The sequence below is a fragment of the Lytechinus pictus genome, chromosome 5, assembly GCF_037042905.1.
Source record: "Lytechinus pictus isolate F3 Inbred chromosome 5, Lp3.0, whole genome shotgun sequence".
Lineage (NCBI taxonomy): Eukaryota > Metazoa > Echinodermata > Echinoidea > Temnopleuroida > Toxopneustidae > Lytechinus > Lytechinus pictus.
In genome coordinates this window covers 31,238,340-31,382,518 of record NC_087249.1, presented here as the reverse complement: position 1 = coordinate 31,382,518, position 144,179 = coordinate 31,238,340, and the positions used below count along the sequence as shown (strand labels likewise).

Below are 144,179 nucleotides of genomic sequence, written 5' to 3'. Positions count from 1 at the left end.
CGGACCATGCAGGGGAAAATTTCAATAAATGATTCATCCGAAATTTATCATATCATCAATTAGACAGCCACTTAGCCAATGAAAATCAAGGAAAGTTATCAGATCTGACAACTTTCTAAACGATAAATTTTCATTAAATGCTCTCCAAAAAAATCAAACACATCACATGCAAATATTTTTTCTACGTCATGCTATTGTTTGATTTTCCTTTTTATTGTAATCAAATTTTCATTGAGGATCGATGGATTTGGCCTTTAATACTCTGTGTTCTGGGAGCAATTTTAAATGTTAAGATCCATCGAAAAGATCAACACTCATGCATGCTTCGCTCATGCTCAAAATCTTACACAGGAAATTATTCTTAGGACAGGCTTCTAAAGTGTTAGATCGGTAGGTTCCTAGAAATCGTTTGGTTATCATTAAATGTATCCATACATATTTAAATTTCTTTCTTTATGTCTTTTAAGATTATTAAGTTCTGGATGATTCCAACTGTTTCCTGGACTCAACAGGGTTTTACACCCCAATTCCGCCTGTAGTCGTTTGCAGGGCACTGGGAACGATTTTTGTGAGTGGGAATGCTGATGTAAATTTGCCAAGCAAAAAAAAAAATTTTACTTCATTTTCGTCCCGAAAAAGTTGACAAGCAAAAATAAAGTTTCCATACAAACTGAGGGTCATTTTCGTCCCGAGCAATTAGACAAGCAAAAAAAAAGGCTTTTTGTAAAATATGTTGGTCTATTTGGTTACTTTTGTCCATTTAGTCGCACCTTCCAGAATTCCTGGGGGTGCTGCCTATGGAAAATAATACGCGTAGCACCCCAGGAAAAATCCAGCACCCCCGCTTCCCAGAGCCATGGTCGTTTGCTTGTATAATTTGTCTTATCAAATATCAAACAAGAATACATGTATAACCAGTAAAGATGCTAAAGCATTATATCAACACTTCCATCACATACCTTCTGATAATAACAGAATTTGCTAGATAACGAAATTGCTTTGGATTTGTACATGAAATCACACTGGTGAGCAAGTTTGATTCTGACATGCACTTAAAAATGTTGCGTAACTTGGGAAGCGTTTACCAGAGCGTCCCAAATATATTTTGTGTCTTCAACTTCAAAGGAGGGGGCCACAGGTGGCTCGTCAGGAATAAGTTGTGACCCGTCAGGGGGCAGGGATACGTCCCTTGCATGGGTTGTGACTCGACATGCTGAAAAGATCAGTATGTCATTAAATATTTGATTTTAATACTGTCAATCTAAAAAAATCAGTGATTGCTTACATATCTAAACGGATCCATTAACGTGTTAAAAATTAAGTGGAACTCGGGATTTATCTGCTCAGATGTTAGGCAGACAATTATGAACATGTCACATGATTAGGAAACCATTGTTGTCTCATCTTTTACATGATTTCGAAAATAGCTTCGAAAGATACAAAGATAACTCTTTCATTTTCGCCTGCTCTATCAACATAATCGAGCTTTTTTTTTAATAAAGAGTAACGATGCAACCAAGTAGAACACATCAGGAACTTATTCGTTTGGTTTGCACCGGCTTAGAAATAAACTCCTTTTCGTTCGAAGTCCATAGAATTTTTGTGACAAGTATCATCATTTGAAAATAGCAAACTATAGGCCTATTTGTTAAAAACACGCTGCTTAAGTGGATACTGAAATGAATATTACTACCAATCACAGCTTTACTTTTGCCTCTGGCATCGATCCCGAGTCTAGCATATATTTCATCAATCTAGTCCTCTGCATTCTTTTGAACGTTTTAGTTCTGATCGTCATCAATCGACAAAAAGAACTTCAGGATATGATGCGATTGTTGCAGCGAGTATTCGCGGCCGCCACTCTTGTAAATGGCTTCGTTTGGAATCTTTGGTCTCTTCTATGGTTCCAATTTAAGGACGCATATTCATGTTCAATCCTTACTCTCATTTTTGTGTTCCCTACTCGTTTTACTACACTTCTGATGATGGCCTGTCTCTTCACCATGAACTTAAACCTCAACCTTTTGATCTCTCGACCGATGCGCTACAACATCATTGTTACCACTAAACGGATACGAGTCATACTTGCTATGATTATTTTGATAGTTCTGCTTGCAAGTGGAAATAACTTTCCCGTACCTAAGTCGCCTTTTATTCAGAATAGACTAGACCAGTGTATCATGAAGGAAATCGTTCTCAAACAGAAGCCGCTATTATCCGTTATTGACTCTGTAATTATAATTCTCTCGATCTCTATTACATTCGCAATTTATAAATAGAAATAAATAAGAAATAGCGCGATAATTAGAAAACTCGGGCTGGTGCAGACGGCCCTCATGTAACTGAGAAACGCCGCAACACTGAACTAGCACCCCTAAGGTTGCGAGAGGGATTGTTAGGAGTAATCAAGGAAGAGTTATATTATTGTGGTGCAGTTCCGTGTAATGAATGGAAAACAAGTAGGAGCAATTAAAAAGTTATGCGCTGTACAACAGGTAACCAGTGGAGAGATATGAGTATAGGGGTTATGTGATTCCTCTTGGGTGACGTGGTGACTATACGGGCAGCATTATGTTGAAGTTTCCTAAGTCGATCTAACAGAGATTGTGAAACGTAGTGCATTGCAGAAATCAAGACGGGATGTAATAAGTGCGTGTATAATCTTCACTAAAGTACATGATTAGTATTTGGTTCATCAAAATGTTCTCGTTGTTGACGAGATCCCATAACAAGGAGTTCCGTCTTGTCCTCATTCATCTTAAGATAGTTATTAGACAGCCATTCCTGGAGGTCAGCTACACAGGATTCAATGCGCTTAAGTCCTAAATTGACCTCAGTTTGAGATGAGTTGACGGTACAGTAAATATGTGTATCATTTGCATATCGGTGGTACTGGAGTCCGTGCCTCTTGATGATGTGTGATATGGGCGAAGTGTACATGCTGAACAACTGCGGGCCGAGGGCAGAGCCTTGAGGAACGCCATACTTCAGCGTTGATGAGTCGGAACTGGCACCGTCGACGGAAACATAGCTCGATCTTCCTGTCAGGTACGATCGAAACCACTGTAGTGCAACTCCGCTGATTCCATATAGGTCACTAAGTCGATGGAGAAGAATATCATGGTTGACAGTGTCGAATGCTGCTAAAAGGTCCAGTAGGACTAGAAGCGATATCTTCTTTTGATCCATGCCGGAAAGTAGATCATTCTGGACTCTGAGGATTGCTGTCTCAACACTATGATTGGCACGATAGGCAGACTGGAATGTATCTTGGAGAGAATTATCTGTGATGTAGGAACTCAACTGGTTCATCACGACGCGCTCCAGTGTCTTGCTCAAGAAGCTGAGGTTGGAGATCGGGCGATAGTTGCTCATGTTCTCTGGATCTCTGGATCCAGTTTTGACTTCTTCAGCACTGGATTAACTTGTGCAACTTTCAAAACTTCTGGGACTTCTCCAGATTGTAAAGAGGTATGAATGATTGATGTCACAATAGGGATCACAGAAGAAGAACAGAGTTTGAGCAACAGAGTTGGGATAGGATCAAGATCACATGATTTTGGTGGTGAAGATAATACAATGCGTCGTACCTCATCCTCTGTTACCTCTTCGAAAACCGACAAGTTACTAGGTGATGACAGTATTCCAGCAGAAGGCTTAGGTCATCAGCAATCTGGAATCCTTGGCGGATGTTTGAGATCTTTTCATCAAATAACTTACAAAATTCTTTGGATAGCTGTTCCTTTGACTGGTGCTGTGGGAGAGGAGACTTGCTCTTGCGATAAAGGACTTTATCAGCAATACTGAAGAGTCGTCTCTGGTCTTTTGCATTCTCTGTGAACAGGTCATTGTAGTATGTTGACTTTGATTGACGAATGAGTCAATTGACCTTCTGCTTCTGCGATGTATACATCTGCCGATGAATCTCAAGTACAGAGTTTCTCCACAAGGTCTCTAGGCGACGTCTTTCCCGCTTTTCAGTATGAAAGCTGCTCTTGAACCATAAAGAATGGGGTCTCAGAACCACTGTACGCGTCTTCATTGGAGCATGACTATCAAAAATATTTCCAAGGATGGTGCTATACTGCTCAGCTTGTGATGACAATGAGTTAAGTTTCAACTCTGTACTGGAAAGCTTGGAAGACTTTATGTCATCACAGAGAGCCTCCTTACTGATGGCTGATACATTCCTTGTTTTTACTTCAACCTTCTGGTTCTGAGGGCGCTCAAAATACAGCTTGATGGTTATTGCTGAATGATCAGCTATCCCGTCGATGACATGCAGATCATCAAAAAAGGTTGGGTCTGATTCCCTGGTAATCAGTAAGTCCAGAGAGTGGCCTTTTCTATGCGTAGGACAGGTAGCACTTTGTCTAAGGTTGTGGCTAGAGAGGAGATTCTTGAAGGCACAAGCATAAATTCAGGAAAACGCACATTCAGAGTAGATTTGTATAAGAGAGCAAGGCCTCCACCTCGTTTGTTGTTTGTGCGTGGAAAATGCTTGAACGTATAACCTGTTGGCGTGGTGTCTCCGATGACAATATCATCTCCAGTCTTGAGCCAGGTTTCACAAATGGCCACGATATCAAGTTTATTGTCTAACACAAATTCAATAAATTATGTTGTTTTATTTCGCAGTGACTGAGAATTGATAGAGCAGAACTTTGCTTGAGTTTTAAAAGGATACACTGTTGGGCAAATATTCCTTTGGTTCACAGGTCGAGATGTAGACCTATGTGTTCTTGCTGATACGTGGGGCCTCTCCCGATGATGTTTATGTAAGTGAGATCCAGCCCGTCGACTACGAAGATGAAGCAAGTTAAGTTCTTTTAAAGTCTGAAACACATGTGCATCAACATGTTTGGTACCACATGCATGTCTCAGTGAATGAAGCTCAGCACTGCTATATTGAAAGGCTGACCTGGGCATCAATAACACTGTGAAAGTCAATGATAATCTCTTCTACCAAATGCACCCTCCATTCGAGTTGGTTACTAAGGTGTGGCTGCCACACGTAACAGTTGAGTGACGGAGAATACCGAGTTGAAGCTGTTTCCTTCCAGACCGAGGAGCCCCTGATACCCCTAAACCGCATACATTCGTAATTCCGAAGCTTCGTTATTCCGAAGGTTCGGTTATTCCGAAGGTTCGTATTTCCGAAGGTTCGTTTATTCCGAAGGTTCGTATTTCCGAAGGTTCGTAACTCCGAAGGTTCGTTAATCCGAAAACGAAATGAGGTTCGTAATTCCGAAGGATCGTTAGTCCGAAACCGAAATGATTAACGAACCTTATTTCGTTTTCGGATTAACGAACCTTCGGAACAACGAACCTTGTTTCGTTTTCGGATAAACGAACCTTCGGAACATCGAACCTTATTTCGTTTTCGGATTATCGAACCTTCGGAATAACGCCACAAATGTTCGGATTAACGAACCCGTTTACGTTTTCGGATTAACGAACATCGAGGTATAGGCAATTTACGTGTTTCGGAATTACGAACCTTCGGAATTACGAAGTGTAACCCCCCTAAACAACTCTCTGTACCAAGTAAGTAAAAAACAGTCAACTCAAAATTAAAATTTTAAACTTCATGGTTCCATTATATATGTTTTGTAGTCTTGTTTGTTCTCATGACATTAGATTTTTATTAAGTGGTTTTTAGACGGATGAGTCCTTCTGTCAGTATCAGTGATGAACAATTCACATGCACCACGATGGATTCATTAAATTGTCAGGACTATGAATCGATGATGTATATTGCTATTGACTCTGGATAGTTGTGACCGAGCAACCTGTAATTTCATTTAAAGGATTCCTTTGTTCCGTTAAAATGAATTGATTTGCAAGTAGTAGCGTTCAAATACAACTTATTTTTCGCTCACATCATCAGCAAATAAATGATTATTTAAAGAAATAACGTATTAAATATACGATCATAGTTGGATAAAACCCAATCATTGCTCATTGCCATTTGTGTATAAACGGTCATGATTAATCATTCTTACCAGAGGCAAATTGGTCTCCCTCCAAAAGAGTTTTCAATTCTTTAGGTAAAAATGAATATCACTAGCAATTCCAGCAGAGAACCAACCTTCACCATCTGCCCGGAGTGCAGTATATACTTTGTCAATTTAGTTCTAAGTGTATGCCTTAACATTATTGCTCTGATCATCATACACCGACAGAGAGAACTTCAAGAAATGATGAGAATGTTACAGAGAGTTCTCGCTGCAACCACCCTGGCGAATGGCGTCTTGTGGAATATATGGTCCGCCTGTTGGTTCTCAGTCCAGGATCCGTCTTCATGCTCCATCATTACCCTCATATTTCAGTTCCCTACTCGTGTCATCATAATATTGCGAATAGCTTGTCTCTGTGGCATCAACTTGAACATGTATCTACTAATCACCCGCCCGATGCATTACCACTTGATTGTTACCAGTAAGCGAGTACGGCTCTTATCTTCTGTCGCCCTCGTAATCGCATTGCTGACTGGTGGGAGTAGCTTCCCGGTACCGAGCTCTCCTATTATTCGTTATAGAATTGCCGGGTGTCTGAAGAAGGAAATCGCTGTGGAGAGGCACATGGCAGGAGTCGTTGACGCAATAAGTGTGCTTCTTCCAATCATTTTCACCTTTGTCATTTCGGCTGTGATTTACATCAAGCTTTTGATAATTGCTCGACGGCAACTGAAAACGATTCAAGACTTAGATCCGCGTACCCGCGGCGTTACGTCGCCAAATGAGATCCATCGTAACGAACAAGACCCTCAGAGGATTCAGCCTGGATTCCGTCGAAGATTCAAAGGAGTTGTTACTATAGCTCTTCTGTCAGGGTCATTCCTTGTTGCGTGGACACCAGTGTGTCTGTTGTACTTTTTCCCAGGAGGTTCTTCAGGGTTATGGCTGAATGTCATCGATAAATTTGTCTCGTCGAACTCCTGGGTGCAGCCATTTATTTATATAGTGAATAACGAAGAGGCAAGACGACTTTGCATTGATTTTATCAGGAAACGTATTCGGCAACAGTAAGAAGAATCGATCAAAAAACATATTTTTGGTCGCTGTCTTGGCGGTGGCGTATGAATTACATATGGATGCTAATTTATCGATTTTTATATCAATAGCGAAAAAAAAGGAAATAGGAAATTTCCCGGAACTGAATCTTTTTTTTTTTAATTCAGAGACAATTCCTGGAATTTTCAAATGTTTTTTTTTTTTTATCGGACAATAACAAAGCGAGCCTAAACTTGGTTCAAGTGACCAAAATCAAGGAATTTAATCTCTTTTGTTGAATGCACCTTTTATAAATAGCAACAAAATTACAAAATGCGAGCGCGGAGCGCCAGCAGAAAATTTGGAGATACGTATGAGGCAAACAATTCTTTAAATATAACATGGATATTGAAAGATGCTACGTTTAATTGTAGTTTAATTGTAATTTTCTGATTTCCCGGAATTTCCTGAATTTTTTTTAATTTCCCAAAAATTACCTGAAAATGATCCGGAATTCGGGAAATTTATTTCAAAGTGGACACACCTGTCTGATCATTGTAGATGAAACCTTGACTTGAAGGAGCATATTCGCAAGGTTTGCCTTGCTGCTAACTTCGGTATTTACAGGATTGGCCAAAATACAAGAATTATCTTGATCAGAGCTCTACTAAACGTCTCGACAATGCCTAGATTACGTCGAGCTATTTGGACTATATTGTAACAGTTTGCTCATCAATTACTGAACTGCTTCCCACCTGGCCCCTCTTCAGCACATACAGAATAGAACACCGCCGCTCGTCTCACCACTCTTGGTTTCCCTTCTTTCAAGCCTTTGAGGCTTTTTGGGATATCTTTTTCTTTCATTATTTTTTTTTTAAATCTCACCTTAATGACTCATGATTATATTTGTATATTTATGTTCAAAATATTGTATGATATTTGTATGTTTTTACATGTATACAGTGCGTCCCAGAAAAAACGAAACCGAGATTAAGCGATGATTTATCATAACTTAATCACAAATACAATAGACAAATGACCTACCAATGTAAAGCTTAGAATCTCCTCTTTCATCTGATATTACTTAGATTATTCCCCATTCACGCATGAGTGAGCAAAAACAATTTGAAGAAAGGATACCAAAAACTCATTTGGCGGGGTGTATCTGAATTTCAAAAAGAAAATCACATGCCTAAAAAGTTCAATGTCTGCTCTTTTATTTGATACCTTAATCACAAAAAATGGTCAAGAAGTAAAAAAGTTATGTTCCCTCGAAACAATGCTTATATTTCCATAATTTCATTAAATAAACGTGTTTTCACCGGTTTCCCACAGAAGCTATCGCATGGTTAACAAAAGACTTAATGCATGGCTGATCGTCAACAAAACGGAGTGTCAAGTGAGTTTGAACGCTAGCCTGTAGAACCTCTTAATTTTATGAAATTATTGAAATTCAAGCCTTATTTCAAATAACCAGAACTTTGTTATTTCTTGACCATTTTCTGTAATTGAACCGTTTAAAAATGGGGTTTTCTTTTTGAAACCCAGATATAGCCCGCCAAATGACTTTTGGTATCCCCTCTTCAAATTGTTTTTGCTCACTCATGCGTGAATGAGAAATAATCTTAGTAATTTCAGATGAAAGAGGAGATTCTAAGCTTTACAATGGTATGTCATTTGTCTATTGTATTTGTGACTAGGTTATGATAAATCATCGATAAATCTCGGTTTCGTTTTTTGTGGGACGCACTGTATAATTATTATTGAAAGAAATAAATGAGAGTATTTTCACTCTCCCTCAAACCAAACCAAACCACTCGCTCTCGTTATTAAATTGAATCCTACTCAATATCGTGCTCCTCATTAAAGTTTACAACATTATCTATCACTGTGCATCATGATATTTTAACCGAACTGATCTCGACCAAAATCAGCAACACTTGATCCCATTTCCGGCCGCACAGAAACAGAAGCCCTGTTACAAATGTCGCAGCGATAACAACGCGTTATTTACACCCTAGATAACTGAACATTTTGACTTATTGTTTAATCGGAAAGATGAGACTGCATGGGCTTAGGCCTATAATAATTGCTAGCGCTCTGTTAGGCCATGGACCTACTACTACTTGTAGTAGGTCTATGCTGGTTAGGCTAACAGTATTTATGTGCGTTCGACACTGATCTTCAACAGGACCCCAAACTCGCACTCACAATCACCATGGCAGCCGGGTCTTATATGTTTGTGCATCTTTGCTTTGGAACTGTCTCCCTGCATACATTCATGATGCACCCACACTCACATATTTTCGATTAAACTGAAGACTATCTTTTCCAGACAGAGCAGCGATTGCTATGATATTATTTTTTCTTCTCTTAATGATGATAATAAAAGGAATTTATATAGCGTCATCTATCTAGAAATAATCTTTTCTTTTCCGAGGCGCAGTGTTTATTATTATTATTACCCCAGCTTTAGCTCGAGCTGCCTTTCAGCGCTCAGTGCATTCAAGGAATTAGTCATGTTGGGTACCCATTCACCGGTTCCATGACAATTGCTCCGCCGACATTTGCTCCGCCGACAATTGCTACGCAAAATACGACAACTGCTCCGCCGACAATTGCTCCGGACAGTTGCTCCGCCGACAGCTGCTCCGTCGACACTTGCTCCGCCGATATGTGCTCCGTCGACACTTGCTCCGCCGATATTTGCTCCGCCGATATTTGCTCCGCCGACATCTGCTCCGCCGACATCTGCTCCGCCGAAAATTGCTCCGCCGACAATTGCTCCGCCGATAATTGCTCCGCCGACATCTGCTCCGATTATACGACAATTGCTCCGCCGATATTTGCTCCGCCGAAAATTGCTCCAATTATACGACAATTGCTCCGCCGATAATTGCTCCGCCGACATCTGCTCCGCCGTAAATTGCTCCGATAATGCGACAATTATTATTTTTTTTTTAATTCGTACTTTCATACGCATAACAATTGTATATAGCACAGGCTGAAGGCGTCAATTTACCATGGAGCATAGCTCCATGAATTTACAAAGTAAACTTAAACTATGCTTGCATGATATATTACATGTCATACACAGGGGCCGCGGAACGGTTTTCAAAGTGAGGGCTGAGTCAAAAGTGGAGGGCTGTCCATGCTAAAAATCACAATCATATGGTCATTCTTACGTTTTTTGTACACGGCTTTGGAAAATTGGGGGGCTAAAGCCCCCCGGCTCCGCGGCCCCTGATACATGCATATAGAAAGAAATAGGAAAAAAGGGGTAAGCACAAAGGAGGGATAGATATTCTTAATGCTTATTCATGGTGGGGGGGGGGAGCATTTGTGTAAGTTTTATTACGTGCCTGGAGATTAAATGAAAAAAAAAAACGCGTTTTCATGTAATTATTATAACCATATAGCTCCATGTTATAACAGTAGAAACAAATTAGACATACCCCATTCTTAGCGTCAAAATCGCTCAGACTGGGGAAATATGCTCCGAAGTGGAGACATTTGCTCCAGGTGAAATTCAACGGTATACCCCACCTTATTTTGTCGAAAACCTGTACTGTAGTCACGCAAAATGTTTACTGTCGGCAAATTTTGTGCCACACAAACATGACCAAGACATTCAGTAAGTAAAAATTAATATTCAAGAAAATACCAACTTGTGAAAGGCTACAAGTCGTGTCTCCTTCTCGGCACACCCCTCCACTATATATATATTATTGTCTTTTAAAAATAACATTATTTGTTTAGACGTAATGAGAGAGATACATACATATATTCATTTATTATACTATATTTATATTGTCGCTTTGCACAGAATAGAACAAAAATCACAGCTTTCTGCTTAAAAAACAAAACAAATTATTCTCCCTGCCGCTGCCACTTGACAAATTGTAACGGAGAAGGGGAATGACACACTCCCCATTGAAATTGTGAATCTGGATTTTTGTTCATATATTATTATCATTGGTTTCACTCCGGTCTTGAGCGGGGAGAGAATGGGGGGGGGGGGTGCTGGACACAATATCTCTTCTGCTTTCCAGCAACTTATACACCATACATTCGCGCGGGCTCTCTCTCTCTCTCTTTCTCGTTTTGTTCTTTCACGTTGTTTATTTTTATTGGTGACCGTTTGATTTATTGTATATTTATCAGTATTATATGAAAGGCTGACCTGGGCATCAATAACACTGTGAAAGTCAATGATAATCTCTTCTACCAAATGCACCCTCCATTCGAGTTGGTTACTAAGGTGTGGCTGCCACACGTAACAGTTGAGTGACGGAGAATACCGAGTTGAAGCTGTTTCCTTCCAGACCGAGGAGCCCCTGATACCCCTAAACCGCATACATTCGTAATTCCGAAGCTTCGTTATTCCGAAGGTTCGGTTATTCCGAAGGTTCGTATTTCCGAAGGTTCGTTTATTCCGAAGGTTCGTATTTCCGAAGGTTCGTAACTCCGAAGGTTCGTTAATCCGAAAACGAAATGAGGTTCGTAATTCCGAAGGATCGTTAGTCCGAAACCGAAATGATTAACGAACCTTATTTCGTTTTCGGATTAACGAACCTTCGGAACAACGAACCTTGTTTCGTTTTCGGATAAACGAACCTTCGGAACATCGAACCTTATTTCGTTTTCGGATTATCGAACCTTCGGAATAACGCCACAAATGTTCGGATTAACGAACCCGTTTACGTTTTCGGATTAACGAACATCGAGGTATAGGCAATTTACGTGTTTCGGAATTACGAACCTTCGGAATTACGAAGTGTAACCCCCCTAAACAACTCTCTGTACCAAGTAAGTAAAAAACAGTCAACTCAAAATTAAAATTTTAAACTTCATGGTTCCATTATATATGTTTTGTAGTCTTGTTTGTTCTCATGACATTAGATTTTTATTAAGTGGTTTTTAGACGGATGAGTCCTTCTGTCAGTATCAGTGATGAACAATTCACATGCACCACGATGGATTCATTAAATTGTCAGGACTATGAATCGATGATGTATATTGCTATTGACTCTGGATAGTTGTGACCGAGCAACCTGTAATTTCATTTAAAGGATTCCTTTGTTCCGTTAAAATGAATTGATTTGCAAGTAGTAGCGTTCAAATACAACTTATTTTTCGCTCACATCATCAGCAAATAAATGATTATTTAAAGAAATAACGTATTAAATATACGATCATAGTTGGATAAAACCCAATCATTGCTCATTGCCATTTGTGTATAAACGGTCATGATTAATCATTCTTACCAGAGGCAAATTGGTCTCCCTCCAAAAGAGTTTTCAATTCTTTAGGTAAAAATGAATATCACTAGCAATTCCAGCAGAGAACCAACCTTCACCATCTGCCCGGAGTGCAGTATATACTTTGTCAATTTAGTTCTAAGTGTATGCCTTAACATTATTGCTCTGATCATCATACACCGACAGAGAGAACTTCAAGAAATGATGAGAATGTTACAGAGAGTTCTCGCTGCAACCACCCTGGCGAATGGCGTCTTGTGGAATATATGGTCCGCCTGTTGGTTCTCAGTCCAGGATCCGTCTTCATGCTCCATCATTACCCTCATATTTCAGTTCCCTACTCGTGTCATCATAATATTGCGAATAGCTTGTCTCTGTGGCATCAACTTGAACATGTATCTACTAATCACCCGCCCGATGCATTACCACTTGATTGTTACCAGTAAGCGAGTACGGCTCTTATCTTCTGTCGCCCTCGTAATCGCATTGCTGACTGGTGGGAGTAGCTTCCCGGTACCGAGCTCTCCTATTATTCGTTATAGAATTGCCGGGTGTCTGAAGAAGGAAATCGCTGTGGAGAGGCACATGGCAGGAGTCGTTGACGCAATAAGTGTGCTTCTTCCAATCATTTTCACCTTTGTCATTTCGGCTGTGATTTACATCAAGCTTTTGATAATTGCTCGACGGCAACTGAAAACGATTCAAGACTTAGATCCGCGTACCCGCGGCGTTACGTCGCCAAATGAGATCCATCGTAACGAACAAGACCCTCAGAGGATTCAGCCTGGATTCCGTCGAAGATTCAAAGGAGTTGTTACTATAGCTCTTCTGTCAGGGTCATTCCTTGTTGCGTGGACACCAGTGTGTCTGTTGTACTTTTTCCCAGGAGGTTCTTCAGGGTTATGGCTGAATGTCATCGATAAATTTGTCTCGTCGAACTCCTGGGTGCAGCCATTTATTTATATAGTGAATAACGAAGAGGCAAGACGACTTTGCATTGATTTTATCAGGAAACGTATTCGGCAACAGTAAGAAGAATCGATCAAAAAACATATTTTTGGTCGCTGTCTTGGCGGTGGCGTATGAATTACATATGGATGCTAATTTATCGATTTTTATATCAATAGCGAAAAAAAAGGAAATAGGAAATTTCCCGGAACTGAATCTTTTTTTTTTTAATTCAGAGACAATTCCTGGAATTTTCAAATGTTTTTTTTTTTTTATCGGACAATAACAAAGCGAGCCTAAACTTGGTTCAAGTGACCAAAATCAAGGAATTTAATCTCTTTTGTTGAATGCACCTTTTATAAATAGCAACAAAATTACAAAATGCGAGCGCGGAGCGCCAGCAGAAAATTTGGAGATACGTATGAGGCAAACAATTCTTTAAATATAACATGGATATTGAAAGATGCTACGTTTAATTGTAGTTTAATTGTAATTTTCTGATTTCCCGGAATTTCCTGAATTTTTTTTAATTTCCCAAAAATTACCTGAAAATGATCCGGAATTCGGGAAATTTATTTCAAAGTGGACACACCTGTCTGATCATTGTAGATGAAACCTTGACTTGAAGGAGCATATTCGCAAGGTTTGCCTTGCTGCTAACTTCGGTATTTACAGGATTGGCCAAAATACAAGAATTATCTTGATCAGAGCTCTACTAAACGTCTCGACAATGCCTAGATTACGTCGAGCTATTTGGACTATATTGTAACAGTTTGCTCATCAATTACTGAACTGCTTCCCACCTGGCCCCTCTTCAGCACATACAGAATAGAACACCGCCGCTCGTCTCACCACTCTTGGTTTCCCTTCTTTCAAGCCTTTGAGGCTTTTTGGGATATCTTTTTCTTTCATTATTTTTTTTTTAAATCTCACCTTAATGACTCATGATTATATTTGTATATTTATGTTCAAAATATTGTATGATATTTGTATGTTTTTACATGTATACAGTGCGTCCCAGAAAAAACGAAACCGAGATTAAGCGATGATTTATCATAACTTAATCACAAATACAATAGACAAATGACCTACCAATGTAAAGCTTAGAATCTCCTCTTTCATCTGATATTACTTAGATTATTCCCCATTCACGCATGAGTGAGCAAAAACAATTTGAAGAAAGGATACCAAAAACTCATTTGGCGGGGTGTATCTGAATTTCAAAAAGAAAATCACATGCCTAAAAAGTTCAATGTCTGCTCTTTTATTTGATACCTTAATCACAAAAAATGGTCAAGAAGTAAAAAAGTTATGTTCCCTCGAAACAATGCTTATATTTCCATAATTTCATTAAATAAACGTGTTTTCACCGGTTTCCCACAGAAGCTATCGCATGGTTAACAAAAGACTTAATGCATGGCTGATCGTCAACAAAACGGAGTGTCAAGTGAGTTTGAACGCTAGCCTGTAGAACCTCTTAATTTTATGAAATTATTGAAATTCAAGCCTTATTTCAAATAACCAGAACTTTGTTATTTCTTGACCATTTTCTGTAATTGAACCGTTTAAAAATGGGGTTTTCTTTTTGAAACCCAGATATAGCCCGCCAAATGACTTTTGGTATCCCCTCTTCAAATTGTTTTTGCTCACTCATGCGTGAATGAGAAATAATCTTAGTAATTTCAGATGAAAGAGGAGATTCTAAGCTTTACAATGGTATGTCATTTGTCTATTGTATTTGTGACTAGGTTATGATAAATCATCGATAAATCTCGGTTTCGTTTTTTGTGGGACGCACTGTATAATTATTATTGAAAGAAATAAATGAGAGTATTTTCACTCTCCCTCAAACCAAACCAAACCACTCGCTCTCGTTATTAAATTGAATCCTACTCAATATCGTGCTCCTCATTAAAGTTTACAACATTATCTATCACTGTGCATCATGATATTTTAACCGAACTGATCTCGACCAAAATCAGCAACACTTGATCCCATTTCCGGCCGCACAGAAACAGAAGCCCTGTTACAAATGTCGCAGCGATAACAACGCGTTATTTACACCCTAGATAACTGAACATTTTGACTTATTGTTTAATCGGAAAGATGAGACTGCATGGGCTTAGGCCTATAATAATTGCTAGCGCTCTGTTAGGCCATGGACCTACTACTACTTGTAGTAGGTCTATGCTGGTTAGGCTAACAGTATTTATGTGCGTTCGACACTGATCTTCAACAGGACCCCAAACTCGCACTCACAATCACCATGGCAGCCGGGTCTTATATGTTTGTGCATCTTTGCTTTGGAACTGTCTCCCTGCATACATTCATGATGCACCCACACTCACATATTTTCGATTAAACTGAAGACTATCTTTTCCAGACAGAGCAGCGATTGCTATGATATTATTTTTTCTTCTCTTAATGATGATAATAAAAGGAATTTATATAGCGTCATCTATCTAGAAATAATCTTTTCTTTTCCGAGGCGCAGTGTTTATTATTATTATTACCCCAGCTTTAGCTCGAGCTGCCTTTCAGCGCTCAGTGCATTCAAGGAATTAGTCATGTTGGGTACCCATTCACCGGTTCCATGACAATTGCTCCGCCGACATTTGCTCCGCCGACAATTGCTACGCAAAATACGACAACTGCTCCGCCGACAATTGCTCCGGACAGTTGCTCCGCCGACAGCTGCTCCGTCGACACTTGCTCCGCCGATATGTGCTCCGTCGACACTTGCTCCGCCGATATTTGCTCCGCCGATATTTGCTCCGCCGACATCTGCTCCGCCGACATCTGCTCCGCCGAAAATTGCTCCGCCGACAATTGCTCCGCCGATAATTGCTCCGCCGACATCTGCTCCGATTATACGACAATTGCTCCGCCGATATTTGCTCCGCCGAAAATTGCTCCAATTATACGACAATTGCTCCGCCGATAATTGCTCCGCCGACATCTGCTCCGCCGTAAATTGCTCCGATAATGCGACAATTATTATTTTTTTTTTAATTCGTACTTTCATACGCATAACAATTGTATATAGCACAGGCTGAAGGCGTCAATTTACCATGGAGCATAGCTCCATGAATTTACAAAGTAAACTTAAACTATGCTTGCATGATATATTACATGTCATACACAGGGGCCGCGGAACGGTTTTCAAAGTGAGGGCTGAGTCAAAAGTGGAGGGCTGTCCATGCTAAAAATCACAATCATATGGTCATTCTTACGTTTTTTGTACACGGCTTTGGAAAATTGGGGGGCTAAAGCCCCCCGGCTCCGCGGCCCCTGATACATGCATATAGAAAGAAATAGGAAAAAAGGGGTAAGCACAAAGGAGGGATAGATATTCTTAATGCTTATTCATGGTGGGGGGGGGGAGCATTTGTGTAAGTTTTATTACGTGCCTGGAGATTAAATGAAAAAAAAAAACGCGTTTTCATGTAATTATTATAACCATATAGCTCCATGTTATAACAGTAGAAACAAATTAGACATACCCCATTCTTAGCGTCAAAATCGCTCAGACTGGGGAAATATGCTCCGAAGTGGAGACATTTGCTCCAGGTGAAATTCAACGGTATACCCCACCTTATTTTGTCGAAAACCTGTACTGTAGTCACGCAAAATGTTTACTGTCGGCAAATTTTGTGCCACACAAACATGACCAAGACATTCAGTAAGTAAAAATTAATATTCAAGAAAATACCAACTTGTGAAAGGCTACAAGTCGTGTCTCCTTCTCGGCACACCCCTCCACTATATATATATTATTGTCTTTTAAAAATAACATTATTTGTTTAGACGTAATGAGAGAGATACATACATATATTCATTTATTATACTATATTTATATTGTCGCTTTGCACAGAATAGAACAAAAATACAACCGAAGTCTAGTTTTATAGTAACTCACCAGTAGCGTAATGAGCCAACAACAAAAAATGGAGGGGGCGAGACAAGGATGACATTTATTTTCCTTTCCTTTATTCTTTTTTTTTCATTGGTAGGGAGAATGGGGGGATCCGTGACCCCTAGCACGCCCCTCCCCCATCTGTACGCCAGTGATGATCATACTTTCGTTTGAAACAAATTGAAGGAAAAAAAGTGCAAGGGTAGATAAGGCCGAAGACGTAAATAAAAATTATTGATACAAATATTAATAATTATAATACTGATAAATATACAATAAATCAAACGGTCACCAATAAAAATAAACAACGTGAAAGAACAAAACGAGAAAGAGAGAGAGAGAGAGCCCGCGCGAATGTATGGTGTATAAGTTGCTGGAAAGCAGAAGAGATATTGTGTCCAGCACCCCCCCCCCCCCATTCTCTCCCCGCTCAAGACCGGAGTGAAACCAATGATAATAATATATGAACAAAAATCCAGATTCACAATTTCAATGGGGAGTGTGTCATTCCCCTTCTCCGTTACAATTTGTCAAGTGGCAGCGGCAGGGAGAATAATTTGTTTTGTTTTTTAAGCAGAAAGCTGTGATGATAGGGGGAGAATAAAATAAATAAAACATTAACGAATAACAAGAACAAAACAACGACAAAACAATTTGTATCAGGATGAATTTCTTATCAATTAACATACCCAACTTGGAGAAATAAGATGTTCATGCAATTGTCGTATAATCGGAGCAGATGTCGTCGGAGCAAATATCGGCGGAGCAATTGTCGCGGAGCAATTGTCGTATAATCGGAGCAGATGTCGGCGGAGCAATTATCGGCGGAGCAATTGTCGGTGGAGCAATTTTCGGCGGAGCACATGTCGGCGGAGCACATGTCGGCGGAGCAAATATCGGCGGAGCAAATATCGGCGGAGCAAGTGTCGACGGAGCACATATCGGCGGAGCAAGTGTCGACGGAGCAACTGTCGGCGGAGCAATTGTCCGGAGCAATTGTCGGCGGAGCAACTGTCTTATTTTGCGTAGCAATTGTCGGCGGAGCAGATGTCGGCGGAGCAATTGTCGGGTCACCCATTCACCAGTACCTGGGTTGAGTGCAGCACAATGTGGATACATTTCTTGCTGAAGGAATTACGCCATGGCTGGGATTCTAACCCACGACACTCTGTTTCAAAGTCAGAAGACTAATCCACTGGGCCACAGCACTCCAATGCTCTTGTCATTCTGTAGATTAGATTATTTATCATGTGTTTTCTATTCGATTGAATGATTGTAAGGTAATATTTTATTATGTATTGATAATTTTTCTCATGTAATTTTCTCTTTCATTTTGTAGATGATTTAACAGTGCTTTGACACTTTTGTCAAAAGTGCTGTATCAATATCGTTATTAATACATTATAGGATATCTATTTTTCACAACATTTAAATAAAAAAAGTTGGCAAATCTGTTGCTCATGTATAATTTCTCACACTTGTAATTTGTTCTGTACATTCGCGCTGATTCAGCTGAGGCATGGCGGATTGTCATTGTTCAGAACTCATCTATACCCGACAAAGAAAATATATGTCTATCTGTATAATTCAGTATAATTCACACACACACACACACCATCATCCACACACACTGGTGAAGGGCTCATTATAAGTAACTGTTTCAAAATTAGGCAATGCATTTTGAAGGTAGGCGTAACAATAAGACAATTGTCATTAACTATTATTGATAAACAGAAGTCATGACCTATGAGATGGGTGGGGGGAATGAAGTGTTTTGAAGGTGTGTGGAAGTGGGTGTGTGTACGTGGGAGTGTGGAGGAGGATGTGTGTGTCTCTGTGTGGAAGAATTGGTAGGTGCTTGTACACAAGATATAATATTTTTCACACTTTCTTCTGCCTTTTACACCCACCAACTTGGCGCAACTGAGATTGTACGACCTTCTGGAGATTGTCTCGTAGTCTGTCGCGCATGCAAAGATCCATATGAAGATGGTACACAAATATGCAGAGAAGATAACTCTACCGGGACATATCAATAAATCAATCATAAAATGTTCATACTGTACTAGACTACGTTTCAGCCCCCTTTTCAACATAAACGATTTGGCAATTCCGTTGATGTTTCCTGTATTACGGATGATATTAGATGCGTCAAATATCATCATAATATATGTATCCATGTTTTACTAAGAATGATATGATCATTGCTCACTGGGCATTGATCGAGGCCACGTCTTCAGCCTAGTTTTCAACAAGGGATCTATACCATGCATGGCTGTTTTTCCCTGTTTTCACAACGCATATTACAGCAAACCTGCTAAAATATCTGTGAAAAAAACGATACCCCTATTCAAAAGAGTAATGAAAAATATTGACAGCTATGTAAAATGTATGCCAATAAGTGGCTTTCTCTGATTGGTCGTAATCGTATGTTTAGGAAAAGTCTTTACTCGTCAGAGAAATTTGCTTCCCTGACAGCCTGCATGCACAGTGACAGAGCTTGTATGTAAAGAAGACGCCATCATTTTTTTAAGGAGGCGGAGTCCTAAGACACAACAATAACATACACTTGAAGGGCTAAAAATTAAGTGAAAAGAAAAAGAAGTAAGAAAAAAAAACTATAGAAGCAAGAAAATAAGTGTCTATACGCGTCTCAAAATTTTTAATCCCCCTCCGAAAAAAGGATGAGGCTTCACCAAAAGGTGCTAAATTAAGACTTAAAAAGTTGGGGCTACTATAGTTCGATAATAATTCTTATTCAGAAAGCACTGACATGACTGAGGGAAAAAATTGTACGTCCCCCCCCCCCCTCTCTCTCTCTCTCTCTCTCTCTCTCTCTTACAGATACACATCTCTCTTGTCTAATCGTCATTAGATTTTCTCCCTTTGCTCCCCTAACCAACCTCTCTGTAATTCTGTATTAATAATCATTGTCATGCATTTGTTGACTTTGCCGCTCGCAACTTTGATCAAGATAGTCACTCGCAAACATGCATGGGGTACCATTAATTTTGGAAGTAAGTATAATAAACGCAAAGCGAGTGATCAGAAAGCCTTTTGTGAGAATGACATGGTTTTTATCACATTATTAGCATATACCATGATTTCATGAGCCCAATGAAGGCAGACTGATCAGATAACACCTTTGTTAATGTAATATTGGAAGACATCCAATCTAATATGTCATATTCCCTCGCTTTATTATATTTACTCAAATCAAGGCAAATGGACTGTTCATAAAACCTAGTGAAAATGATTTATTTTACACGATGTTTAGAAAAAAAAATGATATTAATCCTAAAAAGGACTGGGGGCCATGACGCCCCCTCGACGCTTCGCGCGATATTTCCGAAACGCAAAAAGATAGCTCCGCAAATCTTTTGGATTTTTCTCGGAGTATATCGCGCAACCTTTGAGACCAAATTCGCGACTTACGGGTATAGCATCGCGATGTCACGTGACTTTTTACGAGACAATGTCATGCCAAAAATGGCTAATTTTTATACTTTGTGTACAAAGTGTATGGGAGATGGAATTAAAAAAAGGGTGATTATTTTTCGTTCTAGTTGGTCTGCTTAATGAATTTAGGGTTTAATTTAGTTGTTAAATGGTCTGTAATAATTTCCATTGAAAAAAGAACAATGAAAAACAAAAGATGAAAAAACAAAGAAATACATAAGAAATTCTAAAAACAAAGAAATACATTGGGAAAAAATTGGCTTTTGCAATTTTTCTTTGTTGAAACCTTTAAATTAGGTTACAAAGTTGACATATGCAAAAAAAGAAGAAAAATTGAAATGAGATTGGGTGTTAAATATGCAAATAATGTTTTTCATTAATAACTTTGCATATTTCATTCATAATAAATAAATATTTTCAGATTTTTTGAAAATACTAGCTTGTAGTTTATGTGGTAAAGAATGTGCGTGCCAAATTTCGGCGCGGTCGCGCGAACGGCGGCCGAGATCAGAAGGGGGGGGCATTATTTTTTAAAAATACATCTCAAATAGCCCAGTCCGTTTAGGGTTAACCCTAAATAGACTGGGTTATTTTGACGCCTAAGAAGACTGGGGGGCTGATAAGTTAAAAATAAATGTTAGGGGAGATAAAATTTCTGTAATTGCTTTTTTAAGCAAAAGTTTGGATATACTATCGAACCCAGCACTTTTGTTTATTTTCAGATTGTTCACTATGTCTAAAACTTCATGCTCTAAAATTGGATCTAAAAACAACGATTGGGGGTTTGGCGTTTTTAAAAACTGTTTGAAATTACAATTAGGTTCAGAGACATTTCGCGCCAAATTTGGACCGATATGAACGAAGTAGTTGTTGAATTCCTCAGCAATTGCGAGAGAATCCTGTACTTCGGTTTCGTTAACTAGAATTCTCGAAATAGGAGTTGAGACTACTTTTGTTTTCAAGACATCATTTATAACTTTCCACGTCTTTTTTAAATCGCCTTTATGAGCATCGAACTGTGAAGTGTAATAGTTCTTTTTAGCTAGTCGCAATGAAGTTGTTAAAATATTACGATATCTAGTATACTTGGATTTGGTTGTGTTGTTTGGAGTAGTTTTGTATTTATAAAAGAGGTTATTTTTCTTATTTATAGATTTAAGTAGGGATTCGGTAATCCAGGGAAGCTTAGGAGTCTTTTTATAGTTTGAAACATGGCTTCTGCGAAATGGAAGAGAAGAATTGAGGTTATACATGAAGATATCCATAGAATTATCGAAAGACGTATCAGCATTGTCTGTAGCATATACAGTGCGTCCCCAAAAAACTATACACTTTTGAAATGGCTGCCAAATAAAAAGTACATAACTTTTGGGGGAAAGACTTATATATATGGAAAGCCAATAAAGTCATCTTTCAAATGACACCAAAATATTGGAAATTTATTCATGCTTGAGTGAGCACTACCCACTTAAACAAAGGGTATGAAAATTAGGGTGGGCCGGAATTAGCCTTTCGGTTTCTTTCAGTTTTTGAGAGGCGAGGCCCTTGGAACTTGCAAACTTGAGGGTGTTGTGATGAATTAATGGACATTCATTATCAATTTAAATTGTTAGAGCAAATTTCATGAATTATCAAATTGAAATTCCATGCATGAGTGAGCGTGAATTGCACTCTTTAGTGCAGCATTTTAACTTTACAATGTGGGTCTCAGCAGTTTGTTCATTGGAGTCAGGAGAATAGGGGTAAGGAACGACTTCAGTGGGTGAAGTAAGCTGATGGGAAAAGGGTCAACAGAACGTTTAGCCTCCCTCCTATAGGTCCGTCCCTCCCCCTCCTGTTGAGATTGAGACTGATCGCTTTTACATGTACGCATTAAGTGCAGAGCGGACTGTCATTTTGATAATAAATTCAAAAAATTAGGTCATCAACTTTTACCTATCAATCAACAATCTGCTAGTAAATCAACTCAATCAATGTGATCAATCAAATATTCACCTTTTTCAATAAATTATCAATCAAACATTTAGCTTTTTCAATAGATTATTTCATAAATCATCATAATTAGTCAAGTTCTTAATAATCATTCAATGGAAAAGAAAGACCCGTCAACCATAAGTCACTTGGCATTTAAATTTTAAATACCATCTAGGACAAAGGAAGGGGGTGGAGGGCGGGGTGAGTACATGACATGTAATTTGTAAGAGAACACAAAGAAGAATGCCCCTTTAACCCAGTCTTACCCTATCTCACCCACTTGCATGTAACAGGTACCATCACATTACTCTGACTCTCACAAGCACACTTGCTAAGATCCACATAATAAACTAAATGAGCTACACTAAAATTACAATTCCTGCTTACTCATGCATTACATTTCAATTTAGTAACTCATGAAATTTACTTAAGAAAGCAAAACTGATCTCAATTCATCAGTAATTTAGCATAAAACCCTAAACCTTGCAATTTCCAAAGGACTCACCTCTAAAAAAATCTGGAATGCTAATTCCTGCTCACCCTAGCAAAGGCTAGTCTCTCAGGAGGGGTGAAAGGGGTAGAGAGAGAGGGGGTTAAGTGTTCTGTTGACCCATATCCTGTCAACCTACTTCCCCCACCTAAGTCCTATCCCTATTCTGACTTCCATGAACACATTGCTGAGATCCACTTGAAAAGGTGAACAATTGTATTTCATGTTCACTCATGCATTAAATTTCAATTTAATAATTCTTGAAATTTGCTCTAAAAACCTAAATTGATAATGCTTGATCATTGATTTATCAAAACACCCTCAACTTTGCATGTTCCAAGGGACTTGCATCTCAAAAACTGAAATAAATTGGAAGGCTAATTCCTGCCCACCCTAATTTTCATACCCTTTGTTTCAGTGGGCAGTGCTCACTCAAGTATGAATAGTTTTCCAACTTTTTGGTGTCATTTGAAAGTTGACTTTATTGGCTTCCATATATGTAAGTGTTTTCCCCCAAAGTGATATTTTTTTTTGTTTATTTGGCAGCCATTTCAAAAGTGTATAGTTTTTTTTGGGGACACACTGTACAGATTTCCAATCAGCAACAGCAAGTGCCCTAATAAAATTGCTAACGTTATCCTCCGAAAAGTTGCGAGTCTTAATGTTATTTGCCGATGCAGGCAGACAGGATGAGATTGGATAAGATATTAAGTTATAAACAGGGAAGTGGTCCGAGACCCCGGTGAATCCAAGGACGGACGAACAACATGGACGGCCACAGAATTTAGCCGACCTACAAGTGGTTGGCAACGCGGAACGTCTACAGAGAAAACGATTCAAATGCTTTGATACGATTCTCATCTTAACCTGTTATTTTTGTATTTCGTGGATACCTTTTCTCTTCAGCAGCAGATTATCTAACACCACATTGCAGACTATACTTGACTTCTTTCCACTGAGTAACACATGGATACAGCCTATTGTGTACTTGTTGACAAATCCTGAAGCAAGAGGAATTTTCTTAACATGCGTAAGTTGTTACTGAGCTGATGAGCCACTTTACTGAATTTACAGCACTGGAAGAAGTTTAATTGCTGAGGGATCATTTTTTATTACTGACTGAGTTTCGAATCATTATCATTTTTGCACCCGGGATGTCATACTGACGGATCAAAGACCTTAGACCTTAGCTCGTTCCATTTACATGTGGACATTGATCTGCTCATGTCCGCCACTGACGTCGATCCTGGGCGATGAGGACTACTTCGTTCCAAGTTGTGTCCCGATCAGTAAGATCTCTTTTTCTCCACCATGTGAGATGCGGTCTCCCTCTTTTTCTATTCCCTCTTTCTGGTTTCCACGTTACAGCCGTCCCGACTATGCTGCTTTCTGGCATCCTTAGGACGTGACCAAGCCATGTCAGCCTTCGTTTTACAATTATTTGGCTAAGTAACCTTTTGTTTGTTTGATTTCTTACATCCTGTACATCTTCATTTGTAGTATGGGCCCTCCATGAGGTATTTAAGATCCTTCGTAAATATTTGTGATGGAAAGCATCTAGCCTTTGCCTGTCTCTTACCGTCATATCTCAGGTTTCACTGGCATAAAGGACGATTGATAAGATGGTGGCTTCATACACCCTCACTTTGTTTTGCATTCGGATGTTCTTCGTTTTCCAGACAGCATACATGCTCCCAAACATTGACTGCGCCTTGCCGATCCTTCTGTAAATATCATCTGAGCTTTTCCCATTGTTACTAATTGTGCTACCAAGGTATTGGAATGAGTTTACCTTCTCTATTGCCTCACCATCTATGGTTATTTGAGTTGTGTTCTGGCCTATTTCCATTACCTTACATTTCTTCCTGTTGAATCTGAGACGAATCTTGTTCTTTATTTCCTGTGTTTTATCTGTACTCATTTGTAAACTATCTTGATTTGGGTCGACGGATCATGCAAAACTGCAAATTTTGAAATTAGCACAAAGGATACAAGTATGTCATATAGGATATAACCTATTAATTTTACGATTTTGATGAAACTGTTTTAATTTAATTGCTTCACTGTTTCTTCCTATTAATTTATTCGAATTGATTTTACACAAGAGTTTCTTTCTCTAAACCTGATTCTAGGAGCATGGTCAGATCACTTCCTGCCACTGGCGTAAATCCGTGTTGATGGGTGGGGGGATGACTGAAATATTTTGGCATTTTTTTGCAATCATGTTTTTAGATATGCAAGGAATTGTCATTGATATGTCCACAGTGGCGACCGTGGGTCACGGCATTGGGGGGGGGGGACACCAGCAAAAATTTTGAATGACTGAGTGAGTGACCTAATAGAGACATTTTAAGGACAATGTCATTAAAGTATACATCCAAAGAATCAAAAGTATTTTATAATGACTTTATGTGGTCATCATTGTAAAGGGGAAGTATTACTAATCAGATATATAACTTCACTTTTCAAAATAGTGATCAGAGATTGCAGAAATCAGCTCTCAAAAATGATTTATTTTCATGCCATATTTCTGCCTTCCACCGGTCCTCTTGCGAGCTCCAGCTGAGTGACGTCACACAATGAGCAGTGAGCAGCTGAGCTGACAGCAGCCCATTGGAGACGATCTTTCCAATCAGCGTTTTTTGCTCTTAGAATTGTTTATTCCTCTTAAGATTGGTCTTGTTATATAGATAAAAGTTTGAATTTACTGAACAGTGAAAAAAAGTGCACATTTAACGTATTTTGGTAACCGATATTTAGCTTAGAATTTTTTTTTTTTTCAAGAAATATATGTGAATAAACAAAGCATATTTTCACGTAGAAATCACACTTGCGTCACATTAATGTTATAGTCAATATAAAGCATAGACATTCTTCTTTATGACTGAACAAAAATTATGAAATTTCATTAAGTAGCAAAGTCAGGAACCACAAAAAAAACACGGCAATATCCATCGCGAAATGACTGAAATTGCAGTTGAATTGCCGAAGCATTATTAGGAAACAGCGGCGAGCGGACTTTTTTTCATATATCTTAAAATGCCTTCCCAATAGGGCGATGGTCTGTGGCCAAATGCGTTGGCCATTGTTTTGTCATGTGCGAGGACCCTGGTTCGAAACTCGGATTTTTTTTCTGGGTATTTTTTTTTTATTCCTTCTCCGTCCCTACCCATCTTTTTTTTCTCTTTTTATTTTCTTGTGAAATTCTATTCAGACCTTTATTTATCAAATCTTGCTTCTTAATTGTTGCTTTTGATTTTCAAGTTCTTGATTAGATTATTTCTACTCTTATTTGGGATGGGAGGGGTAGAGTTAAAAGTCAAGTCCACATCAACTAAAAATTATTTGAATAGAGTAATTTCCCTTGTTGTTTTTACTCAAAACAGTCATATACACAAAACAATGATATGCAAATTAGAGTTGTCACTCACATCACATTCGTTTCTATTTTTTGTGGCATTTTGTTTTTTATTCTTTGCAGATTTGACGATAGGAAACTCTTCATCTGATCACAATAGGTTATATTTACGGAACTGTTAAAATAGTAATTATATAAATTTGAATCAAAGTTTTTATGAAATTTCCTGCAATATCTTGTTATTTTTCTTTAAATTCAAATGAATTTTTGATTGCGTGGACTTCTCCTTTACTCTTAATGTATGGAATGCATAGCAAAATTTATCCAGAAACAAAATTGTCTTAGAATATGCAAATCAGTAATTGGACACATGTTCACTTTTCTTTCATCCAGGCCACTTCCTCACATCCACCAGGCTTTCAGTCTTATAACAAAAATGATGAACCATCACACAACAGCACACAACATTCACAGTGCTTCACAATAAATATTTCACTTCTGTTCATACATGCAATAAATATTGTGGAAAACAAATAAAAGGCGTACCCATATTCAAATACCGTTTAAAAGGACAAATATATTATACCTTTCGAGAAAAATCAGCACGTTAAATATCTGATAACAAAACATAATTATGGGGCACTGCAAGAAACTTATGTTCAATTGCAAATAAAGCGTAAGTCTTAAATTCAAATTCAAGCGTAATAAGGTCGAGTTGCAATCGCAATTCAACTACATGTTTAATCAAAGGACTTACCCTTGATTTGGGACGTGTGATTGAGTATAACATTTCTCGCAAAATTAAAATTAAAATTGTTCTTTCGTTTAAATTGTGTGTTATTATTTTTGACAAGCTGTATTCCTGTCCAAGTCAAATTTCTTAGTTCTCTCCAAAACTGTGCTCAAAATTGTTTCCAAGATTGATAAAGAAAATTTTTCTTTTGTATCATAATCAGTCCACAACTTGCAAACCGTAGGTCCTGGAAAGAGTGAAGAAAAAAATGGCTATACCCAAATCATAGTAAAAGGACATGATGGAATCTCCCAGATTGAGGTAGCAAGCAGAGACCAGAAGTCACCAGAGTCAGCAAGTGTGCAGATCTGTGTGTAGAAGAGAGAAAAAAAGAAATAGTTTAAATAATCAAATCAAAGTATGAATTTAATTATCGTGATGATTGATGACGTGCGGTGGCATGTAATTCCCGGTCAACAACAAATGATAGTAGGTTTAGACACCTGAAAAGTTCCACTCAGAACACTGGTGCTCTACCTCAAGTGATGTTTGTGTAGGCCCCACTCCACTTCACTACCGCTACACTACCGTACATGTACGCCACACCTACCCGGGTAGGTGTGTAGCGTAGTGTAGGCTGTAGCAGTACTCCAGTAGTGAAGTGGAGACTACACGAACATCACTTGAGGTACGGTGCTCTCCGAGTCTCTGTGTCATTACAAAGATTGCATTTATCTTCATTGTTGAAGGCATTACGCATACATATATGCAGCAACACTCTAATCAGAAAGAAACACCAGACTCTAATTTTGGCCCACCCAAGGGTTCATTACATGCCGCCGCGCACAGAAAATTCAAACCATAGAAGTCGTGGACCCAAGAAGTGAGATCCCAGCACGCGCGACCCACTAGTTAGAAATCCACTGCCAAACGCGGTTCGTGGTTAGTATACTAATACTAACCTCGCAATACGTACTAGTAGTATACTAATACTAACCTCGCAATACGTGTGAGTGATTTTGGCCAGGAATCAGGGTAATCACTGCTGAAAATTTGTCTGGCTTCATGACATCGGCATCATTGTGATATAATTCTGTGTATAATAAAAACTTAAACATTCCTCTGAAACAGCAGATTTTCAGCCATGGTCCATACCACTCAGTGCTCCTAAATAATTTAATCGCCTGCCTGAGTCCTGACCAGTTTTAGAAATCTGAAGAAAAAATCTGCTGGAATTGTGCCACTCACACGTATTAAGTATACTAACCTCGCACCACGAACCGCGTTTGGCAGTGGATTTCTAACTAGTGGGTCGCGCGTGCTTAGCCTGGAGGCGTCTGGGATCTCACTTCTTGGGTCCACAACACACGACTTCTATGGCTTGATTTTTCTGTGCGTGGCGGCATGTAATGAACCCTTGGGTGGAATTGTGCAAAAACATTATTTCTAAAATAAAAACTTTTAATTTTAATAGTAGTTATGCCAAAATGCATGATTCTAAACTTATATCAGATCTGTATCTGTCATCTGACCTGAATGCATCGTCAGAACAAGTACAGTTTCCAAACATGCTTACCTTGACTTTTGACTGGATCAAACAGCGTAGCCTGCAACATGCATCGGGAGCAAGTGAATGGGACCGTGCAGCTTGGAGTTTTTCAATAGTTAGTAGAGCAACACAACGAAGACTGTCGAGTGGACAAAATCGATCTTTCCAGTTCACAATTTTTTTTATATTCACACTTAAAAAGGGACATTATAATAAAATTTGTGTAATCATGATAGGTACCTGTCTCGCTTAACAATGCGAGCGCGAAGCGCGAGCTGAAAACTTAGATAATTCAGACCTGAAGTGGGGCATTCTAAGGTTTCTTTGTAGGAATTAAATAGGACCAAATGATGCGAGCGCGAAGCGCGAGCTGAAAATTTTTGATATTCAGATCAGAAGAAGGGACATTTTAAGGACTGATTTTAGGAATTCATGAAGAGCAGACATATCTCACCAATCCACTAATGCGAACGTAATCACGGACAGGAAATGTTTCATATATATGAAGACCTTAACATGGGGCAATCACTTTTGAGTCATGAAAAAGAAGCATATGTCACTACATAAAACAATGATAACTCAAGTGCTAGGAAATATATTTGGTTTATATTGACTTGAAAACGGGATGTTTTAGTACAACAGGATTATATATCTCGTTAAACAGACAATGCGAGCACCAGGAACAATGAAGACGTTGGCCCTGGGCAAATTATGTTTCATAAAGTTATGATAAAAATGTTTCTTATGTAATGTAACTTAACATATAACATATAACATATAATATAACATTCTAATGAATAATATTTTCTTCTTTCCCACTACGTTTCTCTTCCTTTCTCCCTCTTTCCTCCTTTTTTTCCCTTTCCCCGTTTTTTTTTTTGGTCAGCCGATGGGGGGGGGGTGTGCCCCCCATGTCCCCCGTAGTTACGCCACTGTATGTCCATATGGCAAATACCTCTCCAATATTATTATCTTTTTTACCCCATGATGGTTTAATGGTTTTATTAGAGATTACATTCAACAAATTTTTGACATTCCATCTTAATCCCTTCCCAAAGACCCCAACATTGATGAATTGGAAGAAACGGGGGTTTCTCTTCAAAGGACATAAGTATTTCGTTTGGAAATGGTGAACTGGCTCTTTATTTGCATTTTATGATTCAATAATATTATTTTATTTGTTAAGCGGTATTTTTGGAAGAATTTTCACCAATAAAACAATTATCTCTTGTGATTTTTTTCCATTTCTTTCGTAAAAAGTGGGGAGGATGTTTGTACAGGCCATCCCCCTCTCCTCGAAAAGTGGGGGGGATATATTCCCCCCATCCCCCCCCATCCCCCCCCCTCCCCCGGGATTTACGCCAGTGCTTCCTGCAATTCTGGATAACCTGGTGTGTTCAGCTATCATGGCTATTGCATGGGACTAATATACGGCGAACAGGGAGACCAAGGAAACTTGCATCCATTTTTACGCAAGCATGTTCAATAACAGCATCTTTATTATGCAATAAATCTTACTGGACAATTCAATATCGGTATTACGATAAAAAAAAAACTGTAAGTGAAAAGTCGAAGGACGAGAAATCAGCTCCTGTCATCATAATCTCGACAGAAGATATTTCGAAGCTGAAATAACTGTAAATATGTAATGTCTTTATTTTATCTTTTACATAATACTAAGGAACGTAATGGATACTACAATTATCAACAGAATTACGATTAATGATAACGAAGAACTTGATCCATTTCAAATAACAACAGCATCACTTTCTCCTGAAAATATTTCCTCGACAAAAGCTTTTTCTCAGTCATGCTCCATTTCGCACGTGAATGTGAGATCTTTGAATCGCAATTTTGAAATGTTGAAAGAAGTATATGTTGATGAATTTAAATCATTTTTTGATATAATCGCATTATCAGAAGTTTGGAATGTTAAGGACATGAATCAGTTTTCAATGCCAGGGTATAATATTGAATTACAATGTAGAAATATTACAAGAGGAGGAGGAGTTGGTGCTTATATTCATTCAGGACTTAATTACAAACGAATGCCTATTTTTCCTTGCACAATGCTGAATTATTATGGCTGAAAATTCTTATTCAGGATGTATCATGTTTGGGGTAATTTATAGAAAACCAGACAGTAACTTTGATAAATCTAGTCTTGATCTCAACGAGCAATTGCATAACTTGAATTTAGACAGAAACCATTGCATTATTGTAGGAGATTTCAATATAAATCTTTTATCTCCAACTGAAAGTTGTCGTGATTTTATTCACATGACAGAATGTTATGGCTTACGTCAGTTGATAACAGTGGCGTAGCTACGGGGGGGCATGGGGGGGCACGTGCCCCCCCTGAGATTTGGTGTGCCCCCCCAGGTGCCCCCCCTGAAAAAAATTGGCAGAGCAAAAAAAAAAAGAGAGAAAGAAGAAAAGAAAAAAAGAAGAAATACAGAAGAAAAAAAAAGAAGAGGAAAATAAGAGGAGGAAGACGAGTGAATGAAATAATGTGAGGGGAAGACTTGCAAAAAAAAAATCTTTCATGTTACCATATAAAATTTTTGCTTGCGCTTCGCGCCAGAATTGCCTGTTCGATGAGATTCATATCTTGCTCAATAGGCTGATATGGAGCAAGTTTTGAAGTCTATATACAAAACATATTTTAGCTCGGACATCGAGCTTTCATTATTTTTTCTTCATTTACAAATTTAAGTGCTCTGTAAAATGTCCGTTTTTATGGTTTACATATCAGCATTTTAAGCTCACGCTGCGTGGTCACATTGTTTGATTTGCCACGTTCATATTGTCTAGGTGTATTCCATAATGTTCCATTAAACAAATGTATTCAGAATGCCCAGATTCTAGGTCTAAATCTAAAACATGCGCGATAGCCTGCATGTTCTTTATTTAAAATGTACTTAAATTATCCAGTTTCACATCAGAATATCAATAATTGTCTGCTCACGCTTCATGATCGCATTATTAATGATACCCAATTAACTATATCCAATTTATGATTTACAAAATATGAATAGAGTGTCCCGCTTTTATGTCTGAAATCTCAATTTTCTACCTCTCGCGCTTCGCGCTCGCATCAATTGTTTAGTTACATACCTATCCCATTTATTAATACAAAAAGTGCTTAGAATGACCATTTTTAGGTCGGAATGTCAAAAAAATTTGCTCGCGCTTCGCGCTCGCATTATTGAAATATATACCGTCTTCGTGGGTAACTGTAAGCAGTCCTTAACAGGTCCCTTTTCGATAATGCTACAATAGTTAATAAAAATTTCTGCTCGCGCTTGGCGTTCGCAGTAACCATCTAGTTACATACGAATCTTGTTCAGGATCACACATAACATTGCCCAGAATATTAAATTTTCAGGACAAAATACATGAAAGTAAAAAAAAAAATCGCTCGTGCTTCGTGCTCGCACTTTTTATAAGGTTTATGAGATTATTTCATGTTTATGTTGTTTTATAAGAATAAAACTAAGAAGTGTCTGACTGATCGGGGAAAATATAGGTGAAGATAATTTCGGGCCGTCCCCTATTGGCGAAAGTCGGATCCGCCCTTGTGACACATACACACACACCGAAAAAATGGTGCCCCCCCTGAAAAAGCAAGGACCCCCCAGTGCCCCCCCAGGAAAAAAATCCTAGCTACGCCACTGGTTGATAACAAGTCCACCAAGAATAACAAGTTCTAGCATATCTCTCATTTACCATTTTTATACTAATATATATGCCTATCCTATTAAAGCAGGGTGTATTGAAGTAGATATTTCTGACCATCTCCCAGTTTACTCCATTTTTAACAACTTCAAGTGTGTTAAACAAAGAAAAAATAGTGTAACACGGAGAAACTTTCATAATTTTTCAATAGATTCATTTTGTAATGATTTACATGTTACTACTGATTTTTGACAAAGCGTTTTAGAATGTATGGATCATAATGCTTATAATATTTTCCGAAGACAGTTCTTATTTGTTTGTAATAAACATGCTCCTATCGAGACAAAATGTGTTAAACAGAAAAATAAAAATAAACCCTGGAAAACATGATGTATTAAGCGTTCAATATCGACAAAACACAAACTTTTTTCTCAAGTTATAAAATCAAATTATAATAAAGATTGTTTGAATAAATATTAAAAAATGCAGAAATCAGTTAACAACCGTCTTAAGGAAAGCAAAGCAAATGCATTATGGACATAAGTTTGAAGCAGACAAAAAGATTCAAAGAAAGCTTGGAGTCATATCAATGAACTTTTGAATAAAAATAGTGGCTCGAATCTGAATTCAAAAATTAACAAATTAGTTGTTTCCCAAGAAAATGAACCTTCCGAGATTACTTCATCTGTTGATATAGCAAATTCACTCAACAATTATTTCTCTACTATTGGGAAAATCTAGCTGAGAAAATTAAGGAGTCGAATGTTAATCACCGAGAGTTCATTGGTCCATACATTATTCAAACATTTTTCTTCCTGCCAATAACAAGTTCAGAAGTTAAAGAAATGTTATACACTCTTGATGAATCTAAAGCAAGTGGCTATATGATGACATATCTGTTCGACTGTTGATATATGCTATGAATTGTATTTGCAAACCTCTTTCTCATATATTCAATCTATCATTTACCACAGGCATTTTTCCAGATAAATTCAAAGTCGCAAGAATTTTACCAGTTTTCAAAAAGGGAGATAAAGAATTACCTGGAAATTATAGACCAATATCGATTTTACCCGCGATTAGCAAAATATTTGAAAAAACTAATGAATGCACGATTGATGAAATTCATAGAAAAGAATGAAATATTTTACAAACACCAATATGGTTTTAGAAATGGATACAGTACGAAACTTTCACTGATAAATCTGATTAATCAAATTACAAGATATACTGATGAAGGAAATGTGACAGAAGGAATATTCATCGATTTTGCTAAACCTTTTGATATGATTAATCATTCTATTCTCATTAAGGAACTAGAACACTATGGTATTCGTGGTGAGGCAGTAGAATGGTTTAATGATTATTTACGAAACAGAAAGCAATTTGTTAATTAAGATGGTGTAAATTCCGAATACAGGTCGATTTCATGCGGTATTCCACAAGGATCAGTTTTGGGTCCAACTTTGTTCTTGTTGTATATAAACGATCTGGCAAACTCATCAAATTATTTCAATTTCCGTCTTTTTGCGGATGACTCAAATTTATTTCATACTTCCAATTGTGATGAACAACATATTGATTTATCAGAAATTAGTCTCAATTTAAATAATATAATAGCATGGTGCAATGCCAACAAATTGACAATCAATATTACGAAAACTAAATATATGTTGTTTAAAAATAGACGAAAAATATTTTAATATCAGGACAATTGTCACTGAAAGGAACTTTATTAGAGTGTGTGGAATCAACATTATTTCTTGGTATATGTATAGAAAAAAAACCTTAAATGGAAGAAACAGGTTGACATTGTATGCAATGTGCTAAGCAACAAAATTTGAATACTTAATAGATTGAGGATTTATGTAACAAAGATAATCTTAGTTATGTTATATAACTCATTTATTTTACCACATATAACGTATGGTCTGGAAGTTTGGGGTGGGACGTGCAAAGAAACCCTGAACCCTATATGATTACTTCAAAAAGAATAGCTAGAATAATGACGTTCAACCCTTATACTTATCACTCTGCTCCTTTATTTTATGATCTAAATATTCTCGATATTTTCAAACAATACAAATATTTGATAGGAGTATTTATGCACGATTTAATTAATAATCGGTTGCCGCATAGTTTTATTAATTATTTTTCATTTATAAACCATCCTTACAATACGAGAAATAGAGAAAAGCGAGATGTCAATCTTGACAAAAATAATACCAATTTGGGAAAACAATCAATTTCATTTTCTTGTCCTACTTTATGGAATCATCTGCCAAGTAATATTAGAAACACCCCCAGTCGCAAGATATTTAGCAAATCGTTAAAATTAATGCTACTGGACGATTATAATTAATTTGGTATGGTAAATACCGCCTGAAAACAAAAAATTCTATATAAAGATTTTGTGAATAATTATGATATTTTTGTGTAAATAGTGTAATATGTTCACTAAAATTATCGCAATTTTCTGCAACAGTAATAAGTAGAATTAGTACTGAATTTGATGTACAATATTGAGATTTAGTTAAAATTATTGTTTAGACTATGATAATGACATTATTTGGGGCTAACCTCGATTATCATCTTGCTATTATGTTAGCTCCAATTACCAAATGTTTTGTTTATATGTGATGTACTATTCCATGTAATTGTACCTGACAGTGATATATTTGTTAATAAATTCAATTCAATATTTCGAAAGTCGTATAGATATAGAACTGTCAGCGTGAATAACCAAGAGCCAGAATCAAGCATATATCAAACGACAACTGACGGAAGAGATAACAAGATTAAAAGTAATAATAATTCAAATACATAGGTTTCAAATAAGTAAACGAAATATAATAGATTCGTAAAGAGGAGTAATTTATTTTTCTCTCGAGGAAATAAAGAAACCACACCCTTTACACCCTTATAGGTGGGAGGAGGGGTATGAGGGTAGCCGACTTTGACAGGTATAAACAATATTACCTTAAAAGCAAATAAAGATAGGAATTAAAAAGCAATGCAGGATGAGAACATGACGTAATATTTAAATTTTCCCTTCACTCCTCCCGTCTATCTTCCATTTTCCACGTCTGACCATTATCAAGGCAATTGCCCCCTCCCCACCTTAGCCAAGCCCCTTTATTAGCTGTCACCTTGGACCAACTGCTGTCACATATGGGTTTACTTTGCCGCCTTTTCCGAATTCGATATGTATAATTAATTGCTTTATGATTATATGACTTCATGAGCTCAAATTGAGGCAGATTTTAGCTGCACCCTTGGTCAAATATTACTTTTACATAATGGAACGCCAGGCTGGACACGATTCGTCACCAACAGTACATATGGTACATCCGCCAATTGATGTGTCCAGATAGCGGAACATAGTGTGATTATATTATGGGGGCTACTTAAACATGTAAAAGATATATAAAACATAGTAGCCTAAAAGAGTGACCGTTTCAGACCCAAAACTGCCCCCAAAATTGCTGATAAACTCGACATTATCTGTTTTCAGGACAATCGTGAATTTCAGAGGAAGAGTAAAGAGTCACGGCCGAAAATTGCTAATTTTTTTTTTTTGCTTGCCAGAGAATTCTGACATGCAATAGACATTGTCATGCTTTCAGCACCCCCAGGACAAAAATCGGTCCCACATCCCTGCTGTGCACGTGTCATCTAACAGACCAATCAAAATGCACCAAATTGATTATGTTTTCACAGTGTTTTGTGTTGAATTTGATATATTTGCATTGCTTTGAATAACTGGGATTATACCTTTTCATTTTTTTTTGTAAAAAAATACAAGGCTTTAAAAATCGGGAGAGGGACACTAGTTGCTTAGATTTACAACAATAACAATTTACACTGATCTTTGGTTAAAATTATACAAGTCAATCACATTAAACTCCTTTTTAGAGTCTGATTGAAATGACTTCCAGGGAATGCTGGAAAATGAAAGAATAAAAAAATATTTAAAGTGATTAGGCTACTCGAAAACATCAACAAATCCCAGATGTTGGTTGCGTTTCCTGTTTCTTCTTCTTCTTCATCTTCTTAATTCTTCTTCTCCTCTTCCTTCCTCTTGTTGTTGTTGTTCTTCTTCTTCCTCTCTTTCATCCAGGCGCGGTTCTAGACTAAAAGTGTTTTTTTTTTTGGGGGGGGGGTCTTCTAGATAAATGCATGACGTTGGTCTTTTGAATACAAGGAAAATTGGCCCATCACGTCCACGGTGATAAATTAGTTTCAGTTGTTATGCGAGGGGCGTAGCGACCGAGCGAAATAAAATCACATCAACATGTATAACACCCTGGACCAGTGATTTAGTTCCATGATAAGGGGACTGGCAATGAGGAGGTCTGTGTTGTTACCCTCTCCAGGCGTTCAACTTCTTCATACGCGAGAAAGCGTAGCGAACGAGCAATTGCTTGACTAAATAACACTCAAGATAAACTATCCGTCAAGGGCCGGTATGAAATTGAATATTGAAAACATTTTTCCCCGATTAGGGTCCCGGTTTTAGGGTATCAAAACTGCTGATCCTGTAGGGTGATTTAAAGTGATTTTTCCCATTTAGGGTAACAAAACTACCGCTCCTGATATCCCGTTTAGGGTGCTTTTCAAAAATTATTTTCGCCCATGCTGTAGGCCTACAAGTCTCAATGGGACATTTCCTCGGGCACTTTACTAGTAGCAGAGAGCATGATAGCGACCGAGCCGTGAGAGAAAACTACTGAAGAATGGCAAAAATTTACAGCACTTTTGGCCAAAATAGGAAAAAAAATCAGGGTTTAATCTTCTATTTTACATTGGTAGGCCTAGTTTGATTTTCGGGGACGGGGGAGGGGAGAGCTACTTTGAAAAAAAAATTGTTTCTCACTCCTTATTGCTGATACTCGGTTATATCCAACAGGGTGTGTCCACAGTAGTTTACTGTATTGTACGTACAGGGAAATTATTGGCTGACTATATTATAGTCGCACATCAATAGAGCATTAATGTATTTTATAAGCTTAGATATTATTTTGCGAGGGAACGAGTAACAACCGAGCGAGAAAATTTTCGAATTTGAATTGTAAAAGTTTTCAAGAGCACTCACGACCTACTGTATAGAGGATTTGTGGTCTTTTTTTTATTTGGGGGGGGGGGCTTTATTCCTCATAGCCCACCCGTAGAACCGCGCTTGCTTCCTCTTGTTCTTTTTATTGTTCTTTTTCTTCTTCTCCTCCTTCTTCTTTTACTCTTTCAACAAAATCACACTATGTTCCGCTATCTGGACACATTATTGGCGGATGTAGGCTACCATGTACTGTTGGTGACGAATTGTGTCCAGCCTGGCGTTCCGGCATAATTAAGCGCCGCGTTATGTTCGCAATGAATGGTGTAGGATCTTGTCAACTGATCATCTCTTCCAGATGTCGACATGATGAGATCCGCGATCTTGTCATCTGATCATCTCTTCTGAAAGATGTCGACATGACGAGAGTCTGGGATCTTGTCATCTCATCATGATCTCTTCTAAAAGATGTTGACATGATGAGATCCGGGATCTTGTCATCTCATCATCTCTTCTCAAAGATGTTGACACGATGAGATCCGGGATCTTGTCATCTCATCATCTCTTCTAAAAGATGTTGGTCCACACGATGAGATCCGGGATCTTGTCATCTCATCATCTCTTCTAAAAGATGTTGACATGATGAGATCCGGGATCTCGTCATCTGATCTTTTGCTATCAAGATGTCGACTTCCCAAGATAATTATCTCAACATCTCGGTGGCACTTTTAAGCTTCCATACCTTTTGTAATCATGAAAAAGATGCGTAATCGCGTATCTCGATCGCTTAAAACAAAGCTACAAAAACCGTATCGTGAGCATTATAATCAGTTTAAATTGAATAGAAAACGGGATACTTTTGATATTTTGTTTTACCTTTCCTCCTCTCCTTAACTTTTTTCTCCCTTTTATTTGCTCCATTTTATTTATTCATTTATTTATTTTTTGATGTTGGCAAGTGGCAAATGGCTGAAAATTCTTGTTTCATGTTTGGGGTAATATATAGAAAACCAGACAGTAACTTTGATAAATTTAGTCTTGATCTCAACGAGCAATTGCATAACTTGAATTTAGACAGAAACCATTGCATTATTGTAGGAGATTTCAATATAAATCTTTTATCTCCAACTGAAAGTTGTCGTGATTTTATTCACATGACAGAATGTTATGGCTTACGTCAGTTGATAACAAGTCCACCAAGAATAACAAGTTCTAGCATATCTCTCATTGACCATTTTTATACTAATATATATGCCTATCCTATTCAAGCAGGGTGTATTGAAGTGGATATTTCTGACCATCTCCAAGTTTACTCCGTTTTTAACAACTTCAAGTGTGTTAAACAAAGAAAAAATAGTGTAACACGGAGAAACTTTCATAATTTTTCATTAGATTCATTTTGTAATGATTTACATGTTACTACTGATTTTTGACAAAGCGTTTTAGAATGTATGGATCATAATGCTTATAATATTTTCCAAAGACAGTTCTTATTTGTTTGTAATAAACATGCTCCTATCGAGACAAAATGTGTTAAACAGAAAAATAAAAATAAAACCTGGAAAACATGATGTATTGAGCGTTCAATATCGACAAAACACAAACTTTTTTCTCAAGTTATAAAATCAAATTATAATAAAGATTGTTTGAATAAATATTTAAAAAATGCAGAAATCAGTTAACAACCGTCTTAAGGAAAGCAAAGCAAATGCATTATGGACATAAGTTTGAAGCAGACAAAAAGATTCAAAGAAAGATTGGAGTCATATCAATGTACTTTGGAATAAAAATAGTGGCTCGAATCTGAATTCAAAAATTAACAAATTAGTTGTTACCCAAGAAAATGAACCTTCCGAGATTACTTCATCTGTTGATATAGCAAATTCACTCAACAATTATTTCTCTACTATTGGGAAAAATCTAGCTGAGAAAATTAAGGAGTCGAATGTTAATTACCGAGAGTTCATTGGTCCATACATTATTCAAACATTTTTCTTCCTGCCAATAACAAGTTCAGAAGTTAAAGAAATGTTATACACTCTTGATGAATCTAAAGCAAGTGGCTATGATGACATATCTGTTCGAGTGTTGATATATGCTATGAATTGTATTTGCAAACCTCTTTCTCATATATTCAATCTATCATTTACCACAGGCATTTTTCCAGATAAATTCAAAGTCGCAAGAATTTTACCAGTTTTCAAAAAGGGAGATAAAGAATTACCTGGAAATTATAGACAATATCGATTTTACCCGCGATTAGCAAAATATTTGAAAAAACTAATGAATGCACGATTGATGAAATTCATAGAAAAGAATGAAATATTTTACAAACACCAATATGGTTTTAGAAATGGATACAGTACGAAACTTTCACTGATAAATCTGATTAATCAAATTACAAGATATACTGATGAAGGAAAGGTGACAGAAGGAATATTCATCGGTTTTGCTAAACCTTTTGATATGATTAATCATTCTATTCTCATTAAGAAACTAGAACACTATGGTATTCGTGGTGAGGCAGTATAATGGTTTAATGATAATTTACGAAACAGAAAGCAATTTGTTAATTAAGATGGTGTAAATTCCGAATACAGGTCGATTTCATGCGGTATTCCACAAGGATCAGTTTTGGGTCCAACTTTGTTCTTGTTGTATATAAACGATCTGGCAAACTCATCAAATTATTTCAATTTCCGTCTTTTTGCGGATGACTCAAATTTATTTCATACTTCCAATTGTGATGAACAACATATTGATTTATCAGAAATTAGTCTCAATTTAAATAATATAATAGCATGGGGCAATGCCAACAAATTGACAATCAATGTTACGAAAACTAAATATATGTTGTTTAAAAATAGACGAAAAAATATTTTAATATCAGGACAATTGTCACTGAAAGGAACTTTATTAGAGTGTGTGGAATCAACATTATTTCTTGGTATATGTATCGAAAAAAAACTTAAATGGAAGAAACAGGTTGACATTGTATGTAATGTGCTAAGCAACAAAATTTGAATACTTAATAGATTGAGGATTTATGTAACAAAGAGAATCTTAGTTATGTTATACAACTCATTTATTTTACCACATATAACGTATGAACTGGAAGTTTGGGGTGGGACGTGCAAAGAAACCCTGAACCCTATATGATTACTTCAAAAAGAATAGCTAGAATAATGACGTTCAACCCTTATACTTATCACTCTGCTCCTTTATTTTATGATCTAAATATTCTCGATATTTTCAAACAATACAAATATTTGATAGGAGTATTTATGCACGATTTAATTAATAATCGGTTGCCGCATAGTTTTATTAATTATTTTTCATTTATAAACCATCCTTACAATACGAGAAATAGAGAAAAGCGCGAGATGTCAATCTTGACAAAAATAATACCAATTTGGGAAAACAATCAATTTCATTTTCTTGTCCTACTTTATGGAATCATCTGCCAAGGAATATTAGAAACACCCCCAGTCGCAAGATATTTAGCAAATCGTTAAAATTAATGCTACTGGACGATTATAATTAATTTGGTATTGTAAATACCGCCTGAAAACAAAATTCTATATAAAGATTTTGTGAATAATTATGATATTTTTTTTGTAAATAGTGTAATATGTTCACTAAAATGATCGCAATTTTCTGCAACAGTAATAAGTAGAATTAGTACTGAATTTGATGTACAATATTGAGATTCAGTTAAAATTATTGTTTAGACTATGATAATGACATTATTTGGGGCTAACCTCGATTATCATCTTGCTATTATGTTAGCTCCAATTACCAAATGTTTTGTTTATATGTGATGTACTATTCCATGTAATTGTACCTGACAGTAATATATTTGGTAATAAATTCAATTCAATATTTCGAAAGTCGTATAGATATAGAACTGTCAGCGTGAATAACCAAGAGCCAGAATCAAGCATATATCAAACGACAACTGACGGAAGAGATAACAAGATTAAAAGTAATAATAATTCAAATACATACGTTTCAAATAAGTAAACGAAATATAATAGATTCGTAAAGAGGAGTAATTTATTTTTCTCTCGAGGAAATAAAGAAACCACACCCTTCACACCCTTATAGGTGGGAGGAGGGGTATGAGGGTAGCCGACTTTGACAGGTATAAACAATATTACCTTAAAAGCAAATAAAGATAGGAATTAAAAAGCAATGCAGGATGAGAACATGACGTAATATTTAAATTTTCCCTTCACTCCTCCCGTCTATCTTCCATTTTCCACGTCTGACCATTATCAAGGCAATTGCCCCCTCCCCACCTTAGCCAAGCCCCTTTATTAGCTGTCACCTTGGACCAACTGCTGTCACATATGGGTTTACTTTGCCGCCTTTTCCGAATTCGATATGAATAATTAATTGCTTTATGATTATATGACTTCATGAGCTCAAATTGAGGCAGATTTTAGCTGCACCCTTGGTCAAATATTACTTTTACATAATGGAACGCCAGGCTGGACACGATTCGTCACCAACAGTACATATGGTACATCCGCCAATTGATGTGTCCAGATAGCGGAACAGTGTGATTATATTATGGGGGCTACTAAAACATGTAAAAGATATATAAAACATAGTAGCCTAAAAGAGTGACCGTTTCAGACCCAAAACTGCCCCCAAAATTGCTGATAAACCCGACATTATCTGTTTTCAGGACAATCGTGAATTTCAGAGGAAGAGTAAAGAGTCACGGCCGAAAATTGCTGATTTTTTTTTTTTTTTGCTTGCCAGAGAATTCTCACATGCAATAGACATTGTCATGCTTTCAGCACCCCCAGGACAAAAATTGGTCCCACATCCCTGCTGTGCACGTGTCATCTAACAGCCCAATCAAAATGCACCAAATTGATTTTGTTTTCACAGTGTTTTGTGTTGAATTCGATATATTTGCATTGCTTTGAAAAACTGGGATTATACCTTTTCATTTTTTTTTTGTAAAAAAATACAAGGCTTTAAAAATCGGGAGAGGGACACTAGTTGCTTAGCTTTGCAACAATAACAATTTACACTGATCTTTGGTTAAAATTATACAAGTCAATCACATTGAACTCCTTTTTAGAGTCTGATTGAAATGACTTCCAGGGAATGCTGGAAAATGAAAGAATAAAAAAATATTTAAAGTGATTAGGCTACTCGAAAACATCAACAAATCCCAGATGTTGGTTGCGTTTCCTGTTTCTTCTTCTTCTTCATCTTCTTAATTCTTCTTCTCCTCTTCCTTCCTCTTGTTGTTGTTCTTCTTCTTCTTCCTCTCTTTCATCCAGGCGCGGTTCTAGACTAAAAGGTTTTTTTTTGGGGGGGGGTCTTCTAGATAAATGCATGACGTTGGTCTTTTGAATACAAGGAAAATTGGCCCATCACGTCCACGGTGATAAATTAGTTTCAGTTGTTATGCGAGGGGCGTAGCGACCGAGCGAAATAAAATCACATCAACATGTATAATTCCATGATAAGGGGACTGGCAATGAGGAGGTCTGTGTTGTTACCCACTCCAGGCGTTCAACTTCTTCATACGCGAGAAAGCGTAGCGAACGAGCAATTGCTTGACTAAATAACACTCAAGATAAACTATCCGTCAAGGGCCGGTATGAAATTGAATATTGAAAACATTTTTCCCCGATTAGGGTCCCGGTTTTAGGGTATCAAAACTGCTGATCCTGTAGGGTGATTTAAAGTGATTTTTCCCATTTAGGGTAACAAAACTACCGCTCCTGATATCCCGTTTAGGGTGCTTTTCAAAAATTATTTTCGCCCATGCTGTAGGCCTACAGGTCTCAATGGGACATGTCCTCGGGCACTTTACTAGTAGCAGAGAGCATGATAGCGACCGAGCCGTGAGAGAAAACTACTGAAGAATGGCAAAAATTCACAGCACTTTTGGCCAAAATAGGAACAAAATCAGGGTTTAATCTTCTATTTTACATTGGTAGGCCTAGTTTGATTTTCGGGGACGGGGGAGGGGAGAGCTACTTTGAAAAAAAATTGTTTCTCACTCCTTATTGCTGATACTCGGTTATATCCAACAGGGTGTGTCCACAGTAGTTTACTGTATTGTACGTACAGGGAAATTATTGGCTGACTATATTATAGTCGCACATCAATAGAGCACCCGGGGGGGGGGCCACTTCCATTGACGAGTTGTTAACATGCGCGACCACGGGGTCTTGAAACGCACCCTAAACACGTATTTTCCATATTTTGAAAATGCACCCCTTAACAAGTATTGGCGTGTGAAACCCTACCCTTAACAAGTATTGGAAACAAATACTATTGGCAAGTATTCCCAGAACTGAGCCCCTAAACAAGTACAGCGATGTATTTTCCATATTCTGAAAATGCACCCCTTAACAAGTATTGGAAACAAAACGATACTCTTAGCAAGTATTCCCTGAAATGAACCCCTTAACAAGTACAGAGATATATATCCGTCGGTCATCGGTTTTACCTTTAGACACCATTATTTTGGTTTAGTACGGCCCAACCTTCCACACGTCGCGCAAATCGGACTCTAAACACGTAGTGTTTGGGGCAAAAAGGACATCCTTTATAAAACATTTTGATTTTGTTTTATCATCCCCGCATATTTGACCCTAAACACGTATATTTTTCCGAACGAAATAGATACCCTTAATTTTTTCAATATTTGTGTGTTTTTGACACCCTTATCACGTTACGTACTTAACGTGCCCTATCTTGAAAAAGACATCCTTTTTACGTGTTTTTTTGGTCGCGCATGGTATCCACTCGTCACTAAGTGCCCCCCCCCCCCGGATAGAGCATTAATGTATTTTAAGCTTAGATATTATTTTGCGAGGGAACGAGTAACAACCGAGCGAGAACATTTTCGAATTTGAATTGTAAAAGTTTTCAAGAGCACTCACGACCTACTGTATAGAGGATTTGTGGTCTTTTTTATTGGGGGGGGGGGGGGGCTTTATTCCTCATAGCCCACCCGTAGAACCGCGCTTGCTTCCTCTTGTTCTTTTTATTGTTCCTTTTCTTCTTCTCCTCCTTCTTCTTTTACTCTTTCAACAAAATCACACTATGTTCCGCTATCTGGACACATTATTGGCGGATGTAGGCTAGTCTGCAGGCACAGACCCTGATTGGAACTTTGATCAATAAGTGTGCCTCCACGCAAAGACTAGCACATACAAAACTTGCTAGCCTTCAGTACACAAGGCATGAGTAGGCTGCACATTCAGACCCTTAACTCGAGTGAAGGGTTTGCCCAGCAGACTAGATGTAGGCTACCATGTACTGTTGGTGACGAATTGTGTCCAGCCTGGCGTTCCGGCATAATTTAGCGCCGCGTTATGTTCGCAATGAATGGTAGGATCTTGTCAACTGATCATCTCTTCCAGATGTCGACATGATGAGATCCGAGATCTTGTCATCTGATCATCTCTTCTGAAAGATGTCGACATGACGAGAGTCTGGGATCTTGTCATCTCATCATGATCTCTTCTAAAAGATGTTGACATGATGAGATCCGGGATCTTGTCATCTCATCATCTCTTCTCAAAGATGTTGACACGATGAGATCCTGGATCTCGTCATCTGATCTTTTGCTATCATGATGTCGACTTCCCAAGATAATTATCTCAACATCTCGGTGGCACTTTTAAGCTTCCATACTTTTTGTAATCATGAAATAGATGCGTAATCGCGTATCTCGATCGCTTAAAACAAAGCTACAAAAATCGTATCGTGAGCATTATAATCAGTTTAAATTGAATAGAAAACGGGATATTTTGTTTTACCTATCCTCCTCTCCTTAACTTTTTTCTCCCTTTATTTATTTGCTCCATTTTATTTATTCATTTATTTATTTTTTGATGTTGGTAAGTAGCGGGGTACCGCGGACCCGGGGACCCCCCCCCCCCCCCCCCCCCATGCTACGGTTTCAAGAGAGAGAGGGAGAGAGAGAAAAATTATTACTCGTTTCCTATAATAGCCTTTGCATCAGTCATAAATTTTAATTCATATGATTAAAAGTCTATCAGAAAATGTCTAGTATGACAATAAATTGCAAGAAATAAACCAAATATTGAAAGATTCTCCAATTTCATTCTTTTTAATGATAGAAAAATATGTTAGTAACACATGAAAATTTGCACGTTTAAAATCATTTTCGGTCTGTAGCATTAATAATGTAAGTAAACGAGTTGACCCAGAGAACGCCCTATTTTCTCGTGAGCAATTGCAACATGGCGGACAACAGTCGGGAACCTCCTCCCCTTTTTGAAGACGAGAATGGAGACAAGAAGGATAAAGAAGTAGAGGATACTCCTCAGGTAAATCACAGTAGTTTAGCTGTAAAAGAAAATGAAAGTGAATCGTTCCAAGAGACGGTGTGTTTTAAGGGTTTAAACTGCCTAAACCCGAGGCAGAGAGACAGTCTTTAAATCATTGTCATTTACATTTTTGTGTGTGAGTGTGACTGCCGAAGGCTGTGGCTGTTGCCGAGAACGAGCTGGAGCGTGCATAGACAGCTGGCAGCCGTCTGTTTCGAGGAGTTTTTTAACATTTTTTTATTTTTTAAATTTCTCCTCATACACAGACGGCTCGCTATCGTGCAGCCACCATTAGGGGACTTACAATGCAAAGTCCCCCCGTCGGGGCTCTTCAATTTTTGTCTTTAATGAATCAAACTTTTGAAAATTAACGCGACCGAAATGCAAATTAATATTCCCTCTTGGCATCAATTGCCAAAAAACAGGGAAAATCAAGTTAAAAGGAACAAAAACAGTGACTTACCTCGGCTGTCCCGCAACTTCACTGCCCTGTTTTATCCGAACTTAATACACATAAACATATGGCCATTGAGTCCCCTGTACAGATCGCGCTAGAACTTCGGTCTCTGTATTTGGTGAGTGAAGCCAACGGAGTTCAGCTGAACAACCAACATAACAGAGACCGAAGCTTTTGGTCTAGAGCGTGCATAGACATTTTAGCACTTTTTAAGATAGCACCGCTCATGATTTTGCCGCCCTCTATACGCGTCACGTAACTAGGTTGCATTAACAAAGGATCAAAGATGGCGATGTCAACAAGTGTAAGTAAACTCTCTTCTACTTTTATTACCGGTACTTCATATAATTTATTCGTCTTTTTTATAACCATTACCATCCATTTTTTGCCAAACATTGCCAACCAATATTGTTCCCCATGTACAGCATTCGTGACCTCAGATTCTAAACATAACTAGCAGTTTGGCGCATTTTTATAGTTGCCTTTTCCCTCGGTACGTAGGAGTCTATACATCACAACGCCAGGCGTTAGGGGAGTGACCATACGTACAGTATATACTTTCACTCCCCCAGACGCCTCCAGGCTACATAGACCGTCATCGTCAGACGGCTGGCAGCCGTCTGTTTCGAGGAGTTTTTAAACATTTTTTTTTTTTTTTTCTCCTCGTACACAGACGCTATCGTGCAGCCACCATTAGGGGGTTAACAATGCAAAATCCCCCCGACGGGGCTCATCGATTTTTTTTGTCTTTATTTCATAAAAATATATAAAAAGAACTGTATACGGTACCGGTAGTAGAGACGCACGGCCAATATTGGAGACTATCTCCAATGTGGGATGGGAGATTATCTCCAATATCAGAGACTTTTGTAAAGAATTTTGGTATCCAATTTTAGAGACAGTCTCCACTCCAGTTTTGGAGTCCAATTTCCTTTGTTTACATTTGCTGCAAAACTAAAGGATTACCTTGGCGGCAAATAAAAATGTGATAAGCAGATTCCTCATGAAAAATTACCCCTTTTCACCGTCTACTTTAAAATTCACCTTAAAATTCACCGTCTACTTTTGTTTTGATAAGGATTTTTGTTGTCAATCACACACAAAACAGATGGGCTTCTGACCTCAGTGAGACAAAATTTTGGGTGGAAAAAATCATGCTTTTGTTGGTGTTGTTTCTTTTGTCCTTTTGCAAAGCAAGTCTCCAATGTGGGAGATTGTCTCCCCTATTGGAGAGAGTCTCACATATTGGCCATGCGCCTCTACTGACTATGTCTACGTATGATTATGAATGAGTATGGCAGTGACTAGTGAGTCCCACTCACACGTATTGCGAGGTTAGTATTAGTCCAAACTTCGCGTGTGTCCATACTTCGCGGACGCTCATCTAAAAAACTAGCCAATATCCTTAAAATCTAACATCAACGTGAAAAGCGACCTAAGAAAAGCTTTGGCGTAAGTTTCTTCAGGATGAGTTCAGTTGTTGTTCGTTGTGGGTCGTTTCCAGTATCCATGACAATATATAGACAAAAGATCGACAAATTTGTCACCGTTAGCGCCCGTCCCGAAGAAATCTGATATTAACAAGCATCACAATATCAGCATTGTGCAAGCAGATATGTGGCACTGACTGATTCTATAGCATTTTGTCGTCAATCTGATATAAATATCTCACCTTTTGAGCTTGAGTTTTTGTTTATAATCTCAAAAAAACTGTGGTCCGCGAAGTAAGGTCACACTTTTTCAGAACGGTTTTCCAACACGGCGCCCATTCGTCTATCGGAATAGAATTTTGAGATCGCGATACCGCTGAAACCCCTTGACCCACTTCACATTTTCGTCAATGATTTTATAGTTTAGGATCTTTCCGTCAATGTGGTAACTATTTATTGAATTGCTCTTGCATAAATTGTGAATATTTTGTGAACAAATTTAAGTCTGATGAAATTTTTGAAAAGTCCGCGAAGTTTGGACACACCATCATACTAAAATAAAGATTATTATTCTGTTTTGGCCTGAAATGAACCAAAACGGGGAAAAATACACTTAAAAGGGGAAAAACAGTGACTTCGGCTGTCGCGCAACTTCACTTCCCTGTTTTTTTATCTGAACTTTATACATAAACATATGGCCATTGAGTCCCCTGTACAGATCGAGCTAGAACTTCGGTCTCTGTATTTGTTGAGTGGAGCCAAAGGAGTTCAGCGGAACAACCAACATAACAAACAGAGACCGAAGCTTTTGGTCTAGAGCGTGTACGGACCTTTTGCCAAAGTTGTGGCTCAGCCTATTAGTAGTAGTAGGGCTACAGTATGCTATGGCTAACCAGGAGGCTCCTAGAGAGTAAAAAATCATTTACTAACGTATGCTTGCTCTCCACGGAGCCAGGATTTGTGTCCCATTCATGGCTGGCAGCCGTCTGTTTCGAGGAGTTTTTAAACATTTTTATTTTTATTTCTCCTTGTACACAGACATGACAGACGGCTCGCTATCATGCAGCTGCCATTAGGGGGTAAACAATGAAAAATCCTCCCCGACGGGGCTCATCGATTTTTGTCTTTATTTCATAAAAATATGTAAAAAGAACTAGGCCAAAATAAAATTAAATTCCTTCTTGGCCCGAAACGCACCAAAACAAGAAAAAAAATTAAACTAAAGTGGAAAAAAACTGACTTACTTGGATTATCCAAACTTAATACATAAACATTGTAAGTACTACAGTATCAGTCCTTTTTAGTATGATATGTATGGATTTAAAAAGTTACAGGATGGGAAAAACCCTTAAGCGGCCGCACACCGGCGCAGGTAGGGGAGACCAGGGTTAGTTGGAACATGGGGTAAGTTGAAACATTGTAATTTTCTTTAACGTCTTTAAATAAATTTCTGCAATACTGCCCTCAATTTATTGTCATTATCAACAGCCATCCACCATATTACAGACAACACATGTGCAACAAGCCTGGTGAAGTTAGAAAGGAATTTTTGTTTTTTGACCTTCTGAGTAATTTTTTTCTCTTTCAGAAATGTTTGATTATCTCAGAGAAGTTTATTGATCAAGTTGGCCAGTTTGGGGGTATAATAGACACTTATACCAAGCTACAAAATGAGGTTATTAATATGCCATGGTGAAGTCCCTTTTTTGAGCTGTAGTGTAAGCTTATAAACGTCAAATGGGCCTCCGGGGTTAGTTGGAACAAAATTGAAGGGGCTAGTTGGAACATGTTCCAACTTACCCCAAACATAATTATGAATAAAAACATTGGATATGAGAAAAAAATATATAAAGTATTTCACACTCTTCTGAACATGTATTGTATACCATGCTTGTTTTGTTTATCAGTTAGGTCAGAGTGTGCATTTAAGGCCTATTGTAGGCCCCTAATGCAATATTAACCGTTATCAAACTGGGGGGGTCAATTTGAGCACGAAATTTTTTGACTACACTGCTCGCTGACTTTAGTTTCAAGTCTTGCGCATCATTTGAGACCAAATTTGCGATGCCCGTGTGTGCGGTTTCGAAATTACGCAACATTTTGTATGTGCATGTTCGGACCCAAGATTTTTCAAAAAACGTGATTTCAATGAACAAGGTAAATGCAAATTGTGTATTTCAACCAAAAGTCATAAATGTATGGTTATTTTTTTACTTTTGTTGGTTCAAATAGATTAATTTTATGCTATTTATGATCTCAAAAACAGTCCCGACAAAGTTCATCAGAATAAACAAAGGTTCAAAAAAACAAAAATGAAAATAAAAAAAACCATAAAATACATAAGAAATTATATTTTTTGAAATTTTTTGTGGATATTTGTTGTGAAAAATGATACTCTCACCAAAAATTAGCATTCTACTAGCTTAATAAATAGAGTTAAAGGCAAAAACATACCAAAAAAAAAACAAATTTAGGGCAAATTTCATATGCTTATTTGCATAATTAATTAATGAAAAAAGTATAAACAATTAATTTTTGTCTTATGAATTTTTTTTTCAATTCAATTCTTTATTTCATTTCCATTCAAAACATAATACAAAGTAATATAAAGTAATACAAATCAAGTACAATTTGATGCAGAAGTACATGAAATTGCTGATAGTACACTTAATTGCATGTAAAATCAAACGCACCTAAATATGTGGAATTCTACTACACAGTCTGCTTGCGTGAGTGGCTGTATAATAGGAAACATAAATGTCAACGAATCTACACTTAAATATTCTGAACTTGAATAAAATAAAGCAAATAGGCTAAAACCATGTAATATTACAGATTTAAGTAGTTTTAGTATTTAGTTTTAATTGACCATGCAGTGTTCCAACTTACCCCATACCATGTTCCAACTTACCCCGTATTGGGGTAAGTTGGAACGTTTGCGATGGTCTTGTTCAAGGTGGATTTTTTCAGTAACCATAATAGAGTTAAAATTTTATGGGGTACATTTGAAGCCCTTAGATATATGCTTCAAGCTGATATATTGATTGTTTCTCGAATAAAATCTATTTGGATTTTACAGCCATTTTTGTCAAAAATTTTCCAACTAACCCCGGTCTCCCCTACTCTACTTTCCTTCTAAAAGATCTAGCCATAAACTTTAAGGCTAAATCATGTAAATGAGATAGATCCTCCAAAAGATATCCCATGACACTCCTGTGTGCAAGCAATCACTTGAAATGAATTACTTTTCCCATTAACCTCCTTGCATTTTTTCTTCCTTTCTCAGGAGAAAACTGAAGATGTGGCTTTAGAAGATGATGATGATCTTTTTGGTGGTAAGCTATTTTGGATATATCTCAATAATATCTAATTTCATTTAGTGTAGTGTGAACAAAATACTTATAAACAAAATACTTTTTAAAAACAAAATACTTGTTATAGTCATCCCAGTTTCACTTCCCACAATCTAGTAGTCAAACGTAAAAGCTGAATGTAAAATGATCACCAACACTGGTTTCCAAATGGAGGATTCAGCTCAAGAAAAACCACAAATAAAGAAGACTGAATACAGCAATAAATAAATGTATTAAAATCTTCAGATTAAAAACAGAAACTGTTGTTGTTCAGTTGCACTTTCAAGGTAGATGTAACGAGTAGCAATTGTTTTAAAGGGATGTTCACCCTGACATAAAGTTGTTTTCAATTACGGCAAAAAACTATGAGGCGCCGAATGTACCAATATTACATAGAACAATTATTTGTTATATAATCATTATTTATTAAATAATAACTATTATTTATATATAATTTACATTTTATTTGTAAATAACTACTATTATATAAAATATCATTTCTAATTATTTATATATAATTCCAAGTAATACTTCATTATTTGTAAATAATAATAGTTCGACATTCCATTATTTATGAATAATGATTATTTGTTTTTCATTATTTATAAATAATGATTATTTGTTTTTCATTATTTATAAATAATGATTATTTGTTTTTCATTATTTATAAATAATGATTATTTGTTTTTCATTATTTATAAATAATGATTATTTGTTTTTCATTATTTATAAATAATGATTATTTGTTTTTCATTATTTACAAATAATGATTATTTGTTTTTCATTATTTATAAATAATGATTATTTGTTTTTCATTATTTATAAATAATTTGTTGAGTTTTCCATTATTTATAAATAATGATTATTTGTTAAATAATGAAAACGTCTACTTCATTATTTATAAATAATTTTTTCGAGTGCACCATTATTCTCATTATTTATAAATAATCATTATTTAATGTTCGAGTTTTCCATTATTTATAAATAAAGATTATTTGTTAAATAATGAAATATCTACTTCATTATTTATAAATAATAATTTTGTTTCAATATCCCATTATTTATAAATAATCATTATTTATAAACAATTTTTACAGTTTGCCATTATATACAAATAATCATTATTTATATACAAATAACCATTATTTATTAAATAATGCCATTATTTATTAAATAATGCCATTATTTATTAAATAATGGAAAACTCGCTATAACATGCAAATGTGGGACCGCCCATGATATGAATATTCATGATGCGATTTCCTTTTTCGTGATTTTTCTTCACAAATTTTTGTCCATTTCCTCTTCATAATGACATTTCTTGAAGCAATTTTCTAGGGATATGGTCTGATTGTAATATTCTTCATTTTCTATATAACTTCGTCTTTGTAGAAATATCAAAAAGTGTAATTTTCATACGATTTTTCCTACAGTTCACAATCCCCATAGGCGCGCGTGTACGGTAGGGACAACCGGTGAATCGACGGAGTGCTCTTCATCGAAATACTACGTTGGTTGGTCCCCGGAAGTGGCGGGCGGAAATTAGCCCGAATCCTCGATGGAAGTCGATCAAGTGCATATGAGCTGAGAGAGTGAAATATCAGTGTACTTGTACAGGCCCTTCTACTTTTTATAAATATTTCTTGTTGCTTTTTTTGTTAAGTTAATTTTTCCTGGTGTAGAAATAAGTTTCAGTTCTAATAATGCACTTCAAATACATTTTGGAGTGTCTGTTTGGGGCGATTTCACCCTGGCCCCAAAATGCTCGCAACGACAATACGGGGGCATGATGACCCCTAATTTTTTAAAAACTTATTTTTCTATTGAAAATTATCACAAAATTCACCAAAAGTGTGCACGAAAGCCTTCGTATTTCACTTTTAAAACTCCAAAAAGTGCCCAAATGACAAGCTTGGTCGCTTCGCTGTGTCGCTTTCAACTTGAGAACGTTTACGCGTCTGCTTCCCCCCCCCCCTCCTCCGAAAGAAATTCTGTATACGGCCATGCTCTAAAGAGCCTGGCACATTGATTTATGTATACTTCATTTTCATTATTTTTATCTCATTATCAACATGGCCTTACGCAGAATTTTTTCCGGGGGGGGGGGGGTGGGGGGAGCAGGACGCGCGTAAACTTTCTCATAAAAATCTTGAGAAAGCGAAGCGACCAAGCTTGTCATTTGAGCTTGGTCGCGTCGCTGTCTCGCTTTCAAGATTTTTTTGAGAAACTTTACGCGCGTCCTAGCTGCCCCCCCCCCCCCCCCCCGGTAAAAATTCTGTGTAAGGCCATGATGATAATGTGATGAAAATAATGAAAATGAAAAGTACATATAAATCAATGTGCCATATGCTCTTTTGAGCATGGCTGTTCACAGAATTTCTTTCGGGGGGTGGGGGCAGACGCGTGTAAACGTTCTCAAGTTGAAAGCGAGACAGCGAAGCGACAAAGCTTGTCATTTGGGCTTGGTCCCGTGGCTGTCTCGCTTTCAAGATTTTTTTGAGAAAGTTTACGCGCGTCATGCTCCGGCCCCGGCCCCCCTGGAAAAAATTCTGCGTAAGGCCATGTTGATAATGAGATAAAAATAATGAAAATGAAAGTATACATAAATCAATGTGCCAGGCTCTTTAGAGCATGGCCGTATACAGAATTTCTTTCGGAGGAGGGGGGGGGGGGGGAGCAGACGCGTAAACGTTCTCAAGTTGAAAGCGACACAGCGAAGCGACCAAGCTTGTCATTTGGGCACTTTTCGGAGTTTTAAAAGTGAAATACGAAGGCTTTCGTGCACACTTTTGGTGAATTTTGTGATAATTTTCAATAGAAAAATAAGTTTTTAAAAATTTAGGGGTCATCATGCCCCCGTATTGTCGTTGCGAGCATTTTGGGGCCAGGGTGAAATCGCCCCAAACGCCTCAAACAGACACTCCAAAATGTATTTGAAGTGCATTATTAGAACTGAAACTTATCTCTACACCAGGAAAAATTAACTTAACAAAAAAAGCAACAAGAAATATTTATAAAAAGTAGAAGGGCCTGTACAAGTACACTGATATTTCACTCTCTCAGCTCATATGCACTTGATCGACTTCCATCGAGGATTCGGGCTAAATTCCGCCCGCCACTTCCGGGGACCAACCAACGTAGTATTTCGATGAAGAGCACTCCGTCGATTCACCGGTTGTCCCTACCGTACACGCGCGCCTATGGGGATTGTGAACTGTAGGAAAAATCGTATAAAATTACACTTTTTGATATTTCTACGAAGACGAAGTTATATAGAAAATGAAGAATATTACAATCAGACCATATCCCTAGAAAATTGCTTCAAGAAATGTCATTATGAAGAGGAAATGGACAAAAATTTGTGAAGAAAAATCACGAAAAAGGAAATCGCATCATGAATATTCATATCATGGGCGGTCCCACATTTGCATGTTATAGCGAGTTTTCCATTATTTAATAAATAATGGCATTATTTAATAAATAATGGCATTATTTAATAAATAATGGTTATTTGTATGTAAATAATGATTATTTGTATATAATGGCAAACTGTAAAAATTGTTTATAAATAATGATTATTTATAAATAATGGGATATTGAAACAAAATTATTATTTATAAATAATGAAGTAGATATTTCATTATTTAACAAATAATCTTTATTTATAAATAATGGAAAACTCGAACATTAAATAATGATTATTTATAAATAATGAGAATAATGGTGCACTCGAAAAAATTATTTATAAATAATGAAGTAGACGTTTTCATTATTTAACAAATAATCATTATTTATAAATAATGGAAAACTCAACAAATTATTTATAAATAATGAAAAACAAATAATCATTATTTATAAATAATGAAAAACAAATAATCATTATTTGTAAATAATGAAAAACAAATAATCATTATTTATAAATAATGAAAAACAAATAATCATTATTTATAAATAATGAAAAACAAATAATCATTATTTATAAATAATGAAAAACAAATAATCATTATTTATAAATAATGAAAAACAAATAATCATTATTTATAAATAATGAAAAACAAATAATCATTATTTATAAATAATGGAATGTCGAACTATTATTATTTACAAATAATGAAGTATTACTTGGAATTATATATAAATAATTAGAAATGATATTTTATATAATAGTAGTTATTTACAAATAAAATGTAAATTATATATAAATAATAGTTATTATTTAATAAATAATGATTATATAACAAATAATTGTTCTATATAATAATGGTACATTCGGCGCCTCATAAAAAACATGTAAGAAACATGAAGATTTTGGGAAAATCCATCACAGAATATTAAGAGTTGAGTTTTACTGTTTTTTTATTGTATGGTCGCAGCCCCCCCCCCCTCCCCCTCATGGCATTTGACCATTTGATATGAATTCCTCAAAATTGTATTTTCTCAGAAAATCTTCCATGTTTCATGTCATCAGTCATTATACATTTCGTGTTAACAGAGACTTATTCAAACTAATTGTACTTGAATGATTTTCAAAATTATTATTAGAATATTAGAATGTAATGTAATACTTAAGCTGCAAAAAAAGCTTTCATTTTAACTTCGAAAGTTCGGAAGGAACTCTGTAGAAGAAGTTTCATAGTTTGGCAAATGATAGAATATGTATTTTAGATTGAATTCATTGGCGATATTTCGATTAAGAAGTCGTTTATCGTTTGACCTCAATTTATTATAGTCGGTATGATAATTTTGAGCCCTGAAAATTTATAGCACACACAAAAAGCAAGGTTAATAGATCTGTTAGGTATGTTTCCAAATAGAATGTTAAAATGTCTACATACATGTACTATCAAATCACTTTTTTCCTAACTTTTTGACTTACAGTCAGTTATACCATGGACCTACTTCAACTAATCATTCAACGAATCCCCTCCTTTGGGCCTGTGATCATCGCCGCTAATCCTATTATAAACAGAGCGCTGGCAGCTGATGCCCATCAAGCCAATCATATAACAAGCCGTCACTGATCGACAGCAGAAATTAATTGTGCGCTGCTCCTACACATTACATTGTTTTTAGTTCACTTTCAACAGCAGTACACACAGCAGCGAACGTTAGCGCTATGAAAATTATCGCAGAAACAAGAAAATAGGCGTGCATAAACATATTTTTTACGTACATTGCTAACAACCACTCACAAAATGCATTGACATCACCATGCAGATCAGAATATCTACAGCAAAAATTTGACAGAGAAATGAGCGGAAAGACGTTAAAAATGCATCTTTTTAGGACAATATTGATGTAGAAAGTCGCGCTTACCTTCGATCTGAAGTTGATTTTCATTTGGGCGTAAAATTTCAGAGGATTGGCCAAATTTAATAGGATTTTTTTGATGATCAGACGACAATGGCACATTATAGACAGCGTGAAATATCGTATTGAAAACCGGAAATAAATTATGCATCGCATAATATGTAATGCAGGGACTTTCCCTGATTGCAGCGATCAAACTTACATGACCGTAACTGGTCGAAAGAGGGCCAGAGATTGATCGTTGACTATCATTGGCCGAGAAGGAATTGAGTTAACAATCGCCCTGGGCACTCGTCATAAAAACAGCATAAAGAGAAAGTTAACTATTAAAGTGACAGCAATTTTGACAGCTGGAAACAGGTGGTGGCCATAAAATGCTCTCGTTGAATGTCCAATTGTAGTAGGTCCATGGTTATACATATACATGTATTACATTGTTCATATAGATTGACATTATACTTTGTATTCATGTGGTGAAAATGAAGGTGGTGGCACAGAGGTTTCCCTGGATGACTCACCGGTCGCAGATGAGCCAGCCAAGTTGGATGCGGAACCAACATCCCCCCTGACCATGGAGACTGAGAAACCTGATCCTGCTCCGACGGTGAAGGAGCCAGAGGGAGCTGGAGGAGGAGCTGGAGAGCCAGTGGAGACACAGAAGAAGAGTGAAATGGATGAGGTAATGATTGAAATTCACTACAGTGCTGTATTTGGATCAAGTTAGTTATTGATAAGGTTTTTAAAATGCTCTCATCCAACTAACCGGTGGGATTTTAGTAGCTGTAGCCAACAACTTAGGCGTTGTTTCATGAGAATGTTTGTCACGTTAGAAAAGTTCGAAGTCAAAATACCTAACAACAGGAATTTGGAAAGCCACAATGGCTTAAAACTCTATCACAGCCATTCTCAATTACTTTTTTGGAAGTGCCACATTTCTTGTCGAGAATCTGTAATGCTCCACTATCCATTACGCAAACCAGCAATGTATCAGCGGAGGGGGTCCAGAGGTCCCTGGTGGGGGTCGAGGGGGCAGAGCCCCCAGAAGTTTTGGAATATGAGGCCTTTTAAACTGCCCAGATGGGCTCTAATTAATATCAACAGAAGAAATACAAATGCCAACAAACTACACAATATTAATATTAAAAGAAAAATGACCAGAACACCATCGATCCTCCATAATCCATAATAGGGGTTATCGAGTGCTAAGTTGGAAAAAAAAATGAGGAAATAAATTAGCAATTAAGTGTCAAGTAAAGATTTTTTTTGTTTTTTTCTTTGTATTAAAATGATCACCAAATCCTTATTTCCAAGTTACTGGTAGATACATTTTTTTCTCCCCAATGTTTCCTTGTTTTTACTTTTTTTTTTAATACCAGCTCCCAAGCGCCACTCCGCAAGGCTCGGTGCGCCACAAGTGGCGCGCGCGCCACCATTTGAGAATCCCTGCTCTATCACTTCAATTCGCACTATAAGCTGAATTTGAAATACATGTACGTGTATCCCATTGTTTATAAACATACTGAACACTACTTCAACTTCATTTTAGTAAAGTATGTCATTCGTGGCTATGGTTGGCATTTCATATTTTAGACATGTGGTAAGTTGATAACTTTACAAACAGCTATCATGATGTATTTCTCCAGGGGCCCGTTGCAGATAGAGATTCGATCAAACGCAACTCCAAATGTAAAAAAAAATTTCAACCAATGAAACATGAGAATCAGGGACTTGCGCTTGATATTTGTAACAGGGGCCCCAGGTCTTTTCCTTTAATAGAGTAGAGATATTGTCTTTCATGTGACCTTTAGATGACGGAACATTTGGTGATAATAATTTTATATTTTATATATCTATAGCCTATTTTGGAACTGGCAAAAATCCCCAACAACTCCCCACCATTCATTACATTCCATACAATGCTAAGTAAGTAGTAAGTGTTTAACACTGAAGTTAGCTTCCCAATCATCAAGATTTAGATATATTTTGATGAACTATCATTCAATGGCATTTAAATGATTCACGTAACGCACATGCCTTAGACTAAAACTAAACTGATTCTTTTTATTTACTTTTCAGATGGAAATGGCAGAGGAGGAAAGTGGAGATAAGTTTGATATTGAAATCACCATTACTGAACCACAGAAAATGGGTAAGAATGTATTGTGTTGTCAGAGGTATTAGTAGAGTTAATCTTTGGTTATTTGCATTCAAAATTGAAATTCATTCTGTATTATTTTTCATGCCATTTTGTAAGAAATACATCTAATTTTCACTTATATGGCCTTAACAAATACTTTGCCTGGTATGTCCCAGCCTTGGGCTTTTCGTTGTCCATCTTGTAACATTTTATATCAAGCCCAAAAATCCTGAACCTACTCATCCTAAAGTAGGGACAGTCTTCCATTTTTGAAATCCTGTAATTCCATCTCATACTTGATCTAAAATGGAAACTCCATTTTGTCTTTATTAGAAAATGTACATAGTAAGACCTGAATTTTCTTTTGCAATGGTAAATTCATTGATTTTTCACACATTTTCTGTTCTGATTTGCCTGTTACATAAACTTATTGTCCCTACACATACCTGTTCAATTTCTTGGTTCTTATTCTCTCAACAAATTTCCCAACATATAAAAAATCTTTCTGTGGATATTTGTTTGCATAAACTTGAGGAGGCAATAGAGGTTTGAGTGTGAAACCATGGCAGTTGATCTACTGAAAGACAATCGAGGTAAAGTAAAGAAAATATGGCACGGCAACCTTGGAGTGGGCTGAACAGTAATGCCGGTGAACATTATACTTTATTTCCAAATAAAGGAGAAGAAGAAGCTTTCACAGAATCTACAATATTAGATAGAATTTCGAAATAGGAACACTAAATATAAAATGGTAGTTGATTTTGGAATGTATTTATTTTTGTCACATCTCATTCTATACAGGTGATGGTATGAGCTCATACATGGCCTACAAGGTTACAACAAAGGTAAGTTATATATTGCCATTTTTTTCTTTTTTTTTTCCAACTACAAAAAGTACAGTAACCCTGGTATCAGTCTACAAGGCTACATATTCCTTTAGATATGAAGAATTTGCCTTAAAGGGGTTTGACTAGGTTTCAATATAGTTCATGACAAGGTTTGAATGTCAATTGATGTTTGCTACAGAGACAGAGCAAGGTCTCTGAGGAAATTACAGATTCTCGAAACCGTTTCAATTTCCTGCAAACCGTAAAGAAATTGCTCCCAGTTGTTAGCAGAGATCAATTTATTTCTGAGATATGGCAGACGTTGATGCAACTGTAACATCTAATCAAATTGATTGACACCTAGTTTTATATCTCCTCTTTGCAACAAGAAAATTAAAAAGTGTTGCCTACATCATGGTAGGTGAGATGCAGGAATAAACAGCGTAATAAAAATTGGGCCGGTTTTATTTAGCAGTCAATAAAGTTTTGAAAAGAGTGTGAAAAAAGAGATCCATTCTACCGTCCTCACCACTTTGTTCCTCTCGAAGTCTTCTTTTTTTTCTCTCCATCTTTTTTTCTTACCCACTGTTAACTCTTTCTCACTGTGTCCCAATTCTTCCCCTCCCCTTCTTTCCTGCCCATGTTTTTCAAGTTTTTCTCCAAACAAACATTTAATGTTTCTTTGTCTTCTCTCCTCTCTCTCAGACCAGTGATCCATCTTTCAAGAAATCAGAAATAGGGGTAATGAGACGATTTAGTGATTTCTTAGGACTACATCAGAAGCTTGTTGAGAAGCACACAACTAAGGGCCGCATTGTTCCGCCAGCTCCAGAGAAGAGTGTAGTGGGTAAGAGCACAATTTATTTTCTCGTTGTACATATACCTCTGTGTCCCCTGTTTGCTGTACCTCGATATAGTACACTTCATAGATAACATTAGGATATCTACCCGTTGTGCTAGACCAGCATGGATACGAAGGGGACGTCCGAAAAGTAAGGTTTAGGAAAACGCTATTGAGAAACAGAAATGAGGGCAGCACCCTTTAGTGCAGGGTAGCACATTGTCATGAAAGCAAGCAAACTTAAAATGCCATTCTTTCACATCTGATGTTTTTTGCTTGTCTGATTTTGTACTTATTGTTCAAATCAACTAATTGTTAGGGGGTGGATTCGAGTTTTTTCTCCATTTTCTCTTTCACTTTTCATGAAACAAAAGAGCTTTAGATTCGCAATCCAACGAAAGTTCTGCTCTTATTTGAAAACTTTCTTGACATTTTGTGAAGACATGATTTTTTATATCAGCCCTAGATTAGGTACGCAGGAGGGAGCCAGAATAAATGTACCTTTGTCATTGTGCTTTTTTTTCTTGTGTAAGGTATGACCAAAGTGAAGATGGCGAAGTCCCAAGAGCAGACCTCATCCATGGAGTTCATAGGAAAGAGGAGAGCAGCCCTGGAACGATTCCTTAACCGAACAGCCGCCCATCCTATCCTCTACACCGACAGTGACTTCAGAGAATTCCTGGAAAAAGATGATGTGAGTATCATGAAGTTCTTTTCGAGCACATATCCATTATAGATTTATAATGGTCTAATGCTCTATATAATCAGGCTTCTGACTTTAATGACTTTGGATTTTATAGGTCCTTTTTCAGGTGGGTAATTTGAGTACAGGTCATCATGTGTCATTTGCCTCCTGTAAATGTCTTTTCCAAACATCAACCACACAAGCAAGATGTGTGATTTGATTCAGATCAGCGTCAAGTATGGATGCCAGCTTTATCACAACTCATCCAGAATGTGTATGTGCTATGCCTATCATGAGTGATGTCAAGAGATGACATACACTCTTTTGGATTTGCCATTCAGCATTGTCCTGCTGTTGTGCCATAGGCCAGTGTTATTCTCTTGGAATATCCAAATATGGCAGTGCTGGCTCTATGCATCTTCTGCTACTTGGACAGTGCCATACCAGTATATTTCGTAGACTAATGTATTTGAGCATTCTTAACAGGGATAAAGCTAGTTGCTTAGAAGTAAGACAGTCTTTATACAAATAATACATATCATTGAGTGAATTTGTTAGAATGAATTGCACAAGGTAAATATAGAACAGTACTTGAAAGATAATAAGTTTAGGCATTATATGTTATGTAAGATAATGATGTCCATGTTAAATGATTTACAATCCTCATTTGAAAAACTTGACCAATCAACAGAAGTCGTTATTAATGCAAGTCATCAGCAAATTTGCCTGTAAGCTAGAAATAAATTACTGGCCACATGATAGAATTTAGCCAATCATTTGTTTATGATTCATATGTCATCATTTTGGGATGACATTTATCCCAGCTACCGTAAGCCACAAGCACATCTGCACTGAGCGGAACTGGTGTCCTCTATGTTTAACAGGGATGAAAGCTAGCAGTTACGGCAGTCTATTGAATTGATTTATTTGTCTTTATCTCAGCTCCCGAAAGCAACAAACACATCTGCACTGAGTGGAGCTGGTGTCCTGAGAGCATTCACCAAGGTAGTGGACAGTGCCTCCAAGGTGGTCTCCAGGATGAATGAATCGGACCAAGTAAGTTGACTCAGCAATTTATTGACACAACGGAGGAAACTCCATCAAAGAGTAGTTGTATTCTGTAAAATTTTGGGGATCACAAAAATGATCAGGATATTATATCTACTTGGCTGTGAGTCATATGTACATGTGCTGCATACCGAGAAGCATGTGTGTGACTTTCAAAACTGTTAGGCCTGACTATATCCGCCTTTTTTTTTCATAGTTTTTATGAAAAGGGCAAAAAATAGGAAACTATCTTGTCGTGATCGGAGTCTACATCATTGTGCACTTAGAATGAGAATAAACCTTTTCAGTCAAACCTTGTGAGGCATTCCTCTTGTGTGTTTTTTTTTTCAGTTTTTTTTCTTCAAGTGATCTACATTTATTCTTGTTTTTATTTTTTTTCTCTCTATTTTTGTATGTACAGTGGTTTGAAGAGAAACAGCATATGATAGACAACCTGGATTCCCAGCTCAAGAAACTCCACACTAGTGTCGAGAGCATGGTCACAAGTAGAAAAGGTAAGTTTACTAGTAGTAGGTTGTTTTGCAATCAGGGTATACTCTCAAAACGTTGCCTTGTGTGCATCATGAAAAGAAATTTGTGTACTATAATCTCAAATTTCGGATGGCAAGCTAGTGGGCTCTGGAAGAACAACCTTCATGAAAAAAAATATTTAGATACAATTGACCATCTTTGGCATTTTACAGCCAAAATAACTGTCTCATTTTTTTTTTTTTTTTTTTTTTTTTTAGCCCTTGGACCTTTATTATTAGTAATCATTGGGCATGAAATGCGATATTAAAAAAACTGAAAACCCCAAAACTACAGGTAATTTGAGGTTTTTTTAATGACTCTTAACCCAAAATAAAGTGTCCATTTTGTCAGAAAATGTCCTCTCTGATCTCAGTGTTTTTATGCATAGTTCGACATCACCTGATTTTTAATATTTTTGTGTAAAGAACACTTAAATATGTGCAACAAACTCAGAATATTTACATTGCTGGTTTGCCCATATCCATGTATTTTTCAGACAGTTCACATTCCAGTGTTGTCAAATCCATTTCTGTCAAAAAGTGTCCTCTCTGAAAAATGAAGCTATTGACAGTTTTGTAATCAAAATATTACATTAGATTTTATTATAGCCCTGTTAGAATTTCCAGTGTTTAAATTTCCAGTATAGTCCATCTCCTTTTACAATGTTCAATTTTAGTGTACAAATAATTTCTTGGGACACTGTATATGTAAATTTGCTTTTACACAAGATTGTTCATGTAATCTGACAAACTGTGTTTGATGCAAATATGTGAAGCTAGTGCCCTCTGGTAATGCTGTAATCTTAATTTCTTGATTACAGAATTGGCCAACACCACCTCGACTTTCGCCAAGAGTTCTGCCATGTTGGGAAACTCTGAGGAGCACACCGCCCTCTCTAGAGCCATTTCACAGCTAGCAGAAACAGAGGAGAAGATCGAGGCTCTTCACAGCAGTCAAGCCGCCACCGACTTCTATGTACTCTCAGAGCTCCTCAAGGATTACATTGGCCTCCTGGCTGCCGTAAGGGTGAGTCATCATCAAACGTCCATGTTGGCCTCCGGGGACTGATAATAGGAAGATTTAAAAAAAGACATGAGGCAAAGATTTTAGTTGATTCAGACAAAAACGATACAATTTTTGGATGCTCTGTCCTTTGGCATGGAGAATATTGAGTTTTATCTGAAGTTTCAATCTTTTTTCACTTCTATTGTGTGTTTGAAGGTTCATGGATATGTCTTGCACAATTTTGAATCCTTCAATCCTAACTCGTGTAATATATTGACCTTTAATAGTGTAACCAAACTGTACATTCAAAGTAAGGCTACTGGTCGGGGGGGGGGGGGCAATAAAGGTCTTCAAGCTCGTCAGGGGGGCAAAAAAGGTCTTTCAAGCTTGTCAGGGGGGGCAGGGATACGTCCTTTGCATGGGTTGTGGCTCGTCAGGGGGGGGCAGACTGCCCCCCCCCCCCCCCCCGTAGGTACGCTAGTGGGTGGGGGTGGCAGAATGTGTTGCCATCAAATAGAATCGGAAAACCAACTCAACTTGACAGGCAACCAATTAGAAGTGTGTATTTTGGATCTGTAATTGATATTTGTGTGTGTGTTGCATTTGAGTTCAACTCTCTTTGACAAGGACTGAAAAATATGAATGCTATAACACTGTGTCAAGTGGGATAGTCTCTTCATAGGCATGCTTGTAGTGTAGTGAAATCGGGGGGTGGTGGGGATTGAGAGCAGCACTTTGGACAAAATGTCACTTGATTATCAATGATAACTACAGAGAAGGGTCTATTTAAGAGACTAGATTTTTATCATACATGACAAGTTCTTGTTTATTATCTGGTGCTGCAGTATGATGATAGTTCTCCTTGTCCTTCCATGCAGGAAGCGTTCCGTGAGAGAGAGAAGTGCTTCCTGACTTGGCAGAATGCCCAGACTACCCTGGCCAAGAAGAGGGATGCCGAGGCCAAGCTCAAGATCAGCGGGAAGCCAGAGAAACTCCAGCAGGTCCAGGATGAGATTAAAGATGTAAGTAAGATCCCTGGCAGGAAGGAACAAGATACATAGAGAAATTGAATGGGAAGCAATAGAAAATTAGGACTTGTTCAGACATGTGCTTCATAGCACAGCCACATTTGATAAGTTTACCAAGCCATTAAGATTGGCGTAACACTGAAGCAAGAAATTTTTTCCTTCTAATCAATCATGTATTCCTCTACTCATTTATAGAACTTGTCATTTTAGTGTTAATTTACAATTTTTCTCCTCTTTTCATGTATTCAGTGGACCGCAAAGGAAGTGAAAGGGCAAGAAGACTTTGAACTCATCTCAAAATCTCTTCGAAGAGAAATTGGTAGATTTGAGGTAAGAGAATCATCTTAATGACTTTGTTGGGATTTCTTTTCATGTTATTTTCAGTATTTTTGTAATCCAGGTAGCTTTGCATGAAGCATCTTTGTTCATGATTTCCAGTCACAATTTGGGCCTTAGTCAATCATAAACAAGGATTGCAGTACTTAGTAGCAGTTGTCACCAGAAGTCTTTGAAATTGCTTTATCTTACCTTTGTAAAAATTAACCACCTGCTCTGATTCCCATAATATTATCCCCACAGAAACCTTGGCCATTATGATAGGACCTAACAATTACCTCTTTTATCCCCCCCCCCCTGAATTTCTTCAGAATTTGTTGGTTTTGTGGGCTCTCAGGGGTTGGCAGGTATGCCTTTACCTTTTGAGAGAAATACAGTTACAGGTTTCTGTTTTTTTTCTCTCTCTCTCTCTAGTCCAATCGAGTGCGTGATTTCCGTACCGTTGTGATCAAGTACCTTGAATCTTTGATGAATCATCAGCAGCAGGTAAGTCAGGCATTGTATCTTGTAGTTTAAACCTAAAATTCCGGGGGGTGGCATATTTCCCCTCCCCACCCCCCCTAACATTTTTTGTGATAATCCGCCATTTTGACATTTTGACTACGCCGCTCATTGACTTTTTACTTTCAAGACTTGCACAACTTTGAGACAAAATTTGCATTGCAGTTTTGAAATTATGTAACATTTGTAGTGCATTTCACACCCGAAATTGCTTGAAAATGTGATTTCACGCACAGAGTCAATACAGATGTGTTTTCAGTTGAAAATCATATATGAGTAAGTATTTTGCTATTTTACTCTTGTTGAAAACAGTCGTTTAGTATGATGCTATTCATGGCTGATATTGTTTTGCAGATGAATTTGTCAAAAAAAAATTAAAAAGGAGGGATACATACAAGATCTTTTAAAACAAATGTATGCGAAAAGAATTATAGATACTGGAACGTGTTTGAAAAAATGACATAGCTAATTTGTTCATTCATTATAATACCTACCTTCATTTATTGATGAATTGGTTTATTTATTTGTTCATTGTTTGAATATCCAGGGTGTGATTGGAGGGGACATTGACCCAGTGATTAAACTGCATCCTTTCCTTTCTCTTTTTTTATCTTTTGGCAGCTCATCCAGTATTGGGAAGCTTTCCTTCCAGAAGCCACCGCCATCGCATGATCAATCGTACCAGGCAAAGCCTTCCATCTAGATAGCACCAATCAGATGCATAGACACACATTGATATAAAACAGGGGCCCGTAACACAAAAGCTTATCGATCGATCGCAAAGTATATTTTTGTGCATGATCGCACACATTACTCAATGTAATCAACCGTAAAAATCAACCCTTGCATCAAGTGCTAGCCTTGGTGTTGCAGGGCCCAGGGGCCCGTTGCAGAAAGAGTTGCAATCGATCGCAACTATAAAAATCAAGCGCAACTTGATTTTCAACCAATCAACAGCGCGCATTTGGGACTTGCGATTGATTTTTTGACTTTCTCTTTCTGCAACGGACTCCCCTGAAGTCACAAGATTAACCATTAATTATGATGTGTTCTGTGTCACATAACCATAAGGCTTAGTAATTAGTTGTTAAGCTATTTTGATGATTGATTGCATGTATCATGATGTGCAATAAATCAGTCAAATCCCTCTATACCATCAATTATTGAACTTTGTGCTTATGGGGCTCTGGTAAAAAAAATATGTATAATGCTATAAAATTATGGCAAGAAATGTGAGAGCCTATTTGATTGATTATATAAAGAAAATAATTAACGTAGCACATATAGGTCATAAGATGGCCTTTGCAAAACTTAGCCTGCTTTATTATTAGGATTTGGTAATATTTTTTATTACTTTCATATATACACTGTGAGGTTAATGTGTTGGAGGTCAGCTACAGTAACCACACAGCAAAAGAAATAAGAGGACAAAGTATAGACTAATGCATTTCTAAAGACCATCCAATTATTCTTCAGTGTAGCCTTAAAAAAAAAAATTATGTGAAAGCATTCATGTTGAAATTAAGCCATGGGACTTGTAGTTTACTGGTATACGTTGTTGATGTGAGACATGGTTTATTTTATCACACATGCACTCACGTACATACATGTATGTACGTATATATATATAAAAACTCCATGGATATTCACAGATGGGAAAAAACAAATTCTACATATCACATTTCAAATTTGTCTAGTACATATATGGTTGCATTTCACAAAGACAAAGGGGATGTTGCATGGAGCTTCCCATCGATTGCAACTCATAAAGTATGTTGATTTATGTTCCAAAATCAATCTCAAGTACTTCAATAATTGAAAGTTTGCTAGTGATTGCTGGTCTTCTTTGACAGAAACTGAACTGTTTTCGTATGGTATGGAGTGATCGGTCAACTGCAAATTTAAAATTGATACTTAATATTGATTTTAATTAGTTTCTTGTATCACCTCGAGGTTGACTGAATATATTAGTTTCTTTTCTTTTGCTAACTTCATTACTGGGGAAAAAAATCGAGAGAGATCTTGTTAATTATTGATAGTACAATTACCCATTTCTTTGATTATTTATGTGATCCTATTTTTGTACCTCAGTCATTTTGCAGGTGCTCTCCACATATTTAATTGTACATTCAAGTATAGGTAGCCTTATATATGAAGAAAATTTATATTGAAAAACAAACATTTTCCTTTTTATACTTGTACGTGTTTATGTTGAATGAAATAAAATTGAGCCATGTTACTGATATAGGATTGAATATAGAAGGGAAAAATTGTGTAATATATTATGATAGATAATGTTGAATCAAAATTTGCATTCCCAATCATTTGTTGGTATTTTTATTATTTCTTCTGTACTGTCATGCAAGTGCTACATTGTGGACGTACATGTATACTGAGTGTTTGTGTCTCTTTTTTTTGTTGGGGGGGGGGAGGGGGCTATATGCTGTTTTGTCGTTTTGTTAGTCTCTTGTACTTTCTCAGTGGACATAATCTGCAATTCTACTTATTAAAGTGGCCGCATACACACTTGCTTATGGAGCGAAGATGCTACAAAAATGCCATCTCGTGCACTTCTTTCAATGGGTGTATTTCCAATGCGAAGAATCTGCAACTTTTGTTTATGTGATTGTAAGTGTTTTCCCCTGTAGCATGATGAAAATCTATCACAAATAGTTAATCTTTCTTGCCGGTGTAAAAGCCAAGTTGGCTCTAAATTCAAAATCTTAGATGATTGCACCACATAAGTACATACGTATAATATTTAGGCTCTTCAAAATCTTAAGGTGCCACCTGATCAGTTTGATATTATCCCTGCAAGTTTGTTCATCTTGGTACAAACTATTTGAAATGTTTGATTATCCACATGGAGTCTCATTGCACATTTTCACAAAGCAGTGTATCGTGAGCATTACATTTTTATTACACTAGCAATGTCTTACATTGATGTTGAGGTGTACATGTGTTTATTATACTCTCTCAAAAATATGAGGGGTGCAACAAATATTATCATCATGGGGGGGTTCCACTTACTGATGTAAATTATAAAGTTAGTAATCATTTGACCTTTTCTATGTGTTTGTATTTTTTCCCCTTTAATAGAATGATCATATAAGACATTCCTTAAGAATTGTAAATTTATGAAACTCTTCTTTTAACGCTGGTCAATGGTTGCATTCCAGGGATGTAGTCAAGGCCGGCCTCGGCCCAAGCCACATGTTAAAAGTCTATGAGAGAAGGTTCTCTCTATGGCAGCCTTGTGAGTCACGAAGAACCAGCCTTTACTACATCCCATGTTGATCAAAAATAAATTCGATGCAAATTGTGCAGCATTCTCTTTCATTAGGTTTGGGCCAAGGTCTATGGCTCTCTTATCACGAGGTATATTTTGTTGCTCTCTTTGATGTAATATACAACCTTTGGACATCTTGGAATTTTAGTAATGATCAAAACATCTGATGATAAAGGAAATCTAGAATATATCTTTCTGAATGACTATTGTGACATATATATATTCTTTTATTTCCATATACATGATATAACTTTATGTACATGACTTGTATTTCAATAGTGTAGTTAGCTACGATTATTCTTTTTTTTACGTTTTCCATATGTTATATCATTAGATATACCACACCATAAAATGTTTGGTTGGAGATTAAAAACGATGTATTAGTTGAAAAGTAATGGTACTTAGCATTTTGTTTATTTTTTGCCTGCATTTAGATAAAGGTTATTCATTTCCAGATTTTAAACTCAGACAAAATTAAAAGGTATATTATAAAACAGTTGCTAATATAAGGACATATGGGTAAATTTACAATAAAAGATTGGTCCCCAATACAAAAATCTTTTTATATTTTTTTCTCTATTGATGTGGGATAAAGCACCTTCTCAAACATGGTATAGGGTAGAAATTTCAGTATAAATTATTTGCATATTTAAGCTTTCTGAAATATGCAACGAAGGACCCTTTAAAATTGGGAGAATAAATATTAGCAAGAGAGGGACTCTAGAGAGCAATAATTTTAGATTGAAATCTGATCAAGATATTCCTTCATGCTTTTTTTTTTAATGCTTTCTGTGCCCTTACCACACCTTAATTCCATCTGAATTAAACCCTGGCTTTATAAGTGCTTAGATATACTGACTTCTTAATTTTTATAGTTGCTTTTTATCCCCCCCCCCCCCCTTATGGGCTTGATGATGTTCTCCCGACTAAAATCGGAATTCCAATTTTTTGTTTATATAATTTAACAATAAAAAAGGGCTTCACTTTCAAAAGGAGGGCACACTTTTAACGGCATTTTTACATTACAAATTTTAATTTTGCTTCTCGAAGGGGGGCACGGGCCGGCTGTGCACCCCCCCCCCCCCCCCCCCCCCCCCGCGCCGGATGCGCGTTTCCGTTTTACACCCTGGCGAAGGCATTTTCCGCAAAAATAGCCACAAAGCGACTAGTGAAGAGTCTACACACGTCGCTGGTTGCAGCGTGCGACCATGGACCTATAATAGGTCCATGGTGCGACACAGGCGAGTCCCACACCACCGCATGCAATCTGCACAGTTACTGAGTTCCTCGGCACTTCATGTACAGAGAGCAGTCATATGAGTGAAATCCGAACATGCTTTTGCAGTTACGTTTTTTTTTATGAATAGTTATGAAAAAGTTATTTTTTCTAAATATAAATTATTAACTAAATGAATAGAATGACAGACAAAATAAAAATAAACAGATACAAAACCTCCATAATTATGTCGTCTTGGATAACCAGTTGTGCTTTTTAATCCTATGAATAGTTGTTTGGAAACCACTTCATATAATCATAGCTTGTATATTTTGCTTTGTCTACTTTATTTACCAAATCACCTATCTTTGTTTAGATAACACTGATATTAAGTCATCACATTGCCACATTCCTTTTTTTTTGGGGGGGTGGGGTGGGGGAGGATAAGTGGGTAGGTTTTTTTTATTATTATTATGGTTGTTATTTTTTGTGTAACTAAATTGTGTTTATGTGATTTGCAATCACCTATTAATCATTTGTAAATTTTGTGATTTATTTCAATTTGTATAATAAAAACAGAATTAAAAAAATAATAATAAACAGATACATATAATAGAAAGAAAATTGAAGTTTGATGGATATAGAAGACTGATAAATAGATAGAGACATAGATAGATAGATAGATAGATAGATAGATAGATAGATAGATAAATAGATAGATAGAAGTAGAGAGAGAGAGAGAAAGAGGGAGAGATGGATAGATAGATAGATAGATAGATAGATAGATAGATAGATAGATAGATAGATAGATAGATAGATAGATAGATAGATGGGGGAGAGAACTTGAGAGATGGAGAGATGTTATAGATAGATAGATAGATAGATAGATAGATAGATAGATAGATAGATAGATATATAGATAGATAGATAGATAGATAGATAGATAGATAGATAGATAGATAGATAGATAGATAGATAGATAGATAGATATATGGACGGATAAAGAAAAATAGAGAGGGAGAAAAAATACAGACAGATGGATAGATAGAGAGAGAGAGAGAGATAGAGAGAGAGAGAGATAGATAATCTGAGAGATAGATAGATGTTAGATAGATAGATAAAGAATGAGAGAGACAGAGAAGATAGACAAATTAACAGATAAATAGAAACTGTAGTTACATAGATAGCTATAGATAAATTGATAGATAGAAGATAGATAGAGAGAAATAGAGAAAGACAGATGGATAGATAGATAGAGGGGGGAGAGAGAGATAGAGAATTTGAGAGATAGGTACATGTTAGATAGATAGATAGATAAAGAATGAGAGAGACAGAGAAGATAGATAAATTAACAGATAGATAGATACTGTAGATACATAGATAGATAAATATAGATAGAAGATAGATAGATAGATAGATAGATAGATAGATAGATAGATAGATAGATAGATAGATAGATAGATAGATAGATAGATAGATGGGGGAGAGAACTTGAGAGAGAGAGAGAGAGATGTTATAGATAGATATATATATATGGACGGAAAAAGAGAAAGAGAGAAAGAGAGAAAACAAGACAGATGGATAGATAGATAGATAGATAGAGGGAGGGAGAGAGATAGAGAGAGATAGATAGATGTTAGATAGATAAAGAATGAGAGAGACAGAGAAGATTAACAGATAGATAGATACTGTAGTTACATAGATAGATAGAGATAGAATTTGAGAGATAGATAAATAAATAGATAGAAGATAGATAGAGAGAGAAAGACAGAAAGATGGATAGAGAGATAGAGAGAGGGGGAGAGAGAGATAGAGAATTTGAGAGATAGATAGATGTTAGATATAGATAAAGAATGAGAGAGACAGAGAAGAGCGACAAATTAACAGATCGATAGATACTGCAGTTACATATAGATAGATAGATAGATAGATAGATAGATAGATAGAAGATAGATAGATAGATTGATAGAGAGAGAGAGAGAATTAGAGAAAGACAGATGGATAGATAGAGAGAGAGAGAGAGAAAGAGAAGATTAATAGATAGATACTGTAGTTACATAGATAGATAGATAGATATATAATTTGAGAGATAGATACATAATAGACGGATAGAGAGAAAAAGACAGACAGATGGATAGATAGATAGAGAGAGAGAATTTGAGAGACAGACAGACAGATGGATAGAGAGAATTCGAGAGAAAGATAGACGGATAGAGAGAAACAGAGAGAGAAAAAAAGACAGACAGATGGATAGATAGAGAGAATTTGAGATATATATATATATATATGTATTGGATTTTATTGCAATAAAAACTATCAAAATACAATCACAAGCAGTCAAAGACTGAAATAAGTGAATGTTTACATACAAATAGAATCATAACAAAATATAAAGTAAAAATCATAAATAAATATCAAATACAATACAAATTCATACAGATAAAAAAGAAATGTATCATAAATAAATACAAAAGGCCAAAAGTAAAGTGTCACCAAAGAAGAAAAAAGCGGAATGAAAGATTAAGAAGAAAGAGGTGAGAAAAGGGAAAGAAATTGGGATAAGACAAAGAGAAGGGAAAGCAAGAGGTGGAATTTGAAAGAGAATAGGAGGCAACCTTCAGAAAAAAAAACTCATTATGCAATGCAAGACATTTAACAATGGTAACAAGTAAATAAAGTAGTAATTGAATCAAATCGAGCACAAAAAAAAGGAAAAGTAGAGCTGAGGAAATAGTCTCCCGAAGGAAGTCGAAGCAGTGTTGATATTGCACATGAGTAGATTAACAGATGGATAGAGAGAAATAAAAGAGAGACAGATGGATAGATAGAGAATTTGAGAGATAGATGTTAGATGGATAGATAGATAGACAGATAGATAGGTAGATAGAGAATGAGAGAGACAGAGTAGATAGACAAATTAACAGATAGATATATCATGTAGTACCATAGATTGATTTATAACATAGATAGTGGATAGACAGATATGATAGATATAAGGATAGATATAATATGAAAAAAAGTAATTATGTGTTTTATTTTACAATATTTTAGCTATTATTCGTTTTCATTCATATAAACGATCATGTGCGATAAAGTAAAAAAAATCATGAAGCCAACGTATATAGTTCAGCGGAACAACCAAAATACAGAGACTGAAGCTTTTGGTCTGCTCAGCTGCATTTGCACGTATGTTCTGCGGATATCTTCGGTGCGGACTTTTGGATCGCGCGCCCAGCTGATTATGTAAACAAACGTAGACGTAGACTCTTCACTAGTCGCTTTGTGGCTATTTTTCCGGAAAATGCCTTCGCCAGGGTGTAAAACGGAAACGCGCCCCCCGGATCCGCCAGTGGGTACCGCTCCTGTCAGTGTCATCAGTCTCGCTGCGCTATTCTTCGCTATATATCCCTCGCTTCGCTCGGGAAGCAGCGGCAGGCCCACTGAACTAGAAATACGTATCTCTAGTTCAGTGGGCCTAGCCTAGCCTCGAGGCTTTTTATATGTTGCGCATGCGCAAAGCATTACAGGCAAACAAACATGGCGAACGACATCACAGCGGAACAGGGAGGCATGGAAGTTGCAATTGACGATGGCGTTCCTGCGGATTCGTTTTTGCAGGATAATATCGATGATTTAGTTGCGATACAAACTGCTGCACTTGCTGAAGTTGCTAAACAGGAGCAAGAACAAGCGAAATCCCAAGAAAAGGAGCGATCAAGGTGAGAGCATTCGGCCATTTTATGAGTTGGCTTTATTCAGGTCTCAAGACCACGCCATCCGCCACGCGGCTGCTAGCCCAGAGCTGAGATGAAGCTTGGCCTTGGGCTGGCTTGGCCTTGGGCTTGGCATGCACAGCTTACTGCGCGATATTTTTGAAGTCTTTTTCTGTCTTTGGATTACACTAAAAATATGAATTCAATACTTGTAATCGCATCTTCTAATTTTGTTCTCTATAAATATTTCGTAACATTTTGTACTAAAATAAAAATTGATGCAACTTCGCTTGTATTTTTGTAATTTAATGTAAGTTGTATTCATTTTTCCAAATGACTTTCTAAAAATGAGTAAGATTGATCATCCGGACACAACAACCAGTAGAGGCACTGGTTAGAAAATTGGGATCGTCCCAGTTTACAGCGACTGTCTCGGTTTATTTCTTCACACAATAGGTATGTGACAAAAAAAATGAAAATCATCAAATATGAATAAATTTGGTATCACTTGAAAGCTCTTAAAAAGACCTTTAAAATGATAACAAGAACTTTAATTTTCATCAAGAAATTATAAAGTTATTCCAGTTTAAGTCGCACATATTGATCCAAATTTGTGGTCATTGTCTGTATGTAAAGTCAATGGAGTACAGAACCGATTTTTGTGACCATTTTGTGACCATTTTGAACCCAAGTCTTCAACAGGCTCTAACTTCTTTGTTTTTGAACCCTATGAAGTAATTTAGGTATCAATGGAAAGGTGAGAGAAGGCTCAATTGATGTGCATCAATTCATCTTGTAATCTTTCTTATTCTGTTTAAAATAATTTCTTCTAATTAATTCTAATTAATTATGAAAACAGAAAATCACAATTACTCGCCTCTTTATTTTGCCAAATGAAGGTGATTATGATAGATAATTCATATAATTTAGTTGGCATCAAAACAGCATCATGTAGATAATTTCCTAATAAATTTGTCTAAAGTATTGTTTTTGTAATTTCTAATGTATTTCTTTGTTTTTCTGATATAAATTACAAGCTCTTTTTCAACTTAGTATTGTAATTTTGTATGTACGGGGGTCCTTTTTTACATATAAAAAATTTATTTTGTACTTTGTATGACCAAATAAAAATATGTGTGTTTTTTTCTGATGTATTTGATTGTTTCACCAATTCCTTATGTATTCTATTGTTTCAACAATTTGTTATAATATGTAGCTTTTGATTTGAGAGACAATGGACATGTGATTACATTTTTTTAGAAGGAATGAGCAGCTGAGTGTAAAATATGTATGTAGAATTGTATGCAATTTATTTCAAGTATCAAGAAGGACGAAAATGAAGTTTTAATATATTCTATCAGTTGTCAATTTCTTAGATTTGTATACATACATTGTATTACAAAGGCCCTGTTTGAGCTCTCTTTTTAAAGAAAAATAAATTCAAATTATTAGTCAAAGCCAAAAGAAAAGGAAAAGAGTGGTCTATTTCTTTCAAAACAAAACAAAAAGCAACCAGTAAAAATATATAACAAAGCTTTAAACAACAAAACAGACATCAAAGCTCCAAACAAGCACTAAAAACAAGAGAAACAAAAGTGACACAAAAACTTGTACCAATCCCATCCCCATTTTCCAATTCAAAACACAACCCCCACCTGCACCCCTAAAAAAAGAAAAGTGAATAAAAAAATAAATAGTACAATTAATAATAAAGAAAACATAAATACAGGAGTTAGACCCATCTGGAAATGAAATATCCTTTCCTCTGAGTTTTCATGTATTTTCTCATAAGAGTGAAAAAATTACAACAAACAAAAATAAACAACATCTAGTTTGTGCATTTTAATAAAAAAATCACATTTAAGATATTCTCCTTTCAAAAGCAAATCCAGTCTCCAAATATTGAAATATGACCCCCCAAAAAATGAAAAAAATAAACAATACAATAATTTAAAAATGAAACTTTAAAAAAATATATAAAAAAAGAAACTAAATAATAAACTTAATTTTTGCATTTTAATTAAAAAGTCAACATTTATGATATTCCCCTTTCAAAAGCAAATCCAGTCCCAAAATAATGAAACATGATTGAAAAGTTTCAAAACATTTTTTTTTCTACAAAAGAAAAAAAAAACACTATAGATTTTGCATTTTAATTTAATAAGTCAACATTAATATTCCACTTCCAAAAGAATCCAGTTTCCAAATGATAAAACATGATTGAACAATCAAAGTAAAACATGTTCATGTTGACTCTATAACCTTAGGAGGAAAGAATGTTTTTGTGACAAAATGTATATATTTAAATCAATATCAGAATAACAATCTACGGTATAATGACAGACATTTTCAGAAAAAGGCACAATATTATCAAGTGAACAATTTAGATCCAGTTCAATCCAGCATGAACGACTCACTATCGACCACTCCCGTCACCAAGCCCTCCGCATCGGGTACCGGTAGCTCGACTGCCGAAAGACCGTCGGGAGCCCACCGCATCGGGCAGCTCGACTGCCGAGAGACCGGCTGTGACAAGGGTAGCTCGCTTCGCTTATATCTGGACTGCGTCACGATAGAATCGTTTGATTTGACATTTTTTATATATTTGAATATATTCTAAAACAATTTAGATACATAATTGGATCGTAGTTCTACTTACCATAAAAAAATTTCGATCATTTGCGCATCCAAAAATTTGATGAACTTTCAAGCTCCGATATCCACACTTCACAGGCGAGTATCCACATTGAAACTTATATGTACAGAAAGAACACATTTTCAACTGTCTGTATCAAGGCACGAGATTGCATCAACTATGTGCGCATGCGCATGAAACCCCATTTTCGATGAGCCGCCCAGACAGAGGCGATGCCACTTGCAGCAAAACCCGCGCGAAAACCGTGCAGCCAAAACCAGCGCTCGCGATGCGCCCGTATTTGCACATACCTACACACAAGAAATCAAGGAAAGTTCATTCACCTGTCGAGTGCCGACACCAATCAAGTGTGCTAGTCAATGTAAACATATCAGGTTTCATAACATAACAAGATTATTGGAAGACGGTAAAACATGAAAATAGACAGTGAATTGGGGGGAATTGAGGTCACTGAATCTATTTTTAGCACTCTCAATTCCCGTAATTGCTGTCTTTGTCCCGTAGGGCAGTCTGCCATAGGGGGGAGTGGAAAAAAACGTCACCATAAGGCATAAACAAGGCCAAGGACAGTCTCAATTTATCAAGATATGATTTGTCTTGGTTTATGAGGATATCCTTGTTTTCAGGGACAATCCCAATTTTTGGACCAGCGCCTCTACTGACAACTGAACAACCAGTAGAGGCGCACGGCCAATATTGGAGACTGTCTCCAATGTGGGAGATTTTCTCCAATATCAGAGACTTTTGTAAAGAATTTGGGTATCCAATTTCAGAGACAGTCTCCAGTTTTGGAGACCAATTTCCTTTGTTTACATTTGCTGCAAAAGGATTACCTTGGCGGCAAATAAAAATGTGATAAGCTGATTCCTCATGAAAAATTACCCCTTTTCACCGTCTACACTAAAAATTCACCATCTACTTTTGTTTTGATAAGGATTTTTGTTGTCAATCACACACAAAACAAATGGGCTTCTGACCTCAGTGAGACAAAATTTTGGGTGGAAAAAATCATGCTTTTGTTGGTGTTGTTTCTTTTGTCCTTTTGCAAAGCAAGTCTCCAATGTGGGAAATTGTCTCCCCTATTGGAGAGTCTCCCATATTGGCCGTGCGCCTCTACTGACAACTGGGTAGGGGAGACCGGGGTTAGTTAGAACGTGGGGTAAGTTGAAACATTGTAATTTTCTTTAACGTCTTTAATAAATTTCTGCAATACTGCCCTCAAATTATTGTCATTATCAACAGCCATCCACCATATACAGACTAGACATGTGCAACAAGCCTGGTGAAGTTAGAAAGGAATTTTTGTTTTTTGACCTTCTGAGTATTTTTTTTCTCTTTCAGAAATGTTTTATTATTTCAGAGAAGTTTATAGATCAAGTTGGCCAGTTTGGGGGTATGATATACACTGGTACCAAGCTACAAAAAGAGGTTATTATTAATATGCCATGGTGAAGTCCCTTTTTTGTGCTGTAAGCTTATAAACGTCAAATGGGCCTCCGGGGTTAGTTGGAACAAAATGTTCCAACTTACCCCAAACATAATTATGAATAAAAATATATAAAGTATTTCACACTCTTCTGAACATGTATTGTATACCATGCTTGTTTTGTTTATCAGTTAGGTCTGAGTGTGCATTTAATGCCTATTGTAAGCCCCTAATGCAATTTATTAACCCTTATCAAACTGGGGGGGGTCAATTTGAGCCCCCTCAAGAAATTTGGTCAATTTGGTACGCCGTCGTGCAAAATTTTTGACTACACTGCTCGCTGAATTTTTACTTTCAAGTCTTGCGCATCATTTGAGACCAAATTTGCGATGCCTGTGTGTGCGGTATCAAAATTACGCAACATTTTGTACGTGCATGTTGGACCCAAAATTGCTCAAAAATGTTATTCCATGTACAAGGTCAATGCAAATTGTGTTTTTCAACCAAAAGTCATAAATGTATGATTATTTTTTACTTTTGTTGGTTCAAATAGATTTATTTTATGCTATTTATGATCGCAAAAGAGTCCCGACAAAGTTCATCTGAAAAAACAAAGAAATACAAAAAAAAAATACATAATAAATTGTATTTTTTGCAATTTTTGGTGGATATTTATAAATGTGAAAATTGATACTCTCACCAAAAATTAGCATTCTACTAGCTTAATAAATAGAGTTAAAGGCAAAAACATACCAAAAAACAAATTTAGGGCAAATTTTATATGCTTATTTGCATGATTAATGAAAAAAATATAAACAATTAATTTTTGTCTCGTAAATTTGATGCAGAAGTACATGAAATTGCTGATACTTAATTGCATTGTAAAATCAAACGCACCCAAATATGTGGAAGTCTACTACGCAGTCTGCGTGAGTGGCTGTATAATAGAAAACATAAAGTTCAACAAATCCATGTATACTTAAAATATTTTGAACTTGAAAAAGTAAAGCAAATAGGCTAAAACCATGTAATATTACAGTTTTAAGTAGTTTTAGTATAATTCTTAATTGACCATGCAGTGTTCCAACTTACCCCATACCATGTTTCAACTTACCCCGTATTGGGGTAAGTTGGAACGTTTGCGATGGTCTTGTTCAAGGTGGATTTTTTTTTCAGTAACCATAATAGAGTTAAAAATTTTATGGGGTATATTTGAAGCCCTTAGATATATGCTTCAAGCTGATATATTGATTGTTTCTTGAATAAAATCTATTTGGATTTTACAGCCATTTACATGTATGTCAAAATTGTTCCAACTAACCCCGGTCTCCCCTTTACACTGTGTTTGGGTTGTGTGGTCTTGTACTCGGCGTCACCAGATGAAACCAAGGAAGCACTTGGAATCAAATTACATGTAGGAACAATTAAAAAAAAAATTATGTCAGAAAGGAAATCAGGGAGGCAGCGTAGCTCAGTTGGTTAGAGCGCATGTTTCGGATAAGATTATAGATCTCAATGTGAGGGGTTCGAGTCCTGCTCATGTCGAAACGCATCTAACAAAATATCTGATGCTACAGTGTATAGCGTTGTGTGTTCGCATTTCTCACTCTCACCTCTGTATTCAGGGCAGGTGTGAATGCAGTTGGAAAACACTCCGTCCATCGGAAAGGACGCAAATGTTGGTCCCGAGTCACAACCTATACACTGGACAAATGCTCACTCACCATAAAACAAAGACAAATTGTGGCACTTTATGGTAACAAAGCCAACATGAAGACCTAAACATACTCGGATTACTCTACAGTTACTAAACTTACCTTCGGACACTCACTCCTTTAGGGACAGTGATTTTCCGCGATCGCGTAAAACGGACGGAATTCACGGAAAGGGCCTTTTGAAACGGAAAGTGGCATTTCAAACGGAAAATGTATTTTCCCTCAAAATACACAGAATAGCAACAGAAATTACTCCAAAATCACAACAAAATGAGAATATTAAATGGCCACAAAACCCCAGAAAACACGATCTCACTTCGCTACTATCATGACAATTCACACATCGTGACTGCACTCGACATCAGCACACTCAATTGTACCCCGTACCCGGCCGGCCGGCCGGGTTGGGCTTCACATGCACACATATCGTTCAACTACACGGTCGTGTGTTGCTGCCCTCTACGTTTGAAGATGTAACAGCACGATATCGTGGTCTTAAAATCCAAGATGGCGTATTGGCAAAAGCCGTTGACTGATGATAACGATGTCCAAAAACCCAAAATTATCGATGAAATATCATTTCACCGTGAAATAATGCTAATAATGTGAAAGGTGAGGATGTATGCATGCTAAATACATGTAGGTTTGTAAAAATATTTTATGCACCCGCATAGATCCGATTAGAACGGATTCTATTGTGTTGTTGGTACAGTAGTAGATACAAATTTTGACCAGTGCGAGTGTACATGTTGTGATTTTGCTATTCAATGTGTAAACGGAATTGTCACTTTTCCGTGTGTACAAAGTCTATGGGGAAACGGAATTTCCGTTTTCTGACATGCTGAAACGGAATTTGAGATTTTCTGAAACGGAAAAGGCAATTTTTTTAAACGGAAAATCACTGTCCCTACTCCTTGCCCTTTCTTGAAAACGTCTCATAATCGGTTCTCGATTCATCACATGTACTCAATTTTCTGCCAAATTGCGCATGCGCGGAGGTCTGCAGCATTTTGTACCTAAAATTGCTGCAGACTTCCGCGCATGCTCAACTCGCCTTCGCCATTTTCACGAGGCGTGAGCAAATGACTAAAACCTGTCATTTGTATGTAGCCTAGAGGACGCTGTGATTAGTTAGGACTACAAATTCAGAAAGCTCTTCACTAGAGGCGCTGGTCAGAAAATTGGATCGTCCCAGACTTATTTTACAGGGACTGTCTCGCTCTCAGTTTTCAAAGATTTCTCCACACAAAAATTATGAAAGTTCACCTGTCAAGTGCCGATATCAATTGAGTGCACTAGTCAATGTAAACATATCAGGTTTCATAACAAGATTATTGGAAGACGGCAAGTCATGATATAATAGACGGTGAACTGGGGGGAATTGAGGTAGTTGAATCTATTTTTAGCACTCGCAATCCCCATATTAATTGCTGTCTATGTCCCGCAGGGGTAGGCCTTAGTGAAAAAAACTCCCCATATAAACAGGGACAATCTCAGTTTATGAACATTTATTATTTATCCTGGTTCTGGGAAAATCCCAATTTTTGGACCAGTGCCTCTACTGTAGTCTGTTATTTGTCATAAAAAATACATAAAAAGTTACAGAAATTCCATATAACTTCTGAAAAAGTAGCAAAATACATGTCATTATGTGATACATGTGGTTGAGGTAAGACCCCTATTTTCAGCCTAAATCTGTTTCAGAGCATCACCAATTCAGAAAGTAATAGACAGCCAAGTAGATTCTAGTCAAGTGCTGGTCAGAAAATTGTATAGTCCCAGTTTAGATCTAATGTTACAGGGACTATCTCTTAGTTTTCAAAGCTTCCTAAACACAAGAAATCTAGAAAAGTTCATTCACCTGTCAAGTGCCGACACCAATCAAGTGCGCTAGTCATTAATAGGTCCCTCTGCATCAGTCAGAGTTTTTAAATAATCAAGCTATTTCAGATCCACCATATTATCCAGATCTGAACAATCTCCAGATTATTTGTAATGGAGACGCAATCATCAGGATAGTTCGCTGGATTAATCTCGAGATCTATTGCAATCCCAAGTCAACTTAGGATTATTTGCAATTTGCAAAATAGTGTGCTATTTACAAAACATCCCGCTAATTCGAAGGTTTGATTTTTTTGTTTACACTCAGTTTCCATTACAACTATTCATCATATAACTTGGCTCTTAAAAGGGATGATCCGGGCTGAAAATATTTATATCTAATATGGTAATGAATATTCATTAGGTGGGCTGTTGTCACATCTCCACTTTCCTTTTTCTTATGTTGCATGAAATTGTAAATGTTTCATTTTTTCATACATGTGTAAATGATGTGTCTCCATTATGATATAATAAGTTGCAGCAATAAATGCACTTAATCAGTTGTCAATCCAATTGTTTTAGTTTTTGGTAGAAAAATGTTGAATAAACCTAATTTCATATAATAAATACAAAAGAACAAATGGGGATATGACATCAGCCCACCTTATGAATATTCAGAAAGACATGCCTAGAACTGTTTCACCGGAATAATGCAAATCTTTAAAATTCATTAACTTTGTTATTTGTTACCCGATTTTGATCAAAGTTTCAGTATTTTGCTCTTTGAATTTTACTCTGTTTATTGAGATATAATTATCTCCAGCCTGGACCATCCCTATAAGTAAATTGAATTTTAATTATTTTTACTGAATAAAAAAATGGAGATTGGAAAATGACAATTTTCCCGAAATTTTACTTCCCGCCAATAGAGGGCCTACACAAAAATATGCCCAAAATTCAAGTCTTTGAGCGCTCTGGTGAATACAAAAATGATCCCTAAGTTACTAATGAAAAACACATTTAAATTGGAACTGTATGGAAGTGAGTATTTTTGGTTACAAAAGTGGCAGGAAGTGGTATTTTTATGATATTGTCTCACCTGCATAGCAGAGTAAGACTATAGGCGCTGCTTTTCCGACGGCAGCGTCGGCGTCAACACCAAATCTTAACCGAAGGTTAAGTTTTTGAAAGGACAGTAACTTAAAAAGTATAATTTCACATCAATCATGCAATTCTTATGTCCATATTTACTAAGATGTGGTGTACATGAGTAGGGATTATACTCTGTTACCTATTGTTTTACAACCTAGGTCGCCCACAGATAAGAGGAGAAAGAGGTCAAGGAGCAGAGATCGTGGAGGCAGGGGCGGTCGAGATAGAGGAGGGGACCGTAGGAGAGACAGAGACAGGGGGCGAGATGGGGGAAGGTCAAGGCCCACATACACAAGCATCCCAGGTGCCAAGAGGAATAAAGTGATCCGTTATGACTGCTGTGTTTTCATCAGCAATATTGAATACAAGGTGACATGGCAAGAACTCAAAGATATACTCAAAAGGCATGGTAAGTCCACACAAATTATTGTCAAATTAGTGATGTTCTTTGAAGGTAATGAATTATAAAACCTCAACACAACTCTACCTCTGTATGTCTTGAAGATTCCAGAATGCTATTCAATTAGTAATTGCATGTTTATTTCTTGCTTCTCATACTAGTATTTCACTCTTTAATCCCTAGTTGGAGAGGTTGGCTATGTAGAGTTATTCTGCAACAGTGATGGGACATCTAAGGTAAGCATCTTGTGATATCTACATACCGATAAAGATATGAAATCAGATATTTGTATTAATTTCTATGTATGTATCGTGGTTTCTATATCTAATCAGATATTTTTATTAATATTTATATATATATCGTGACAAAGATTATTACAATTATCGAGTGTATCACCCTGACGATAATTTGGTAATTACAAGAAGAGGAATTAGAGAAAAATTGGTGAAGGTTTGATTGAAATCCATCAAACAAAAAGGGAGTAATGAAGAAGAGGAGGAAGGGGGACAGGGAGCATAGATAAAAACAAAATGGTGAACTTTTAGTCATGTTGTATGTCATCTTGTTCATATGGATGAAAAACAACCAAGAGGAAAAAAATGGGGGGGGGGGAATCAAATTCGTGCAGACACTTTTAAAGATGTCTGTGATTGAAAGAGCATGATTTACATGTACTTCTCCCGAGTAGTATATTGTAAGTATGGGATGAATCTAAGGTGTTTCTGGTTACTTCATTGTATGGAAGCTTGTGCTAAATAATGACCTCTAGGCTTAGTTTTTTCTGGGCTTCATTTTTGTAATATATCTCAGACATGGGTGACAAGTGTGATCTAACAGCTCAGATTTTATTTTTCTTCATATTAATGGTAGCCTATGCCTCTTAACCCCATTTTTGACAAATGTGCATGTAAATTGGTAAAAAAATACTTTTAGAAACATTTTTGGTCAGTATCTATGTCCTGTACACTATATTTTTGAGGAAAAATACAGCATCAATGGCATCAATTTTGAGAATGAAATCTGATCAAATGAGATTTCAAATAGTGTTCTGCATGGTGTGTTTCAACGCCACTTTATCTTTTTTTTCAGTTTCTAGTACAGGATAGAGTAAAGGGCAATATGAATTTTAAGCATACTCAATTTTCATTTTTACCAATTTTATGAGGAAAAGTGTTGAAATTTCTAACTCCACTGTACGTGTATCACTTCACATGAAAGAACTTACCGGAGTCCTAAATTTCGATATCAATTTTTTTCCAAATGACAATTTTTTTATCAACATGATATCTGTATCTGGCCAAATTATTTTGATAAATGAGTGATAAATTAATGCTTACAATCTCTTCATTTTTTTATTCCAATCTCTCTACTCTTTGCCTGTTGTTGACTTCGTTTCTGAAATCAGGGCTGTGCGTAAGTATCAAATATTGTTAATTATTTATTCGCTTCTGCATAATGATTTTTAAACAGCCCATGCTAGTCAGATTCTGTCAAGAGTTGGGAAATGATGTTACCCTAACTTTTGTATAAATCTTTTGATTCTGCATACATTTGGGAAATCAAATTCCGGGGGAAGGGGGTAATTTTATAAATGCATTTTGGCATTGTATCTAAACATAACACAAAATGTATGATCCCTCTAAATACAAATGGCATAGCTCTTTATTGAAAATCTGTTTTAGAAAATATTTAATTTACCAGGCCTGAGTGGTACTATACTTTGACTGATCTTTACAAGCAAATAAAATTATCAATAGTGCTACATAAATATTATTATTATTGTTGTTGTTACTTACAAGATATGAATGTCTTAAAGCTATAAATGTTACAGTAATGGTATTACATATTTTCTCTGACAGGTTTGTGGAGTTTAAGAGCCGAGATGATGCAAAGAAAGCACTTACAGAGATGGATCGCTTTGAAGTCCACAACAGAAAGTTGGTTGTGAAAGAGGTATAACTTAATTTGCCTTTTGCATAATAGATAGGGTGGGGTCTTCCTGTATTTACATTGCAAGAAGGAAGTCAACCAAGATTTGCAGTAAAATGTTCCCCCCCCCCCAAAAAAAAAAAAAAGATTCTACATGTAGTTCCAACAAAAGAGCCATGCTGTCATTCATTAGTCCATTACAAGTGTTTTACGCCCCAAATTTTCCAAGCCAAGGATTACTAGCTTCTTTATTTTTCTGGAAATGTATCTTAACATGTACATTGATAGCAAATCTGTTTGAAATCGATTTCATCCAGGACTCCGAGGGACGCCACAGTGAGAAATACTTCAGGCAGCGTGAAGCAGAGGAGAAGGCCAAGACCGTGCTTACCCCACAGCTTCTGAACCAGCTGAACCTGGACCCAAACAATCTGTGTGACACTGTCTTTGTGGCTAACATCCCGTTCGATGTCTCTTGGAGAAAACTCAAGGACGTCTTCAAGGTTGCCGGCCCTGTTGCGAGGGTAGAGATCATGGAAGAGAAGGGCAAGAGCAGAGGGATGGCCACTATCCAGTATGAGACCGTTCTGGCTGCTGTCAATGCCATTTGCATGTTGGATCGTCAGACCTTGTATGATCGCCGAATGGCCGTCAGGATGGACAAGGAAAAAGTCAGAACAACTGGTGGTGTGAAGGAACCTGCTCCCAGACCACCTCCTCTCCCAAGTATGTATAGATTCTTGTGATGACAGTGATTTCTTAGCTAGCCATGTTGACACAATAGAAATTATCCCCTTCAATGTTTTTGGCAGTGGATGGGTAATGGCTGTGTTTCTAGAGGTCCATCATCATTTAAATGGCAAATTTAATTATCACACTTGATATGGCTTTTGAGTGCTGTTTGCTGGAAATATGTTTGTTTTCTGAGCCATACACAAAGTCCTACCTCTCTAGGGCTTTGCAGCAAAAAAACGGGTTGAAGATGGAAGCTGAATTTATCTTCTCTGTACACTAAAACAGAAGTGAATATTGATTGTTGGATTTTAACATGATATTGACACAAACATCATACTGATTATTGCTCTTTAGTCTCAGTCTTCACCCGCTTTGTGTACTTTCCGCTTGTTCTATTCCCACAAGATCTAATCTTAGTTCGTCTGCAACTTTATTGTCTGCTAATTATTTGGTGTAAATTTGTTTATCCCACTATATCCATTTCATCTAATATCCTTCACTATTTAGTCTATATCATTAAAGGTCAAGTCCAACCCAGAAAAATATTTATTTGAATAAATAGAGAAAAATCAAACAAGCATTATGCTGAAAATTTCATCAAAATTGGATGTAAAATAAGAAAGTTATGACATTTTAAACTTTCGCTTATTTTTCACAAAACAGTGATATGCACAACTCAGTGACATGCAAATGAGATAGTCGATGATGTCCCTCACTCACTATTTCTTTTGTTTTTTATTATTTGAATTATACAATATTTCATTTTTTACAGATTTGACAATAAGGACCAACTTGATTGAATCATATAGTATTAAACAATGCTAATAGCACATGTTCAGGGAGGAATTAATCGTTGTTTCACAGGACAACAGGGAGAGAATTGGAATATTTCATATTTCATGGAATAAAATACAAAAGAAATAGTGAGTGAGTGATGTCATCAGTCTCCTCATTTGCATACCGACAAGGATGTGAAGATAACTATTTTGTGAAATTTAGCGAAACTTTTAAATGTCATAACTTTCTTATTTTACATCCGATTTTGATGAAATTTTCAGTGTTATGTTTATTGGATTTTTCTCTTTTTTATTCAAATCAACTTTTTGTTGGGGTGGACTTGTCCTTTAAATAAATTGTTTATTAACCAAATTTTCATTTGATATGGCACAAAGCATGAGTAGGCATATTGGAAATTAGATCATCTTGGTATTAAGCCAAATGGCATACACGTAGACTTAAGTGGGTATTAGACCATGTTAAGTGTAGATGAAATGGCAATTAGACCAAAGTGATAGTAGAAAAATGTTTAGTTTAGCCCATGTGGTATTATACTATGTACATGTACATGTACCAGTGAGACCAATCAGGATATTGTGGAAGAACCATTATTTTTCAGTAAAGGGTATTTAGATGTCTGATATAATGAAATGTCTTGAAACAGTTTTGACCCAGAGATTTCCAGCACAGCAATAATATTCAGTTGTGCAATACAGTATGTGTTATGGTAAGGTGTCAACTGGATATGAAGTAGTCCATATATTGTCACCTGCCCAATCTGTTGAAACTTGCATGAACAGGTGGCCTGAGCAGCATTGGACCTAGCATTGAGTCTTTGGCTGGAGGTGGACCAGGGCAAGACTTGGGTATGATAGGAGGAGGAGGAGGAGGAGGAGGTGGAGGAGGCAGTGGAGGTATGTCGGATCTTGGTGGTTTTGGCGGAGGAAGCAGTCTTCCCCAAGGACTTGGAGGATTAGGGAGCTTAGGAGGAGGACTCAGTGGTCTCGGGTTCAGTGGACTTGGAGGTAGGTCACTCTCATGAATTCTGAGAAAGTAGTTTAATTAATTTATTGTTTCTGCATCACCCTCTGAAAAGGGTATGTAACCCTTTTTTAACTGGGCTATTTCAGACCACTTTATACTGCGGGGGGGGTGGGTCAATTTGACTCCCCCTTCAGATCTCGGCCACTGATTGCGTGATCACCACAAAAACCCAACATTTTAATTTGGGGCTTATGAGGGCAAATTACAGAAAAAAAATGTAAGGCCTAAGAGTGACAAATGATCTGATTTGTTTTGGTGTTACTTGTCGACAGTCATTTTTATGATGGATTTTTGACAATTTTTAGAAGTTGAATGTGCAAGATATTTAAGACCTGGTAATGATGGAGGCGTAAATTTTAACTGACTGCGGTTGAGAGTTGGTGGGGTCGCAGTTATCATATATTAATTTAGTAATAAGCTTACATTTCGGTGTAACAGTTTCCAGTCATGTTTGATATTGGAAGTTCATCTAAACAGTGGCACCATGTTTTTCATTGCTGTTACAGGAGGTGGCCTAAGCCAGAACCTTGGCCAGGGCTTGAGTAGTGGACTAGGGAGCAGTCTTGGCTCTTATGGGGGTTCTGGAATGAGCAGCAGTCTTGGCTCTAGTGGTCTTGGGGGTCTAGGTGCATTGGGGAGTCTTGGAAGCAGTGGCAGTGGATTAGGTAAGTTAACGGACAGTCATCATGGAAGTTCTTTTGCAAAATTATAGTTTTTGTAAATACCTCTGTTTAAGTTCAGTTTATCCTCTTGAAACCATATGTGACTGATTCTCAATGCTGAAATGCACTTTTTAATATTGATCTAAACATATCAGTTATCTATGTTTATTTATATTCTGTAATAATACACCAGTTTTGTTCCTATTTATACACAGGTCTCGGTGGTTCAGATCTTGGTCGAAATGGTTCCGGTCTTGGAAGCTTGGGAGGATTCGATCTGGGCATTGGTTCCGGGAGCATGGGTGGCAGCATGGGTGGCAGGAGCCAGAGCCTGCTGGGGAGCAACAGTGACCGCATGGACAGGGGAAATCCAATGGGGCTGCCTAGTCTCTACGGGAACAACGATATGGACTTCATGGACAACCTTGACAGAGACAGGGGCCTTGGTGGCAGAGGAGGAGACATAGGTGATGGTGGAAGGGACAGGTACAGGAACCGTGACCAAGGAGGTAACAGAAGGGATCGAGATCGAGACAGGGGCGGTAGGCGAGATAGGGGTGACAGGAATGACAGACGTGGAGGAGGTTCTGGCGATGGCGGTCGAGGCCGAGATAGGGGAGAGAAAGGAATGCCCAAGGAGAGTGGCACCCAAGTCTTTGTGCGCAATGTGAGTTACTTATTCAATACTTCATTTTATTTTTATGGGTGCCCTATTGGTTGACATTGTTGCCCCTCTCATTGGCGTTGGAGATTTATTGTGTCCTTTGTAATTATCCCATTTGAACTGTATTATGGAAATGTGCCAGCTGGAAAAGTGGCCTTGCCCTAAACATGTCAAAATTTAAGGCTTTCGTCTGTGAAATTATTTTACCAATCCTTTAGTAATTCAGTGATGACCTGAGAATTAGTTCAGAATCTTTCTTTTTTAATGAGATTTAATCTATAAAATAAAATGCATGTGCATGTATGTATGTAAATTGCCAAAATTAATCTTCTCTTAGAAGTTCACAATGGATATGATGCGGAGCTAAGGGGTTATGTCAAATGACTGAAATAACACTACATCATCAGATATACTAACTAATGTATGTCTTTCATGTTTGTTTTTATGCAGATCCCATTTTCGTACTCCTGGCAAAAACTGAAGGAAGTCTTCAGGGATGCTGGTAAGTGATGATTTACAACAGGCAACCAGAAAACTTTGAAAAGTCTTATGTATTGCCTTGTTGTGTAGAATTCTATTTGTATTACTCCTGTATGTGGTTGTATTCAACGTATGATTTCTCTTCAAATGTATTCCCCTAAAATTTTGAAACGTGAACACTCGTTAGTTGAGGGGGAAAGGGTTTTTGCACTATATCAACGTTTGTCTTTACCCATGTTTAGAAAGTCGGAAATTTACACTGCTTTTACATTTTCATATTAATTTATTTTCCCTGCCTACTTTCTTCGTTTCAGTGTTTGCATGCATGTGCGTGTGTTACCCTCAAACAAATGTGTCATTGAAATGTTCTCTTATAAACTGTTTAGGTAATGTTATTTTTGCATCTATCACATCTTTCAAAGTACAATTGTCACGTTCTGTGTTCTCTGTTTAGGTAATGTTACTTTTGCATCTATCAAGAATGACGACAGAGGGCAGTCCCGTGGATTTGGAACAGTTCGATTTTCAAGTCCCATGGAGGCCCAGAATGCCATCAGTATCCTTTAAAAGATCACGCTATTGTTGGAGGCCATTATGACCACATGAATATCCTGTATGGGATGTGAAAGGCCATTTTGGTCCCATTTTGTCAGAAATTCTGCAGAGTATTTATCTCCTTTTGTGTGTGTGTGCATATATTTGGGGGTATTTTGCACATTACCGATGCCGAATAAACAGAATTTGATTCTGACATGGTTGCTGTTATTACAATTTTGTGTATCGTATCACACGTAATGATGATGATCAGCACATGAATATATACAGTTATCCCAACATACAATCTCTTTTACTGCAAATTATGTACAACCGCCTGTTGTGATAAACATCAATCCTTTGATCAACTTCAAAGATTTGAACAAGACAATTGTTGTGAGTGCTCTTATTCATTTTCAAAAAGGTGTATATAAAGAAAAAGATAACTTTTAAGTCAGTGATTTTGGCTACATTCAAAACTGTAGTAAATGTTTGTCCTTGACCCTATATTATCAGACATGAAATCAGGATCCCTCCAGGAAGGACGTGAAATTGAAGTCTCTTTGGATTGCTACTGAGAACAGCGTAAAGATATTTCTCCACTCTTTCTCTCTCTCCCTCTCATTCTTTTGCTCACTCTCTTTCCCCTCCCATTTCCTGTCTTTCTCACACACTTCCCCTCCTTTCTATCTGGGTTTTAAGTGCCCTCTGCTCATAATGCTTGCTTCTTTCATCATTTATGCTTGTACATATTGCCATCTTGTCTTTTGTTTTATGGTGCACAATCCAAGCAGTTTTGTTGGGTCTGCTTCCTGCGTCTCCTGTTCAGACATCCTTTCCCTTGGCATTTTCCCTGCAACTGTTGACTTCTGATGCAACAATTTGCTCATGATGTTTGAGTGGCAGAAGTCATATGTGTGGGTTACTTCAAAGGGCTATATTATATCTCATAATCCACTGTAAGTTTTGAAATGCCTCCTGGAATCTTAGTTTGTATCATTTTTGCATTCTTCATTGTTTCTTCAAAAAGAATACAGATTTATTATTTCAGCTCGTAAAATTCCTCTGTACGTCATATTTTTATAGCTTGTATGAATTTTAAGAAATATTGATTGGTTGGAGGGGTATCAGTTTGGTAATTTTTCAGATTTTTATGTGTAGACATTCCATTTCCTACAGCAAGAGTTGTTTTATATCTATCAAAGGTGATAAGTGCGCTCCATGTGCATTCCATGGGATCTGTTTACTAAAATCAACTGCTGTGTTGGCTAATATTCATGGCTTCCATATCAAACAGTTTTATCAAGAAATGATCCTACTTACAAAGTAATTTTTAAATGTGATTTCTTTATTCGGATTTGGCCAACCTTTGTGGCTGATTTATTTATGATAATCATTGAAAAAACAAGGGTATATGAATTTTTTATTTTGCAGGGGACTTTTTATTGGAAAAGGTTGATTTGTTTGAAATGTACCATCTTTTCCCAGCACAGATTTCTTTTAATTTCTCCATTGAATATTCTGGTTTGAGGAATTCTTGGTTGAAAGTTTTGTAACCGTTCCTTGTTCAGTAATGATGATGCTTTGGAGACTGGAATGAAATTGTAACAATAGTCAATTTTTAATCCGTTGGTTTGCCTTCATTATGATTAGCTGGAAAATGTCAGGATGAAATCAGAGAAGTGTAGCATTTATTCGTTGTAAATAATCATAGACTTTACCGCTGCATTCATTCTTTTGTTTGCGTGAATCTGTGGATGTTCAATTTTACTCTGTAGATCTTCTTGTAAAGATGTAATAAGAAATTGTTTGAGAAGATCGTCTTTGCCCCTGTGTCAATTTGTATGAAGGAAAATCACTTTAGATAATTCGGGAAGATAAGATTGTATATATGATATATCTCCTCAAGAAATCATGCAAATTTCCTAGATGTATCTTTGAGTGACTACTGCATCATAAGAATTTGATTTCCATCCTTCCGAACTTACTATTCAGTTTGAAGTCAGCAAATTTATATACCAGTATTGTGCACATGATGGAAGTGATGCTCCTAGTTGACAATATCTTGAGAATAAATCAGTCTTGACCTGTCCAGACTTTTGGTCTTAGATATTGGTAATGGACTATGTCTGCTCAATTCTTTAGTCTTATCGTAATCCAGTTGTACATGCACTATTTTACATCAGAAAATTTGCAAAATGTAAATGCTCTAATTATACAAAATTTCTTATTCTCTGAGGAATTAACTTGAAGAAGATCGAGTTTGTAGTTTGTAGGTCAAGTGTTCCAGCACATTTCTTAAACAGCACAATAGCTTTCTTTGTGATTAACTCCATTCTATGAATTTTATATGAGGAATGTTACTGGACAGTTTGGTAAACATCATCATACAGTTGTAAATTATTACTTTTTAATTCTACATATGTTGTCAATCTTTTTTGTTCTGATTCATTTGATGGATGTGTTGTCAAAATTAAAGCATTTCTGTAGTCAATAGAAGATATATCAAGTATGCTGATGCCGTTTTTCTCCATTGGAAGAGTCTTTGTGCTGTGTGTGTGGTTCCTTGCAGAAAGGTGCAAGGAATATATTCGATTATGTTTCTGTCATTCCCAGTGTACAATATCGCTCAAGTTCCCAAAGAAGTTTCTAGCTACGTTCTTACCAATTTCTTCACAATGCTATGTGTGGAGAGATGTTGCCCTAAAATAAGCCTATTGCAGATTTTGAGTTCGTGTTTTCAACCCAGGCATTGAAAAACAAAAATGGAATGATTTTGTTAAAAGCTGGGCCGAGCATTCTCAAGATCTGTAGATGATCTTTAGTGTTAAGTTTTTCTCTGCAACGTCATCAAATAAAAAGGAATGATGAGTCTCCCTAAGAAGAAACATCAAATTTTTCTACCATGGATTTTCGTATCTGGAGTTGTGAAGAAATACTGTTATTCATCATGGTGTACAAAATTGAAGTGCAACAAATTGGTTTCCAGGAATAAGATCCCAGAATTGGAACATCAGCATAAAGAATCCCTCCCTCTCTTCCGATGTTGCTCTACATTGATGCTTCTGCCTAGCACTCGTCTACCTCCCCTGAAGTTGGATGGATAGATTTTGTTTTCAAATCGTTTTCCGGACTCCATGCCCTGGAGATATAAATAGACAGCTCCATTACATCAAGTGAACTTCAAATGTTGCATCGTTGTAGTCTCGCCCTTTTCAGTTTCAGCTATCAGCATGCTTTAATCTTGCAAGTCAGTAACTCAAGCGGAAATGATACCACCTTTAAACGTTACAAGGATTCTGTGTAGCTTTCTTCCTTGAGGATTTTACACTGCCAATGTCGCCCCGTACACCTTGATTTGTGTTTGCTACTGGAGGAAGAAAATCTTACTCAGCAAATCGATATCTGCTGGCAAAGAGGAAGACTTTATCAAGTTGTTGAATGGAAGTCAACTCTGGATAATTCTTGAAGTGAAATGGTAAGTTTGTTATACAGTAGTTATTTGGAGAGATTCTTGTATCTTTAGATTAAAAATACTCTTTTTTTAACTTGAGCTTGTCATCAGTTTCACATAAATCAGTATCTCAGCCTTTCCGAATGTCTGCCACTACGAAAGTGACTGATTCTTAATGTGCGTGAGCTGACATTCAAACATCACAGATGTGCTTAACTTTTTTTTTTAATTCTCTTTCTGAAGTAGACATAAGAGATCCCAGATTTGTCTCAAAGTATTTTGATCCTCATCAAATGGGATTGTCAGGGATCTTGTCTTTCTGACCCATTTTCTCATACTGACTTATTTGGACACGTTCATTTAGATAGAAACTTTGTTACACAGCAGTTACTCCATGACATGCTCCAACAATAAAAGCCATGACAGAATCTCAACCAAAAAGGCTTCAGAGATTTATGAAGTCTTGAAGTCTTCATGTGCCATGATTGGTGCTATAAAACAAAAATTTGGGGACTTGAATCCTTGAAAGTGATCAAGAAAATCTGACAGCTCCTTGTGGTCCTCTGCACTGTGTGGTGAACATTTATGATTCGGCGGAGCAAGCCATAGAGCATTCCAACAAGCAGCCACATGATGGAGGATAAAGCATTGGGACACTGGTGCACTAGACCATGAAGACAATGATTTATCACAGCTTGGTTCTTGGGTTTGGATCGTTGGTCTTCCAATGTGGCTGCTTGGTGGACACTGTATCAAGTTTGCATAAAAAGAATATAGAGATGGTGTGCTCCATAATCATGTGGGAGTCATCTTTTGGCATTGAACAGAGATATCTGAATGGCTGCACAGGTTTATTACAGGCATTGGTCATTGGAAGATTCTGTCATGCAAGTATGGTCATGGGACAAATATTGCGTTTAAAGGAACAATCATGTTGGAAAGATGTATAGGCTAATCATAAAGATAATCATGTGTTATTGTTAAATCGTTGAACGCCTAATGGTAGCAGCGTCTCCCATCTTTCAGAATCTTTTGGTCTGACTCCCGACACTATATTAAACCACTACACTGGTATCATGAAAAGTCTGATCATTGAGGAGATTTTTATTCTACACTGCTGTGTGGACGCACATCTCATATTCAATCTGGGATATTTTGCATTATTGTTCTCATACATGTATTCTTTAAAACTCCCCTTGATGAGCAGATATCCCCTTCCAAGCAAAATTATTTAGTGCTGAACTTTGTTTTTCTTTACATTTAGGAATTGAAATATTAATATATTGCATCATAAATATCATTTGAAGGCCGATGATTACCTCCTTTTCAATGAAGGCTGATTAGTTCAGAGCTTATGTATTCTTTCTTGACATTGTGTTCAAAATGTTATTACTCGAGCTAAACTTCAATCACTGGTTTGGAACAAATTGAATCAAGTGAGTTTGGTGTAGTCACACACAAAAGAAAATTTTAAGGTGGCATTTCCATCATCTTATTGATGATAAGCATTTGGAAATATTGCTTTTCAGTAAATGAAATTTCTTCAAGTGTGAATGTGTTGAATATAATAATTAAAAGCTCTTTGGCAGAACTTGTGTGTTCTTGACCTTGAAACGATTTCAGGAATAACAATGGAAAGTTAACAGGAATATCACTGCAGATGTTTATGTACTTGAAACGATTTCAGGAACAACAATGGAAAGTTAACAGGAATATCACTGCAGATGTTTATGTACTTGAAATGATTTCAGGAATAACAATGGAAAGTTAACAGGAATATCACTGCAGACGTATATGTACATGTATCTAATGGAAGAAGGGATGGTAGAATTTGTTTTGTGACAACGTCTGTCCTGATGCAGAAAAATACTGTTATTGATGAAAGGTTTTTGTAGGACCCAGATCAAAGAGAGGCTAAGCAATATTTGATCAAGGTAGATCTCTTATAAAGGTTTTAATGGATTGCATTTTCTATTCTTTTTAAAAATTGATTTTGAATGTTAGATTTGAATCTTACAAGTCGGCAATATATATACACTCATCTATGTCAGATATCACAACTAAACACATCAATCTAGGAGTCTTCTGAGTTTTCTTATTTTTATTCTACACAGTCTTATGAGTGAGATGATATGTTAATATATGAAGAGTACACCTTGAAACGATTCTACAGTCAAGTACATACGGTTCCACTTGTTGGTACTGATTTCCATTGAAAATTCTTAAGCAAGGGCTTTGTAATCCCTACCATATAGTGAAAGTTTTTGTAATCTTTCTTTGAAAACATTTAAAAAACATTTTACTTTCCAATAATTACAAGTTTAGTCTTGTATCTTCTTGGTTATCTGGACAACTTTGTTTGGCATTCATATCAAAAGAATTCTCTTTTTATTGTCTATATGCACCCATGTTTACGTAAATAGTCAGATGGCGTTGGCGTTGTACATCCATAGGTGAATCAGTCTTGAGGATCCAGGAGTTATGAAATGAGTATTGTGAAGACAATGTCCAAAGGGCCGTGAGTTCATATTCGACTAGAACAGAGCTGTAAACCCACTTCAGTGACACTTGACTGGAATATTTGAAGTTGAACAGAATCCTGATGATAGTGACATGGAAGTTCCTTGCAGCAACTTTTTTCCTTGCTTTACGGAGTCACTTTTAGAGCATCATTCTTATAGATGGGATAGAATGTTGTGAACGCTCAGATCTGCACTATACCCTCCCGTTTTTCTGATTCTGGGATATGTACGTTTCTGATTCCATCCGAAGATGTGACCGTTGTTGCAGGAGTCTTCCAAGGATCAGCTAGATGTATCAGAAGTCCTCTGTGTCTGCAAGTCCATTATTTTAGTGTTTTCTCTTCAAATCAACACGGAGTTATCTGGAAGCCTGTTCAGGATATTGTCAAGTTCACCCGCAATCTTTCTAGTGTTTGCTTGGAAATTTGGGAAATTTCATGCATCGGAGTATTTACGAGGATGGTCTAATCGGGGGCTCCCGTGAGTGTTTCCCAGCATAGACCATTGAACACGGACCACTTTCATGTTGTAGGCTACATACTACAATAAATCAATGTATTGGTAAGTATTGGGTAAGTATTTGGTAAGTTCCAAAAATTTGGCATACTAAAGTAGTTTGTAAAGCTGGTTTTTATGAAAACTTAATGTCAGGATGAACAGTCTGGTGGGTGTTTCATAAAGTAAATTTCAAGTGACTTTAAAAATGAGTGGTGATTCTTATGGGATAAATCCACACCAACGAAAATTGGGTGCGCATAATTTACCTCGAGAAAGGGTCAGTCGTTTGTTAAGTCACTCGTTACTTATGAACAGCTTCATGAAATACCCACCTGAATAATATTTGCTTATATATAAGTTAGCTAAATCTGCTGTCATTTAAAAGACTTGTTGAATATTTAATAGTATCGGAAAACAATTTGGTCTCTCATTTTGGCGCTTGGTATTCCATAGTTTGAAAAATTTGGAAAACTTTACATAGAGCTATGTGAACCATCTTGGGACAACGGAAAAAAAGCTTTACATTTTGACCTCTGAAGAACAAGATTGATTTGATATCACCCCTTGTTTTGTTTTATTTGGGGGGTCGAGCTGTGTTTAACTGGCTATACAGAATCAACTATATTCAAAAGTGGAAAGAGAACAAACATGAGGGGGTGATGATGATATGACCTGGCTTATTTGACTAATCTAATTTGCAATTTCAATATTTCTATGAATGATGAACTTCTGATTCCAAATCTGTGATTTTTCTCTGATGTTTGATTAAACTTTGGTCACTCTATTTCTCAATTGTTATTCAATTAGATTCACTCTACCATCGGTCAGACTTGCCTTTAGATGAGATATTTTTATAAAATGTTCTGAATAAAGATATATGACCTATTTTATACCATACTTTTGTTGTTTGATCCAGTTTGTGTTTGATTTATTGTTGACTGTATTTCTTGTTACTTATGTTAGATTATACTCTGAATTCACATGTGATATTGAGTTGACACCATCTGACACAGAATGACCAACAAAGGGCGCGCAGTGTTTGGATTTATCATTCCACGTGTAGCGCATCAAGTGAACCTGTCTCGGGCAGGTTTGCGTTTACACCAAATCCAAAGCAGTCTCGGGGCACCCCGAGACCGGTCTCGGAACACATCGCGAGGTGGTGCAAGATAGCTTTGCTCAGGAGGGGTCTCAGATAGGTTTGTGCGTTTACACCGGATTAGAAACCTGCCCGAGACTGGTCTCGGGGTGTTCCGAGACTACTAAGGAAATCCGGTGTAACGGGTCATATTCTCAAAATTGTTATGCTGAATTAACTATTGGGAGTCAAGAATGACAAATGACCTTTACATTATGGTAATGCTTTAGTACAGACCTGCCAACCTCTAGGAATGAAAACTGTATTCTGTGATATTTTCCCCAAAAAAAGTGTATTTCATAATATAATGCTTGGCGCACTCGCTCATCGCGGCGCTCAAGCTGCATGCAAGCTAAAATGCGCACTGCTCTTGCAGATGAAAAAAAAACATTAAAACATGTGTATATCTTCACACTGGTTTTAACAAAATGATTGAAAAAAAAGTTACCTGAAATTACATTGATCTATTAACCATATTTGTGTACGTTTTATGAAATAGAGACATATAGAGATTATTTTTCTCAATAAATTACGATTTAGAAAAAATGTACTGCCGTATTTTGGTTGCAAAAACGTACTAAATACGGGTAAAACGTACTGGTTGGCAGGTCTGTTAGTATTCTAAGGCTGAATTCATATGAAAAGCCTCTATTTTAAAGCAGAATGAAACCTGTGAAATCTGAAAATTGAAAGGAAAGAGATCAATGGAAGTTTGAGAAAAAGTGGATAAACTGAGAAACTATGAAGCATTTAAATGTTGAGAACACAAAATTTAATGGAGATCCTCTTCTTGGCAATGCAAACAAGATCTTTAAATGTGTGATGTTACATGTACAACTCTCCCCATTGGACGCTGAAAATATATACCCCAAAACGTCTTTTGTGCTGTGAAGTTTGTATTGCATGCCCTCTGCAAGAGTTATGTGTGACTTTAACCCTAAGAAGACCACCCCTCGACATTTTTCGTGATAAATCCGCTGCGCGAATTATTTTACCGCGTCGCTCACTGACTTTTTACATTCAAGTCTCACGCAACTTTTGAGACCAAATTTGCGACCCCCAGGCACGCGGTTTCAAAATTACGCAATATTTTGTAAGTGCATGCAGACCCAAAATTGCACAAAAACGTGAATTTGTGTACAAATCCAATGCAAATAGTCATTTTAGCCAAAATTCATAAATGTATCATTATTTTTCCTTTTACTGATTGAAATCAATTGATTCCATCTTTTTATGGTCAAAATAAAGTCCCCGACAATTTCCATTGAAAAAACAATTACAAACAAAGTTGAAAAACACAAATACATGTACATAAGAAATTTAGAAAACAATAAAATACATAAGAAAATAAATGTGATTTTGAATTTTTTTTTTTGTACATTTGATCAGATTCATATAAAGTGTCTGTGTACCAAAAAATAGCATTTTAGGGGCATTATTTAGTTAATTAAAGCAAACTTGATTAGCAATAGCAATGAGATTTTTCGAAGAATTTGATCTTGTAGTTTTGTAGATCATGCCATGGGTAACGCACGTGCCAAGTTTCGTCGCGATCGCGCGATTGACGGCTGAGATCATAAGGGGGGGCTGAATCAGCCCCCCCCCCCCCCCCAGTCTTCTTAGGCATCGAAATAGCCCAGTCTATTTAGGGTTAATAGAGCTGTGTTTAAACGCTAACAGGCACATGTTATTTAATGCGTAAACTGATTGATGTACACCGATAAAGGTCCAATTTTGGGGGGATGGTGTTGAATTATACTTCTTTATCACTTAATCCAAGTAAACTTTGGTTTTATTTGCATCAATTGACCCACCCAACCCATACCTGTTACAAAGTCTTTGTTCTTATTGGAAAAGTTTACGCAATAAAATAAAGTCAAGGCCACCCAAACAACTACACTGTATAATACTGAAAAATTCCTCCAAAAAATCAAATTTGACAAAAAATAGTTACAATCACAACACAGGTGGAATGCAAGCGGGGGAACCAGGGATGCCATAAATTCTTTTGTAATTGTATTGAATGAAATGACAAATATTTCTATGTTTCCCTTTATGTAAAATATGGTTGACTTCTCATCGATCATATGGATAGCAATAACTCATTATTCAGTCAAGAGCAATAAAATCTACAAAAAATAGAATATTTTCTTTGTATATGACTAGATTCTAAAGAAATAGTGAGTGCCTGACTTATTTGCATATCACCCGTGTTGCACATTGAACTGTTTTGTGTCCCACCACAAATGGTAAGGAAAGTTTTTTTTTTTTTTTTTTTTCATTCCTGGCTCAATCCATTCAAGTACCACTCAAAATTTCACTCAACTCGTACATCTGATGAATAAACAAAAATATCCATATTTTTCATGTTAAATTATTTATTGTCAAAATAACAAGTTGTTAACCTGGTATGTAGAGGAATCTTTGAAAAGCCTGTTTTTATAGGTAGGTCGAAAGTTGGAATGTGTGATAGAGACATACATTCAGAGATCAAATTAGATAGATGTAAACTTACTTGCCATGTAACAGATACAATTAATTATTTGCAATTAATTGTAACTTTTGAACATGGTTTGTCATACACAAATGGTTATGGTTAAATGTACATTTGATTGTATAATTCTGGAAGAATAGCTCTTCAAAACTTATTTCATTAGTTACCGTACCAGAAATTCTTTGAACAGATGTTTTTCAGTTTGAGGAGCCATCATTGCTTGGGCACTCAAGTCCACCGAAAAAAAAATTGATTTGAATCAACAGAGAAAAATCAGACAAGCATAATGCTGAAAATTTCATTAAAATCGGATGTAAAATAAAGGACATTTTAAAGTTTCGCTTATTTTTCACAAAATAGTTATATGCACAATGTAGTCACATGCAAATGAGAGAATCAATGATGTCCCTCACTCACTATTTCTTTTGTTTTTTATTGTTTGAATTATACAATATTTCAATTTTACAGATTTGACAAGGACCAATTTGAGTTAACAAAAGGTTGAACAATGGTAATTCTACATGTATAGGGAGAAATAAAACTTTGTTTCACAGGACAATGAGAAAATTTGAATATTTCATATAATAAAATACAAAAGAAATAGTGAGCGAGTGATGTCATCAGTTCCCTCATTTGCATACCGACCGAGATGTGCAATATAACTTTTTGCTGAAATCAAGCGAAATTTAGAAATGTCATAACTTTCTTGTTTTTCATCCGATTTTGATGAAATTTACAGTGTTATGCTAGTTGGATTTTTCTCTTTTTATTCAAATCAACTTTTTGTTTTGGTGGACTTGGCCTTTAACATTATGTCAAAGACTATGGAGTGCACTACTCTTATTACAGCATATACTGTAACATGTGAATAGGCACATGGCATGGAAAGGCATTATCTGAACACAAACCCTTGTACTTGTACATGTTCGTCGTCATGAAGGTTTAAGTTGCTGTAGTGAGGACATGACACCTTTTCAAATATTCAGAGCTTTTCTTTGATTTAAACAGTAAAAATTTAATCACACCATGTATAAAAGGTAGAAATTAATTTGATTAATTTCCTGGCATATTAAATTGTTTGCTTGGTTTTGGGGTTTTTTTACTCATTAGTGTAGAAACTTTAAAATTGCAAGGCACTCTGGATAGTCTTATTTCATCCATTATCTTGGAAGGAATAATTTTATTTTATTTTAGCATATTAGAAAGAGAACACATTTCCTTAACCAGGTTTTTTTATGCAATTTCTCCTTTATCTAATTGGGTTTCTAAAATCATATTTTCCCTTTCTTTCATAACCCCAACCTCTACCCAGGAAGAAAAAGAAATACAGACTGCATGTAAATGTATAATTGTCTAAATGGTCTAATTCTAATAGTGATTGTCAGTTTCTATGATGAGTGAAAATAGACGAATATGCAGTACAACATTGCCATTTTTTTAATGTGTGTGACCTTGCTTCTACACGTATGTTACTGAATCATCAGTTATATTACATATACAAGAAATTGCATGCTACATTAATACCCCCAACCTGTCCTCATGAAGATAATTTACAGATATTGCAGCAATATATACCAAAATACAATATTTTCAAACAGTTTCTGTACAGGGGCCCGTAACATAACGGTTAGCTATTGATCGTAAGCTTGATTGTCATGTTTGATTGTACATTGTAGTCCATGCAATCAATCGTAAGTATATTCTTCTTTGGTGACTGCTAAGCTTTGTGTTATGGGCCCCAAAGCTGATACAATTTTCTCAATATAAAGTATGGAATATAGTCTTCATTCTATTTACAAAAACAAAACAAAAAACCAGCACAAAAATAATCACATTGATTGGAAGAAAGTTCATAAGATACAAGAAAACATGAAGACTACAGACCATATCAACATGACATTCCATAAAATTTCGTGAATTTATGCCTTTTGATTAACTACATTTTTACAGGATTTGTTGAAAAGAGTTGGTTTGTAAATGGAAGTTAATTTTCTGCAATTATAAATACCATAACACATGCTTGTTTTAATCATGACAGAAGCAGGATTTCAGGATTTGGTATACACGTTTAAGTATAGATAGTGCAGTAAAAACAAATATGTCCTTGGCATGATTTATGATTACATTTATGTATTGAAAAAAGTTCACACAATATCACATTTGATAATTTATCATATCTTACAAAAATATATTCACATGAAGCATACAGTAATCACAAGTAACTATATTAGAAGCTAACTTGAAAAAAAAAAGAATAATGACTTATATTATAATAATATAATATAATAATAGTAATGATTTTAAAAAATATATCCTGACATTTTGAGCAGTGGTAATAGACCAGTCTATAACCACTGCCAACTGTTCATCACACTAGCATTTTAATTTTTTCACAGAAAGAATTCTTTCAAATAGATACACTGTAAAATTCATGTGACTCGTAAAAGTTAAGTCTAATCGCCTATGAATACACTAAATTTGTAATAAAATGTAAGTAGATTTTAAATTTCAGTCTGCTATGATTATGCAAGTGAAAGACTAACATTAAGTTCACGAGACAATACATTCTATTTTAGTTCACAGGCTATGTTGTGAACAAATTTGTAAATTAAGCTATATTCATAACAGATACAGCCATGGGCGTCGGCGCAAAAGATTATCTTTTGTTCGTACATGTAGGGGGGGGACATCTTTTGTTGCATCCCCCCCCCCTTGAACACAAGATAATCCTCTGCGCTGATGGCCATGGATAAAGTGTACATAATTTAGCGTTAGTGAATTGTGTATCATGATCAAAAACATGCTTCAGTTTCACCCTGCGAAATATAACATCTATTTAATATGGAAATGCAGCTCTTCCTGATCCTAAAAATATTTAGCATGTTTTACAAATGTTATTACAAATATTATATTGCATGTATAAACATTGATTTCATCGACACTAACATGCATGATGAATAAATAAATGTAATAAATAAAACATTCTGCAGATACATTTTATACGCTTAAAATCAATTTTTTTTCAACAGCTCAGGGGCAGCACAGTAAACTGAGGAATTGGAATTACCGGATTCTAATCATATGTCCACTTCACATGTAGCGAATCTTTCAGATAAGATGCCAATAATTAATTACATACATAGAGAGACAAACCCCATAATCTACATATGTATACCAATAAATACACATTAAAGACTAAATCTTGATCAACAATCCAGTGTTGTTGTGTGGATAGACTCATGAAATCATAATGGTTCCATTCTGATATTACTCCTGTCATATGATGTAAATAATTTTAATTTTGAATCAAAAGTCTGTGAACATAACTTTGGAAAGATTATTATGTGCTCAATTGTTTTACTACATGTATCTTACTACATGTATCAGTAAACTTTTTTTTAAACAATTTGGTTGCTCAATAGTTGTTGCCTTACAACAAAAAAACAAACACAGCTTGCCTCTGCAACATTTTTTGATTCCTTGTACCACATGGACTTTGTACACAAATGTTGCTGAACTTTTTTGTCCCATTTCTGAACGACTCTTTTAAGTACGAGTTGAACTGTAGGTCCCCTGGCTGAATATAAACATGCACAAGCTGACAAAATTCATTAGTTATACATGAAACAAACACACAGACCATACAAACATGAAGGACTTGCATGAACGTAATGATAAAGGTAACAAACCCTGATGATGGGTATGAAATCCCTCTGCGTAGGATTACCAAATCAACATCTGAAAAGATCTTGATAACCAAGTTACCCTGCAAAGTTAAAATCACTTGTTTGGATTTTCAGCCAAATTTTTCAGCCACTGACAAATCATAACAAAGAATAAAAAGGAAAAACATTCACTCAACAAACATAAACTTATGCCATAAGACAATTCGTGATCTCAGCAAGTCTTGAACGTTGGTATTGAGGAAACATCAACATCATACTTAAAAAGCTGGTGTTGGGATTGGCCTCAGAAAATATGACAGATACTTCTGGCAGTTCATGACGAACACCGGTGTGTCATTGTCCGAGACTGAATTGAGCATTACAGCTGGTATTGAAGATTCATGAGTAATTTGCCCATTTAACTACACCCCTAGGGAGGGGAACTGTAATTTTTCATGCTCAAAATTATATATACGGCCCTTTCTTAAATAAAGATTGCTCAAAGTATGCCTGCATGCACATGATGCATTTTTTTTTTAAGATATAGCTTTATTCTTCTGCGTTTCATCACAACCGCATTTGTGTCCAAGCCACAAGCTAACCAAGGCCATGAAGTAAGAAGCTTATTGACTAATCATAAGGCTGAATCTTACGATTGATTGCATTTGATTGCTGTACGCATACAATGGCAAAAATTAACCATATCATCAATTGCCAGGTTTTGCGTTACAGGGCAAAACATAGTCTGCATCTTCACATTCTAAAACATCCTTGAAGAAGCATGGTTGTTGTTTTTTTCTTTTTGTTTCCAAATTCCATATTCAATACAAGTGAAAGAATGTTGAATTATTGCAATGTTGTTTAGCTCTGTTGGCGTCCAATTGAAAATTGGGATGGAAATGTGTAGTCCTTGTATGCATCCATAAGTCAAAATGACCAATAGATTGTTGCAGCGATGGGCATCATGGATTTCTGTGGACAGAAATTTGAAGAAAAACAATATGAAGAAAGTTAAAACCCAATCATAGACAACTCAATTGATAACTATTATTTAAATTTATTAGAATTGGATTCAAACTTTATTTTTTTATAAACAATGTTTGAATTGTTAAGGAGTAAGTGAACATGTGAATATTCTTGGCCCTTGTTGTTCTGAGACATTCAAAGTATATTGAAGTGCTAAAACTATTGCAAATAATTCTAGACATAATAAAAACCTTCCTTTCAAAGATTCATCTTTCATCTGAAGAAACCAACTAATAATTGATGCAACAGTGAGTTGTCCTTTATCAAAATCTTCATAATTCCTGTTAGGTTGAACGAAAAACTTACAATGACTTTCCGAGATGGATATGTAATGAAGCGAGCTGTTCTAAAGTACTACCAAGCTTTTCGTGCAGGGTCGTCAATTGTGTGCTGTTCTCTTCCCTTGCGCTTCTCTCTTGTTGAAGCTTATCTTCAAGATCAGTGAGACGACTGGTGAGAGCATCTACATTGGATGTAGTTTTCTGAAATCAACAAGTATGATTGATCATTATGGAAGGTTTGAAGATATAACACTTGACTTGTCTAGATTATACTTTTACATCTAATGGGGACTTGTTGCATTGAAGACTTCGTATCATTAACCATACTTATCAATAAATACTATAAAACAACCATTATTCATTAATAAATGGAAAGTTGTATGATGCATTATGAGAGTTATTCTCCAAAATCATCATGATAGGCTGCAGAGTCCTGTGAAATCAGTCAGTCCGCAAGCCCCTGTGTTAATGAGCAAATGAGCAAGATTTATCCAAGTCATCTCGTGGCTGAATTCATGTCCCTGCAAAATCTCGTGAATTGTGAGACTTTCTTTCTCAAAGAATTTAACCACTTTCTCCTTGAGTAATATTGATTATTTTTGTACCATGGGCAAGAGTAAATGTTACCCTTTTATATTGGTCATTTCTTTTGAATGAAATATTTTGATAAATAAGTGAATTTTTTACCTGAAAAGATGCATCAAACAGAATTTTCTTCCTGTGTTTTCACTTGCAAATTGTGCAACATTTTGTGTTTTAGGCACCAACATTATTTATATCATCAGAAAGCTCAAACTCTATACTTTCTTACAATGTCACTCTTGATATGTGGCATCTTTTAGATGGGTCAGCAGCCAGTTATATCCATCAAGATGCAAGACGAGATTTCTGAAATTTCTGAGTAACATAAAATCCAGAGTTCTGATTGGCTGAATACTGTTTTCAAAACAAACAGGCGCGGGTAATTTGAAGAGATTACCACATGGTGAGTGTGACCTTGCAGAGGCCCAGTGTGGGGAACATTGGAATTTGCGTGGGTGTGTGGTCTATGACCAATCAGAGCGCAGTATTCTTGTTTTTGAGCTGCAAAATGTACTTGGCCCATGAAAAGCTGGCTGCTGACCCATCTAAAATACATCTTCTTATAAAAATTATATCATATTAAAGCTTAGATCTTCAGCTTTATCATGATTTAAAAATCATTTGTGCCTAAACAGAAATTAAGTGTGAAAACAACAACTTTTGTTGCATGAAAAAAAATATTTTGTTTCATGTTTTAGATCTACAGTTTTTCCTATATTACAACATTCTTTTAAAAATCCAAACACATGACCTAAAAGAATGATTCTTCTTCTTTACAAAGATACCAAAAACATGAAATTTGGTCAATATTTAGAGCAGCAATGGCCGAATAAAAAGAGGTGTTTTGGTTCGCACCAAGCTCATTAACTATGCAAAAACCCTCTTGTCATGAATATCACTTGGATAAAAGAAGCTACTTTTTCAGGGCTTGCGGACTGACTGAAATACATGTAGTGACTACAGAAGACAAACACAAAGATATTTATTTCAAAATTCTCAAAAGAAATTCTTTAACATGATTGGGAAATATTGATTATAATGCACCAAAGTCTGTGTATGCTTATAATGATATAAGATTTAAGAATCGCAAAATATAAAGATATTAGTTATGTTTTGCTACGAGTAGCATACACACACCAAACACATCTAAACAGCATCTTATGCAGGACCCACTTTCCAGAATATCCTTCCTAAAACATGAAAATATTTGAAAATGCACCAATTGTTTTTACACTCCCCTTATACGAATTCTACTTTAGTTTAATTAACAAGGAAGAGCATTTTGATAACGTAATATCTCCGACTTGTGTCTAGAATGAGGAGTTCAATGTACAATAAGATGTTCTGTATCAAATGTATTAATATGAATCCAGGTCAAATGATTGGTTGAAATAAATCACATGACCACTGACTAGTCATTCACTTTACACGTAGCCAACAGGAAAATTTGTTGACTAGTTCTACTAAGTGGTCATGGTTCGAGACGAGGATGGTTTATAAAATAACAAGGATCCACATCAATATCTTATAAAACATACACATCATTTTGCTTAGGCATTAGAATAATTAGTTAATTACCAACACTCGTTACTTTATAACATTCCAAACGTGGGTTAGAACTGTTCCAAAGGTACCTTCATATGCATTTAATTCTTATTCCCCTGATGGTGTGTATTTTTTGTATCCTGGTCTTCAGTTGAGACTGCTTACCTCAAGTTCTGCTGACAATCTCGTATTCTCTTCTGTCAAACCCGAAACTTCTTCAAGCCTCCTGGATAAGTTCTCCACTTCCTGTAGAAACAACAGTATATTTTTAGATGAAATTTAGAGAATGTTTCAGTCTTGTACGAAAGAAAAGATCAGATAATATATCAACTTTAAGTGGCATTTATGACTTTAATTAGTCACAGGTCATTTCCTGATAGAAAAGGAGATATTAAGCTGTGAAAAACTTAGTACATATATACATGTACTGTTTAGCAAATAAAGGTTTCATAGTTTCTACTCCTTTAAAGGACAAGTCAACCCAAACAAAAAGTTCATTTGAATAAAAAGAGAAAAATCCAACAAGAATAACACTGAAAATTTGATCAAAATCGGATGTAAAATAAGAAAGTTATGACATTTTAAAGTTTCGCTTAATTTCACAAAACAGTTATATGCACATCCTGGTCTGTATGCAAATGAGGAGACTGATGACATCATCCACTCACTATTTCTTTTGTATTTTATTATATGAAAAATTGAAATATTCTAATTTTCTCCACTTTGTCAAGTGAAACACCAATTAATTCCTCCATGAACATGTGGAATTAGCATTGTTTAATACTATATGGTTCGGTCAAGTTGGTCCTTATTGTCAAATCGGTAAAAAATGAAATATTGTATATTTCAAACAATAGAAAACAAAAGAAATAGTGAGTGTGGGACATCATCGACCGTCTCATTTGCATGTCACGGAGATGTGCATATCACTGTTTTGTGAAAAATAAACAAAAATTTAAAATGTCATAACTTTCTTATTTTACATGCGATTTTGATGAAATTTTCAGCATTATGCTAGTTTGATTTTTCTCTATTTATTACAATAAAAAACTTTTCTGGGGTGGACTTGACCTTTAATACTGATAACTTTATTATTATAATTGTAATCCAATCACTGTTAAGTTCTGCAAAACAATGTGGTATTAAAATGGTTGTTGGGAAATCCTTTCCATGACAAATAAAACTGGAATAAAGCAAGAGCCAATGTGGAGTTCCACTCAGTTATCTAATCCCCTCCCTTTATCAGTAGTCTCATATGTTATAGTCACACCAACGAAACTGACTCCAAACTGACAAATGGTATGTAATTGGAAATAATAAAACAGCTTTGGTTGGTCTGGGCCCGTTGCATAACAGTTACTATTATGGTATCTTTGCCATCCAATGGCAATGGTAACAATGCTAATCAGCCAATCAGAATCTAAGATTTCAGAGAAGTTACCATTGGATGGCAGAGTTTCTATATAGTAAGTTTTGTGCAACAGGGCCCTGTACATGTATTACTCTACTCTACTCTTTCCAACAAAACTCAAGCTCATTATGGGGGAGATCTTGTATCGGTGACACATGTTTCGAGCATTTAAAGGCTCAGATGACAAAAACACCTTTTCCAGTGATTTCATACTGATAAGCGAGATAACAAAAACTATACAAAAGAAAGCAAACAGGAGGTAATTTGAACGTACATGTAGTTACATAGCCTTTGTGAAGAGTGCTTTCTTCACAAAAAGTGCAAGACTTGACCACCCACTCAACAATAAACAGGATATCCTTGATTCAGGCTATCCTATAGGGTGTATTGATTTTTTTTCTTTCAACTGACATCCTGGGTATTCTATCTAAAGATAATATATTGATTTTTGTTTTCAATATATTGAATATTGTAGAGACAACAGCATCTATGAGTGTTTAATTCACACATGTACACAATCAATAGAGTAAACTTCAAGCACAAGTCCATAGTTGATTTTGAACACAAAATTGATAAAAGAATCAAGCATACATGTATATGTAGTAATGAAAATGTTTATAAAAATCTGATGTCATTTTCAGTTTTGCTTTAATATATTTCACGAGACAGTTTTTACATGGTCACCCTGGCCAGTATGCAAGTTTTGAGGGAGCCAATGATGTCATGTACACTATATTTTTTGTATTTGATTATTCTAAATTTCCATTTTTATCCGATGATGTACAATATCTGTTTGATGCTTGTTGGAAATGTTTATAGTTTACTGTGAGTCAGAGAAGGGCTTCACAAATTTGTGTATGTAATACTAGATGTAAAAATACAAAAATACAAAAATCCACTAAGAATGTTATACAGGTATCTTCTGAGACTTTTGGAGAAATTTGACTTAGAAGTATGCAACTTTCGCGTTGCATATAATCTGGTGGATGCTTCATTACGCTGTTCACAACTTATAATTGCTTTACACAAGATTGGTGACCCTTTCTGTGTTACATGATAATGCCTATGTAACATGTTTTAGTTTTGCCTAAAGTTTACAAACACCTTTATATGAAACACGTAAGTGAGACCCGTTGCTTAAAATTACGAGTATGGTAACTTTGCCATCCACTGGTAACTTTCATGGAATTCTTGATTTTGATTGGCTGATGAGCATTGTTACCATGGTAGTCACCATTGGATGGCAAAGTTACCATAATATATTAGTAGCTTTTATGCGATGGGGGCCCTGGTGTAAAAAAGTTGATTGGCTTTAAAGGCAAATACTCAACTTATTTCAGTTTGACTTATAAATGCAAGTTCGCCTGAATTCTAAAATATTACCTGTTCTTTGTTTTTATGAGCCAGTGTGAGTTCCTGTAACCTGTTTTCAAGTTCTACAGTATCACTGTGTCCATTCTGAGCCTCAGGTTCAACCGTTGCTTCTATCTCCTTCATCTACAATGAAAAAATCAAGTACAGACATTGACAAGCTACTCATTTACTGAAGCAAGACTATTCATGCCATCACTCATAGTATCAAGTCAAAATATGTTTTCATTGTGTTCCATCATATTACTATAAATTGTACTCTGTATTCTGACCATGACAGTGGCTAGCCGACAGTGTTCTTTTTCCCACAAAAAGTTAAACTGGGCAATTCTGTTTTTTAAAAAGTGTATGCCAGACCTCTTATTCATGGGACCTTCTTGAAGTAATATATCTCTGATTTCTGGTTCTTACTACAGTCTGTATTCTGTAATGGGCTCGAATGATCATTACTTTGGTGGATTGTGAAGTGAAGTAGGAATTAAGAAAATAAGGTTTTAAGTGCACAAAAGGTTGTTCGTTTTCTGGAATTGCTAAACTTTGTTCCAAATTCAAAATTTAATTTAAAAAAAGATAAATACATTGGTATACCCTGTTTCTGATGAGGACTATTGAGCATTTTACAGATCTATCTTCTTATCCTTACCTTTTTCTTTAATCTGACATTCTCTTCTTTGTAAGCTGATAATTGTCTCTTCCACTCTTCAACGTTAGAAGTACTCTCTTGAAGGGCTGTGGTCAATCTAGCATTGTTGTTCTTTAACGTCTGAAGCTCCAACTCCCACTTCTTGGCATTATTTGAACTGCAGATCAATTAAGAATAAACAAACATAGTTACAGATATAGCTGTGTGTGGACGTATTGTGGTCTAGTGGTTTTGAATCTCTCCTTTAAAAAAGAGTCATGGGTTCAAATCTCAGATTGTGCTGCACTCAGCTGAGGTGAGAATTAATTCTTGCATCCATCTGAATGTATTACATAAGCTTGACCTGAAGCTGGTGTAAACAATAATAATGCGCTTCAGTATACAATATTTTCTAGATAAATGGAGTTATTGTTATCCAGAATACATTACTTAATATAGAGTTTAAAGGTTATTTAAATGAAGGCAAGAAAAAAGTTACCCTACGACAAACATGTAGTTATGCTACAGTCAAAACAATAGGATAAAAAAATGCAATCTTTAGAGAAAAAAAACACAAACCAAGTTTGCAAATGCCTAAATTGTAATTGCCGGCATACAGACGTCTACTTGCATAACATTTTATTAAGAAAGCAATTAGAAACCATCTTCATCAAGAAATTAAAGAGTGGTACATTTTACTTTCTATAGAACCCCCTGTCACCTGCAAAAGAAAATCGCCGCTCAAACTGTCATAGAATATTATGATCATTCTTTACCTCTGAGCCAATGCTATTTTCAGTCTATCATTCTCATATTTGAGCTGTGCATCGGAGGATGCCATAATGTGTACTGAGTTGGAGATTGAACCTGTTGAATCACCAGAGTTTTGCTGCAAAAATACAAGATATAATAATAATAATAATAATAATAGACAGTTCTTGTATAGCGCATAACACATTATAAATAACGTCTCTATGCGCTTCCAAAGGAATTGGATATTATTACCCTGGATTTAGAATTTATAGTGATATAAGATTGAATTACTAATATTCAGAAAGCCTTATTGAATGAATTCCCTCCCACGAAAGATCCGTAATAGCAAGTGTGTCGAAACATTTAAGATTAGCTAAAAACTTTAATACCTCTATAACTCTTTTTATCAATGATTTCTGTGTTCTTTTTCTGTAAGCATCACTATTGAGATGGATATGGCACCTAAAAAATTACATTTTATTGAGGGGGCGTACAGAAGGATAACAATTTCTGATGTCATAAAATCAATGCTCTTTAATATGGTACACCTGTACGTGCATAAAAAATGTCTTTCCATTGTAGCATATCCAATAAAAATCCCAAACTCTGTTGTTCAATAATGTACTTTCGTCAAAACTCTATCTACATCTATATGCTTCTCTCAGTTTCTGTTTTTTTTTTTAAACCAACTTGACATTGGGCTGGAACTTCCTCTTTTGTTTTTGAGCCCGGCGCACACTAGATCCAATGCTCAAAGAAATTATAATAGCATTTGATATGAACATTCTAACTGACATGTACACAATCTTTACGTTCAATTGAGGTACACTGTATGGATACTACAATTAAATTCCAGTCTATTCCAAGCCTTCCTGGAGGAATAAATACAAAGTCAATTCCCATCGTAAAGAAGTCCTCATCAGCTGGGACTTGAAGCCAATTTAAATTTTACTCTGACAATTAGGCTAGCAGCAAAACAGAATTCTGATTTTATTATTCTGAGCATTATGCAGAACTTCAAATAAAATAGTTTTACTTCTTGGAAATTTTATTATAATAATGCAAAATGTGAAAAATTGTGTCATAGTTGGATCATCATGTAGTGCGCACTGGGCTTACATGTAAGACTGAACTGTATGTCCACCCATCCATCAGGTCAACTGTCAAAATTGACCATTACCTTAGCATGATTGATTTCGTTATTGGTGATCTTGGTCGTTCCATTCTGGATGGGGGTGGAATCAATGCCTTTCTTGGTAGGCTCTGATGTGATTTCTAATGCTGCTTCCTTCACTCTCTCAAATTCTTCTATGAACTGTATGGGAATTAAAAAAGGTGGAAAACACAATATGGTCACAATAGACAAAAAAAAATATTGCTCCTAACATAGGAGTTGATATCCCCCTCCTCTTCCTTCTTTATCTCTCTCTATCTTCACATTGATCTATCTATCTCTCATAACATAATTTGAGAGAAATATTCAAGCCCCTCCCCAGAACAATCAACACATCAAATCAGAACACATCCATGTAAAATTACAACAGACAGTCTACATGTAAAACAAAACTAGAATAGATTATTATTGTCACTGATGGTGAACAGTTGATGGCATACCGTATTTTAAGACAAACATATAAAGTGAAACTGAAATTACTTAGTACTTGAAAAATATGATAATTAACTATAACTTATGATGTACCATGGTAATAAAAAATATGCTATAATGGGTTATTTGAATTTCAAATATCCAATTAAACAATAGGCAATAAAATAAATGTATGTCATATATAATATGTAGTAATTATCACTGGGGAATTACAAAGAAACCAAGAAAGATTACATGTACATGTAAATTACATTTTAGAAGGAAATAACCCACAGAGATGGCTAAAAGTGTTACAAAATATCTATAAAAACATAGATGAAAACGGGAGGATCACAATTATTTTATTCATATACAAGAGATGAGCTTTGACAAAAAGTGAGACGAAGATTGGGACAAACAACCATGCATGAAAATGTATGAATGGGAACTTTATAAGTACCCGGTACTATAAAAAGTACTTCAACAATCATGAAAAGAAAAGGTGAAAGAAGTTATAAAGAGAGATCTACATGTAGCAAGAGGAAAAGGGGAAAAAGGAGTAAGACACTTTCAACATGTACATCTAAAACAAATTGCTTTTTAACAAAACCTTGAAATGCATTGCCCTCCATAGAATAAATTAACTAACAAGGTCTGTCATCTTTTATGTTTCCAATAGGCAGGATGAAATCGGGTGAGGGCATATTTTATACCCCCCTCCCCCTACACACACAGTTGCAAGTATGTGTAGTATGCAAACACTATAAATCATGCATCTTAAAACCTAGACCTGCCTTCGAAAGTAGTATGACAAGGAATTCATGATCTCCTATCACGTGAAATATTAGATCATGTATTTTTTTAGTTCATCCTTATTAGGATCTAGCACCAGAAGTTTCGTCTTAAAATGGAGTTGGTATTTATATAAGCAGAAAAGGGAGAGAAAAGGTCAGCCAGGGTTTTAGCACGTTTCCATCATCTACTAGAAGGAAAGTTTAAGCTCTGTTCAATGTAGCCCAGACTGATTGGCTTTCATATCAAGTCTTGAGCACTCCCTTTTCTTGTTCAAAGATGTTAAACCTCATTTTGATATCCCAATCATTGATCAGCCCCCCCCCCCCCCTGGCTGGGTCATGATTTACAGAGACATTCTGCCTTTTGTCAGGTGCTTGATAGTGATACATTAAAATGGAGAGGTATTTAATAGGCCTACATGTGTATTATGCTGGGCCCACTGGTAGAACAGTTTTATATCTAGTGGCTAACCTGAATAACAATGGTTAAACATTATCAGGTGTAACCAGTTACTTGTATTTGCTTTAATGACAAAACCAACATTTCATTGACTGAATTATTCATGTATCAATTTTTTTTTTTTTTTGGTATCATTACAATTACATAGATTTATACATTTATTAATATTTATTCATTATTTATTTAATTATTTTACTTTTAAGTCTTATTTCATTTCTATCCATTCATCCCTTTTTTTAATCATTATTAATATTTGGGGTGGCAAGGGACTTCAAACAAATTACAAAGGATACAGTGTACAATGAGCCATGGCATACATGTACATGTAGTTTCAAACACAGCTGTAATAATTTCAAAAATATTACCCCTTTCATAAACCCAATAAAACCCAATTATGCGGCTAATAGCAGCATAATTTGGTCGTAAAATCGGAGGAGGACAAGAGTTATCCGCATTATTCTGATGCTGCTATTATCTGCATAATAGCGGCATCGGGACAAGATTTTGAGTTTATGAACGTATTTCCAAATAATGCGGATAATTGCCATGGTGCAGTCACAAGGTCACCCTTTTCCAACACAACCGCATCGGAGGGGGCGTGTCCAGTTGTCATGACGATTATCCGCCTTTTTCAGAACGGGCGCTCGTAAAAATAATGCGGATAATTTTCGGAGTTTGTGAAGGCAATTTTTATTAGGCGGCTAATTGGAGGATAGGTTTTATTGGGTTTATGAAAGGGGTATAAATATACCTTATTGAGATCTGTCTCAGAGCCAAAGCCCAGCCCATAGACAGTGTTCGCCCTCGTATCGGCCCACTGCCCAAACTTCTGTGACGTCTTGGTGAATGCCATGGTGGATGAAATAGTGCTGTTAATAATTGCCTGAAAGGAGAATTTTCAAATCAAACTTGAAAATGAGGTGAGCAATATATTTATACATGAAACAATAATAGAAATGGAATAAAAAGTATTAAAGGACTTCAGAAATTCCAATTCCAATTCCTAGAAATCCTCACATTTTGATTGTTTACATGTACCGTACATGATAAATGATATAAACACTGTATAGGGGTAGAGGTATTGCTCTATGACTTAACTGGCAATTACAATTCTTGATTCATTTTTCCTAATTTTTTTCAAGTTGTTTGTAGTTCATGGGGTATATCTACATTATGTAATGTTATCTTCTTGATTCCTATTAAATATCTTTGAAAACCATGGACTTTCTAGGATATAAATACTTGAATTTAACACAAACTTAAACCACTTTCATACACTGTAGTCACTTTCATGGACATATAAAGACAAGACTGAGTCCAGTGGGGTCCTATCTAGTCCACGTCCTGGACGATTTTTATTGATTGGGCAAACCAGGGGCAAACCCTATCGGACTGTACCGGTACCTCGCGCGCACACATAACCAACACACACACGCCCTCCACTGATTCACTTACCCCCAGTGATTCACCTAACCCATCACTTTCCCCGAAATGTGACTATTCAGGGGGTGTGTGTATGCGTGTTATGGGGATGTAGTGTGTAGTGTGTTATGTGTTTGGTAGTCGTATCGTACAAAATAACAGTCCTGGAGGTGGACTAGGTCCTATCCAGCAGGATGAACACTCAAGCAGTCATATAAAAAAGCAATATCTTCTAGACTAATCCAGAGGAACACCTATTGCTACTACATGTACATGTATAGTCTGGTGGATTCTCAAGTCTCCATTACCCGTTCTCAAATGACCAAGAAAGTCAGAAACCATCATTGGAGTCAATCTTCAAACAAATGTACATACATGGATGTGAACGTTGATGTGCTTTATAGCGTGAAATTTGCCTGAATTATAAATAGGCATGACGAACAGAATTACCCTTTAAACTGTCCAACACTTTCATATGTCACTGATTGGAAACAAATCTTACTCTGAAACCAATTTAGTGCACATGTCCAAGTGAAAATTACTGTTCAATGAGATGTTTAAAGGACAAGTCCACCCCAACGACAAGTTGATTTGAATAAAAAGAGAAAAATCCAACAAGCATAACACTGAAAATTTCATCAAAATCGGATGTAAAATAAGAAAGTTATGACATGTTTAAATTTTACTTAATTTCACAAAACAGTTATATGCACATCCTCGTCAGTATGCAAATGAGGGAACTGATGACATCACTCACTATTTCTTTTGTATTTTATTACATGAAATATGAAATATTCTAATTTTTTGTCATTGTCCTGTGAAACAAAGTTTTAGTTCTCCCTGAACATGTGGAATTACCATTTCCATATGGTTATTCAAGTTGGACCTTGTTTTCAAATCTGAAAAAAATGAAAAATTGTATAATTCAAACAATAAAAAACAAAAGAAATAGTGAGTGAGGGACATCATCAATTCTCTCATTTGCATACATGTATGTATGTGGCTAAATTGTGCATATTATAACTATTTTGTGAAAAATAAGCGGAACTTTAAAATGTCATAACTTTCTTTTAATATTTTACATCCGATTTTGATGAAATTTTCAGTGTTACGCTTGTTGGATTTTTATCTTTTTATTCAAATCAACTTTTGTTTGGGTGGACTTGTCCTTTAAAGGGGGGGGGGGAGGAAACCACTTTGTCCCAATCCCATCTGATCTTGAAATGACTGTATCAACTACCCATGTTTGATAGATAATTCCTGTAATGGGCTCAGACGGGATTGACTTAGTTTTAATCTCTTGTTTAAGCTTGCTCAATCTCATGATAGTTTTTACTTTTAGTGACCTTGTACTGTATGTAAAGGATGTCATCATCTACAACTGTATTAAACTGACAGACTTAGAGGCTAGAGCTCTTTTATAATTAACCCTGTAATCTAAAAATAGAGAAACAGAAATCAAACATCTACATGTGGGCAATTCCATGGAAAATGTTCACTTTCGAGAAAAAATGAAGTTTCAGATTTCACTTAAGCAGTCAAATTTTCTTAAAAAGTAATCTATAAAGTTTCAATTTCCAATAGAAAAATCACAATATTGATAAAATTTTGTGTTTTTTTCCATCATCAAAAAAATAAAATAATAAATTGCAAAATCTAAAAAATGTGGCTATTTTTAAACAATTCATCTTTCCTGTCTCTACTAAAAGCAAATAAGGTCCCACAGGTCTCTTTTAACTTTTGTATCGATGATTAATGTTTAAATCAACAGAAAATCATTGTTATATTTCATGCCATTCATCAATTTTAGAGAAATCGATCTTCAGATTAATGTGATTTCTTTACCATTATCAGTGTCATGTCCGTTACTTTTTTCACTTAAAGTTTTCACAGCTTACAGGAAATTTGTCTGAAGGTACTGCAGATTCAGATTCTATGTTAGAATTAAACCCCCTACCATGTGTAGCAATCATTTTCCCTGACCACTTCTCATTTTCATAAAAATGGCGTAACGGACATGACAATTCGCGTAACGGACATGACACCTAATATATGACAAAAGGCAGCATTCACAAAAACAAAATATTAGGCTCAGTGTCACAGACTGTGGTCAGTCTCAATTGCTTGAGGATAGCTGGATGTAATAACTCCTAGAATCTGCATGTCATTCTAGCTATTTTTAGAAGTTGGTAAATGATGAAAGTTCAGCTCTTGTTCTGGTATATTTTTCTGAGAATTAACGGTATGCCACATAATATTAGGATAAGATGCAGCTAAATCTGGCAACATACTCAGATCACAATCTGCATCATTTGTGTTTGAACAATAATTGATTATCTTAGGTGTTTGCACTGACAGTTTGGAGCATGATAAAACTCCAACTTGTGAATTCATGAGATCTTTGATGACATTGCTTCAAAGTATCTGACTTTCACCAACCCTCAACTTCTTCAGTGATGGCACTGGCTCACATTTAAAACAAGTTTGTAAATATTCAGATATCTGTGTTACATGATGTAGCTCTATGAATCCATGAATCTACAGTGGCACTTCTTCATATCACAAAGCAAAGAGGCTGTGGAAGGAATGTGGCGCGATCAATAAATTATGTCATCATAGTATTTTGGTCAGCCATAATCATGATTTGAATGATGTATCTTCGTTTGTACACAAGCAGCGCAGACAATACAATGAAATTAGATACAGCCACATTTGTCAGCAAGCAAGATCGTAAGATTTAGTACATCCAAGATTTGATGAAAGGATGATTATACCAAGGATCTTTATTTTGAATGAAAAAAATATCAGAAGCGATTTACAAACATTCCGATTACCTTATAACTCGTACATAATCGATAATGAAAGACTGGTTTCCAGGTACTGCTATTAAAATTTAAAATACTTTTTAATATCATTTTTTTAATCTTGAAATTGACATTAATACTAGTATATATTCTTTATCATAAAATACATTTTATAATACAGGTGTATGTTCATCTTGGATTTAATCAGGTCTGGTACATTTTGATTTGCTCTTCTCAGTGTGCCTATGGTACTATTAAAGCATTGTATTCTATATAAAATTATCATGTGGGCTATAGCTATTAAATTAATAATACCTGCCAAAAGTGCCAATAATATCTACATTTTTTTCTTAAGAATGTTAGTAAAGGTACTTTGCTGTTACATAATTACATTCATTATTCATATTTCTTTCATTTTGCAACTAAGAAGTGCTGATGAAGTTCACTTCGGAAGGGTGTCATGTCCGTTACGCTAGTGTATATTGTCAAATAGTAAGCCATGAATAAAAAATAATCTTTACTATCAACTTTTTCTCTTTTAATTAGATGTGGCGGATGGTAGTAACTGGAAAATAATCATTAACTGTTGTTAACTGGTGTAAAAGAAATTTTTCCAAATATTTTTTTTGTTTTTATAAATATTGTACGCAAAGCCCCCCTCTCAAATTGCAAAATAATAGGAGATATTACAGATTACCAGTTATGATGTGTGTCTCTAACCTCTAGCCTTAACAAGTAACCAATAAGACTTGTACCATATCTTGTAATAAAATAATTATATTCGCTTACAAAAAGTGGACGAAACTGTCATGTCCGTTACGCTTCATGTGTCATGTCCGTTACGCTACATTTTGAGCTATGAATACAGAATGCACTGTAAAACTTTTGTTAAACACCATTTTATGGATAGAGCATGATCTTAAGGTTAAATTAACACCAGCGTCAGGTGCATGCAATCTAAGAATTCACAGGAATTTTGATAAGCAATAGGAGGTAAAAATGCTTCGTCCATTTCGTGTCATGTCCGTTACGCTGACAAAGAGTGCAATTTCTCCGCAACTGTTCAACGAAACGATTTGAAATTTCATGTGTATGTAACTGATACTTAAATGTGTCTGATAAGCTCAGTAGCAATTATCAAAAGACTGCTAATTCTACTGTATAAACCTTTGAATTACAAAAATTTGTCTGAACGTCATGTCCGTTACGCTGGAATTGCCCATGTATCAATTGCCTACATGTGTACATGAACTCATTAGAACAATGTATTAAGCAAGAATACAAGTACATGTACAGGCATGTTCTTTCTTTGTACACACTCTCTGAATTTTTGTGAGCAAGTTTTAAAAATTCTGAATACAAAATGTATCTTGGTATTAAAAAAAAAAATCAAATTTGCAATATGCATTTTTTTTCATCATCTAGGAAACTGCATGCCATTGATATGGTGGTGATTTATACCTGATTGCATGATTGCTTACAATACAAGTATGCAAGCAACCAGAGGACCAACGGCTTAAGGTCCTCTCTGAGGGACCTCAGGATTATGAGGATAAATGGCTTTAATACCAAAGGGCACTAGCGCACCAAGTGAGAATAGAACCCAGGTTACCGGGATCCGAAACCCCGCTCTTCCGACTGAGCCAAGATCGTGCCTCCTTAACAGAACCAATCTCACATGTATATGGCCTGCAAGGCAGAAATGGCAATAATCAATAGTGTATAGGATCTAGTGTACAAAGCCAGCTTCCTACAACTCTTTGCAAGAAACGGCAGGCCACAGAACATAGTAATAAATTTCATCTATTGATATTTTGATACCAAACTTGTCATACATGTACACTGTAGCAAAATGTACAGTACAAGAATTGCTATTTGAATAATCACTGTGAAGTGTAGAATGAAGGAAATTATAATATCACATGTTTGCAACAAGGAAGTCATCACAGCTTTCATTACTTTTATCTGCATCCTGAGTGGGATAACATTAAATGCTGGTATCGCTGGAAGCGGATATTTTATTTTTTTTACCCGAGTATAAAAAAAAAGGAAACAAAGCAATGTACATACATGTACATCTCATGATCTGTTACATACATGTATGTCTCAGCTTGGTATTAAACTAGGATTAGGAACTGACAGACCACAGTTCAAATCCTTATCAAGGCATTTAAAGATAAAGATGAAGCAGAATCAAAGGATTCCTTGATTTGGTTTGAACCTCAGTCCCCCGGACTTCGGGCTCAACAGCCACTGCTAGAACCAATAATTAAAAAGCTCAAGTATTAAAATTATCTTGATGATTTTTATGCAGGAAATAATCACAATCAGAACCATCTCATGATTATTTGGAATGAAGACACGATTAATTGGCTCTATAGGGTCATTTTATCTGGATTCACCCAGAGATTGCACCCGACCCTCTCAGTTTTTGTTGTAAATTGGTACACATAAAATTCCCAATGGCCCAAGCACAAAACATAAAAAATTAGTTCAATCGGTCCGTCGGTTCTCGTGCTATTTTGTCAATATCATACTAATAATTAACATACACGAAAATCAAGTTAAAAAATTATTTGTCCGGGGGTCAAACTCAAGGTCAAAGGTCATGACCTTATAAATCGCTCCAATACATTTTTTGATGCATGTTTTGGATTCCTCTCTGAATTTCCTTTTGAATGGTACCAGTTTAGTGAAAATTGGTCAACACGTTACGACACAATGGCCATTGAAAGTTGAAGGTCACGCCCATTTTTGTCAAAACAAAGAGAAAAGGGTGGGCCGTAGCGCGAGAACCGACGGACCGATTGGACTATTTTTTTTTTTTTGTGCTTGGGCCATTGGGAATTTTATGTGTACAAAATTACAACGAATTCTGAGAGGGTCGGGTGCAAAATTGCACATTCATTGGGTGAATTGGCATGGAATGACCCTATACATGTATTTCAATGGATGTCACTTGTAGATTTAATACGATCCAAAGTCAACTTTGGCTCTTATTCAAGATTAAGCATGCTACTCATTTGGTTAATTACCAAGCCAATCCTCGGGATGATGATACTGGAACAACGCAGGCTATTCATGGAACCAAAACTATATCCCAAGGTCACATTTCATGTTTTAGAGAAAATCCCCAACTTGGGCTGCGTTTATGCGACCTCAAGCCAGAATCATGATTTGAATCATGATTCAAAACACAAACATGAATCACAATATCACAGAATCAGCGTTTAGACGACCTTCATTCCAATGCTGTTTCTCCTCAGATTCGGACCAATCCAGTGCGCATCACTAGTGCGCAGTTTGACAGAGGCAGTTTTTCGCACCTGTTTCGGCTCTCGAAAAATCTTTTGCTTCCAGAATCCAGTCTATACCTCAATTTGTTTACTTCTATCATATTATGATATAGGGTCCATATGCTTCTATTCATCTTGTTAGTTTATCCAAAATGGTGTTCGAAAGTGGATTTCAGCGTAGATCCAATTTAATATTGATTCTGTATACTCAACAACAACTGAGATCATTGTCTGTCCAGTTAATTCATTTACTAGAACTTGAAATTGAAGACATGACCAAAGAATGAAAAGTAGTGGACGATGCGATGACCAACACAAAACTTGAACATGACAAGAAATGCATGCATAATACATAATCATGTACATACAATGAGCATATAGAGCGCCTTGAGCTTGGCAAGAGTCAAACCGAAAGTAGCCCAACACAACAGTGAGGTCATATAATCAATATTATCATGATTGTAATCACGATATCATTTATTCGAACATTTTCGTACGTGATTCTGCAGAAACGTCTTTCTAAACGCCCTTTTTTTCGTGTTTCATGTTTGTGATTCTAATCATGATTATATTCAATTTCGACTAAACGCAATCGTGATTCGGCAGAATCATGATTTGAATCATGATTCAGATCATGATTCTAGGGTGAAAAAGTGGCGGATAAACGCACCCTTGGACTGATAGATACAGGGTTTCTTTAATCATGGACCTATTACATGCTTTTAATCTCAAGATAAGGAAAGCAGATCAGGCTAGAATCTTGAGGTTGAGTAGCTGTATCTGAACTGGAACTACCTCCCAGTGATAATGGCCTGGCTGGAGCACACTTCTAGTACAGATGAATGGATGTTTATTGTTGTGACTGAAAATTCATGAAAACGTATTGGAGATGTTTCTGTGAAAATTTTGGCTACAAATTTCCTCGTGCGACAAGATGCAAGATTGGTTGAACCACGGGATACATTGCACTATACTGCGACCGCCATTGGCCACGCTCGCTAGCTGAGCAAAACATTCACGTACATATTTTTGCGGGTACGACATTATCTTTATGGTGTACGATGATTGTGTTCATGTTTTTCACGTCATATTTCAACGCATGCATTGGGGAAGGGAAATTGGAAGAAAAATGGAGAAAAGAAAGAAAGGGAAAAGTAAACAAAAGGAAGAAGAAAACAAGAAAACAAGAAAATGGACAAGAAAAGGAAAAGAAAGAACATGGAAAGAAGAAAGGGAATGAAAGAGGAAAAGATAAGGAGAGCAGATCAGGCTAGAATCTTGAGGTTGAGTAGCTGTATCTGAACTGGAACTACCTCCAGTGATAATGGCCTGGCTGGAGCACACTTCTAGTACAGATGAATAGACGTTTATTGTTGTGACTGAAAATTCTGCTGTCTATTGATCTGATATTATACATGTATCTGAGAAATAAATGAATATCTAATTTGCCTTTTAATTCATTCATCATGTGTTTTTATGACATATTGAAAAGTTGGCAGAAAACATTAATCATTTCAAGCTTTGGACACGCTAAAAGTGAATTTTGGGCCATAATAGGCTGATGAAGACAGTACATGTATATGTCTGAAGGTAGTATTAAGTGTCCATGGCCCGTATTCTGAAGCCGGGTTTAACTTAGACCATGGTCGAGCTCTGTGCTAAAATTATGGGAAGCCAAACATTTCAAGATTTTGTTTGCAGTGATTACTTCTCATGTTTACTGTGCTCTTTAATAATGGTGAAGAAAACTGTCATAATATCCTTCCCAGACAGTTAATAGTGTTTTGGGAGTCAAATGAGCTGATACATTGAACCTCTACTACTTTTAGAGATTTATGTAACAACTGGCTTTCCATAGTTAAACCCCAACTTAAAACCAGAGTTTAAATTAAACCCGACTTCAGAATACGGGCCCTTGAATTTTAAACATAGACATACAGCAGAAACATACATGTACATACTGAAATACTGTACATGTACTTGAAAATGTCAATAAATAGGACGTGGTAATGAACATGGTGGATACAATGAAGGCTACAGCAGTTTTTTTCTTGACAAAATCCTAATACCGACATCCTAATTTTCCATTTCCTACATCCAAATTCCGCCTTTCAGCCTATTTTTCACCTGAGTTTAGGAAAGACCTCACTCAATAAGACACGTACACCCGGCTCCTTATCAGAAAGTTGCGTGTCAAGTAAATGTCACAATGCATAAAACAGCATAAAGTTGCAATCTCTATTGGAGGGAGTGTCAAGGATTTGAATATCCCAAAATACCCATTTGCTTGGATCATAGAAGAAATGAGCATAGAGTGTGCCCCATACTGCACACTGCTGAATAAAATTTACTCCATTGGCTCTCTTTTATTAGATAAGCAGTTTTCAGCAGCTTCTTTTTACCATTGAATAAAATAAATGAAAATGTTACAGGCTTGCACATGTTTGCAGTTAATTTAATGTAACATTAAACACGATTTTAAACCATAATTATTAATTTTTTGTGAAAACACTATTCAATGGTCCATATCCAGTTTATCCACAAATACTTTATTCTTAATGTCTGAATGATCATCCCCCCCCCCCCCCCTTTACAAAATGTTTCCCCATTCCACTTTGCCTATAAAACCAGTTGTTCGTTAAGAGAAGTCCCCAAACAAATAAATTGTCACTCTCATAATCCATGATATATTTTTTTCATTTTTATCAGTTATATCCAATGCCAATTTTGTCAGATACTGCACCTGTTTGGTTCTTATAAATTGTATGTATAATTTCTGATTATTTCAATGATCATTAATATTTTGATGGCCTGCACTTTCAATGGGAAATAATTGAAATCAAACTATTCAATCATTGTAGAAAATAACAATTAGCATAGGGTGAATGGGAATACATTTATGACCAGGGATCTAGCTAGCTACATGTAAGTATTAGACAATAAAATAATTAAGCTCGAAGTCAATGGTGAGTGTCTCTGGCAAAAGAATGCATGAAGAATTTGCATTGTGCAAAACCTAGGACTTTGCTAGCTTGAAATACGATCAAATTTTAGTTCTATTTGCTAGCTTGAAATACGATCAAATTTTAGTTCTATTTTTCAAAAAATTTGGACCAGACGGCAGATCAACTTTTAACCAAAGAGCCGGGCGGTAATTTGCTTTTTTAATAGGCAGCTTCTCCCAGCACCATCAGGAAAGGCTAGAACCACTGTGGTATTCAAGAAATCTTGGATCATTCAACTACTGTACAAGTTGTTATTTTCGCGTACAGAATTTCGCTGGTTGTTAAATTCGCTAACCCTAACCCTTCCACAGCATTTCAAAGTCTAAGCAAAACTAGTGCAAATCATGTGCAAAACTATGCTCCTCAAAGGCCCCATGCTGATGTGTCTTAATATGTCCCTGTAAAAACAGTTTAATACAAAGTGTGGAAAAAAGTGGTTTAAATTTCACTTTTTGTACCTTTAGATCTGAAAATTCATCATGTCACAGTTTGATTTGTAAGAGTAATCTTTTGAAGTTGTGTTTTGTTAGATTCACTTTTTAAAAAGTTGGTTTCAGCGCTAAAATGTTGAGTTTTGTTAACAGAATCTTACGCCCCTAAAAGCTCTGGTCATGTGACTTATGAATATTAATGAGCATGCAAATAGCTGCTAAAATGTGTGAATATAGTAAGTCAATCATATGACAATAAAATAAAATTATTTCATGGAAAATTCATTGTAATATTACAGTGAGTGAATAAATATCGATAGAATTATGTTAGAAACTAGTTTAGGCTCTGGTTTTGTTTGAGAAATAAAAAATGTGAAATTCTCGCTAACTTTTTGAATCACTAACTGTACTTTCTAAACCTTATTTTTTGGTAAATATAGAGACCATATCTCAATATTTGACTACACAGGATGTTTTTAATAGTAAGGCCTTGCTGATGGGGATAATTTGCACTATTTGAGTATCAAATGTGTCAATATTTTCGCGTGTTGTTAAATTCGCAGCTGATCGGCAATTTGCGAAATCCGCGAAAATAAAACCCCCGCGAAAAAACCAGCTTATACAGTATTCAGTACTACGTACGCGTAGATCAAGTGATGAGTGGACCAATGTGATATATATACCTGTGTAGAAGCTGACGTACCATGTAAGAACATGTACCAGTCAACTTTATGAACAGCAATACAGTTTGTATGAGATCAATTACCTTGGATCCATCTACACTGATTATCCTGTAGCTGTCACGGGTGCTGTCGAAGAAGAAGGAAACTGTCACGGCTTGCTTGCTGGAAGGAAGCCAGTTCTTCTTGGTGGTTGGATCGATCTGGAATACATGTGCCCTGGTCGTGAAAATGGGCTGCTCCCTGCATCAAGACGAAAAATTGTGAAATTTTACGTTAGATGTATAATACGGTACATGGAGATGAAGGTGCAGTCAAGTGGTTCAGTGCAGTGGTCTTTATAGACACTAAAGTTCTGAAGAACATCTCCTGAAGACGACAAGAACACACTTGTCAAACGTCGAGATTGGGTGGTCCTTTTCAGGACCAACACTTGCCCAAGAAAGATACATGGTGCAGGGGCCGCGGAAGCGGGGGGGGCTGGGGGGGCTTCAGCCCCCCCCCCCCCACTTTTTTCCAAAACCATGTACAAAAACGTAAATATGACCATATGATTGTGATTTTTTGCATGTTCAGCCCCCCCCCCACTTTTGGCTTAGCACCCCCCCACTTTGAAAACCGTTCCACGGCCTCTGTGGTGTACCGTGAAACCCACTACATGTACATGTATACTATTCTTCTTCGCCAGGGAAACCTTCAGAAGTTACAAAATTAAAGTTGTGATCCAGATTCAAAATCAAGCAACAGTACTGTACATGTAGTGTGCCAGCGTCCTTTGGTAATAAACCATGTACATGTAATATGAAACATAACATTCAATATTTCTAAGCACTGCATCCTGGCTTTAGCACAACTACATTCATGTACACAGATATCAAGAGCTCGAGGAATTGCTTCACATCAGGTACCATACTACACATCCTGGGTGAAGAGTGGCAAACATGAGATTGCATGATACAGCTTCTGCATAAAGCCTATGGGAATATCAAAGAGAATTTAGCTGTCAATATTTAGACTTGGCATCAACTAAAAATAGCAAGTGTCTACACATAGGTCTGCAACAAAATTTTGGCTGGATTAAAAATAAACACAGATGCATTTCACAGGGATGGTATCATCCCTGATGATACCATCAAGTTGATCAATGATATCAAGTACGTGTAGGCCTAGTTATCATCGCATCATCCAAGACAACATCCATGGTGGTATTAAATATTGTACAACGCCTACTTAGCTTGTTGTACGCGAGCAAATGGGAGGCTGAATGTCAAACATTCGTACCGTTGCACAAAAGACGTACCATCCAAAATGTACCGTCCAAAATGTACCGTTGCACGGCTTTAGGAGGTGACGTCACAATACGATTCAATTCATTGCGCTCAGTAAAAATGCAGGTGCAATACGCATATAGCCTGCTGGCTAAATGCGCAATGCTGCCCGAGAGCTAGAGGTGTTCGCTTGTACTTGTGGGATTTTGCTTTTCGCTTTCCATATTTTTGCTCCCTTTTCATAGATTACTGCAGGAAAAACTCTTTGTTTTTTCATAAATTCGCTAAACTCCGAGGCATTGTACAACACAAATAGCGAATATTCTTATTCGTGCAATGGTGCGAGATTTCGCATTCGGTGAAAGAAAGAAACACTCTATTCAACTCGGCTAACGCCTCGTTGAATAGAGCATCTTTCTTTCACCTCATGCGAAATCTCGCACCATCGCACTCATGCCTATTCGCTATTTGTATAATGTACATGTAGGTTACTGTACATTGAATGTTGTCTCATAGAACTTGTTTTTTGCTTCCTCATCAAGCATTTCATGAATAAATTCCCCAGGGGGGGGGACTTCCATTGATGAGTGGATACCATGTGTCATGGTTTCAAAAAGCACCCTAAAACAAGTATTTTCCATGTTCACACAAATCGGACCCTAAACACGTAGTGTTGGGGCATAGAGTACATCCTTTATAAAAAGTATTTTAGTCTTTTTTGTACCTTCGCAAATTGAACTGTAAACACATAGTTTTCCTAACGAAATACATACCATTTTTTATTATTTTAGTGTCTTTTATGTACACACTTGTTTGTTACGTACACGTAACATGCCCTATCTTGAAAAAGATATCCATTTTACATGTTTTTGGGGTCATGCATGGTATCCACTCATCAATGGAAGTGCCCCCCCCCCCCCCCCCGGATAAATTTACCAATAAAATCAATCATAAACAAGTTTGTCTTGTTCTCTTTTTGGCCACAATAAAAAAAAAGAGAATTAATACTATTATGAAGCTGGAGTCTCTGTGATATCTTTCCTAAGGACAATTCCACAGAATGAGTCAGTACCAGTTGCACCAGACAAAAGCATCAAAACCCACTGATTTAAACTACAACCACTGTCGTGAGCAAATAAGGTTCCCAGGCAAGGGAATTAAAGCCTCACAAACATCCGGTCTTCATTTTCTAAGATTTCAATTTGTGGCTTGTCTGCATTCACTTTATTTTGGGGAACCGAATTGAATTTAGGGTTTAAATCATTGTGCTTGCATGACATTCTTTCATTGTTTTCTGTATCGGTACTGTACATACACTAAAACATGTGGGCAGGTATTAAAATATGATTTCATAAAATAGTAAATAAATACATCGGTCAATTTACTTTGATGGGAGGTTTCAGGGGTACAATTAATACACTATCATCCCTGATCCAAAACCTTTTAAAAAAAATCAGTTGGTGCTCGGTCAAAAAATCTATGATTATTTTTTTTTTCTGGCCAATAGAATATGGATTAAGACCCAGCAAATATTCCATTAATAGTAAGTTGTGGGCTTTTTAGTCCTTTTTAAACATGTAAGGATTTGTATTTCAAATGTGTTTTTTCACTTGTATGCATCCCAGCTTACATATATTTTTCTTGTAATATTATCTTTGATTGCTAGGTCTACACAAATGGAAGAAATGTTAGAAAAATCTGAACTTCATCTTCATATGTGCGTGTAGTACTCTGAAAACTTTTGTCTTTTTTACTATTTTTGTGGTGAAAAGTTAGTTGTATGGCAGTGTATCCTATTGCCGGACACCTTTATTTCAGTGCTTTAAAAATGACAACTAGAGGAAATACAATCAAGAAAAATTCGCACTTGCTATTCCAAATATGAAAATTATGAATATGGTAAAATTATTTTATATTTACCAACCATTTTCTTTGCATCGCACTTGCCGCATACCCCTCCACGAAAAACAGTTATTTTCATGCGTGACAAATTACATCAAGATTCCGGACGCGCGCCAGACGGGTAAAGATATTCTTGATTAGAATGATGTAAGAACAAATTTGTGTGAGTTTTTCTCCTTATATCATAGCATGAGTAAATTCTAAGTTTTTGTTTGCTGTTTTTATATCGATTCTGAGCAGATGTTGGTAATAAATTCGTGTTTGATAACTTATTTTATTTTTTCTTGTTAGCTGCATGTTCCATGGAAATTTTAATATTATGCTCGTTCGTATCGTGACGCTCATCAAGTTCTATCGATACGCTGCCGATCCTCGACGGCTCTACTCTCACGGTAAACCTCGCGCACGGGTACCTTGAGAAATAGCCGTCGACGATCACCCACAATACACCACACCTCATCATTCGATCGAAGGAGCGGACGAGATTGAAATTCGGCAGATCAGACCCATATTTCTGTTAGAAAATATATAAATTGTTAATGCAAAACCATGTTATTCAAATAATATTTTAAGCATTTTCTGTCATTTTAGAGATAAATAAGGTAAAAGTTGGATTTTTTCGCCTTGTTTTGCAAGATTCCTGTTCTATGTATTGCTCTGTGAAATTGAATTGCGGAAGTCTGACGGTACGAAATTGTTTTCGAACGCAGTAATATGCGCGTCCGGAATCATAATAGTGTCCGGTAATACAATACGTGACTACATGTATATGTTGTACAATGCACAGGTGTGAGACTGTGTCAAAATACCGAACAAATTTAATGTAATCCTCTTTAAAAGTACCACTTTTGTTGGACCATTTCTGCACAAAATTTTCATGTACGAGATCTTTTATATATTGGACATATAAAATAGATAATTTCCATCATCATAAAATATTGATCTTTTAAAGATGATGGTCAGATTGCCCATCAGTTCACTGTACAGCAGGAAATTTGCCAGATTACTAATGACATTTACTCCAAACACTAAATCACGTCACAGTTAAAAAGAAAATCAGTTCAGAAGAAAACATTTTTAGTACATATTGTACATGTACACAGATTTACAATGTACACTGTACCTACAGCCTACAGGCCTTTGAATTAAATCTTTCCTATTCTTCCAAGTTTCTATAAAATGCAATGAATACATCATTACATGAATCTTCCAGATCAGCATAGCATGGTTGAATATCACATTCAGACAGGTTGTAGCTAAAGAAAATCACCACTGTTTGTACTCACGTTTTCAATTCCATCTCCAGGTAAGATGATCCAAAATTATCTCCGAACAACAAGAAATTCCCTTCGCCAAGTGGGGAAATGGGCAAGATATTTAATATTATAACGCAATCACATTTGCAAATTATGGACACAAGAAACTACTCTCACTTGTACTTGTACAAGAAATGGGAGTGAGCTTGATACGACGGGGAATAGCAATTTGATGGCTAGAAAACAGGAACAGAGAAATAGACTTGCAGCTTCCCCTTTTCACAACAGCTCACAGGCCATGTATGTAAAGGGCAGATGGCAATTATAGCAGTTTCTTTTCTTTCATTCTCTCTCTTACTTGTATTCTGTCTCTCTCGTTCCTTTGGGCTCTGTCCCTGGAAAGTGGATTGGACTGGAATTTAAAATTTTTTGACCATAAGTTGAGCAGGAAGATAGGAAGTGAGGGAAGTGAGACTGGGAAGCGTGGGGGAAGAAAAGGGAATGTCACATGAAATGGGAGAGAGGGGGAGAGAGAATGGGTGAAGTGTTCACACAATCCACTGATTATCCTTGTTGTCAGCAATTCCATGTGCATGTAGCCCGGGGGGGGGGGGGGGCACTCAGTATATAATGCATAGTGGGTATGTGCCGCGGAGGGGACCCCCATTTTTACACTCAAATTTCCGTTCCAAGGCATAGCATTTTTGTCTTATTGAGAAAAAGAACAAAGAAAGCCGCTCCAAAGCATAGCATTTTTTTCTTATCAAGAAAAAAGAAGAAAGAAATCCGCTCCAAAGCTTCGCATATTTTTCGTTACGCCGTTCCGGTCGCATTGATCTGCTACAAGGAGCTGCAATTTTTGTGAAAAGCGGCCGCAGAGCGCTGTCCGACCATCGCCGCCTCTGGGCGAGCGCACCCGGCGGAGGCCGCGCTAGCTGCATCATGCACGCATGCCCGTTCCATAGGGATGCATACGCACTCATCACACGCTGGCGATCTGTTCCAAGGACCCCGTTTTCACAAACATTTGTAGTTCCGAAGCCCGTTCCGAGGGCCCTCCTTTTTACAATTAGCCCGCTCCAAGGCCCCCGATTTTTGTCTCGCCCGCGGCACACCCCTACCACTTTTTTGGTCGAGTGCCCCCCCCCCCCCCCCCCCCCGGGGCATGTAGGCCCTATTTTCTGCAAACAGTACAATATCTAGAGGACATTTACATGTATATACTGAAGCCAGAGTCATTTTCAAATTGACATTAAGATATACTGAGATGTCAAAATCTAGGCCTATAGACATTGGATTTTTGATGGGAATGTTTATTGTTCTCTGGCTCAGCATCTGCCTACCTTTGACAACAAAATAAGCAATTCTTTTTATCACTATCATGGAAAAAACCATTATCATTATCAAGCTCAGAATGTTGGATCATGGACCTATTACCTATTTGTAATAGGTCCATGGTTGGATCAAATACATGTACTATTCCCTGATGATGGGCTACAAAAAATGATGGGAAGTAAAATTCCAGACTCGTTCAGACTTGGAGTGGAGTGCTATTTATGCTTCCACTTTTCAGGTCAAAATCTGCGCTTTCATACATGATTAGTCCAAAACACGGCTGCGTCCATGCTTACGTTCATTTTAACAATGTATCAGAACACCAATCGTAAACTCACAATAAGGTACGTTTCAAAACGTCGTTTGACCAGGATCAGGGATTCTTAGGAAGTATAAACAGAACCACGATCGTCGTGTTTAGATTTAAATGACGTCAATTGGTACATGCTTCCGGTAAGATGAAAATCCGTGGGCAAATACAGTCGCACTGTTCTAACAGGGACTTACCTCCACAGAATTACCTTTCATCTCATACATGTAGGTTCTAATATTAGATGAACAACGTACATTTGCATATGTAATTATAAGTTACATGTAGGTACTATTACTACCAGTACTCATCTCATTTGTCATCACGAGGGATTTACAAAAAACCCAGAACATGAGTTGGTGAGGAGACATCGCTGAGCCAGAAGCCCCAGTAGCATGAACAAATAGATGTCTTATTATTTCTTATGAACACTTGGTATTCTTTTATCAGTTTGTCCTATTATTGTCCTCACCAAGGTAGAAATTCTATGGCTATGTCAAGTAGCTCCATGCAATTACTAAAAGATCGGAAATTGTTTGAAGTTTAAATAATAGTCAACCATAACAACACTCAGATAAAAAAAACTTCCGAAAAATGGCGCGCCCAATTTGACCTCGCTCTCCTGCTCAACGAAAATTACAATGTGAAGCCAGCTGCAAATCGTGATTTCGCTTCTGAAAAACAAAGCATAAACAGCACTCCCAGAACCATGTTTGCGATCGGCGATCTGAAACGACATTTGAAAACGCTGATTCTGTCTCCGCAATGGAAGCGTAAAAACACCCTTAAAAAATAATGAAATAATGATAGACTTACATTTTATATTTTCACACAAAATGCACACAATAAAGAGAGAAATGAAAAAATGAAATACAATACATGTTTCTGCAAACAGCATTCCCTTCATCCAGAAAATTCAGTTTTTCTTTTAAAGTACAATGAATTTTATTGGGGGGTGTTCTTGTAGGTTTTGGGGGGAGTCTTTCATTTCAGTTTTTTGTTTGTTTATTTTTTCTTATTTGTTTATTAATTTTCTTTTTTTTATTTTCTATTTATCTATTTTTTTTGGGGGGGGGTCTTTTTTATTTTGAAAGCAGGGTGAAACCAATTGTTGACTGTTGAGAGCTCAATCACTTTAGCTTTATTATGGCTTCTTGTATCATATGCATAATTGAAAATTCAAATTAACAACAACAAAAAAATAATAAATAAATGTAGCATTATACGATTTGTAAAAAAGGGACCCTAAAATTCAATACCTTTTCTGTCAGAAGCCGTGGATTGTTTGGGTTTTTTTTTAATTTGGAAACAACTTTACAGGATGGTACATGTAGCTTCTATATAAACTTTGGTTTGGTGAGCTATCAATTTTTTAGCTCTGCATTCTTACATTCACATTGTTTTTTTTTTTAATACATAAATTCAGCTGTTAAACAGAGTTCGGAAAAGTTTGAAGATGGAGTAACAGCAAACACATTCATTCACTTTGAATTGCATGTACGTAAATGTACAATGTATTTATACCTTTTCATAGTGTGAATGACATTAATCACATTGAAAGGATGAACATACATGCAGATGGTAAAGTACCTACATGTGAAAGAGACGAAAACAACTTGGCTTCTGCATGTTGATGACAGGCTTTTGTCTCGTTAAGCAATGGTCAGCTGAGTTCACTATCACTCAATAGATTATCATCAATTGGATGTGACAGGGCTTATTATTCCAAAATATGATCACTCACTGGGTTGATTAAAGCACTATTCCTCCTATTAAAATACAATGTTTCTCCAGGCTGGTCTTAATTAACCATGTGTTTGGGCTCTCCATCAACGAATTCAAAGACTTAAATTAACCAAAGACCTGCTAATTACATAATTTAGAAGGATCCTGAAATGTATGTGCAACACAAATTTTGACAGAGCAGTCATCATCACCCCCTACAAAGTATAAGATGGAAAAAACATGGGATCTTAAAATAGAAATTTGTAAAAAATAAAAAGTTTGAATACACAATCCATCCACACTATTGCAGCAGTCTCAATGGCGGTCTCCAGGGTTACAATGAAAAGGCAGATGGTCCAGTCCTCCAGAACGTATTGCTACAGCACCTGTTTCCATTGATTTAGATTTCTTTTCACTGAAAATATTTTCATCATTTACATCTATCAATCATATATCATGAATTCCAGGGACCTCTTTCATGGCCTTTCTTTTCTCGTCAGCTCATCAGGAACAGGAAAGTTCTTGGTTCCTCCTAGAAAAGAATCCAATTTACGTTGGTCACCTGGGAATCCTACATCAAAAGTTCCCAACTCTCATGACAAAACCCTCAAAGTTTCCGACTTCCAAGTCTTTGATGAAACACAAAGTTGGACAATAGCTACAAGCACAGTTGGCTGCTTATTAAAAGTCTCTGGTGCAACACAGTGTCTAAAATCGATCTGTACTTCCCTCCGCTAATTTCATAAGTAATTAAAATTCCTGTTCCACTCTGTCACACTGAAGGTAAATCATATCCTAGATTTAGTGCCCTTGTACATGTAGCAAATGGCAATTTGTTGGTTAATGATCAACGACAAGAAGGGTTGCCAATGAGAAATTTTGTGTAAATGTATTTTTAGAGTGAATACAAAAATTGTTCAATAAATCTGCAGACAATTATGCACAACACAATGCTCACCGATGTCATAAGATAATCAGAATAATTACAGTGATAACTCGATTTACAAATTGTACTCGGAAAAAAAATTGTCTCTTAATTTTGAATGATACCAGTCCTCTAGATGCCAATGTTGTTGGTATACATATCAAGGCAAAACCATCTCAACTTTTGAAGGAACATCTCTCATGAAAGATCCAATAATGAACCCTGTGAAGAATGAAAGAAATTGGTACTCCTGGAGAAGTAATCTAAAGCAAACAGGATGAAAATAGTGATGAAAATAGTGCATGGTGAGGCACAAACTTTTCCAAGGCCATGGCCTATAATAGCTCCCACTCCAAGGACATTTGCAACCAACAATGTCAGACGGTGTTGTGCCGCATGACATAAACATTCAAGCCAGAGCCAGGGTTTTTTTATGAGAGAGTTTTCCTCTCCTGTCATGAAGTAAACATTGCCACCCCCTGAGAGACGAGAAGTCAAGTTCGGCAGCGACGACGTCCTATCTTCCTCTCTAGAGGAACTCCCAAATTACCCCCCTAGCTTCCTTCGGAGCGTGAGAGTCAACAGAAAGGATCACACCCTTCCTCGTCCCCTAGTATTAAACATTCCTCGTATTCAATATTTACCCCTCCCCAATCTGGTATACTCGAGACCTTTTCCCCACATCATTCTCTTCATTCCTGAGGAGTGTTGGAAAAAGTAGAGAAACCATATACATTATCTCTTCGCTACAATGCATCCTTTTCATGCTACATGTACTTTTTTGGGGGGATTGGTTTTTTCTTTCTTTAAATTTCACAATGTATGATCAAATTTATACCTTTTTTTTTCCTGTTTTACCTTTTATGCTCTCTAAATTCAAATTCAAATTCCTCTCCAAAACAACAAAGTCAACAAAATGTGTGTTTCATTCAATTTCAAAATATACAAAAATGTAACTTAATCAAGATTTATTAGAATATACAGGGAGATAAAAACACGTTTTCATCAATGCCCTATAAATACAACAATGAGCATCAGTATTAAAAAAAATCATACAATATACCAAATGACAACGGGCCAAGGAGAAACTTACTAAAATTAAAGTCTAACAAGTCCAACAAAACAAATAATCATTCTAAAGTGCGCAAAAAACTCCCCCCCCCCCCCCCTCCCCCCACCCCATCCTGCCATAAAAAGCAGAACACAAGGAAATGCACAATCCAGGCATACATCATCGGGCACAATCCTGTGCTGGCTCCACCCCTTAAATTGCCTGTAAATCTTCGGCAACAGACAGGGTTGGGTTGATCTACGACTCACGACTCATCCAAACAGGCAATTAATATCTTCATCTTGCCTATCATCGCAATTCTCTCCTCGGTCCATGAAGAATTCTTAACTGGAGCGAGACAGAGGCTGAGCTATTCGCTATTTCCAGCTTGAGATATACACATGTATATTTCAACTTCTACTGCCAAGCATCCATAAATTTTCTTTACTTTAATACCTTGATGTACGTTGTACCATGGAGCTATGATTGTACTGCACTGCATGCAAAGTGTGAGCAAAATAATCCCCTCTCTCTCCACCCCTCCCACTTTTTTTATATGTACAAGTATCTCTCTCTCTCTTCTCTTCTCTTTTATTTTACCTCTTTCTCATCTCTCTCACATTCATACTCACACTCTATCAGGCTCTTCCTATCTCTGTCTCTCTTTCTCTTTTCTATCTAGCCACTTGGAATAAATGCAGACTACTTTTATCATAAAAATTCATTAACTTTTTAAATCTTGGGTATTAATAAAAATCCAAAAACAAAATACAGGTCTTAAGAGTTAAAAAAAAAAAATTCTATACAACAATATACACATTTGTTTTCAAAGACATACAATCTTACTCTCTCTGACTGTAAGCCTACAGTAGAATTGAGTTTTTAAAAATCATTTATTTATTTTTTCTTCTACATTTATTATCTTTTTATGAATTTCTTATACTTGGATGAAAATAAAATGCTAACTCAGTTTCACCCCCCCCCCCAAAAAAAAAAAGAATAGGGAGATGACATCAATAACTCTTTCAACAATAACAAAAAAAAAGAATTACATACATGTACTGTACACATGCATACCATAACTATTAATTATTAATTCAACCTTGATGGAATTAATTACCAACAGGCTTTAAATAGAGCATATCACTGCCAAATGTGTCCCTACATGTACATCTATGCGCTTTTTAAGTGATTGGCTTACTCATTTTTACTTTAATAAAGGGATGGTCCGGGCTGAAAATATTTATATCTTTAAAATAAATAGAGTAAAATTCACAGAGCAAAATGCTGACAATTTCATTGAAATCGGATAACATATGACGAAGTTATTGAATTTGGAAGATTATCAATATTTTTTTAAAACAGTTATATGCACATTGTCATGAATATTCATTAGGTGGGCTGATGATGTCACATCCCCACTTTCCTTTTTCTTATGTTATTACATGAAATCATAATTGTTTCATATTTTCATACATGTGTATTTAAAATGATGTGTCTCCATTCTGATGAAATAAGTTGCAGTGCATAAATAACTAATGCACTCCGATTGTTTTAGATCTTGATTAGTTTTGAAAAAACCTTGTGTCATATAATAAAATACAAAAGAACAAGTGGGGATATGACATCATCAGCCCACCTAATGAATATTCATGAAGACATGCCTAGAACTGTTTCACAGGAATAATATTATAAACTTTGTTATTTGTTATTTTATTTATTGAGATATAAATATCTCCAGCCTGGACCATCCCTTTAAACATGTAGGTCTATCATATATTCAGCCTGTCTTGCACTTTTAGTATTCAAGGCTTTTTTGTAATATCAATGACAGGACACATTACCAATGTGAGTGATAATATTTTAGTTCCAGACCACCACCAAAGCCACTGTAGACTAAAGAGGGAGACATTTATCTTGCTCACAATTCACAATTGAGGATATTACGCAAATGTATCATTGCAAATGACACAAGTAGTCCTCATACACTGTACATGTTCACTATTAACAGATTAAATTGGTGTTATGATTGTGCAGGGTAGCCAAAAGTTATGGGGAAACATGCAATTATTCACCCAAAATTTGTCAAAAATAAATCCTTTAAAGGGCAACTCCAACCCAACAAATAAAAAGTATTATCATCTATAAAGAGTATTATAGCGATGCATTAAAAAGGGATATTTTGGTCTGCTTCAATTGCCCGTGCAGTATCAGAGCGTATCCTAAAAAAGGGCCGAAATCAGACGAATATCCCATAGGTTCCTGTACAAAATTGAATATGCGAGCATATTCAACAATAATGCGCGAATGCGCGAATGCGTGAAATATACAATACGTACAACAATGAAGGCAATGCGACGCGCCGCATAGAGCACAATTACGCTTGATGACGTCATAATGAGCTACATGCAAATCGCATGTCGACAACCAAAATTGATCCTATGAAGTGATGATGGCATAATGTGACAAGTGATCTATGACTTGTTAAATAAAATTGCTCCCTCTTTGTTTTTTTTGGGGGGGTGGGATAGATGATAATACTTATATTATTTATAATATTCCACTCGTTAGGGCCAATATTCCAGTCCACTCATCTGTGATTCGTGGAATATTTTTCTGAACTCTTGGAATATTTCTGGTATTCCATTCTGAGCCATCCAATATAATGAGAGAAATATCAAACAACCACCACGTCTAATATTCAATTTTTATAGGCATGGACTCCAACACCCCCTCTCCCTCTCAATCCAAGGGAATCCAATGCTGAGGTGTTAGATTCTTGATTAATTTGCCTCAATGGCATTGGGATATTTTTTGTGCCTTTTTAAATTTTTCTATAGTGCTGTAAATGTGCCCTTTGGAAAAGTGGCCATGCCATAAAATATAAAAATTTAAGGCCTGCCCCCACTTTGTATACTTACCTGGGAAAGTGGGGCATACTGTATAAGCTCCAACCCCCTCCCCCACTACAGCTCCCTCTGGAAACCAATTCTGCTGGCACATTAAAATACCAAATGTATCTTGAGATAGGTCTAGCACAACAACTTGTTGATGGTCCTTCAGAACACAAGTCCCAGTGAGGACCTTTCAAAAGCAAATTCTGACCACTTTTTCTAAAGAATTTTATTATAGTGCAAAACTAATCCATGACTGCTGCTACAGGCATCAACAAAGCATCCCACATACAATGTATACTGTACATGCCCAAATGTACAGTCCTGGACCCGTTGCATAAAAGTTACTAGTATGGTAACTTTGCCATCCAATGGTAACTACCAGAGTAACAAAGCTCATCAGCCAATTGAATCAAGGATTCCATAAAAGTTACCATTGGATGGCAAAGTTACCAAAATAGCAACCCATTTACGATGGGGCCCAGGGATGGTATTCTGAAAACTTTTTTTATTTAATCTACATGTATGTCACAATCTCAAACTGATATTCTTTTCTTGCTTTACTTCATGCTCTGAAAGGTAATATCCAAAAAAACAGGGGGCGCATGTAAAAGATAAGAAAAGGTCATAAAGATCATATTGAGAAGATAATTTTCGGAATACTGATTTTCATTAATATCATGTCTTCCTATGTTTATAGTGAGAAGATGTACGAAATACGACCCCAGGTTTATATCCACTTGGTCTTTACCAGACCCATGGTCTAAAATCAGGGAGATGGTCTAATACCACTTTATTTGGTTTGTTATTTGGTCTAATCACCACTTGGCAGGGTTGTAATAAAAAACGTTTTTTATTAAAAAAAACAAATAAAACGTTTTTTATTGTTTTAAAACGTTTTAAATCGTTTTAAAACGTTTTTTTTTCCAACGAACGATGTAATTTTCCTGTAAATCAATTAAATTATACACTTAATACAATATAATTTAAGCTCTTGATGTTTTAATTACATTTTTGGAGTATTAAGAGATGACTACAATTTTTGTTACTGAATTTTCAACAGAAAAGTTCATATTTTTCCCCAAAATTACTAAATCAAGGAAATTGAATGCCAAAAAATTAAGTTGACATTTTATAAGTTTACATGTAGTCTCAGGGTTTTTTTAGTCTTATCAATCTATAGGGGTGAGAAGAAGTTGCACTATGTAAGAAAACAACATAATCTATAGACTATAGGCTTTCAAAGCTTAATTTCATTTACTCAATATGCTTTATTTCATTTGTATCAATTATACAAATTTTAAGTAATAATAATGATAATAATAGTCCGCTTTTATATAGCGCTTAATACATTGGAACGACGTGTCTAAGCGCTTTACAGATATATTATTAACCCAGTCATCGGATTCAATCAGATATTCCCGCACACAATGTATGCACATCCTCCACTCCCTGGGTAGTATTCCAGTCAGTCGCTAGTGAGGCGCACACAGTAATGGACAAGCTACAATGACTTTCACATCCTACCGGGTACCCACAAGTGCATGAAATATATTAGTTTGGGTTTAAATCTATAAATATTAGGCCCTTGAACTGCTTATTTCTTTAATTGAGGAATTTTAATCAAATTGTTTTTTTCAATGTTTGTTTTAACTGTTTTTTTTTTTTTTTCTTATGTACAGTTTTGTGGTTATTTTTGGGTTTTTTTATCGTTTTTTAATGGAAATTATTGGCAATAATTTTCCAATCATTAACAAAAAGTACAAATATTCATACAGATAAAATGTTGGCAAAAAATTTGCATTGGCTTTACTTGTGTAATACCATGGAGCTATCAATGTGTTGATAGCTCCATGGTAATATTATAACCGCATATCCATGCATGTATCCAAAAAATAGTCTTGAACAATATGGCGTGGCCCTGCTGTTCTTATGGATTTATCATATAAATTTTTAAGGGGGCCATTACAGTCCCCTGGGATTGTTAGGGTTAAAGGTCAAAGCCACTCCAGAAAAATGGTGATTTGAATCAGTAGAGAAAATTCAAACAAGCATAATGCTGAAAATTTCATCGAAATCGGATGTAAAATAAGAAAGTTATGACATTTTAAAGTTTCGCTTATTTTTCACAAAACATTTATAACAACTCAGTGATGTGCAAATGAGGGAGTTGATGATGTCCCTCACTCACTATTTCTTTTGTTTTTTTAATTGTTTGAACAATAAAATATTTCAATTTATACAGATTTGATAATAATGACCAACTTAACTGAACCAAAAAATGTTAAAACAATGGTAGTTTCACTCATCTTCAGGGAGGAAAAAAAAAAATTTCACATGACAATGAGAAAATAACGACATACAAAATAAATAGTGAGTGATGTCATCAGTCCCCTCATTTGCATACCAAACAGGATGCGCATATAACTGTTTTGCGAAATTAAGCGAAACTTTAAAATGTCATCACTTTATTATTTTACATCCAATTTTGATGAAATTTTCAGCATAATACCTTTTTCTTGGGGTGGACTTGTCCTTTAAGGTTTGCTAGCTGATTATCTTATTCTGAATTAAACTACTTTTCTTCATCTTTACAAAGCGCAAAGTTTCACCTACTTTCGTGTGTACCTCAAGGTTACAATGTCAGTTATACTGTCTATTTGCAAAATATTATTGTGCTTGTGCAACACTTCCATTTCATTCAAGTACTACTATTACATATTTGAGCTTATTTTAAATAGTGTTTCTTTCCCTGTCTAAAAGTGAGCACAACACTCAAATGCTTGTTAAAATGAGAATATATAGATTGATCTACATAATTGAACAGGAGGAAAGGAACATGACAAAGCAATGGAAAAGGGGAGAATAAGGGGGGAAAGAGAGAGGAGAAAAAGAGTGGTGGTGAGAAAGAGATTTAGTTAGAAGAAAATAATATACCACTTAAGAAAAAAAGTATAAAAAATATATTCATGTAAAATCACATCCATGCATATTTATAACACACAAGTCTATGAGGTGTTTTAAAACGCGTTTTAAAACATGTTTTAAAACACACCGTTTAAAACGTGCCAACCCTGCCACTTGGTCCTTTACCCTCTGGGCAAACAGAATTAATTTTCCCCTAACATGTATGTTGTATGTAAAAGTGAATAATACACCAGAAAAAATTTCCCTGATTACACAATATTGAGCAAAACTAGTTACACAAAAAAATCAGGTAAAGACAGAATGATTGACTTGATGGATTAATTGGCAAACATGACAAAGGGTACAGGTATGTAAATTTTTTTGACATTGAACACACCCAAACTTGTTGCAAACTGATTTTAAAAAGTATAAATTGAGATAAGACTACAAGACTACCTTCACTTGTAATTTACAGACAATCTATAATTCAAAGTTAATTCCTGCAGATGGTTATTAACACTCCTGGTTTCACATCGTCATCTCAAACAAAGCTATAATTAATCTTATCCTTTTTCAGAAATCTACTTCCTCAACTACAGATCTTCTTTCCAAACACCCCGTATAATGAAAGAAGGGATCATGCAGTGTGAGTGTATATACAATTTGATAATTAAAGAGGATCACTGACCCCCAGATAGATAGAATTAAAAGAAATACATGTACAATCGATCATCAACCAATAAAACTCATGCCAGCTCGAGACCCCCAAGCATTGTGAGTGTATATACAATTTGATAATTAAAGAGGATCAATTATTAACCCCCAGATGTAAAGAACTGAAGGAACAACAAGTATTAATTGTTATCAAAAAACAGTAAAACTCATGCCAGCTAATGTAGAGACCCCCAAGCATGCTTTAAAAGCAGAATCCAATGCAAATAGAAATTAATTTGGAAAGAAAAGAAATAAATATTTACATGGGAAACAGAATGGACAGTTTGAATAAAATAGGATATAGAGAATATATATTTTACAGACTTGGTGCTCAAAACTTTAATAGTGAACCCCACCAGAAAATGAACATATTTAAATTGTTCAAGTTCTGTCATGTTTTAGATAATTAACTGTGAAGTCAGGTGATAGATTACTACACTGTACATTCAATAAAATAAAAGTTCAAAACAAAAGTTTGTTTTTCTGGGCTCGCCCAAAATAGTCATGTTGTCTATATTGAACACTCAGCATGAAGGAGTGCATACATGTATATTTTGTGGTGGGGTTCACTTTTGTTGAGCACAACGTATACATCTGAAATTTGCAATCACTGTATCCATGGGTACTTCAAATTGGCCATAAAGTTGTGAAGGGACATTTTGGGGCTAAGTACACAAAAATGACTTTCATAAAAGATATTTTTCATTTTCATTCATAAATTCGGTTGGATAGGGCAGCGAAGGAATGTATAAAATGCTGTATATATATATATAGGAAGACAAAAAATCTTTTTTTACTCTGAAGGGAAAGTGACAGGGAAGGTAATGATATGCAGGCCATACTTTACAGGTACATGTACCGTATACATGTACATGTAGGATTTCCTGAAACCATATTCTTTCTATACAGGGGGAGGAATAAATTCAGGGTTCTCAAAAGGAAAAGTCAAAATGAGATAAAAGATGAGAAGCCCTAACACAAATATCTGACATTACTTCTTTGTATTTTAACATTACAAGTGACACAAGGAAGCAGCTGCAATACAGTAAAATGTACAACAGGGGTACATTCATGACTGAACTGTACTATCAGTCTCTAAACAATCTACTTTTGGAAATTTACATTCAAGAAAATCATAGTGGCATGAACAAACAGGCCATTCAATGTCACTATAAATCATTTTCAAAGACCTATTGTTTATGGAGTGATTTCCTATCACAGCTGAAGAGTCATGCATGTACATGTATGAAGAGGAGATTGCCAATTAATCACAAGTATAATACACAATTCAAATACACACCTGTTCACATCTACATGTACAGGGGGGGGGTTCACAATGATGTGGGACTTAAAATCACACCTAATTGCTAGTTACATGTAAATGGGTATTGCCCTCTGGTCAGATCACATCCCTCTCCAACTAATGCTGATATGACACAAAATGTAAAACAGCTCCCTGATATTCACTGACCGCTATTGAAATCCTTGCATATGATTGGCTGACAGTGAAAATCACTCACAAGGTGCTTCATGAAACCCTCACCTGGGCAGAGTTTTTATAAAATTTTCATTGAAATAATGAAGAAACAATCCAATATGAAAAGTAAATGTTGTAATCTGATGGAGCTCTCTTGACTCCGAGAGGTACAGTATTATTTCCATAATTGAGGGCTACAAAGCAAATGCCTGTTTACAGATTTTCATGGTGATACTTTGTTTATTAAGAAATAGGATCTGTAAAAAGTAAGAATCGCTTGAACTGCAAAAGTTGCGATAGTGTTGATTGGCTTCATAACAATTCTGCAATGCTGTTCGTTCATTGGTTCTATCTCGTATCGATTATTGCAACGGGCTCCTTTCTACAATTCCCTCTAATCAATTAATCCGTATTCAACGACTTACAAATTGGGCAGCACGATTAATTTTACAGGTTTCCCGAGATCATCCTTCCCAACCACTCTTTAATTCTCTTCACTGGCTTTCTTTTAAACAGAGAATTACGTTCAAATTACTCTTGATTGTCTACAAAACACTGAATAAACAGGCTCCACAGTATTTAAGTAACTGCTTGAATCTGTATACACCAACTAGAGCACTTAGGTCGGCCAGTGATCACCTTCGCCTCACATATTCATTAACTCGTACATTAGCTGGTGACAGAACTTTTACGGTGTCGGCTTCAAAATCCTGGAACAACCTGCCACTAATAATTAGACAGTCTCCAACATTAGCAATTTTCAAAAAGTCATTAAAACTCATCTCTTTCGTACTTTGTAGTTTTTTAAATATTACATTTAATTAATTCATTGTAAGCGCTTTGGGCCTAATGGGAAAAGCGCAGTACAAATAATAAGTAATAATAATAATAATAATAATATATTGGAGCTTGACCAAGAAGTGCTTTATTAAAATTTGAAGGATTTTATAAAGTGTTCCTCTCTGGCAAATTGGTCAAAAATGCAGGCTAATCAAAATTGGTGCGATCCATGTATTAGCAAGGTATATATATCCATAAATTTGAGCTTGTTATAAATACAGAATTTCATAATTTGAGAGACAGGGAACTCTACAGTATACCATTATTGTTGGAGGCATGCATTCA

General features: G+C 36.2%; 3 protein-coding genes across 3 annotated transcripts; 2 read left to right on the top strand and 1 right to left on the bottom strand.

The window, feature by feature from the left end:
- Positions 1-45,353: 45,353 nt before the first annotated feature.
- LOC129262109 (sorting nexin-2-like) lies at positions 45,354-68,922 on the top strand. Its single transcript, XM_054900155.2, has 14 exons — positions 45,354-45,750; positions 50,924-50,972; positions 56,786-56,979; positions 58,377-58,449; positions 59,239-59,282; positions 59,970-60,111; positions 60,639-60,799; positions 61,733-61,846; positions 62,259-62,352; positions 63,189-63,394; positions 64,252-64,395; positions 64,651-64,731; positions 65,152-65,223; positions 65,860-68,922. Exons 1-14 carry the CDS (start codon positions 45,664-45,666, stop codon positions 65,908-65,910), a joined length of 1,512 nt encoding a protein of 503 aa, XP_054756130.2. The 5' UTR covers positions 45,354-45,663; the 3' UTR covers positions 65,911-68,922.
- A 4,330-nt stretch (positions 68,923-73,252) lies between these two features.
- Positions 73,253-91,954, top strand: LOC129261552 (heterogeneous nuclear ribonucleoprotein M-like). The gene is made up of 12 exons (XM_064100242.1): positions 73,253-73,462; positions 82,385-82,635; positions 82,810-82,862; positions 84,032-84,039; positions 84,486-84,579; positions 84,873-85,281; positions 86,868-87,092; positions 87,618-87,776; positions 87,989-88,440; positions 88,888-88,939; positions 89,372-89,473; positions 89,968-91,954. Exons 1-12 carry the CDS (start codon positions 73,281-73,283, stop codon positions 90,027-90,029), a joined length of 2,049 nt encoding a protein of 682 aa, XP_063956312.1. The 5' UTR covers positions 73,253-73,280; the 3' UTR covers positions 90,030-91,954.
- A 9,962-nt stretch (positions 91,955-101,916) lies between these two features.
- Positions 101,917-114,531, bottom strand: LOC129262111 (homer protein homolog 2-like). The gene is made up of 8 exons (XM_054900156.2): positions 114,404-114,531; positions 111,994-112,128; positions 110,837-110,949; positions 110,082-110,238; positions 109,451-109,564; positions 106,822-106,902; positions 104,555-104,730; positions 101,917-104,194 (listed from the first exon to the last, which is right to left on the bottom strand). The coding sequence occupies exons 1-8, from the start codon at positions 114,503-114,505 to the stop codon at positions 104,185-104,187; spliced, it is 888 nt and encodes a 295-aa protein (XP_054756131.2). The 5' UTR covers positions 114,506-114,531; the 3' UTR covers positions 101,917-104,184.
- Between the last annotated feature and the right edge of the window lie 29,648 nt (positions 114,532-144,179).

Bases quoted from the DNA above. Each gene is read 5' to 3' on its own strand.
- LOC129262109 (XM_054900155.2), top strand. From the start codon at position 45,664: ATGGCGGACAACAGTCGGGAACCTCCTCCCCTTTTTGAAGACGAGAAT. The intron at 56,980-58,376 runs GTAATGATTGAA...TTTACTTTTCAG, and splicing joins AGAAGAGTGAAATGGATGAG to ATGGAAATGGCAGAGGAGGA. The intron at 64,732-65,151 runs GTAAGAGAATCA...CTCTCTCTCTAG, and splicing joins GAGAAATTGGTAGATTTGAG to TCCAATCGAGTGCGTGATTT.
- LOC129261552 (XM_064100242.1), top strand. From the start codon at position 73,281: ATGGCGAACGACATCACAGCGGAACAGGGAGGCATGGAAGTTGCAATT. The intron at 84,580-84,872 runs GTATAACTTAAT...GATTTCATCCAG, and splicing joins GAAAGTTGGTTGTGAAAGAG to GACTCCGAGGGACGCCACAG. The intron at 87,777-87,988 runs GTAAGTTAACGG...ATTTATACACAG, and splicing joins AAGCAGTGGCAGTGGATTAG to GTCTCGGTGGTTCAGATCTT.
- LOC129262111 (XM_054900156.2), bottom strand. From the start codon at position 114,505: ATGGCATTCACCAAGACGTCACAGAAGTTTGGGCAGTGGGCCGATACG. The intron at 110,950-111,993 runs GTAATGGTCAAT...GTATTTTTGCAG, and splicing joins ACGAAATCAATCATGCTAAG to CAAAACTCTGGTGATTCAAC. The intron at 106,903-109,450 runs GTAATATTTTAG...TTGTTTCTACAG, and splicing joins CTCATAAAAACAAAGAACAG to GAAGTGGAGAACTTATCCAG.